Source organism: Nilaparvata lugens, chromosome 13 (assembly GCF_014356525.2).
Source record: "Nilaparvata lugens isolate BPH chromosome 13, ASM1435652v1, whole genome shotgun sequence".
NCBI classification, from domain to species: domain Eukaryota; kingdom Metazoa; phylum Arthropoda; class Insecta; order Hemiptera; family Delphacidae; genus Nilaparvata; species Nilaparvata lugens.
This window is the reverse complement of record NC_052516.1, coordinates 13,675,113-13,811,101: the sequence shown is the minus strand read 5'-3', so window position 1 is coordinate 13,811,101 and position 135,989 is coordinate 13,675,113. Positions and strand designations below refer to the sequence as shown.

Here is a 135,989-nt window from a genome sequence, read left to right as displayed (position 1 = left end):
AATGCTAGAAAGACAAAGGAAATGAGAGTAAATGCAAGAACAGACATGCCTTTGAAAATGGGCGACTCCAATATCGAGCTGGTAGAGTCCTTTTTATACTTGGGTAGTATGGTCACTGTAGAAGGAGGAGCTGATCAAGATGTAAAGAGTCGAATCAAGAAAGCAAACGGAGCTTTTATACAATTGAGGCCAATTTGGGCAAATAAAAATATATCCAAAGCCACAAAGATTCGACTCTTTAATAGCAATGTAAAATCAGTCCTCTTATATGGATGTGAAACCTGGAAGGTGACTACAGTGACCTCTAAAATGTTACAAGTATTTGTAAATAGATGTTTGCGTCGCATAATGGGCATCAGATGGCCAGAGGTTATCAGCAACGAAGCACTATGGGAGTCTACCTGTCAGGATCCAATCCAAATGCAGATAAAAAGAAGGAAATGGAGATGGATTGGGCACACGTTGCGCAAGGAAGAAGGTGCCATTGAAAAAGACGCATTGGACTGGAATCCTCAAGGACACCGTGCAAGAGGACGCCCAAAAATCACGTGGAAGCGTACCATCCAGACAGAAATTGGGAAAGCCGGCAAAACGTGGTTGGAGGTGAAGGCGTTAGCTCGCGACAGAGTTGGATGGAGGACATTCTCGGAAGCCCTATGCTCCTCAAGGAGCGACAGGAACTAAGTCAAGTAACTCAAGCTCATTCAATTCACAGCTTCCTTCCTGTTTAAATCTATAATATAATAAAGGAAATTACTGTCTTATTAGGAAATTCACGTATGACGCATCATCACGTCTGAACTACTGGACTAATTTACTTGAATTTTTGCATAGAGATTCTCAATTTACCGAGAATGGTTCTTATAGGTCTTTCAAATTCTTCAAGATTTCACTAGGTCAAGTTTTCAGTTTGTCAAGTTTTTAATCAGAAGCTTACGGAGCACGGTTATTACCTGCTTGTAAGAAATAAAGATTTCAATTAATATAATATATATTTATCGATAATTTCCTAGTTCATTATGGTAGAATGAGAATATATAATTTAAGATGTCAATCTATAAGGGTCGATTTCTGTCTCGTTCATAATTGACCGAGCGAATTGATCGTGACGTCTCTTAATGTTATTGGTGTTTTCATTGACCAAGAAGCTTGGAAGATCAACATAATTCCTTTATTGACCGAGCGAAGTGAGGTCTAAGATTCAAGTCGACGGTTTGGCATTTCTCTTAATGTTTATATGTTGCGCATTTACGGCGAAACACGGTAATAGATTTTCATGAAGTTTGACAGGTATGTTCCTTTTTTAATTGCGCGTCGACGTATATACAAGGTTTTTGGAAATTTTCCATTTAAAGGATAATATAAAACGAAAAAGGAGCCTCCGTCATACGCCAATATTAGAGTAAAAATCAGACTATAGAATTATCCATCATACATCAGCTGACAAGTGATAACACAGATGTGAGGAGAAGCCAGTCTATTCCTGTATTTCCATAAGGTCTATAGTTTCAATCAGGTACGTGTGGATGAGAATACAGCGTGAGGTCTACTGTTCACAGAACTACTAGAATGATTATGTACAAAAGTGTATAACTTCAATCACAGCTGTTAAGCTACTGGAGCTCTTTCCTTTTTTCCATCATTATACTGTTTCTATAATATAACTAGCCGTCAGGCTCGCTTCGCTCGCCATATCCGTCTAGCCAGGGACAATCCAGTCGGGGGTCCAGACTAAACGTCTGGCTAAACGGATATGGCGAGCAAAGCGAGCCTGACTGCTAGTAATATGATATTCCCAGGATTGAAGGAGCAGTGGCCAATCAATTTTTCCGCGATAAATGCATTTAAATCTTCAACGTGGTGCCAACCTAACAAAGTCAACTCAACTTAATTCCAACCTGACAAAATTATTAATTTAGTTGCCAGTTAACAACTGTTTCGAAGAGGTACTCTATCTAGATTATAGTTTTATAGTAACATATGATATGGAAATTTCAATCATAATTAAGAGATTGGGAGTAGAAGAATATACATGCTAAAAGACGAACTTTAAACCCTTAAAAACAACCCTTAGAGTTAAAATATTGCCAAAAGATTTCTTAGTGCGCCTCTAAAGGGCCAACTGAACATACCTACCAAATTTGAACGTTTTTGGTCCGGTAGATTTTTAGTTCTGCGAGTGAGTGAGTGAGTGAGTGCCATTTCGCTCTTATATATATAGATAATTGCATTGTAAAAATATTTGTAAAACATGTCAGTGTTGTGAATAAATTTAAATTTCAATTTAAAATTTCAATAGTCAAAATAGCAGTTCATCATTGATGTTCATAAGAGAAAACATGTTCTAGGAGAAACCCTGAATAATTACGTAACGTTTAGGGTGGTGATAGGGGGTTTATTTATTCATGAGCGTTAATAATAATGAATCAACTTCGAAAATAAGGGTTACACACTTTTACACAGGATTGATTCACTTGTAATTTGGTAATCATCATGTTACCAATCTTTTGTATTATTTTTCAATATGGAGTATATAATATATTCTTAAATATAATATGGAGTATATAATATTCTTTTGTATATAATATATTGTATTGAGCATAGTTTTGGTGATGAAAATTATGGAGAAAAAATATGTGATTAAATTATAATAGTGATAGAAGAGGTTATGACAAATCGCTGGGGTTATGTTGACTGTTGAGTTATTTTGTATCCCACCCTATTTTGTAATATTATAATATCATTTTTCACTCTAATTTAGTGAGGTCCACGTTTTAAAGTCAGCACTTGATAATAAATAAATAAATAATAATAAATAAATTTATTCGACCAATAAACAAACACTTTACAAAAAATGAATGCCTATCGTCTAAATAGGAAACCCCAAAGGAATCCTGTGTGGGGCTCCATCAGTATAAATGAATACAAATTAACATTAATTAACATTGATGTTACTGTCCTTGTCCATCATTAGACAAAGCTGAAAGCTCTATCCTCTTCCAGCTATGCACGTTTGTAGATCGTGTAAAGCTGGATTGCATACATCAGTATAGATGAACGTGACTGGCTCAGTGAAAATATAATTCTCATAAACTTTAATTAGAGTATTCACACTCAGCCCGGCCGAACGAGTATGAATAGTCCCATTTAAACTCATGGGAATGATATTTTCACCTAGCACCAAAACTCCACAATTTACTTCCTGTACACATCAAGATAATAGAAAACTCAAGACAAATTTAAATGCGCCGTTAAAAACTGGATCACAACAACTGGAAGACATAATATAGAAAACATAATTTCGAACAATATGTGAGCTCACTCACCCAATGTATTTGCACCCCCACTCTTAATTTAATTGTATTACTACTAAACTTGCTCTAGAACATGGGTTTCCCATAGTTGAGTAGGTTAATTTCCGAAAAAATGTAATTTATTTATATTTGTAGTAAATTTCATATATTGTATTTTTGAATATTATGTACCTACATTTCATTGATTAGATTGTTTATTTGTATATTAATGGAAATAAAATTTATTTGTATTGTATTGTATTGTACTCTACCTGTCACGTGCATGGTCACTGATATGTGGGAATCCAAGGCTTCATTTTTTCTTTGCTACTTCATTTAAGATTCAATAATTTTTCTAGAATTATAGGTTTTAATTTTCTAGTGGTCTATTTATTGTTATTGGTTGTTTATTTTATGTTAGAAGCCTCTCGCTGATGACAAACTTGCATGATGAACATGTGTGTGTGTGTGTATATGACAAGCAAGCATGTACACACATTCTTATCATGCATGTCCATCATCAGACGGGCTCCAATTCCACGTTAGACGTTCTTTTCGAGGGTCCTTGTAGTCCGAACCAAATCAATTTCGGCTAAAACAATACATGGCGCCATAATTCTAAGCTTGGCATAGGAAATTTAGAGAAAAAAGCTGAAAAAAGAGTAAAAGAAGGCAAAAAACATTGGGTGGTAATCCGGATTATCCACTGGACCTTAAGAGCTTCTGTGCTAGCATTCAAATGGCTGCTACGTTTTTCTGTCATCGTTTTTTATTGCTTTATGCTTGCCTGGCTAATGACGCGGAGAGAGAAAAATTAGAGAGAGATGATGAAGAGAGAGAGAAAATCGGGAATTGGTTGTTTAGTGATAAGTAACGATAATGGCTAGAGAGTGGGAGAGAGAGAGAGGATAAAGAGTAGGGGTGGAAGATATGATAAAGAGAGATAAAGATAATTGGGAATTAGTTGTAAGGAGATGGAGTAGATGATGGGTAGAGGTGAGAAAGAGATGAAGAGAGAGAGAGAGACAATAGGGAATTGGTTCTTTGGTTACAGGAAAGATGAAGGGTGGAGGTGAGAAAGAGTATGAAGAGAGAGAATAGAGAATTGTTTATTTGGAGATGGTAAAGTAGAGGTGAAAATGAGGATAAAGATAGAGAAAGAGGGATTGTTTGTTTGGTGATAGGAAAGATGTTGGGTAGAGTTGATAAATATGATAAAGAGAGAGAGAGGAAGAGAGAGAATAGGTTGTTCGTAGATGGAAAAATGATTGGTAGAGGTCAGAAATATGATGAAGAGAGAGAGATTGATTGATTGAGTACTTTATTTATGTAGATTACAATATATACTGGCTTATACACTTATATACAATAGCTTACAATACAGCAAAATTATGGATGAATTTACAAAATATAAATTAAGAAAATAATTATTGAGCTGTATATAATATGAAAAAAAACAATTTGTAATAACTATATATAAAAAAGATAATATTGTTATGCGTCTACATAAATTGGCGGAGCTTTGGAGATATCAATGTCCATTCTTTGGAAAGAATATTCGAAGTATTCTTCCCACTAACTCTCTACCAAAGTGAGAGAGAGAGTGAGAGAGAGGTAGAGAGGTAGAAAGATAATCGAGGATTGGTTGTTTGGACATAGGGAAGAAGATGATGATTGAAGAGGGTGAGAAAGAAATGAATTAGAAGATTCGAAAGAGAATGAGAGAAACGAGAGTGAGAGACTCATGAAGCCTGGGTAATGATGCAAAGAGAGAAAAATTTAAGAAAGAGGATGAAGAGAAAGAGAGTGAGTGAGAATCGGGGATTGGTTGTTCGGAGATAGGGAGGATGATGGTTGATAGAGAGTGAGTTAGAGATGAATAAGAGGAGGATGAGAGAGATATAGCTTGAAGAATATAAAATAATGAATAAGAAGATGATGATTTTGAAATAGATAGAAGAGAATATAGAAGGAGAGGGAGAGGGAGAAAGACGCGAAAAAAGAGAAGCTAAAAGTGGTAATAGATTTATTTAGAGTGAATTATTGAGTAGAGAATATTGTTTGGAAATGAATTGTGATTTAGTGAACATGATATGTTGTGAGAATAACAAAATAACTCATTGGGAAAGCGTATGAAAAAAATGAAGACATTGGAAAAGACCAACGTAATGAGCAATAAAATAAATATTGTAACGAACAGTGAACTCTCAACCGTATAAGCTGTGATAGAAGAATGGAGAAGAAATCTGTTAATTGTCTGTTGAGTAGAATATTATAAGAAAAAGGAAGTTGATGAAACCAGAGTGTAAGAAAAACTGTGAGAATAGAGAAGGAATTGAAGGAAAGAAAAACACTTTGAAAAACCAAAGTCAGAAAAGAAGTAAGAGAAGTAGTATTTGGAAAAAATTGGAAGAAGTTAAGAAAAAAGAGGAAGAATAAGTTGATGAGAAATGAAGAGAAAAAGAAGACGTTGGAGTGAGTGGGAGATTTTCTTTAAAAGCATTCCTTGAGTTGAGACAATATTTTTTTGAAAGTTCTTAATAATCCTGCGACGGGATCGATTGACTGTTGTTATGTCGCTCTCTCCCTCTCACTACTCTCTCTCTCTCACACACACACACACACACACATACACTCTCTCTCTCTCATATACTCTGACACTCGCACGCTAATGCCCAATTGCACTCTCGTTTATATGCATTATTAGAATATAACAATTTCAACAATTTCGAAGCTCTTGTTTTATAAATCCTTGGCATCCAATAAAAATCAAAGTGCTATAAAGTTATGGCCATGAAGATACAAAGGTTTGGTATGAATGAGAGTGAATTTGAATTTAAAATTGAATTGTGTGTCGTTCAAGATACATGAAATGGCTTTGAATAGAATAGAATGACTTTATTTTTGATGACCAAGTTTGGACAGTAATACTACTAAACCACGTGATTTTCGGAGAATATACAAACATATATATTTTTCAAGTTTCTTCCTTTGACTTCATCCTTGATTCTGACTTCATATGAGTGAGTTAACTTTGATTTTTCTGCTCAACAATATAACTCTCTACATGTGTAGAAACTCAGTCGGCAGTTATTTTGAAATTTTCAAATGTGCCGCCAAGCACCGTTACCATGGCAACCGGATTACGGCACGCGGCAGCCATGGAGCGAATGCTGGGCTGCAGGTTAGCACGTCGCCTGTAATAGCTTGTCAAATTTTGACGATCACCTGTCTTTGTTTGGATCAGTCGCTTCGCGAATTTCAAGTGTAACTAACCTCTATGTCGTCGCTCTCGTCAATTCTGCAGTTCTAACGAATATTTCCAGTATCTAGTGGCTCATTAATGGATCAGGAAGTTAATGTGAGTATTGTATTTTTGATGTAAAGAGTATTTTTAATAGTTACCCAAATTTATAACAATGGACTCCAAAAATCTAACCTATTTTACTCACAAAATATAATATATATTGATAGGGTTACCAACTACAGCTACCAGCTATAGATTTGTATAGCTACAAATAGACATTGCGAGTTAGGTAACCAACTCAGAAATCATCTTGTATCCGTGTAGTTTCAAGGATATCATATGTGTGGTTGTTGATATTCGAGGAGTATGTTATTTTTCGAGGAGCTATGTGACACTGGTAGTCTCTCATATTATATCGTTCTTACAAAGGTTTGTCAATCCCGGGATTCCGGTCCATTTTCGATACTTAACAACCGGGATTTTTAGTTGTGAATCGCATTTTTCCAAGAACAATCCAATATAGAATTTATTTACGGTAGGCCGAATGAATAAGTTTTGCATAACTAATTTATTGTTCCAAGTGTTTGACTAATTATTTATTCTACACGCACAGCCTAGTTTCTACTATACTATCTACTATATGCCAGTTGCATATAGAGTACATAATATACTGTACTCTGTACTGGCTAAATAGATTTCGCATTATCGATTCGCATCATTCTCAGAATGGTTGTTGATCGGTTGTTATGCCTCAACATTTGTTTCTGTTTACACAGCACCACAATTACCAGTCTAGACGGCGCAATTTTTGCAATACCGTAGTGCTGATATCATTTCCTTGAAATGCATTCAGAATTTTGAGAAGACTTCAGAAATTAGAAATAAACAAGCACCATCTAATAATTACTCTCTGTCTAATTTTTCCTCATATCTTCTTTTTCGCTATCATATGTAGCATTTCTAGTTGAAGTAAATTATTAATTCATAGAAATAGAATGTTCAATTTTAATATTATTCCTAACTATTTTTCCATTTCAATAATATACTCTCCCTCTGTAATGAGCCCTTTTTTCATCTCCACACACTGTTACTGAACATGTAATTGAGGAGCAACAATTGGTTAAAAATGCATGAAACTGATTTTTGCCAATCCCGGGATTGATATTTGATAATCCCGAAATACCGGGATTAGAAATCAATCCCGGGATAGACATCTCTATTCTTACACTCTCACCCGGCCAGAACATATAATAATAGACAGTAATTGGCTTGAGTTGACAAAAATCGGCTTGAAATTCGTAACATAAACGACCTATACCATATCTTCTTATGTTATCATCTCTCTATGCTTATACCGAGTGACACCCCCCGAGGCTGGGAAACGAACTGTTTATCTGCTGTTCATTCTAGACTTTATATTGAACAACCCTCGGTTGTCAACTTTCTCTTCATATTTTGTCCCCATCAAATTAGTTCGGCCTACTGTATTGTTCTTTCACTTGATTGCACCTTCAGACTTTAATGTTCTGCGCATGCTCTTAACTCTAAAGAGTTGTGTTCTGTATACCTGTGTCAAACTGGTGATTTTCATACAATCATTCTTTTCAGTGGATATCATACACTAAATACGTACACTGTAGGCTAACCGCTAACAAACAACATAATTTTCTATAATGAGGTCCACGTTATAATGGCAGTGGAGAAAGATAGCAAAACAACGTTACCGATCCTCTGTCTTGTCAATGCCTTCTATAGACGATGGCTTGTACAGTTTTATTGATGTTATATTAACTGTTCATTATCGTTTAAAATAATCAATCATATTTTATTAAGGAAGAAATTATATTTTTCAGTAATTTAATAATAAATTTTCATGATTGGGATAAAATATTTGGTTTTTAATTATTAATTCTACATTGTTGAAAGACGATCTGGCAACAGAGCAAAGCGAGAAAGAGATATATTCTATCCGCTTTTTTAAATGATAGACAAGGATAGCAATACCATTGCTAATCAAACATTGCTATTATAACGTGGACCTCTCTATAGACTCTAATGCACATGCTTTGAAAAATTTTGTTCTGTAGTACCTGCTTCAAACTGGTGATTTTCATACAATCATTTTCCCTTTTCTGTGGATACCATACATTACATGTACATTGTAGCTTGAAGGCCAATGGGCATAAAGTTATTAGAATTTCTTGAGGAACTTATTTTGAGATATTGGGCATTGTAGGGTGTTGTTGAGGAAGAGATATACCGAAATTACTCACAGTCGATTGAGGTTGGTGGATGATGTTGCGGTTGTCGTCAGCGGTGACGTCTTCTCCTTCCGATGTTGAAAGGACAGCAGGAATCCTGTCGTTGGCGAGATCTCTGTCCCTCTGTAGAGTCCTTTTGTCTCCTACGGTGACCATAAAGTTAAGAATTCTAACGAATTTAACTACCAAAATTGTAACAACTGTTCATCCTACGATCCCAAGTTCTACAATGGGATAAAATTTATTCAATCATTTATATTCTCAAAGAGGTTGAGTGGTGAAGGAAATGAAAGTGAGCAGAAATGAAAGAAATAATCATCAACTTCTAAATAAATAACTGAAGAAATAATTACTAACTTCTCTCTGGTGAAAGAGAGGACTAAACAATCCAAACTCCATCTAATAAATAATGTTTTGATCCCATTCTTTCCAATGCATTCCCTGACATTGAGCTTCATGACATCAATGAACAAAATAGGGGTAAAAGAGAGGAGATGGGGCCGCGCTACCTGTGCACTGGGATATTGTTCAAAAAAGGTGCATCCTCTAACTCTCGACATAGAGAAACAATAGCGTAAGTAGATATCCCATGGTATAGGGCGTTTATGTCGCAACTTTTACTGTTACCCCAAGCCGATAGTTCACGTATTTCTTTCCCATGCAGCTGTGTGACGCTGGTATTCTCTCATATTGTGCCGTTCATACACTCTCACCCCAACAAAACAGTAAAAATTGACAATAATCGACAGTAATCGGCTTGAGATAACAGTAAAAGTCGCGACATAAACGCCTTATACCATGGGATATCTACTTACGCTGTTTCTCTATGCTCTCAACTAGCATACTTCATTGTCCTCTGATTCCGCTTCATTACCCTTTTAGTGGCGCCGTGTGCTTTCTTGAAGGCAATTCTAACAGGTAGCACCAACTTATCTATTACTTTGCACCTTACTTACATCTTTTACTTGTATTTTCTGCAGTTATTGAATGTGCATCAGTGATCAAGTACTTGTATATTATTTTATTATTCCCAATGGTTCATTTGATGAAACTCAACTTGCTCACAATCGCTTTTTTGGCGTCCTTTCAAATTCTATTAGATTGGATTGAACACAACTTGACAAACATATGTATACGTGTATTATGTGTATGCCAAGCCCCATTCAGTATAGTAGAATTCATAAGGACGGCAAACAAGTGCACGGCCAAAAATCGATGTGGGCTTACGTACGTGGTGTACGTTTGACCATAGAGAAACAATAGCGTAAGTAGATATCCCATGGTATAGGGCGTTTATGTCGCAACTTTTACTGTTATCTCAAGCCGATTATTGTCAATTTTTACTGTTTTGACCGGGTAAGTGTGTATGACCGGCAAAATATGAGAGACTACCAGCGTCATAAAGCTTCACGGGAAAGAACTAATCTACGTGGACTATCGGCTTGAGATAACAATAAAAGTTGTTTCTCTATGGTTTGACTAAATTTGTACCTATCATCGAAAGTAATGTGTGTGTTTATCCAATCACTGTATGCTACCACTGGTTTACAGTTGAAAGTGCCTTTTTAGTAACCACACTGGTCCACCAATATATTCCTCAGAATGAAAACCTTAACAATAGACCACGAAAATGTCGAAATTCAATAACAATAGGCGACCACTGAAGGGTCACTAGAACTTCTACCTGTCCATCCATTGTTTCCGGCGGCCCCGTCTCATTTCTTCAACCCCAAAATAGTTTATTGGAAATGGATAAAATTATACAAAGCTGATAAAATTGAATTTCTGGTTTGCGATTTATGAAAAGTATTTTCTACAGATTCACCAATTCTATCGGGAAAACGGAAAATTCGAAAGAAGACCAACAAGACTTGTAATATTTTTAGGGAAAACAGAGTAACCAAAGAGAAGTTAGATCTTCCCTTATCTCTGGAGTAACCAAAGAGAAGTTAGATTTCCCCTTATCTCTGGAGTAACCAAATAGACAAACTGTAGACCTCACAAGAAATAGTCAAAAAGTGACGTAACTACCCTCGACCAATAACAAAATAGTCTACTTCAAAAGAAACCTCTTGCCACCATGTCCTGAACATCGCATCCAATTGTAACCAGACTGTATATAGGATATATATATATATGTATATAGGAAGCTATTGCTGGAAAATTTCAAACTTTTGAAAGAATTTATTTCAATTTCATGGTTCTCTCATTTTATGCCAGACACAAATATTGTGGAAGCTTCATTGGAGCAAAATTCATTGTAGGCCTACTTCATTTAATTCCGTCACGTTTAGTTTTTGTTGAAACGTGGATCGTATGGCAACAATAAATGTATTATTAACCTTCCGGCAGTCGCGCTGTTGTAAAATGTACAACAGTGTTTTTTTTTTGCTGCACAAAACTATTGAATGGGGTGGTGTCAGTGAATGAGTCACCTATGCATTCCAAAACTTTCCCCTCATCACTCCACTGAGTTGCAGTACTAACTGAGCAATGGTTCAGTCTTTAGGTTCCATTTAGTCGCGACAGTGCATAAGTCGCACTGTGCATAAGATAGGGAAAGACTGTAAACGGGGATTGTGAACGAACCAATAACACATAATTGATGGTTCTTCTTGATGTACTTCTTGATTTTGATTTTGCTGCACTGGTGCTCCATATAACCTACTAACTATTTTGCGTTGCCATGTTGCAAATCTGGAGTGCAGGAAAAATTTTTCCCGCACTAGAGCGGAAAAGTGATTCTTTGCGTTCTGTAATCAGTGCAGCAATGGCCACTTTTCAACGTAACTGTAGGAAAAAGTAATTATACGATACTAGTAGTTCTGTGAACAGTAGACCTCAAGCAGTATTCTCATCCACAAGTACCAGATGTCAAACCAAAGACCTTAAAGCTGCGATTAGACCAAATTTATTAAAAAAATGTTAATAACTCAATCTTTTTAGATTATATTAGATTGAACATAATTTATCATACACGTGATCAACATATGTGTTTGTCAACTTCCGTTCAATCTAATAGAATCTATAAGGATTAAGTTATAACCATTTCTTAATAGCTATGATGTAAACCCAGCTTGAAGATGCATACTACCTCTTTAATGTCTTTGATTAAAACTATAGACCTTATACAAAGACAGTAATAGACTGGCTCCTCCACACATCTGTGTAATCACTTGTCAGCTGATTTATGATGAATAATTCTATAGTCTGATTTTTACTCTAATATTGGCGTATGAAGGAGGCTCCTTTTTCCTTTCATATTATCCTTTAAATGCAAAATTTCCAAAAACATTTTAAATACGTCGACGCGCAATTCAAAAAGGAACACACCTGTCAAATTTCATAAAATTCTATTACCGCGTTTCGCCGTAAATGCGCAACATATAAATATATAAACATATAAACATTTAAACATTAAGAGAAATGCCAAACCGTCGACTTGAATCCAAAGCTGCGTACACATATACGCATTTCCAACCCGCACCGAGCACGCTCCGCCTTCGTACCGCCCTCGTTCCACAATCGTACCACAGTCGCTCCGCCCGCGCACCCATCATGAACGTTACGGAAGATGTTAGATCTTCTCGCGTTCCCCGGTCGAACCACTGTTGCTCCCCGGTCGATCATCAATCGCTCTGCTGGAGTGACGTTCGGTTGCGGAGCAGAGCGAAAGTCTGTACGCACCTTTAGACCTCACTTCGTTCGGTCAATTAATTTATATGTTTTGACAGTAAACAGAGTACATAACACTTGGATAATTAGATGTTGTACAAAATACAACACGCGACTGCTCGTGTGATTGAGTAGGGCGCGACTACCGGAAGGTTAACTAGCTTTTCAATACTAATAGCCTACATAGTGATATTCTTGAGTGCTTCAATCTATTTTTAAATCACTATGAATTTGCTATCCTACGTAATTCGATCTCATTCAAACTCAACCACTCTTCTAAAATTATAAACAAACGTCAAGATATTTGTGTACAAAATTTATCATTTCAATGAAAAATTCATTTAAAATAAAGAATTCATGAACTTTTCAATAAATTTATTCACACTCGACCACTCTTCTAAAATTATTATAAACAAACGTCAAGCTATTTTTGTACAAAACTTATCATTTCAATTAAAAATTCATTCAAAATAAAGAATTCCTGAACTTATCAATGAATTTATTCATTGAAAAAGAAGAGAAACTAGTGCACTTCTTTATTCGTTTATAATTGAATTTTATCATCATTCCACTTGGGAAAATAGTTGACTCCGTCATTGCGCTGATATCTTGTCGTCAGATAAGTTGAGAGACGTGCCTCTGTTATTCCCACCGGATGGGTGGCCACTTTAGGAATCAAAATATGCTATTTTTATCACCAAACCAGGAATCGACTCTCCTGATACATATCATTCATGGTGTTCGCCAATCGCTGCCCGGCGGTTCGGAACCCACCTAAAGCTGCAGGTTCACTCTCCTCCCATAATTTATTCACAAAATTACTCTAGCACAAACCTGAAGTTTGTGGGAATCTCCCTCAACAAGAATATTAAGAAATATTGGTTTTTGAGCCCCTTCAAAGATCATACTCCTTGAACTGAGTGTTGTCTCCTCTTGTTATTTCAGTAGATATTCTGTTCAAAGAGTTAAAAATTAAATGATAATCATAAAATTCTATAAAAACACTTCATTCACATAAGCTCTTTTTTAAATTAATAAAAAAATATAAAGTTTTTAAAAAATAAATAGTTTTTGTTCAGTACTATCTTTCAGTAAATTGTTATTAAATTGTAAATAAATCACTATTACAGTACTATTGTTGATAAATTGTAAATAAATCACTATTACAGTACTATTGTTAATAAATCACTAGTACCCTTCTTTATTTTATTCTACTTCGGACTAGTTCAGTGTTATACTCCAGTGTTGATAATCCTATTATCAAGTGTCAAATTATTTTGTTCAGTAAATTGTTTAATAAATTGTTCAGTACTATTGATTGATAACAATTTCTTGTCCCAACAATACACGTTTAGTTGATGCGTTTATGTCATGAAATTTTCGTGATTTAGTGGTAGAGTAGACATTGATGTCCAAACTTCGCCACGTCAACAAATAAAAACAGTATTTTAAAATTCAAGTTGCTGAAATGTGAACGTAATAATAATAAAATTACTTTTCTCCCAATAAATTAGTTACGTTGAATTACAATTATTATCATTAGTCGTCAGAGAAGTAATGACTCCATTCTCCATTGACTCTACTTGACTCCCAGAAAAAACTGAAATTCCTCAGGGACCTGCACGGTGGCATAGAGGCGGAGTGAAGCTATAGTTGACGGTTCCCCCACCAGAGCGCTCCACTAGGAATTCCTTCTAAAACCGCCAGCAGCGGGGTGAGAGGAGAGTTAAAAACAGTTCCCTGAATCCCCCCCACTCCTAGAATTCCACTAACAGGTACACCCACCTTCTTGGAATTGTTTTATTTTTGTCCAACTCAACTCTTCAGTACTCAAGCAGCAACCAGTTTCGGTTGCAAGTTGGTGCAGGAAGGACGTGTGTTAGTCGCTCCTGAAACTCAAACTGGTCGAAAGCATTTTTAAAATCGAGAAACCCCGAAATCTTTCGTGCGCTGAACGTTTTCGTGTGAAACTGGGAGCTGATATTGATTTCCTCCATTTTTTACTGAACTGGACATTGAAATAGTGGTGTAAAATCGTCAACAATAACAAACATCAAGGAAACTTGAAAGTTACAAAGTTTTGTGGCGAAAGTTTGCTACTCTGAGGGTGGCGTGTGAAAAAATTATCGGACTGTGAACTATCTTCGATTGTACCCTACTGTGTATTTCCCCTTGATTATCGAGCATTGGAACACTATTCTTGTTAGCTTGATTCCCTTCTTCAACATGAATTCATGTTATTTCTAGATTATTCTCTGGCAAAAGACTGTGGTGATCTCAATTTCTTGAACTTGAACTGTGTTTCTGCTATTTTACGTATATTCTACTTTGATTTTCATAAAAAATAAAACATTGAGGAGTATTCGGTTTTCCGGAGGTTTCTTCGCATTTCCACATCACTGAGGGTTTTCTCTCCAATCAACTGTGGCAGTTCGTGAAAATCTAGTCGTGGAAAGCGGTTATAACTGGTGAGTCGAATTTTCCAATCATTTCCACCGATTAAAATAGGCTAATTGCAACCCAGTAGGCTACTTGTGCTTGTTCGAATATGGTTTCCAACTTTTAGGTTAAGTGTTCAAGCCTACATTGTAATCATTGTAAGGACTGGTCAGTCAAATTCTCTGATAGTTTTCCACCTATTCGAATAATAATAATTATTCCAGCCCAATTGGAATATGATTTCAATGTTTGAGGTTAAGTATTCAAGCCTACATTTTGATCAATGTGAGCCTAGTTGGATTATGAACGAGATGATCTTAGTTCAGATTTTATTCAAACAGTATTTGAACATTTTGACTGATATTCAGTTTTGATTGATAAAATTCGGACTGTATAATTTTCTTATCAGGAGAGAAGACCATGCATCAACGGTGTAATAGCAGAGATGGATATTGCAATGATAATAACAGTATCTTTTCTGAATGATATTTTTTTTTTTTGGAGGAACAATCATTATTCAAAGCAAGAGTAGGCTACCACATGAATTGATTGGCAATTTATATCTGTTCTAAGCTGGATTCATCTGTGTAAATCTGAGGAGAGCTAGTCACAGATATGTGCGATCATATATCAAGAGCTTACTCATTATTCGAAACCTTATCACAAGAAATGCAGGTAGAATGGGGATCTGGAAATTTCCTTTTGTGATCTTTGAAGGATTGAAGCTGAGAACTTATTTTTTAATAGTATGGATTATTAAAACACTATAGAATTCAAAGAGCTGGAATGAATTGCTTGCTTGTGTCAAGTTTAGATTATGCATCCAATTATATTGATTCAATTAAAGTAGGCTATTATTTATTTTATTTATTATTTTATTTATTTATATTTTTTACAAAGAAGCACTGATTAGGGGAGAAAAACTAAGGATACTCCTTGTACTATTTCTCTCCTAAATTTAGCTGTTATTGTATGTATTGGACCAAGAATCCAGGAAAACGAGCTTTAGGCCCCACATTTTCATTGAGGATTTATTTTGGCTAAAGGAATAATCCAATCTTTGTTTCATCCAGCTCCAGGCCCCATATTCTTATGAAAATTCTCATTTTACTATGGGGCTTCATTCTGGCTGGATTTTAGTAGTAATGAAGTTCGACTTAGTAATGAAGTTCGACTGAGTCATTGTCAATATTGTGGAACCGTTCCATAATTGAATAAAAACACTCATATGTTGTCAAATTCTACACAGTTTTATTCGGTACACGACCATACCGGTCACATTTTCAAGTTGACTAAAGCTAAAAGGTTTAGCTTTACCTTGAGAATGGTACCTTCAGTTTAGTCAAGTCAACTTGAAAATGTGACCGGTGTGGTCACGAAACCATGGTCGTGTACCGAATAAAACTGTGTAGAATTTGACAACATATTTGTGTTTTTATTCAATTAGTAATAAAGTCTCTTGCATATCTTACAACTAGGAACTCTTATGAAACTGCATTGAAACAATCAACAGAATACTCATAAAAATAATTCATTTTAACGTCACTAAATGCTCAGATTGAGAGCAATCTATTGGTTGATCTAATCAATTGATTGAGAGGAATCAAATCAGTTACGTAAGATTCAATGGGAAGGTTCACGTGGATTTCAATAAAGTTAGCTTCATTGAGGCAAGAATATCTTATAAATTTGAATGAAAAAGACTAAGAAAAAAAACCACTGATTCATTGATAATTAGAAAGACCGGTTTCGGTTATTTACACCATTGTCAATGAAATCAATAAATGTCAATGAATCAGTGGTTTTTTGACAATTTCTTAGTCTTTTTCATTCAATATGAATAATTACCACAATATCAACTTCTCAACTACACAAAAAGTCTTATAAATTTCACCAATAAAATTCCACGCTAGAAATTTCTTCAATGAACTTGTTTAAGGTCAACTTTTTAATGCTCTTATTTAAGATCATTTTTGAGGCTCCAACAATGCTTAAATCATTGGAACTTTCCTATTGAATCAGATGAAAGGGAGCCACAATTTTTCAATACTCCCATAAAAATAGTTTCATCAATAATTGGATGAGTATAGTTAGATCTTTCATAGACTAGATTAGTCTTTACTATTATATAATACTCAATGAGCTTTGAGATAGTAGGTATCTTAAATCAGTCTTTTCTATGATGAGCACTGAGTAATTTCAATAGGAAGCAATATTGTGATTTATTACAACTTGACACCCGGTTGCACAAAAGTCTGTTAACTTTCAATCCCGAACCAATCAGAGAAGCCTTCTTCTCAAAAAAACCTTCTCTGTTTAGTTCTCGTGGCATTTGATCATCATTAGAATTTAACAGGCTTTCGTTCAACAAGACTTTTGTCTTTCAAGTCACGATAATAATAATAAACAAATAACGCCTTAACGCAAAAAGTAGATTATTTGATCAATAGCTTGAACGTTATTTTCAAATACTTTATGATGTCACGACAAGTAGGAGAGAAAAGTTTTCTTCCTTTTCTCCAAGTTTTCTTATTTAGCAAGGTTATTTTTGTCGAAAACATACATAATTTACGGCACTGAAGTACTTCAAAACACTTTTGAAATCAATTCAAAACATCTATAGTCTTTTTTTTTTTGTTTTGTTTTGGAAACAAAACAAGGGACAAGTCACGATAAAACATATGAAATTATTTCATTTTATACGTATTTATGTGATAAACTACATGAATCAAAAATGTTCATGTTGGTTCACAAACAGTCAGGAAGTGCAGGAATCAAAGTCATATGCAAGAAAATGAATGTCTTTGTATAATGGATTACATTCATGGAAATTCATGAGGATGGTTTGTATTCAGTGCAGCTCTATTTGATAAGTTATTATAGGGATGAGAGATGGTGTGGTTCAGTTTTTTATCACTGAGAAGCCTTACTAAAGTTTCACATTTGGGTGAAATCTAGTCTATCATACTTAAGATTGATATAATTGACAAATGATAAAAATAAACTCTCAAATGGAAATAATTCTTCAATTTAATATTCCAGGAAACTCATTTTAGTCAAGTCTCAACTGTTTTATCCAAGACTTCTGATAAATCAATTCATAGACAAAGCACAAATTATAATACTACTATGGATAGCGAGCATGAGTGAAACATATTGAAAGTCTCAAAGCACAAAATATAATGTTACCATAAATCACAAGCATTAGAGGAAAATATTAAATTTAAACAGTTTTTCAATAAAACCGACTTCCCAACAAAATTTCACTCGGACCTAGTAAGACTTCAATTGTTTTCGTCCCTATTATTCTGCTGTACAAAATAGGAAATGTTTGAGACACATTTTTTGACAAAACTCATATTTGGAACCTATGAAAACTGAACATTACAAACCCTGACATGTTTATTGAGGTGGAAATGCATGAATAGCATGCGTGTAACACGCATATGGGTTGGAAGTTGAGAGTGAATATAAAACTCGAATCATTTCCCACATTTCTATCGTATAAAAATCTTGAAAAGTTATGAGTTGAAGTGAAGAATCGAGTTGAATGAAACCAGAGTTACAATCAAATTTCACTATCAAATTTATGGCATGAGTGAGTTTCTGAAATCAAGATTGTATTACTGAAAACTTTCTGGAATATTTCGGTCACTTTAGGCAATTAGATTCCAACGAAAAGTTCATAGAAATTCAGCATTTCAAAGGTTTTTAACGAGATTTTTCTCCGTTTTTGTGATCAAGATTTCTTAGCTGCGAATTGTTTTCTGAATATTCAGAACCATTCTCTGATGTTGATTTTGTTAGAGAAATAAGAGTTTCGCCCTAATGAATCGGTATGATTTAAATTTTTCGACGAGTTTCACCACACAAGTTAATTTTCATTTCAACTTTGTCTCTGAAACGTTTGTCTGTTCCATCGTTTCTTCAGTTGAACATTGAACTTCAACCTTCAATAAAGATGGAAATAAATTTGAAGTTTCATTTGTTCAAATGCTAATTAATGAATAATTATCATTAAACGAAATTCTAATTGAATGCTGTATATCACCCCGAAGACTTCTGCTACTGCAAATATTGACAACAGGGTAAACTGGTTGGCCGCTATGGTTTTGTATAAAATGAGCGCTGCTATTCAGAGATTGTCAGTTTGGTGTAAAGGTTTTTTCCTAATTCCTGACCGGAAATTAGTAGGTACCTGGGTTCGATTCCCGGAATGAATAGTAATTTTTGTAAAGTAGTGCTCATCGAATTTCCATCTAGCTGTTTACCCTGTTGTCAATATTTGCAGTAGCAGAAGTCTTCGAGGTGAATTACAGCATTTAATTGGAATTTCGTTTAATAATAATTAATCTTCAATAACTTACGGGACAGTGTGCAAGTTTTAAACGTTGCTAATATTACTTTCTATGCTCAATTGATTTCTTAATCCATTGAATCTCATGGCAAGAAATCATTTCACAAGTTACAGTGGGATGTTACAATAAAAAATTCTGATAAGGAAATCTGATTATGTGGGAAATGGATACAAATAAATTCCGATAGATTAATTAGGTTCAATTTTTTTTTGTGAGAGTGGCTCACAAATTTTTTTGATAACTTAACTGTTGATTTTCGTGATTTTCGTCATAGTATTGTTAATTCTGAGTGAGAAATGTTTTCTTTTTTTTAGAGAGGTTGATAGGGTTGAAATAACAAAATCAATCATCAAGTTAACTTGGCACGAAGCATTCTACAGTACACTCTTCATAATTAAACACATTACTCATTAAAGAAGATTAATCAATGAGTACATACAATGATCAGAGCTTATAGAATGTGACATTCTTAGATAGTATAGATTGTAACGTTGTATATTATCTGAAAATAATACGCTAAAATTTAACCTCTGAATGTAGGTTCTCTGAAATCTTTCTCAGCATTCAGAACTTCTATTTCAGGAAAATTTGGATCAAACACTTTTCCAACAATATGTTTCAGCCAAGAAAAGACTTTGTTATTCAAGATTTACTACCTCAATTCAACAGACTTGTATTTCGTTATCGAATATTCAATGCAACATTAAGTTAGTTTGAATCTTACAGGGTTAGATTTCCCTTTTTGCTGCTTCTATTCCCAATAGGTTTTGCCGCCCCCTAGTCTAGAGGAAATCATGTTCTTGACAACGTTCATTGAACTATTACTATTATATTAGGTTATAATTATGTTAATTGCTAACACCACTCCTCGATGCTATATTATCACTGCATCTCATGATTGAGATCAATTCTGTTGATTTTTTTAATCAAATAACATCAACAAAATTTACTACTCTTACAAAAATATTTGAAAGTTTACTGTAACTGTCCAATTCACGCAAGATAATATCGGGGCACCGAGCTTTGCTCGTTATTTATTTCTTGATAAACAGAACACAATTCTTTAAAATGATTGGGGAAGGACTAACAGGCACAGCTCAAAACTGTTTCTTCCCCGAATTTTGATTTATACACTATAAATAGTCCAGAAAGTAGGTTATGTTACGTCACAGATTGAATAAGTAATCCTTATGGTTCCATACACTCGAATTCAGGTCCCATTTTCAGTCCAAACATTTGAAAACCGAAAAGTTCTAATTTAGATTGTTTACAAACCAAATTGAATAACAAATAACACTCACTAATCACTTAAAACTGTAAAATAATGATTAACTTTGGAAACTATGATATACTCTAATTATTTAGAATGATACACCATGTCATGTCAACAAATCAGATTATTTTGATCAAGTCGATTAAAATTTCTAGATTAATATTTCTCGTGAGATACGCTGATTGATTGCAGATAGTTGAACAGCTGAACATGATTCTGTCTCTCTCCCACACCTTCTGTTATCGACAGACGACGAAAATATCATCTGTTTTTCCAAAGATAAATAATTGTTATCCTTTTCATATCGTTCAGCGAGTTTCCCCAGGGATGAGACCTAGTGCAATCGAATTTTTATATCATAAACCTACTATGTTTCAAATTTCGTAAAAATCGTTAGTGCTGTTTTCGAGATCCGTTGGACATAAATAACCACATAACCATTTACAGAAATTGCTCGCTCGCTTAATATAATAGGATTTCATGCAAAGTAACTGTTCTAACAAACGTGATGATTTATTTCTTTAGCAGATATACTGATCAGAGAGGACATATTTTACCTCTTTCTTGAGCGGCATTCATTATTCCCACAAATACAGTTTTGTATTTTTGGTTGGTTGGAATATTGTAATAATATTGCTAACTCTCTCCCAAGAGATGGTGTCTATCACGTTGGTGATTCGTCATCGACCAATAGGATTGAAGGGCGTGTGCTAGAAGGAATCTAGTCGCTTGTGATTGGTGGAAGAGTTGTTGAACATGATTGGTCGTAGTATTGTATTTGTCCGGTAGATGGAAGTTGATTCAAATATTTCTTTGTGTATGCTTCACAAGAATTGTGTATTGCTTCGTTTTAGTTTATTGAACTACTATACTAATTATTCTTAGTAGCGAATACTGCTTCAAATTGTATAACAAATTGATTATTATATAACAAAAATCCCAATTAAATGCTGTAAATCACTCCGAAGACTTCTGCTACTGCAAATATTGACAGCAGAGTAAACAGCTATTTGTAAATTCGATGAGCGCTACTGTACAAAAATCAATCAGTTAAAATATAATTTTCTTTAAAATAGAATGGAAATTCGATGATCGCTACTATACAAAAATTGATAAATTAAAATATAATTTTTGTATAGTAGCGCTTTTCGAATTTCCATCTAGCTGTTCACCCTGTTGTCAATATTTGCAGTAGCAGAAGTCTTCGGGGTGATTTACAGCATATGATTGGGATTTCCGTTTAATAATAATTATTCATTAATTAGCATTTGAACAAATGCATTTCCCAATTTATTTCCATCTGTAGTATGAAAAATCAATTGGGCTAAATACTATAAAGCCTCACTCTTCGATTTAATACCGAATCTGGGAAAATATCATCTTGAAAAGTTGATTGAAAAATGTCCAAAGATTTACCAACGAGTATTTATTTCAATGAGCTTAGAAATTTAAATCCTGTATCAGCCTGATTTCCAAACCAATGAAATTAGAAAACTATGTCTAGTTGTAACTATTCATTCCCATTTCTAGGTATTCTATTTTTTTTTCTCTTTGCTGTCTTCTCCCTGGAAGCTTGCCCCCAAAGGCCCGGGCTTTTGAGAAATCTAGCTCACTGAATAATCATCACGGTCATCAATTTTTAAAACAAAAAAAATATTCACTAACAATATAGTGGAATGAATAATTAATGTAATATGAATATTTATTTATCATTTACAATCAACTTAAGGACAAAGAAACAGACTATATGATGCACTATTTTAGCTCAAGGCAGATGGAATACTGTGTGCCAGTTGCACAAAAGCCGGTTAAATTTTAACCATGATTAATTCCACAAGAACCAATCAGAGAAGCTGTCTTATCAAAAAGGGGTTTTCTCGGAAATTAATCACGGTTAAAATTTTGATCGGCTTTTGTGCAACCGGGCCTGTATCTTATATTATATCTACCTTGCTTCATATCATCATGGTTTCAAATGACAATATACGTGTAATTGCCTGTCATATTCTAGTCAAGATTTTACCATTTACTACTCTAACCTACAATAAAATTCGAGAATAATGTATAGGTATAATACATGCAAAATACTAAATAATTTGACAGTGAATTTTAGAAATATATGGGTATATTACGTGTTGTTAGGTGTTGGTATAGGTTTCCTTATAGGCGCGGCCAGGACAGATATATAGGAGACTATAATATAGTGTGTTGGGACAATCGATATAGGTATAATGGACAGGTTAACAAGGTCGAAAATATATATAGAACTGAATAGAGAACAGCACTAAGCCATTAGGCGCGCGGAGACTTTATAAAAATCGGACCAGTATATTGGAACCAGACCAGACAAAGTTGAAGTGAACAGAGACGGAAAATAAGGAGGAAAAGAAAGTGAATAGAGATGGAGAATTAGGAGGAAAAGGAAGTGAACAGAGATGGAGAATAAGGAGGAAAGAGGGGAGACGAATTGGAATAAGAAAACGTTGCTGGGGAGAGAAGGGTTGTTGAACAAAGGAATCGATAAAATTTGAGAATATTTTTGAAAATTTGAAATGATGAATAAGAAGAGGAGGAGGTGGTGGAAGGAGAGGTGAAAGTTTGAAGAGAAGTGAGAGGGTTGACTGAGAAAAAAAATGGGATGATTTTTTAGGAGATCAATATATTTTTTCAATTCCGAGAAAATTTTAGTATTAGAGATCAAGCTGTGAGGTGGAATCATGGAAGCGTTCTAACGAGATACTAGTTCCACCTTTTACACCATTATAAATCTCTAGTAAACTGAAATCTTAAACATTGAGCAACAGAATATAATACAGTATGGATGAAGCTCTACGATTGGCCATTAGCTTTTGATCAATGAAGGTTGAGCTCTACTGTCATTGGTTGAGTATTCACGGCCTAGTAATCCCAATCAGTAGAATATCAGCCAATTACAGTAGAGCTCAACCTTCATTGGTCAAAAGCCAATGATCAATAGTAGGGCTAACCAACAATATATTATATTCTGCTGCTCAAAGTTTAAAATTCCAGTTTACTACAGATTGATAATGGTGTAACCGCCGAAACTAGTAGACTTTCTCATTGAAACGCGTCCATGGTAAACGCGTCCACCACCCAGGGTAATTCCTAGGAATCATGTGGTCATCATACACATACTATAAAAAAGAATACTAGACTATCTTCTAAATGTAAAACATAACATATTATCATCTAGTTCCACACTACCTAGTATTGAATTTCCTTCTTCTGTAGTGAGATCCACATTATAATTGAAGTATTTGATTAACCCTACAGAGACACACGTACTTTATGCTAACACAGTAGACACACTGGGGTGTTGAACACCCCAATTTAATTTTGCATGTTTCTTTGAAAAATATAGAGAAAAAAAGTACTTAGCCCATATTTCATTTCTTAATCGTTTTTGTTCCAAGTGCATACAGAAATCGAAAGTAAAGCACTGCTTATCAATATTTTTACTAATCATTTTAGAAGTACGTATGTTCCGCCTGAGTGTTGGAGCTCCTCTGGTTTGAAGAAATGGCTTGATCATTGCCAATGACAACTTCATCAAAAACTCACGTCTCTCCATTTTATTGTTTTGAATCTTAAGTTGTAGAGAATCATAGCATTCATTCCAATCTGATCCATCATCCCATACCCACATTCGTAGTGACAATACAAGTAAATCTTTGTAATAAAAGTGTTTGATAAAAGTCCTACGTAAAAGACACTCTGGGGTGTTAGACACCCGAAACGAAGAACAAGATGAGCTGGTGATCTTGTAGAATGCTATTACTGACTGGAAGTGGTGGAGAGTAGCTGACAATACTACAAACCTAATTTAGACTGGGAATAAATTCTCATCTGTTTGATATTGTCAACTGCAGAACAGAAAAAAATCCCTGGGGTGTGAAACACTCCAGTGTGTCTCTTTAGGGTTAATATTGGAGTTGCTATCCTTGTCTATTATTCGACAAAGCAGATAGCGCTATCCTTTTATAGCTCCACAACGTTGCTTGATCCTTATTGAACAATGTAGAGATATAATTAATCAGCAATATATTCATTCTAAATTATGGAAATCTATAATTCGATAATTGTTCGATAATTATATTCTCTTGAGTCTTGACGCATAAAATACAATTAATTATTTTAAACAAGAGTGAACAGTTAGTATGACATTAGATATACCGGTATCAGCTATCATCCGTAGAAGAAAGTTGGAATCGGCAACGCTGTTCCTCTATCTTTCTCCACTGCCTTTATAACGTGGACCTGACTGTAGGAAGTGGCGACAAAATATGCCCCCAGCCTAGGGCGGTAGGCGACATAGAGTCGCACCTTTGTCGGGTTAACAATGAGAGGTGGCCTAGGCGACACTCTGTCCCTTCCTGAGCTTACTGAGTCCAGACAGAAACACATCACAACTAGAAAACAGACAAAAACGAGCCCAGAACTGTAGGAGTAACTTGCAGAAAGACTAGAATGTGAATAATTTAAAATAATATGTATATTAACAATATTATTCTCAACTCTACTCAGGAATTTGAAGACAATATTCAGCCAAAAAATAATTATTATTACTTTCCTTGCCCTATTTACCTTGTAAGGAAAGTATTGCTTTCCGAAAAAAATTAAGGTACCCCAATCTCTAAATTTCTATACGTTTTAAGGTCCCCTGAGTCCGAAAAAGTGGTTTTTGGATATTGGTCTGTATGTGTGTGTGTGTGTGTGTGTGTGTGTGTGTGTGTGTGGTGTGTGTGTGGTGTGTGTGTGTGTGTGTGTGTGTGGTGTGTGTGTGTGTGTGTGGTGTGTGTGTGTGTATGAGTGTATGTGCGTCTGTGTACACGATATCTCATCTCCCAATCAACGGAATGACTTGAAATTTGGAACTTAAGGTCCTTACACTATAAGGATCCGACACGAACAATTTCGATCGAATGCAATTCAAGATGGCGGCTAAAATGGCGAAAATGTTGTCAAAAACAGGGGTTTTCGCGATTTTCTTTAAAATGGCTCCAACGATTTTGATCAAATTCATACCTAAAATAGTCATTGATAAGCTATATCAACTGCCACAAGTCCCATATCTGTAAAAGTTTCAGGAGCTCCGCCCCATCTATGCAAAGTTCGATTTTAGATTTCCAATCATCAGGTCTCAGATATAATTTAAACGAAAAAATTTCGCGTGGAAAAAATTGAGCATGGAAATCTCTTCAATCAATGTCCAGTAACATTTTCACCTTAAATTGAAAATAAGCTTGAAATTTGAGAAAATGTAATTATTCAATTGCAAACTTTTGGCAACTGTTGATTCTATTAAATCATTCACTATGATGAGATAGCAGATCTCGTGTGTATACAGCATTATTGAACTGTCACCAGCTGGCTCAGATCTTTGACTTGAGATGCGCGTTTACACTAGCGTCAGGTGATCAATTTTCATAACGGCAAGGAAAGTTGTGTGAGTGCCCCTCACCAGATTTTTCTCCTTTTGTGCCCTGAAACTCGTGGATAAGAGACGAATGAAGATGAAGAAAGAAACAGATATGGATGATGATGATTCAAGACGGATGCAAATTCAGTTTTAGGTGGGCTTCGAACTACCGTATAGTGTGTTCTACGTAAGTTTTAGAATTTAGTGAGTTATACGTAAGTTTTAAAACATATGATTGCCAGCTAGAGTAGAATTCCCTACAAAGATGAAAATTCTAACGGAAACCCCGATAGCACAAGTAGGTCATCCACTATCCGATTCGTTGTCCAACTAGTAGTCCTGCTACTCAAGTCAGAAGTCAAGTCGGATCGTTTTCACCCCTCACACTCCGACTTCATTTTCAACTATAGTTGACCGAGCGAAGTGAGGTCTAAGATTCAAGTCGACGGTTTGGCATTTCTCTTGATGTTTGAATGTTTTTATGTTGCGCATTTACGGCGAAATGCGGTAATAGATTTTCATGAAATTTGACAGGTATGTTCCTTTTTAAATTGCGCGTCGACGTATATACAAGGTTATTGGAAATTTTGCATTTCAAGGATAATATAAAGGGAAAAAGGAGCCTCCTTCATACGCCAATATTACCGTAAAAATCAGACTATAGAATTATTCATCATAAATCAGCTGTCTAGTGTACTATAATACTACCCGTTCAAAACCATCGAACATCTTGAAAATTTATATTAGTAGTCTAGACAGTTGACTATAATACTACCCGTTCAAAAACATCGAACATCTTGAAAATTGCATCTTTCCATCAACGTTGTAGACAGTTGCAGCCAGACTTGATAACAGCGCTCACACTCACATTCCGGGACGATAACGGAATGGGTAGTAGGGTCTCGGCTCCTAGATTATGAGATCTTATTTCCGAAATTGGGCCTCAAAAAAAAACTCCGTCACCCCACTTTGTAACACTTTGTGTGTGTTCTTCTAGAGAGTGACAGAGTGGGAGAGAGTGAGGGAGAAGGAAAAGGAGAGAGAATGAGAGAAAGAAAGTGAGTGAGAGGGGGTGAGAGAGATTGATAGGGCACGTGCTGAATTTGGTGGAGAAAGAAACTGGAAGAAGAAGAAGAAAAAGAATAAGAAGAGGAGAAGAAGAAGAAGAAGAAGAAGAAGAAGAAGGAGGAGGAGGAGGAGAAGCAGAAGATGAAGAAAATGATAGTGAGAGGAAGGGTGGTTCAAGAAAAAGTAGGATCGTCCAGATAAAATTTACCTCCTTTTCAATTTACCCTCTTTTCCCCAAAAAATCCCTTACTTGACTGGGCCACAAAAACTTATTAGTTCAGGAAGTTGGTGATGATACCTGACTACCACCTCCACTACTGGGGGAATGTCTAAGGTACAGGGAAATGCACTCAGGTAATATAATTTACACAAAGTCACATTCGCCCCTATCGCAAACCTTGGAAAAATCGTAAAAAGAATCAACTCCACATTTCAGATATTGTTGAGAATAATCAAGCAGATTAGATGGAAGTAATCCAATTATTCGAAGTTATTTTTTATGTTATTCAAGGCTACTATAAAAACTCAGGATCCTAAAATCATTAATAGGATTCCTTAAAAATCTTGTATACGAGTGGACCTTGAATCTAGTTCTAAATAGTTTCACAGGCGTGAAATATTCATGTTTCAATCTATTTGGTCTAGGGAAAAAGTGTTTATTTGATTATTTTAGTGGAAGAATTATGGAAGTCTTGTCCCAACCGATGATTTGATTATTGAAGCTTGATCTTCGAGTTGAAGATCTCAGAATGATATTCTTGAAGCTATTCTCATCAAAATTGATGATTATCATATAATATTGTGGTTAGCCACATCAAAATGCTGTAAAAGAAAATCACTTCTTGATAATTCATAATCTACCAAAAGCTCAATATTATCTTTCTTCGTCATCAAACTTTCCTTTTTTTGTCACACCGTTGAGTGGGAGGAGACTGTCTAGCTGGGCCAACGGCAGGCGTTCATGCCCTTGACCAATAGCAGTACTCGCCTACTAGTATAAATTCTGCTGCTCTTGTATTTAGTTTCAGTTCATCAGAGATTGACAATGGTGTAATAACCGAAACCGGTCTTTCTAAGTATCAATAAATCTGTGGTTTTTGACAATTTCTTAGTCTTTTTCATTCAATCAAACTTTCCATTAAACCCTTCCATGAATTATTAATAATATAATTATTATTCACCCTGTTGTCAATATTTGCAGTAGCAGAATTCTTCGGGGTGATTCACAGCATTTAATTTGGATTGTCTTTTAAGAATAATTATCAATTCATTAGCATTTGAATAATTGCAATATCTCAGTAATTTCCATCTGTATTAATAATATATTTTAACTATTCCCTTTCTTTTTCTGAATGTTGATTTTTCATTTATAAAGAATTATAAGTACCCGTAATTATAATATTTTATTTCAGACACAACCATTTCATTGACCGAGCGAAGTGAGGTCAAAGATTCAAGTCGACGGTTTGGCATTTCTCTTAATATTTATATGTTGCGCATATACGGCGAAACGCGGTAATAGATTTTCATGAAATTTGACAGGTATGTTCCTTTTTCAATTGCGCATCGACGTATATACAAGGTTATAAATATTTTGCATTTGAGGGATAATATAAAAGGAAAAAGGAGCCTCCTTTATACGCCAATATTAGAGTAAAAATCAGACTATAGAATTATTCATCATAAATCAGCTGACAAGTGATTACACAGATGTGTGGAGAAGCCAGTCTATTGCTCTATTTCCATAAGGTCTATAGTGTTTCAATCAGGTACTTGTGGCTGAGAATACTGCGTGAGGTCTACTGTTCACAGAACTAGTAGTGGTATTTATACCATTATCAAGAGCCAACATTACCTTGTTGATTTGTTAGTTTGCAAGATAACAATGCAATAAGGCTTGAGAAAACGATCAACTTCAAGTAGGTAATTTGAAAGTGTCAAGCCATGAGAGTTCTAAACCAGTGTGATTTCTATGATAGAGGTCAATCAATCAATCAATTTTATTAGAAAAACATTTTTACAATGTTGGGTCCTGCTAAACCTGGTATCGGCTTTGTTGGGTCCTTGTATTATCAAAATTTCTATGTTCAATTGAAAACAATCCTATTCAGCTTCAAAACTAATATTCAATTAGAAATAGTTGACCGAGCGAAGTGAGGTCCAAGATTCAAGTCGACGGTTTGACATTCCTCTTAATGTTTGAATGTTTATATGTTGCGCATTTACGTCGAAACGCGGTAATAGAATTTTATGAAATTTGACAGGTGTGTTCCTTTTTGAATTGCGCGTCGAAGTATTTAAAAGGTTTTTGGAAATTTTGCATTTAAAGGATAATATGAAAGGAAAAAGGAGCCTCCTTTATTAAAATATTCAAATATTTTCTGATAAGGTGCCTCATGGTAATTATAAACCGAAAAAGTTTCACTTGATAAAGGTTCAATGTTTGGTCCATCCAATGGCTCATATTGACTCTAATGTCTTCTATTGCTACAAATGTGGCAATATTGGCAATTAGCTGATGGCTACCAATGTAATAGCATGGCTGGCTTTGTATGTTGTGCTGGTGAATGCATCTCCAGCTGTGTTGAACTTCGAGCACCATCGCCACATCGGTCATCACAACTATCATCACAACTATCACAACTGCCAATATTAGAGTAAAAATCAGACTATAGAATTATTCATCATAAATCAGCTTAACACTACTAGTGGACTATAATAGCCTACTACCCGTTCAAAAACATCGAACATCTTTAAAATGTATCTTTCCATCAACGTTGTAGACAGTTGTAGCCAGACTTGATAACAGCGCTCACACTCACATTCTGGGACGACACGTCACGGGACGACAGGACAGAAAGCTCTATATTTATTTAGGATTTTTTCTAGACATTTTAAATTGATAAATTATTTATAAATTCTTGAGAAAACATAACAACAGGTCAATGTAACTTATTTGAGCGCGAGGTCTACTGTTCACAGAACTACTAGTATTCTCTCGTTTTGAAAATTATATTAAATTGGAAGCTATCCTCTCTAACTCAAAAAATGTAAATAAATTGGAAACAATTGTGAACTACTTGAAACATTTGTATAGTTTACCAACACCTTACTAAAGTATAGTTTTCTGTTTTTCCCCAAATAAAAGGTGGACTTGAAAAATCATATGAGGCAGACAGACAACTAACTACAAGCCAAACCTCAGACGTTCCGAGCGTTCAATCCTGAACCCAATCACTTCTAATAATATTGTAATTCCTATTTCTCAAAAGAAGAAGTAAGCAATCGGTTCTCGAGTGAGGCGAAATGAGTCTGTTAGAGAGAGAGAATTTGATGAAGAGTCCAAAGAAGTGACGGAGGAACAGAATGTGTTGGATAAAGAGATGATGATGGAGAGTATGTAGGAGTGACAGAGACAAAAACAGGACAAGAAATGAGAATGAAAAAAGAAAACGTTGACAAGTAAATGTGACAAGTTTCTTTTTCGATCTTCGATGACCCGTTTCTTTCAATCAGGTGGCACTTGTACCTTCTCTTTATATCGTTCTCTCTCACTTTCTCTCACTTCTTGCTCATCACCCTCTCTCTCTCCTTCACCCCAAACATCCTTCTCTCCCTTATGTCTGTTCCTCTTGGCGCCACGTTCACTGACGCCTCTCCTTTCTTTATTTTCTTCTAATTCTACCGTTTTCTCACGTACCTATAACTGTACCTCTGTTCTCTAATTGTTGCATTTCAATCTTTTCATATTAATCTTGTATATTTATTTATTTATTTATATTCGTTGATATAATTACAAATCATGAATATGTTCATATTATATGAATATGATCGGGATAGAACAGGCATAGCCCAAAACTATTCTGTTCCCAAATTTTGATAAATAATTAAATGTCCGAAAAAATAGGTTATGTTCTTACTGAGGAAATTTAAAGTTCAAAGTTCTGTCCAAGAATATATATTAGCTAGAAATTTTGAATTTAGAATGATTAAAATACCAAATTATAGTCAAATTTTGCACTTAATATCACCGCACTTTGAATAAATTAAGGTTATTTCAGAAAATTTTGAAGCCAAAAATATACACACAACTTTCAACTATATCTTATTTTGATACTGTTTATTGTGTATTGCATTATTATTAGTTCCACAAAGTGTTAAGAGTATGCTAAACAAAATTATTTAATTTCTGTGACTTTGAGTTTATTTCTTCAATATTACTCCCCAAATCTTCATAATCTATTGGGAACTCAGCTTGCCTCTCTATGCTCCATTGTCTATAATTCATACATAGTATTGTATTGTTTTCAGCCCTTTGCTATTATTTACCCAAATGTTTTTACTACTTGAGAATTTAGGCTCAACTCACACTTACGCGACTCAGGTCGAGAAGAGACTGGACTCTAGTGGAGAGCATGTGTTTTCAAATGGTGACGTCGCGGAGACTAGAATGGACTGGTCTGAGTGTCAACATTTGAAAACACATGCTCTCGACTATAGTCGAGTCTCTTCTCGACCTAATTCGCGTAAGTGTGAGTTGAGCCATATTCATCGTATTACCTCTGGAATTGAAACCTCTAGCTGAATTCTATCATAATTATTAGCAATATTACAACCTTGAATCCATTGATTTATTGTACTCTAAATTCAAAATTGTACTCTGAATATTTAATTCCCCGTTGATTAGCTAGTAAAGTGACGTACATAAGAATTCTCTTCTCAATATGGAGAATTTATGTGTGTTTAATTGGGCGTTTTTACTTTCCTTGCCCTATTACCATAGGTAAGGAAAGTATTGCTTTCCGAAAAAAATTAAGGTACCCCAAATTCTGAATTTCTATACGTTATAAGGTCCCCTGAGTCCAAAAAAGTGGTTTTTGGGTATTGGTCTGTATGTGTGTGTGTGTGTGTGTGTGTGTGTGTGTGTGTGTGTATGAGTGTATGAGTGTATGTGCGTCTGTGTACACGATATTCCATCTCCCAATGAACGGAATGACTTAAAATTTGAAACTTGAGGTCCTTACACAATAAGGATCCAACACGAACAATTTCGATCAAATGCAATTCAAGATGGCGGCTAAAATGGCGAAAATGTTGTCAAAAACAGGGTTTTCCGCGATTTTCTCGAAAATGGCTTCAACGATTTTGATCAAATTTATTCGTAAAATAGTCATTGATAAGCTATATCAACAGCCACAAGTCCCATATCTGTAAAAATTTCAAGAGCTCCGCCCCATATATGCAAAGTTCGCTTTTAGATTCCCAATTATCAGCCTTCAGATACAATTTAAACAAAAAAAAAAATACAAAAAAAGGTGGAGTAGATTGAGCATGAAAATCTCTACAATTAATGTTCAGTAACATTTTCACCTAAAATTGAAAATAAGCTTTAAATTCGAGAAAATGTGATTATTCAATTGCAAATTATTGTTGATTCTATTAAATCATTCACTATGAAGAGATAGCAGACCTCATGTGTGTCTCCAGCGTTATTGCCCTGTCACCAGCTGGCTCAAATCTCTGAATAGTAGACTTGAGATGCGCGGGAACACTAGCGTCAGGTAATGAATTTTCATAACGGCAAGGAAAGTTGTGTGAGTGCGCCACACCAGATTTTTAGTTTTAAGGGAGCTATAGTCTACTTTGGCATCCGTGCAACGGAAAGTGGAGTTATGGCTTCATGAATACGTTAAATGTCTGATTTGAACTTTATGTGACGACTCTGCAACCGGGCATCAGAGTTTTAATTATAGATAATCAATCCTCTACCTATGCGCGGAGAAACTTAAGTTTCATATTAGGAACTAAGATAGTTATCCTATGACCTAATGATAAATTATCTGTCAATTTGTAGTAAAGAAATGAATGAAACACAATCAATAACAATTCAATAGCACTTGATTCATCTAGTCTTCTACGAGAATAAGTTCATAAAAACCAATTTCATTTCATTTCATTTATTTGCAATACAAATGAGACTAATGTAATAACATTGGTAGATAAAATGATAAGGTAGTCCTTGTGCTATTTTTCTTCCAAATTTGTAGGTGACAAAGTCCAAGATAAGGTTAGAATTTCACGTGTACAATTTTCACAAAATTCTAGTCCAAAATAAACATGTAAACAATAAATTTTGAATTTAGATGGCTTGAATTAATAAATTGATTAGAAATATCCCACTCCATTACCACTTGTAACAAATAATATTGAGTTATTTAAGAAAATTTGGAACCATTGAAGAAACACAAACTTGTAAACACTAAAGCTTATTCAATATATAATAAGTGAGGATATTGAAATTCTATAACGAGGGAATCATAATGTAACAAGCTAAATATCAAACTCCAACAGCAAAAACACAGTGTAGGGAATATTGTTCATTTCGCGATAACATTTTCGCATGCTTGAATAATATTCAAACAGCATTAATAATACATAATATTTCAACCAAATAACTGAATCAATTTGAATAAATCATTCCGCTCGTATGACTTTTGAGGAGGTATGTGACTGAGAGAAAGCGGGGTGTTTTTAGGGGTGAATTAGCTACAATCTACTAGGGTTAATCAATAATTTTATACTCGTAGCCACACCCTGAAAAGGGCGGGGCTTAGGGGTTGAATTGCTGAGGGCTCCTATTATTTACCCCTAGCATTATTCACCCCTGTTATAAAACATGATGCTACTCTAAAATCATAATAATTTTGGGTCCCTCGGTTGAATCATTCAGAAAAGGTCTCGGCTGCCAATGAGCTCTATAGGAAAATGACTGAATTAGATCTTCTTCTTCTTCTTCTTCTTCTTCCTCTTCTTCTTCTTCTTCTTCTTCTTCTTCTTCTTCTTCTTCATGCTTCTTATTTTCACGCTCTTTAGTCTCATAAGTACTAAAGGAGCATATATAGAGCTTGAGCATGAATTATGGAACATAAAACACCTGTATACAACTCGACATTTGTGGAAAATGATACATTATGTTTTCAAAAGTGTATGAATCAAGTTAGTTTTCTCATGGATTTATAGATTAATTTGCCTTATCCAGATTTTAATAGTTAATTTTTGTTCAGAACAAGCATTAGCTATAGTTTGGTCCTACCCCTAATTTAAAAATATAGTTTGTATCCTAGCCTGATACAAACAAAATAGAAAATAGTAAAGAATAATTTTATGTAATTTATTGTAATACTGTATATGTAATATTGTAATATAATATATATTCCTTAAGTGAAAGGGTGAACTAAAGAATTGGAACCTTTCCTCACAAGGAGTTGAAGCTTCTTTCACACAAGTTGAGTTGAGAGGAAGAGAGACAGAGAAAGGAAATAAAAAGGAAGAAAGAAACTGCAAAGAACAGTTGCCGAGAGACAGAAATTAGTTGCCGTTGAATTGATAAATAATATCGATCTGTGTTGAAATTAGGCATCGAGTTTATGCTGAAAAATTGGCATCAAGCCAATTAAAAGAGAGAGTATTAGGGAGCAAAAGTGAAAGAGTCAGATAGAGGAAGGGTGAGTGAGCAAGTGTATAATAAAGGGAGAGAAAGAGATAGTGAGTGTAATAGGGAGCAAAAGAGAAAGAGTAACAGTGATAGGAGAAAGAAAGAGAACGTGAGAGTAGCCTAATAAAATTGCTCATTTTGGAAGAGCATGAATCTAGAGTTTAGTTTAGACTTTGAGCAACTAGCATAATATATTTTGCTATTTTGATTGATTGATTGATAGAGCATGATTGTAGAGAGCATAGAAAACAAAGAGAGATAGTGGGTAGAGTGTTTGGGGGAGAGAGAGAAATATGGTGAGATATGGTGAGAGAAATATGGTGAGATATTTACCCCTAGCATTATTCACCCCTGATATAAAGTATGATGCCACTGTATAATCATAATTTTGGGTTCCTTGGTTGAATCATCATTCAGAAAAGGTCTCGGCTGCCAATGAGCTCTATAGGAAAATGACTGAATCAGATCTACTGCTTCTTCTACTTCTTCTTCTTCTTCTTCCTTTTCTTCTTCTTCTTCTTCTTCTTCTTCTTCTTCTTCTTCGTTTTCTTCTTCTTTTTCTTCTTCTTCTTCTTCTTCTTCTTCTTCTTCTTCTCTTCTTCTTCTTCTTCTTCTTCTTCTTCTTCTTCTTCTTCTTCTTCTTCTTCTTCTTCTTCTTCTTCTTCTTCTTCTTCTTCTTCTTCTTCTTCTTCTTCTTTTTCTTCTTCTTCTTCTTCTTCTTCTTCTTCTTTATGCTTCTTATTTTCACGCTCTTTAGTCTCATAAGGACTAAACGTGCATATATAGAGCTTGAGCATGAATTATGGAACATAAAACACCTGTATACACCTCGACATTTGTGGAAAATGATAAATTATGTTTCCAAAAGTGTATGAATCAAGTTAGTTTTCTCATGGATTTAGAGACAAATTTGTCTTATCCAGATTTTAATAGTTAATTTTTGTTCAGAACAAGCATTAGCTATAGTTTGGTCCTACCCCCAGTTTAAAAATATAGTTTGTAACCTAGCCTGATACAAACAAAATAGAAAATAGTAAAGAATAATATTATGTAATTCATTGTGATACTGTATATGTAATATTGTAATATAATATATATTCCATAAGTGAAAGGGTGAACTAAAGAATTGGAACCTTTCTTCACAAGGAGTTGAAGCTTCTTTCCCACAAGTTGAGTTGAGAGGAAGAGAGACAGAGAAAGGAAATAAAAAGGAAGAAAGAAACTGCCGAGAGACAGAAATTAGTTGCCGTTGAATTGATTAAGATCGATCTGTGTCGAAATTAGGCATCGAGTTTATGCTGAAAAATTGGCATCAAGCCAATTAAAAGAGAGAGTATTAGGGAGCAAAAGTGAAAGAGTCAGATAGAGGAAGGGCGAGTGAGCAAGTGTATAATAAAGGGAGAGAAAGAGAAAGTGAGTGTAATAGGGAGCAAAAGAGAAAGAGTAACAGTGATAGGAGAAATAAAGAGAACGTGTGAGTAGCCTAATAAAATTGCTCATTTTGGAAGAGCATGAATCTAGAGTTTAGTTTAGACTTTGAGCAACTAGCATACTATATAATATTTTGCTATTATGATATATTTGCTATATATATTTTGCTATTATGATTATATATTATATATTTTGTTATTTTGATTGATTGATAGAGCATGATTGTAGAGAGCATAGAAAACAAAGAGAGATAGTGGGTAGAGTGTTTGGGGGAGAGAGAGAAATATGGTGAGATAAATACAAAAGATTCAAGAAAGAGAGATTAGGAAGAGAGAGTGTGTGTGATTGAGTATCTAATTTAAACTATCAGTTCAATAAATTCACATTTCCAATGTCAATTTGGTCAATAAATACTTGAGACACGGTATTGGCAGTGCACAATCCATTGACTGAGATATATGTTAAGTAGAGTATTGGAGCATTATATGGAATAGAGTATAAAGTACAAGAATATAAGGTATAAGAGTTTAGTAGGCATTGACTCTACTACAATAGACTGTAGGATGAAACGATTGGGTATAAAAAAATTAAAAATCTATCTAGTCTGGAGTTATTTATTCCTTATTCACTATTTTGGATGCAATTCTATATCGAATCCAAAATATGGTAATGTAATGATGAATGGTGATCTATTATATTTACTCTAGGCTACATGATTACGTATTCTATGTAATTACGATAGAGTATGATAACATTGTCCTGGGAGTTAACTAATAATAGAAAATATTGTTATCAAAGTTCTACTAATTTTCATCCATTCCAATCAAGCTTAAGTGACGCACCAACCTTTCCAACTATAAATTCCTCAGTCACTATTTTGTTTGAATAATTGAAATATTTATAAAAAGCCTTAATTTTTCTTGCTCGAGCTGTACCATAATCACGCATAGACAGTCACACAACACTACATACTTTACTTTTTCTAAAATAAAATTCTCTGATCAGAAATTTTAATTGAATTACCTACGCAAATTAATTCTTATCAGAGGAACTGTTCACAGTTTCACACCTGGGTATTTCCTGAAATGATAAGAACAACAATATTCGCATGATGAGTGCATTATGAATGGAGGAGTTAATTAATTTATGGAACTTATTACTGAATGAAATGATTAATTATTAATTTGAGGAGCGTATTTTAATGGATAAATTGATGAATAATTCATGGATTCCATTACGATGAAAGAATTCTTAAATTACGTTAACGATGATAGATATGACTCCAAAATAGAAGTAAACAAATCAGTACCAGGAAAGCATCACCGGTTATTATTATTCTATTAATAATAATAATAATCACCGGTTAATGCAGTGTGTAATGATAAACATCATTATAAGACCCACATAATTTTAACATCAGCTTCATTTTAAGTATAAATTTACATTGGAAATTGGTACTTAAATAATAATTCACGGACGAACAAAAGGTTAAAATTATTTAACAATTGATTTTCATTATTGACAATAATTGTATAGTAACTCAATACTTTTTGAGATTATCTCATTAAAATCTTGCTCTCAAAAATCTAGAAATTTAACAACAAAATTACAGTTTTGTTTCTCCAATGAACTCATACTCTCTTGTGGTCATTTTAATTGATTTTATTGTAATTGATTTCATTATTGACAATAATTGTATAGTACCTCAGTTTTGAGATTATCTCATCAAAAATCTCTTGCTGTCAAAAATCTAGAAATTCAACAACAAAATAACAGTTTTGTTTCCCCAATGAACTCATACGCTCTTGTGACCCTTTACCAGTCCCTTCCCGTGGATAGTGTGCCAAAAAGGGCACTAATATAGAAATAGATGCAAGACGCCCAAACCAGATGCTAGCAAAGGGCCTAGAGTGATATATTAGCTGGTTCTCGTTACCCTTAATTGTTACCTTGTTATGTTCCCCAAAATGCCGCTTTTGGTGTCGAATTATCAAAGCGTATTCTAGTTTGGTGTAAATTTTAAGAGAAATTCCGAAGCGGTCTTATTTATTTCATTCAAAATGTTCACTACTTTTCTGTATAGTATAATTGGAGTTTTTATTTAAATATATTTTTTATGATGAACGTGTTTTGTCTTTCGATCTTTGCTCATGGTGCCGTTATGTGAAGGTTATCGTAGATAATAATTGACCGAGCGAAGTGTGGTCTGAGATTCAAGTCGACGGTTTGGCATTTCTCTTAATGTTTAAATGTTTGAATGATTATATGTTGCGCATTCACGGCGAAACGCGGAATAGATTTTCATGAAATTTAACAGGTATGTTCCTTTTTTGATTGCGCGTCGACGTATATACAAGGATTTGGGAAATTTTGCATTTCAAGGGTAATAAAAAAGGAAAAAGGAGCCTCCTTCATACGCCAATATTAGAGTAAAAATCAGACTATAGAATTATTCATCATAAATCAGCTGACAAGTGATTACACAGATGTGTGAAGAAGCCAGTCTTTTGCTGTATTTCCATAAGGTCTATAGTTTCAATCAGGTACTTGTGGATGAGAATACTGCTTGAGGTCTACTGTTCACAGAACTACCAGTAATAATAATAATAATAATATCGAGTGACCTGGCAGGCTCAGGTCTAGTGTCAGGTCGCAACTGATAAATTTCAGGGCCTCTGACATGACCTAACAACTACTTTTTAGGCAGCCGGGACCGACGGCATAACGTGTCCATCCGAAACACAGGAGTGGCCCGAGATAAATATCTTGCCCAGGCTGGGATTTGAACCCGGGCCTCTGAATCATAAATCCATCACCTGATCCACTCGACTACTCTAATCGTAGATAAAAGTACTATTGTACAAAAAGACTTGAAACCGTCAATAAGTCTAATATTCAAATTTATTGGATATAAATAACATTGAAATGTCACAAATAATAATTTAGTGTGGTGGCTCGGAACCCACCTGAAACCTGTAGATCCACTCATCTCTTATCACTCACGCACAAGTCTAGAGCTCATGTGGGGATCATCCTTAGTGGAAAATTCAAACATTTTTACTATATTATAGTAAATCGATACACTTTAGTAAGGTCCACTTTATAATGGCAGTGTTTGATTAGCAATGGTATTGCTATCCTTGTCTATCATTCAACAAAACGGATAGCGCTATCTCTTTATCGCTTTGCTCTGTTGCCAGATCGTCTTTTAACAATTTAGAATTTATGATCAATTAACAAAATATATCATCTTAATTATGTAAATTCATAATGGAATTGATAAAAAATGAATTTATTACTTAATATGATATAACTGATTATTTTACCCGAGAATAAACAGTTAATATTACATCAATAAACCTGTATCTGCTACGATCTATAGAAGGCATTGACAAGACAGAGGTTCGACATCGTTGTACTCCTGTCTTTCTCCACTGCCATTATAACGTGGACCTCACTATAGAGAGAGAACTCTACTGAATAGATTTGAGAGTAAGAGACAGTAGGATATCCTTTTCTCAACTCAATATTTTCTCAGCTCTAATAATTCAATATAAAGATTGTTATTAGGGTCGCAACAAAACCTTTTTGCTCTCGAACTCCTTTTTTCTCGAATTCCTTTTTTCTCGAAAACCTTTTTGCGACGAACTCCTGGTACTCCTGTTGGAAGGGTGACCAGCGCAAGCTCTTTATCGTCCTCTTTAGCTTCAATCATTCTATTGGTAGACAGCTTTCCATCCTTTTCTGTCCATAGCTGTACTTTTCAGTTGGATTTAGCTCTGGATCCCTAGATCTTTGCTAACTTGAGCTCTTTATATATTATGGACTAATACTTGTGCCTACCAAAAGGCCAAATATCAATTAACTATGTTATTCACAAGTTAATTAAATGAGTATTAACAATTAATTATTCGAATACTTTTAATGTGTATCGACAGTTAATTATGATTAATTGTGATAAATAATTGTGTATCATTCAATTAATAGATGAATAATTATGAATTATGAGAAGATATTAAGTTTCAGAATATCAAGTTTGTTTTTTGTCCTCCAAAATTGTTTCTTTAATATGTGAATATTTCCTATTTTAGTGATAATAATATGAAATTTTTCTCTCATGATTGGATTTGAAGCATCCAAATTTAAAAATCTACTTTGTGTAAATAATCTAAGACTGAAAATTTTGTGAAGTGAACAACTGCAAGACTTGACCTATTTGGGACTATGTGTGACCTTATCTAAATTTGGGAGAGGAATAGCACAAGGTTACCTTATTTTTTCTCTCCCTATCATTTTGATGATGTATTTATTGTATGAATCAATAAAGAATAAAGATATACACACACAATGAAAGGGACCAAACGGAGTTGAAAAAAGTCGAAAATTAATAAAGTCAGCTCCAACGTAAACGACTATTTGTCAGCTCTAATTGGCATGGTGGAGAGTTTAATTGAAGAGAGAAACAAGGAGAGAATGGAGAAAGAGTGAGTGAGTGAGTGACTGGGAGAGAGATTAAGAGAAATTGATTGATTGAGTACTTTATTTATGTAGATTACAATATATACTGGCTATTGGAGATACTATATATATATACTAGAGAGAGAGAGAGAGAGAGAGAGAGAGAGAAAGAGAGAGAGCAGAGAGAGGGAGAAGAGAGAGAATGACTGGGAGAGAGATTAAGCGAAATTGATTGATTGAGTACTTTATTTATGTAGATTACAATATATACTGACTAATAGAGATACTATATATATACTAGAGAGAGAGAGTGAGAGAGAGAAAGAGAGGGAGAGAAGAGAGAGGGTGATGGAAGAGGGAGAGGGAGAAGAGAAAGAGAGAATGTAGAAAATATAAAAGAAAAGAAGGAGGAAAGAGCAGGGAGAGTTGAGTTGTAGACGAACGAGAGAGAAGAAGAGAATGAGTGAGGAAGAGAAAGTATGGAGGAGGTAGGAAATTGAAGATTAAAACAAGGAGAGAATAGAGAGAAAGTGAGTAAGTGACTGATAGAGAGAGTGAGAGAGAGAAAGAGTGAGTGGAGAAGGGATAATAAGAGAAATGAGAGGAAAAAGAAGAGTTGATAGAAGTTTCAGAGAGAATGAGAGAATAGAATAGAATCGCTGCCTTTATTTTCTACCTAGGAGGGCGGAGTTAGGGCGCAGCCGGCCCTCTCTTACACACAACCCTCCAATACAATGCTAAATAATTACTAGATTAAACAAATCAAATTGAGAATAAAATATATACGAGAATATATGAGATTAATATAATATAATATATGAGAATATTACAAACAAGGTAAATAAATATTATTGATATACAAAATAATAATCAATTGAGGAAAAAATTAAAAGAAAGAGAAATAATAGATATTTGTTTTGAGAAAAATAAAGAGAGAGTGTGTGAGAGAGATTTAGAAATTAGATAGGTGAGTGAAAGGAATAGAAGATTGTTCCTTCAGGATTTATCAAATATACCGTGATAACTTCAATCACATCTTTCTACTATAGGAGGCGGTGGAAAAAAAAATAAGCTGATTCTTCCACTGATTCCTCCAAGAATATCACTTCTAGAACCCTTTATAATCCATCATCTCTAACGTGAGGTCCACGTTATAATGGCAGTGTTTGATTAGCAATGGTATTGCTATCCTTGTCTTTCATTCAACAAAGCGGATAGCGCTATCTCTTTCTCACTTTTCACTGTAGCCAGATCGTCTTTTAACAATGTGGAATTAAAAATCAATTAACAAAGTATCGACTGACGCCAGGCATTAAAAGCGCCATTCAAGACAACAATTTGTCACCAGTCACCATGTTTGTGTGTTTTGTGTGGTGCTTCCTCACACAATGGAAGTGTGCTTAATAAAATATTATTGATAATTTTAAAGGAGAATGAACAGTCAATATTACATCAATAAACCTGTATCAGCTACCATCTATAGAAGGCATTGACATAACAGAGGTTCGGCAACGTTGCTCTCCTATCTTTCTCCACTTCCATTATAAAATGGACCTCATTTTAGAGATGATAAATTTATTGTAAAGGGTTCTATAGTGAGGTCCACGTTATAATGGCAGACTGTAGCTGATACAGGTTCATTAATGTAATATTAACGTTTCATTCTCGTTTAAAATAATCAATTATATTTTATTAAGCAAGGAATTATATTCTTCAATAATTTCATAATTAAGATGAAATATCTAGTTAATTGATTAATAAATCTATTGAATGAAAAAGACTAAGAAATTGTCAAAAAACCACAGATTCATTGATACTTATAAAGACCGGTTTCGGTTATTACACCATTGTCAATCTCTGATAAACTCTTTATCAGAGTTTACAGAAAAGTTCATCAGAGATTGACAATGGTGTAATAACCGAAACCGGTCTTTCTAAGTATCAATAAATCTGTGGTTTTTTGACAATTTCTTAGTCTTTTTCATTCAATATTAATAATTACCACAATATCAACTTCTCACCTACACAAAAAATAATAAATCTACATTGTTAAAAGACGATCTGGCTACATAGCAAAGTGAGAAGGACATAGCTCTATCAGTTTTGTTGAATGATAGACAAGGATAGCAATACCATTGCTAACCAAACACTGCCATTATAACGTGGACCTCACTATAGCTGTTTCTTCCACTGATTCATCCAAAGTGAAGAATATCACTATCAAAACCCTTTACAATTCATCATCTCTTGACAGCAGACCATTTCTGATCCTCAATCACAAGCAATAACCTTCAAAACACCAAATGACTTAATCCAGTACCGAACGAACCCTGGACCACTTGAAACCCTGGAAGGTCACGTTGATCCATTAGTGTGATATAAGCGAGGCCACATGTTGCTTCTTAGGAGAAGGGCTGTTAATCCTGGTCGTAAGCCACTACTCAACTTTTTCATGTATGTTGTCTGTTTTCTGTGATCTTTATGTGTTTGTGGTAGGCTTCTGAACATGACAAGTACTTGACAATTCTTCTTGAGTCTTAGGTCTGGAGATTCATGTCAAAATAGACCTAGACAGTACGCCTGGATAATAAATAGGATGCATTTTAAGAACGTATTATATACTATAATAGTGAAAAGGGTTACAGTTCCTAGCATACAACAGTTAGTTACTAGAAATCAATTTGTCCAGCTACTAGCTTCTAGCATGTGGTGGTTTTAATCATATACGTGTGACTAGCCGTCAGGCTCGCTTCGCTCGCCATATCGGTCTAGCCAGGGCCCCGACTGGATCGTCCAATAAATGCATTATTTCGCGATAAATGCATTTCAATCTTCAACTTGGTGCCAACCTAACAAAGTCAACTCAACCTAATGCCAACCTGACAAAATTATTAATTTAGTTACCAGTTAACAACTGTTTCGAAGAGGTACTCTCTCTAGATTATAGTTCTATATTAACATAAATGGTATGGACATTTTTCAATTATAATTAAGAGAATAAGAAGAATATACATGCTAAAAGACGAACTTTAAACCCTTAAAAACCACCCTTAGAGTTAAAATATTGCGAAAAGATTACTTAGTGCGCCTCTAAAGGGCCAACTAAACATACCTACCAAATTTGAACGTTTTTGGTCCGGTTGATTCTTAGTTCTGCGAGTGAGTAAGTGAGTGAATGAGTGAGTGAGTGAGTCAGTCAGTCAGTGAGTGCCATTTCGCTTTCATATATATATATATATATATATATATATATATATATATATATATATATATATATAATAATATTATGTATTCATGATTGAATTTCATTTCTCTCGCATTAAAATGATGAGTTCGGTATTCATGATTCCTATCAACATCATAATCATCATCATCAACATCATCATCATCATTATCATCATGATCAAATCATCATTGTTGGCAAGTGATAGAGAGGACATTACTGTTCAACCTCCTTCATGTCTGCAAATAAAAAGAAATTCTATTCTATACTGAATCTTATTTACGATCATAGGCTCAACTCACACTACCTCGAGTCAAATCGTACGACTCGAGGATAGTCCACGCGAGATAGACTCGAGTCGAGGATACTGCAGTCTCTCGACCTTACGACTTTCTCGCTCATTGTCACTTCTTCAGTTCCATGATACTCCATTTCCAACCTCACATTATTAAATAAATAAATAAATAATAAATAAATTTGTTTTATTGACCAATAAATACATTTGTACAGTACATTTCAGGCCTCGTCAAAAGTTCAAGATTACATGATGTAAGTCACTAGCATAAATACATTTTTCGTCAACATCTTATTCTTAATAAAACTTGAATGAACATTTTCAATAACATCAGTAGGTATAGCAAAATATTTCGAAACATTACATTTACACAGCATATAGATAAATAGCAATTCGTAATATATTAAAAGAGAAACACAAAGACTAACACTACAACTAGTACTACTATATAAAGTCATAACATAGTAATCACAATACTATTCTTACAATGTAAGTTACATTTTTATTCTAAGTAGAAAACGTTATATGCTATCAATTAAAAACTCTTCAGTAGAGTAGTAAGCCTTTTCTTTTAGCATTTGTGAAATGGCAACTTTAAATTTTTCTTGAGGCAGGTTCTTAACTTCAATTGGTAGTTTATTGTAAAATAACAACTGTAAATAGGGGTAGCTTTTCATGCTCTTACTCAATCTGAGATTTGGTATTAAAAATATGAAATCCAATTCGTCACTTCTGCGCATGTAACAAATTTTATGAAAATATTGTCTTTTCTGATTCTCATTATTCAAATCAAATCGTTTATTGCACAAAAAATATATACAGAATACAACAAAAAGGAAAACAACTTTGTGCTACACGTCGTCAAAAGAAAACTTGTACGCCGACGTGGAGTCTTAATATATCTTATTCACTTGTACATTGATATTAATATATAAAATATTATAATATAGGCTTACAATAATTAACATTCAACCAACTCAATATTGCATTCTAAGAAATAACAATAATTAAAGATATACATAAAGCTGAATTTTAAATTTATACAACATTAACCAATATCAAACCAAATCATTAATTGAATAAAAATAATTTTCTTTCACCCAGGTATGGAGTTCTTTTATTTTAGGCTTCTTTATCAATCATCCTTTTGGAACTTTATTATAGAGCTCATTTCTCAAATATGAATACTTGTACGGGATAGGGTGCTGTCAACTCTTTCAATTATGATTAAGTTTTGAGCGACTTGTCTAGTTACTCTTTGAAAATTTTTTTATTGTCTTATCTAAAATGATAAAACATCACTTTCATAAAACATAACTTCACTTTCATAAAAAATGCACGGTACTATGCAAATCAAGTCTAGGCTCGACCAACATGTCGAGTCGACGCTCGACTCAGTCTCACAGTCGTGAGGTCGCGGAGACTAGAATCGACTGGTCTGAGTGTCACCATTTGAAAACATATGCTGCGTCTAGAAGAGACTAGAGTTTCAGTCTCTTCTCGACTTGAGTCGCGTAAATGTGAGTTGAGCCTTACTTAGCATATAACGGGTGGTCCAGTTGCTAAGCAACCCTAATTTGTTTCCGAAACACATGACTGCGAGAAATCTAGTTTCTAAAGCTACGTACAGACTAACACGCTTCGCGACAAACGCGCGTCGCACGAACAAGGATTCGCAAAGTACGGTGATCGAGCTTGCCGCGTTTCATTGTTGTCGGCGGGAGCTTGGCCAGTTCGTTGCGCGCGAACCGGAAACTCGCGACCTGCGATCATCTTGCTAACTGTTCGCGTACCTTTTGTGTGTCGCGCAGAACCTAATTCTGTACGCACCTTTAAATTATTCTAGATGTTTGAGCCTTTAGAGGCTTAAGGTACAGATTCACGCGCCGCGAACATGAGCAATTCACTTTTAATCAGCAGATGCCAAGCTTTTTATATCTGTATCTTACCGTTTCTGTAAAATACAGATATAGTCAGCTGATTAAAAGTGAATTGCTCATGTTCGCGGCGCGCATATCTGTACGCACCTCTAGATTTTAGAATCATTTTTTGTTTTTCGCAAATAAACTCATTCATACATTAGGGGTGATAGAGGTTTAGAGGCGGCAATGCTTTTATTAGCAACAAGTAACCTTTTGTGAGATACATTGAATATGATAATGAAAGTCACATTTCCCTTCTCTCTAAAGTTTCAAGAGCTCTTCAGGGACCTGAAAGAGAAAACATTCGTTATTGTCAATGGTTTTCAAGTTTCATGTGTGAATTTGAGATTTTAAAAATACATATAACTTGAAGTGAATCGGAGACCATAGCTTCCAAAAATTCACCAAATTTTGACCGATTACTAGCTCAAGAGTAACTCTAGGATACTTACTTCACAAAACTAATCCAATCTTGATTTATGCAAGTGTTATAGATAGTTGATTGATTATTATAGATAGAGCACCGATTTTTATAATGTTTATAATTATCACAACTTAATACTTCTATTCTAAGATAAATTCAACTGTGATTGACTCATTGAAGGTTTAGATTAATACAAGGGTTTCTAGATAGTTGATTGAAGACTGATGAATATGAAAATATCTATTTATCTATTTAATCATTCAGAATATTACACAATTTACAGAAAAGTAACAATAGATCATATTGTAACAATCTCTAAATTTTTAGAATTATTGTCACAAACTAAAACATATCCTCCCAGATTTGTATTGAATACAACATTCAAAAATTTCAATTTAGGAACAGTTCACAGTTTCAACTAAACCAAACCAATCTCATTGCTTTCTTTCAATCCAACCCCCCTCCTCTTCAAAACTGGAGACAATAACCTAACATCAGAAAGTTCATAATGAAGAAGTAAAATAGTTGAACAATAAACAGAATACTGTGGTCTGTTTGCAAAGCAGAGTCATCTCAATCTAAATCGATTTCCTTATCAATCCAATCACCGTCATTAGGGCGGTTTCATTCTTTGCTTCCACTCCCATACTCGGAAGTATAAATAAATATATAATCAATATATTAGGTAGATGGAAGTATATATAGTTATAACACTATCAGTAGTGTGATATCAGTGATAGGTTCGGCACCCTAGATGTAGTCGTGTGTGTGAGTGTGTGTACCTTTCCTCCCATCCCATTATATAGAGAAGTGAGTGGCTACCCTGGCTGAGATAGAGGAGGAAGAAGAAGAAGACCACTCGGATATTAGTAGCCTACCAGTTTTCGTCGTTTTCCGGAGTGGTTTAATATCAGATAATAGGTTTGAAAGTGTCTTTCGATGTCCAAGGAGTTGTAGTCGCGCGCTCGCTCACTCAGAGACACAGTCTGTCGCTGATCGTGGATCTTTCAACAGCTTTATACAGGTTCGCGTCGAGGGTGTGACAAGGTGGGAAGATGTTTTAGGGTAGGAGAGGGGGTTAGGGACTGTGAGGGGGGTGAGAGAGAGAAGGAGAAAGAATTAGCCCGCTCGAATTCAAGTCAACAAACAATGTCAACCGGAGCGACGGAGGGGTGCCGCGTGGATCTTCCCTGGCGCCTACACTTTTTCTCTTCTTTACTTTAATTAGCATCTTTTTTTATTGCTACGATCCTGCGAGCGCGGTCGACCGAAAGCCTTTTCTTACTACTTATGCCTTGACACAGGACATCTTCTTCTTCGTCCTGCCTCGTCCTGCCACTACAAACACCTTGCATTAAACGCCGCCCGACCGATTCACTTTTCTCTCTCTTACTTCTCTCTCACTCCTTACAATGGTAAACGAGCTTGAAACATCCATTCCGTCTCCTCCACACTACGATCTCCTTCCCCCTGTCCTCCTCCTCCACCACTTCTTCTTCTTTTTCATCTTCTTCTATCCACCTCTCTATCTTCGCCCCTCTTCTTCACGGTCCCCTGTCTTCTTTTTCCACACAAAAAGTCTACTCAGAAAACTCATTCTGAACGTAAATGCATAGGCGCCGTCGCCGTCTGGTTTCACTCTATTAGCTCTCTGCAAGATGAATAAATTTGGAGAAGCGGGGAAAAAACGAGAAGAAGTGGACAGCTTGATGAGTTTTCGAAATTAGGCGCGCTTTATTAATAATTCCGATACGATTTTAATGTGTCTGTTTTAGGTTTTTTAAGGGAAAAAGCTTCTGGACAAGCCGCTGTGTAAAGGCTTTACATTGGAATCTACTTCGTGAGGAGATTTCTACATTAGAGTCTAATAATTGGGGGGACCTTTGTGAAAAAGTATAAAAACTTTAGAATGGATTTAGAATTGATTTTTATCTGTAACTAGGAATGTATGAATGCAGAGCATCAATTAGATGCAATTCAATGTAGAAAAAGATCAAAGATGAATACCAATTGTTTAGAAATTCATAGATAACAAAGTATTAAATCACTCAATAGATGCAAGTATTCGATAGCCTACTTGAAACTTAAAATTATGATATTTCATAATTCAAATTTTGAATTTGATTTGATTCAAAGCATTCTTCTTTTCATTATAGTTTCACAAGGGTACTCTTCCAGAAATTACACCGCTGTTATTTATTATTCAAAGGATACGATTGACGAGAGACTGATCATGATGATGATGATGATGATGGTGATGATGTTTGATGTGAGAAAGAGGATTAAGAATAAGAAAATTAATTGATTGACCGAGCGAAGTGAGGTCTAAGATTCCAGTCGACGGTTTGGCATTTCTCTTAATGTTTATATGTTGCGCATTTACGGTGAAACGCGGTAATAGATTTTCATGAAATTTGACAGGTACGTTCCTTTTTTAATTGCGCGTCGACGTATATAAAAGGTTTTTGGAAATTTTGCATTTCAAGGATAATATAAAAGGAGGAAGGAGCCTCCTTCATACGCCAATATTAGAGTAATAATCAGACTATAGAATTATTCATCATAAATCAGCTGACAAGTGATTACACAGATGTGTGGAGAAGCCAGTCTATTGCTGTATTTCCATAAGGTCTATAGTTTCAATCAGGTACTTGTGGATGAGAATACTGCGTGAGGTTCACTGTTCACAGAACTACTAGTAGTAAAGAAGGGGAAAATAAGAGTGGGGGATCTGTTTGGCAGATACCATTGTGAATAATTATGATGAGAATTATATTGTATAAGAGCATTGGATGATAATGATTTTATCGAAGTAGGAAAGAGGTGTAGAATGATAATTGAAGAAAGAGATGTAGGGAAGATGATTGAAGATTGCAAGGAGAGAAACGAGAGAGGGAGAAAGAGAGAGATTGATAGAAGATGAGGAAACACAAGGAGAGCGAGAGAAATAAACTAGAAAAGAGAGAAAATGGGAGACTTAATTAATTTTCTAATAGAATCTTCCAAACAGACATGCATGATGCAGGATTTATTTTTGAAATCCTTGCCTGCAGAATTCTGTTGCCTTTAAATCTTCTTACATGTCTAGTTATTGGTGAGTCAACTATGGCCACATTGCCCGTCTTTCCCATTAGTTTACTATTCACCAGAAGCATGAGAACAACAAAACTCTTCTGGTAGCAATTTTTTTTTTAACTTGATTGAGTTGCTAATAGTTGAGGATTACATGCATTGGACGTGTTTTTTCTTAATGAATTGGAACAGCAACTTGAAAAAGTGACTAGCAATTTTGGAGCGTCTTTGGTCTTTTATAGTAAAAGTAAATTCTTTATAAGCGTGAGTAAAGTCTTCCATAAAAATAGCGATTAATTTGATGCTTGAAAGTGCAAAATTGAAAGTTTTTCAGTCTAGTCTTCTATAAATTATTGTAAAAAAACAAACTATGGTCATCAAACAAACTGTACAAGCTGTTCATAGAATAAAACAAAATACAAATTGTAGAAAATAATCAAAACATTAAAATTAGAAAAGGGTTCAACTATTTATTTCTACTTGAAAGTTTCAAGTGATTGCAAATCATTAAGACAACACTTTTCCTAGTTTCAAGCCGTCAAAGTTATCCTATTCTATGTCCTATAAGTCATCATCATTTATTTATTCATCATTTACAATCAACTTAAGGACAAAGAAACGGACTACAGTCCAAAACTCCTTTTCCTCCCAATTTCATAAAATAAATTGTCCAAAGAAAGGTGTGCGACTATTCAATTCTTCACCAACTTCTTCCACATTGAAACAAAACACAAACACTTGAAACAATTAATTTTGAATTTGAAAAGATTAAGATCCGAATTGATAACAAAATTCCTTCTACTTAGCACTAAAAACTGTAAAATAAATATTAATTTGAAATATTTTGTTCCGAAAATTAAAACAAACTATTGTAAAGATTCAATTGAAAAATAAACAACAGTCAAAAATATATATTTGACTGCATGTCCTGTGAATTACATAGAAAAAAGTGTGTTAATACATCGCAGCTCAGAATGGATCGAAAAACCATCACCGAAAAATAAACAGTACTGGCTCTAGTCTACAATCTATATACAGTCGAACCTCTATATAACGAAGTCGATTATCCCGAGAAAAAAATTCGCTGCCGAGAGGTATTCGTTATTGAGAGGTTCTGTCAAGAAAACTGCCACGATCCTATGGATCTTATAATATCGTATCACGGCGGCAAATAAATGAATATGGTACATAAAACATATCAACGCGAACGTAGGTAGGGTACCTATTAGGCCAATATTAATATGGAAATTTGAAAATTCATGCTGTCGAAAAAACATGTTATTTGAATATTTGTAAAACGTAGTAAGTAAACTCACAAATTTATTTCCAGAAAGCTTGATTTGTGCAATTAGTAGAATTTAATCAAAGTACATATTCTGTAGCAATATTTTTCAACTTTTTACGTGTTTAAACTAAATAATTCCTTGAAAATTACCGTCTGCTTCCTATATACACTACACTTTGTATGTTGAAGTCAAGAGAAAACTTCGTTGTTGAGAGGTCCGAAATTCGTTAGAGGTAAAAAAGCAGCAAAAATTCTAAAATGTCATGGGACCAGGTGAAAATTCGTTGTGTAGAGGATTTCGTTGAGTGGAGGTTCGTTATAGAGAGGTTCGACTGTATATAAAAGCGAAATGGCAGTCAGTGAGTGAGTGAGTGACTGAGTCACCCACTCACTCGCAAAAATAATAATCTACCTGACCAAAAACGTTCAAATTTGGTAGGTATGTTCAGTTTGCCCTTTAGAGGCGCACTAAGAAATCTTTTGGCAATATTTTAACTCTAAGGGTGGTTTTTAAGGGTTTAAAGTTCGTCTTTTAGCATTTATATTCTTCTTATTCTCTTAATTATAATTGGAAAAAGCTTTAATATAATAATGATACCATATGTTAATATAGAACTATAATCTAGAGAGAGTACCTCTTCGAAACAGTTGTTAACTGGTAACTAAATTAATAATTTTGTCAGGTTAGCATTAAGTTGAGTTGACTTTGTTAGGTTGGCACCAAGTTGAAGATTGAAATGCATTTATCACGGAAAAATTGATTGGGCACTGCTACTTCAATCAGAGCTATCCCTGGGAATATTATATTACTAGCCGTCCGGCTCGCTTCGCTCGCCATATCCGTTAGCCAGACGTTTATGGATCCCCGACTGGATCGTCCTAACATATGATAAAAATGCTCAAATGAAAAATGCAGGCGAGCGAAGCGAGCCTGCTGATTTCATTCTTGGACGATCCAGTCGGGGGTCCAAGGGGCGGAGCCCCCTGGCTAGACGGATATGGCGAGCGAAGCGAGCCTGACGGCTAGTATTTAATATTAAGACGTAACAACATAGTTAATCATTTCCTTTTGATTGAGGTATAACTATTTCACTCGTGATTAGCTTATGAAATCCATGTTTAGCAAAACCGAAACCCTCCATTGAGTAATCTTAGAACGTGGGCGATTTTCAGAAGACCAAGAGAAAGATACGTTGTATCGGAAATATTCCTGGCGGTCACTATTAAATTTGCCTCGTAGGTGATCAAGTTTGAAAGTATTGAAATTAGTTAAAAAAGCGTGTTATCAGTGACAGTATTTCATGAAGGCTCTATTATTTCACACCCATATTCATTTTTTAGTTCATAAACATAAGCCCAAAGCGTCATCTCTTCCTAAATTTTTAAGTACATTACATTGTTCAAAGTAGGGTTATGTTCATCACCTTTTTTTACACAATAACTATCATAAATCATTACAATGATCGAAACAGAATAACAATAAAAAACCCAAAATTGTTCTTCTCTTGAATTCTTATTATTTGAAGTAATCTTAGTTTGATAAATAAACCAAAATAGACATAGAATAGTTGAATGTTTTCACAATTCAAGGTACTGTAATTGATTTTTATCAGAATAAACATGTTTTTTGAATGTAGCTCATAAATTTTATTGAGAGAAGCTTTGAATTGGTTTCTAGTTGCCCCAGTAGCTACCGTCACCTACCGGCAAAATTCAGAAATACATTTCGTTGTGTTCACCAATCAGGAGAAAGTGTGGAGTTGGGAAGTCAGCCAGTAGGCGTGGACTAAATCTGGACCTTGTACGTGATTTATTGATTTCCAAATCAATATTACATGTGAAGGATGGGCTGAATTCATTCCAAGTTAACTCAGTTATTCATGGCTGTAACACTAGAGGAAGGAATAACATTTCAGTTGAGAGACATAGGCTGAGAGTATTTGAGAAAACACCTACTGATAGGGGACAAAAGTTTTTTGCGAAACTTCCGGCTGATTTGAGAAATATTGTTGGAGAAAAACAATTCAAAACAAAACTTTATTCTTTTCTCAGTGAGAAGGCTTTCTAAGGTTGACTTTAGAAGGCTTTCTAAGGTTAGAGTGAAAAAAATTATTATCATAATCCTGCAAATTTAATGAATTGTTAAATGTTATTAGAGTTTTATTTTAAGATTGATATTTTATATTCTGTTATTTATCTGTGACGTTTTTTCAACTGTATTACATTGTTTTTGTTATACTATTGTTGAAAATAAAATATTATTATTATTGGTCGGTCTTCCTCGTACCTTTTCTTACATCCATCTTGTATTTCTCTTTCAAGTATCCTATGTTTCAATTACCTATTAAGGTTTTGTCATCTATCATTTTCTACCTGAGTTTCTTACTCTGTTTCTTTCACTTGCTGTGTTTTAGCATCCATTGTGTGATCATATTCAATGATCTTGTGTTTTTTCCTACTAATTTTGCATCCGTCTCATTTTCAATTATGATTGATTGGGAAAAAGATCACTGGTCACAGTGATATTCAATCAATAATATAATTTTATAAGTGATTTGCAATTTGTGCATATATGGTAGTACTGTTGTAGCCTACCATAATGTACCGTTTGAAGCCAGCACATTCATTAGTTTGGATTTGGCAATAATTCATATGAGCATACTAGCACAAACTGTAACAATTGTAACGCTCTTCGGGGGGTTCCTGGTTTTTTGACTTGAATAATGCCCCAGACGGAGACGTCACACAGGTATTAAATCTTACACTGGATCCTCGGTGTTGTAATCTCAAATTTATGAGTATGTGGATGAATACTACAGAACACCAGACTGAGAGATTCCATATAAGATTCAATTTAATAGTCCAATTCGTGGGAGGCACAAACTCCCCTTGATCTGCTCAATGACTATCTGTATGAGAATAATATTCTTTGCAAGTATGCGTCGTAGTGTAGCAATAACTAGACACTAAATTCAGAGACCTTAAATTATTACCTGTATTGAAGAAAGTGCACAAAATCAAACAGGTCGAGCGAGGAACTTGGTGCATATAATTTGCGGGATTGTGCCACTAATAAATTCCGACGGTCTAGAATAGGTTTGATAGACCAAATGCCGTTCGGAAGTTCTTCGTGGACAGAATCTTTCCAAGTTTCAGGCTCTATTGTGTGATTCTTTACGCTGTAGCTGTTTCTGCTCTGTGGTAAAAACCTTTATTCCTAAGTCGAAGTAGGGCACAGATAGAAGCTGATATATTAGCAGGTAAGGACAGAGAACATAATTATGTTCTCGATCTGACCCCACTTAATATTTCCACTTAAATCTGTTCCTTGAACCAGATTTGGGTCAATTATTTCGATTATTGTTTTTGATCGGTGCTTAACAAGTACAAACGTGCCAGACACAAAATCTGAAGGGCTAAAGAAATAATCGAACTCAGGAAATAAAGTATAAAATTTGAAATATAATGAGCAATAATAATAGTTAATAAACAATATAGTTTCAAGATTTGATAAACAAGTTTTGAATAATTTTCTGCGGACAAGCTTATTTGAATTAGTGCTGTGATGCTGGGCTATCATGCATGTTCTTTTTACAATGTTTAAAAAAATCTTAAAGATAAATTATGTTTCCAAGTGATTCAACTAGAAAATATTACAATATGTAAAATTTAATCAGGATCGTGGCTCAGGCAGATAAGGACAGTTAAACGACCACAAGACTTACAATTATAATTCAGTACACTTATACTATTTGCGCTTCGGATGTGGCCATTAATAATTAGCAAAGTAAAATTGAAGTAATTTCTGTACTTTTCGAAGCGAAGGGTGGGGCCCCATAAAATAAAAGAGAACTCACGTGATCTTTCTTGGTATGGTGGTTTCTTTGAATTAATTTAGATTTGATTGTTCGTCCAAACTTCAATATTCAGCACATGGGAGATTTTTCAGAAATTAATTATTTCCTTCACTAATAAAAAATGAATTATAAAATTTAGATTCATGGAAGTAATCAATTGATAGAATAATCTACTCACTGGCTAACTCATCTTCATAGCTTCAACTCATCATATCAGTCAATATTATTGACCGAGCGAAGTGAGGTCCAAGATTCAAGTCGACGGTTTGGCATTTCTCTTAATGTTTATATGTTGCGCATTTACGGCGAAAGGCAATAATAGATTTTCATGAAATTTGACAGGTATTTTCCTTTTTAATTGCTCGTCGACGTATATACAAGGTTTATGGAAATTTTGCATTTCAAGGATAATATAAAAGGAAAAAGGAGCCTCCTTCATACGCCAATATTAGAGTAAAAATCAGACTATAGAATTATTCATCATAAATCAGCTGACAAGTGATTACACAGATGTGTGGAGAAGCCAGTCTTTTGCTGTATTTCCATAAGATCTATAGTTTCAATCAGGTACTTGTGGATGAGAATACTGCGTGAGATCTACTGTTCACAGAACTACTAGTGTAATTCAATATTGTAACTCGAACCAAGCCCCAAAAAACCGAACTTTGGAAACAATGTAACATATAGTGCAAACTATAGCTGTTTTCAGCACCATCCGGGCATCCGGTCAGTCAGATGGAGTCAAAGATAACCTGAGATCAAGATCTATTTCCAATGTTTACGTCGATACTATCTCCTGCCATAGATCCTCACCTACTTTTTTTCTCCTATCAAAATTTAGCACTTCCTGCCTAACCTATAAAATGGTCTGGCGCTTCCTCCAATGTAAGATTGGTGTCTCTTTTCTTCTTCTTCTTCTTCTTCTTCTTCTTCTTCTTCTTCATCTTCTTCTTCTTCTTCTTCTTCTTCTTCTTCTTCTTCTTCTTCTTCTTCTTCTTCTTCTTCTTCTTCTTCTTCTTCTTCTTCTCCCTTCTCCAGACTTTCTCCACTCTTTCCTCTGTATTGTCTCTTGTTTTCTCTTCTTCTTCTTGACATCTTCTTCTCTCTCTATTTTTCTTATTTTGATAGAGAGTTAGTGGGGAGGATATTTTTAATATTCTTTCCGAAGAATGGACATTGATATGTCCAAAGCTCCGCCAATTTATGTAGATGCATAACAATATAATTTTCATCTATAGTTATTATATTACAAATTGCTTTTTCATATCATATACAGTTCAATAATTATTTTCTTAGTCTATATTATGTAAATTCATCTATAATTTTGCTGTATTGTAAGCTATTGTATATAAGTGTATAAGCCAGTATATATATTGTAATCTACATGAATAAAGTAATCAATCAATCAATTAATCAATCAATCCTCTTCCTCCTCCTCCTCAGCCACCTCCTACTACTCCTCCTACTCCTCTCATCCGATTCCCCTCCTCAATATTTTCTACCGATTATTTTTATCCTCTCTATTTCCTCTTATTCCGCATGATCATTTCCTCCTTATTCCACTCTCTCACCTCATTCTGTTCCTCTTTGTGCTCTTCTTCTCTATTTATTCCCCCTATTTTTAATTCTTTCATAGGTACTTCAATTGACTCTTTTCTTCTCAACACTTCCACTTTCCGTCCTTCTCAGTTTTAGCCTCCGTCTCACCCTCCCCGTCTTTCTCATCCCCCTCACGTGATACAGTACCTCTTCTGTTTTATGCGGTTCTTCTCTTCATAAACTTTACCTCATTTACTCATCATACTTCACAACTTATGAATAGTTCTCATGATCAACATTAATCATTTTCCTCTTCTTTTTCTCCATCATCATCTACATTCTCCACATCCTTATTACCGTTTATCCTCTTCTTCTCTCTCTTCTTCACATTCTCATCCTCTTCTTCTTCCACCTCTTTCACTTACTTATCATCTTCCTCCTCCTCTTTTGCATCATTTTCCATTTCTCAATCCTTATTACCCTTTATCCTCTTCTTCTCTCTCTTCTTCACATTCTCATCCTTCCTCATCCTCTTCTTCTTCCACCTCTTCCACTTACTTATCATCTTCCTCCTCCTCTTTTGCATCATTTTCCATTTCTCCATCTTCTTTTACCACTTCTCTTATTTCTTTTTTTCCCCTTTTTGAGTAGTTGAGAAGTTGATATTGTGGTAATTATTCATATTGAATGAAAAAGACTAAGAAATTGTCGAAAAACCACAGATTTATTGATACTTAGAAAGAACGGTTTCGGTTATTACACCATTGTCAATCTCTGAGAAAGACAAGAGATTCTCAGAGATTGACAATGGTGTAATAACCGAAACCGTTCTTTCTAAGTATCAATAAATCTGTGGTTTTTCGACAATTTCTTAGTCTTTTTCATTTAATCTCCTATTTCTTGTTCCACTCCCTCTTCTCTTCCTTTATCTTCTTCTTCTTCCTCATCAGTATCCCTCTCTCTTTCCACACCCCCACCCATATTCCATCCTCAAATAACAATGGACAGGAAAGAAGCTAAGAGACTGATGCCCCAATGTCTAGACATAACTGACAGTTACCCTCCTTCCTTCTCTTCCTCACTTTTTCTCACTCTACTTAGCCTCGTAGTAAAAACAAGTAGAATAGAGCTACAACTGCAGTTCACAGCCCAATGAATGGCAGTTACTAGACGTTGGCTCCACTAATTTTTGTGAATGGAATCGCCTCGCCCTCAGCACACTTTCCATTGTGTGAGGAAGCACACACACTCACAATGTACCAAACACACAAACATGGTGACTGGTGACACTTTGTTGTCTTGAATGGCGCTTTTAATGCCTGGCGTCAGTCGGTGATCTTTCACACACACTCACTCTCTCTCGATAGCTGGGGAACTATCCCTCTCTCTCACTCTCCTAGAGACTGACTCCGGGGTGGGGTTGTGGCGTCAAGATTGAGTGTAGAGGCATTTCGTTTTTTCAAAATTAAAACTCAAGGGCCCGGTTGCGCGTCTATTAGATTTCACGTCTATTAAGTTTTACTTCGATTAAATTTTAACCGTGTATCAATGACGTCTTCGTGCGGCTTCAAGAATAGTTGTTATTCAGGGAAAATATTGTAGGCCTATGCACCGCTACGACGTGGCTAGAATGCCTCTGACCAAAGCCCCATTTCTACTCTGAAAATTGCATTTATAAAAGTTGTCAAACATGCATCTAAACGAGAGAGGAAATACTTTCAAGTTATATAAATAAATCAATTTTGAATGAAATTCCTTCCAGGTATTGTTATTAACTATGTTACAAGTAGATGAAGTATGGCAATACGATTGAGATGAAGCTTTAAAATTAGTGAAATATTTTCAATAAATAAATGAAATTAACCAGGCACTTGATACAACTCGAACTAATTTAGTCAAGATAAACTTTATCTTAACCATCTCATAAAGCTGATGAAGGATAAGAACATGGACAAGAACGATATCAGAATAATAACATACCTCTATTTTAATCAGACCACCAAAGTTTTAGTTTGTAATGAACTTTCCGAGGAGATAGATATAAAACGTGGAGTAAGGCAAGGATGTGTGCTCTCACCCTTACTGTTCAATCTGTACTCAGAAGACATAATACAAGAAGCACTGGAAGATCAAAATACAACAGGAGTGAAGGTAAATGGGAAGATCATTAATAACATAAGATACGCAGACGATACGATACTAATAGCAGAAACCTTAGAAGAACTACAAAGTCTACTGTATCAAGTAGTAAAGACCAGCGAGGAGAGAGGGCTAACACTGAACACCAAAAAGACCAAATTTATGACAATAACGAAACACCGACAACAACCAGAAACACTATGGCTTGGAGGCGAGCTAGTGGAGAAGGTCTGCAAATATAAATACTTGGGAACAATTGTCACTGACAACAATGACTACTCCGAGGAAATAAAATCAAGAATTGGACAGGCTAGAGCTACTTTTAATAAAATGAGGAGCGTATTGAGTAGTACTGATCTTAGCCTGCATCTCAAATTAAGAATGCTTAGAGGCTACGTATTTCCAGTTCTATTATATGGAATGGAAGCCTGGACTCTTAAAAAGAACGACACCGACCGGCTAGAAGCATTTGAGATGTGGGCTTATAGAAGAATTCTCAGAATAAGCTGGACTAGCAGAACAACCAACAAGGAAGTATTAAGAAGAATGGGAAAGGACAGAGAAATCATGATCACCATCAAAATCAGGAAACTGCAATACCTGGGTCATGTAATGAGAGGAGAGAGATATACACTTTTGCAAAACATCATACAAGGAAAGATACAAGGCAAAAGAAGTATAGGAAGAAGACGGATCTCCTGGTTAAATAACTTGAGACAGTGGTACAACAGTAGTTCCATTGATCTGTTCAGGGCGGTTGCCTCAAAAATCAAAATTGCCATGTTGATAGCCAACCTTCTTAAAGGAGACGGCACATAAAGAAGAAGAAACTTTATCTGGATTAAATCAAGATAAACAAAAATCCGGAAGTGATTCAATCACTAATATCATAGAGAAACAATAGCATAAGTAGATATCCCATGGTATAGGGCGTTAATGTCGCAACTTTTACTGTTACCTCTAGCTGATAGTCCATGTAGTTCTTTCCTGTGAAGCTTTATGACGCTGGTAGTCTCTCATATTGTGCCGTCCATACACTCTTACCCGGTCAAAACAGTAAGAATCGACAATAATCGACAGTAATCGACTTGAGATAATAGTAAAAGTTGCGACATAAACGCCCTATACCATGGGATATCTACTATTGTTTCTCTATTTATCTACTATTGTTTCGCTATTGTTTCTCTATACTAATATGCATCGAGGATTACTAATGCTCCTTTATTGGGATATCTACTATTGTTTCTCTATCTATCTACTATTGTTTTGCTATTGTTTCTCTATGCTAATATGCATTGAGCATTACTAATGCTCCTTCATTGAACGATTTTAATCAAATTGAGTCTCCTTAAAACTCAAGTTGAGACAATTAACTCTCCTCAGTCAATCTACATCAAAATATCTTATTACAAAAGAAGGATTAATCAACATTATGTTTCACAAACAAACTCATCACTTTTTCACCAGTTTTTTCTAGTTTTCGGGATAATTCGGGGTCAATTCATCAACCCTGAACAGTATCGTTCAACAAATCAACAGACCCTCAGTTGGGAAGTGGAGAATCTACCCCTGTTAGGATGCTGTATTTATAGCAGACAAGGGTGATAAACATCTCGGAGTCATCCCCTAGTAGTGAGACTGTAAATCACAGGGTGATTTACGAGTTTCTCACATTTCTCAGCTAATTTCGCACTAATTAGGGTGAGGGTTTTTTGTTCAAATACGTTGAAAAACTTTCAAGAAGTTAAAAACATCTCCTATAAAAACCCAAAGTCTCAAAGATATTGCTTTCCTACTCTAGTAGATCCGTATGACTTTTTCAACTCTATTTTGGTCAAGTATTCTAAACTTTGATGGTCAGTTGTAAGATTTTATCAGAAAGAACACACAGTTAGCAAATGAATATTTGTTTAAAATAAACATAACGTTAGGATATTATTTTATATTCTACTAGCCGTCAGGCTCGCTTCGCTCGCCATATCCGTCTAGCCAGGGGGCTCCGCCCCCTGGACCCCCGACTGGGTCGTCCAAAAATGAGATCAGCAGGCTCGCTACGCTCGCCTGCATTTTTCATTTGAGCATTTTCATCATATGTTAGGACAATCCAGTCGGGGGTCCAGACAAAACGTCTGGCTAAACGGATATGGCGAGCGAAGCGAGCCTGACGGCTAGAAATAAAATATTCCCAGGATTGAAGTAGCAGTGCCCAATCAATTTTTCCGCGATAAATGCATTTAAATCTTCAACTTGGTGCCAACCTAACAAAGTCAACTCAACTTAATGCCAACCTGACAAAATTATTAATTTAGTTGCCAGTTAACAACTGTTTCGAAGAGGTACTCTATCTAGATTATAGTTCTATAGTAACATATGATATGGAAATTTCAATTATAATTAAGAGATTGGGAGAAGAAGAATATACATGCTAAAAGACGAACTTTAAACCCTTAAAAACAACCCTTAGAGTTGAAATATTGCCAAAAGATTTCTTAGTGCGCCTCTAAAGGGCCAACTGAACATACCTACCAAATTTGAACGTTTTTGGTCCGGTAGATTTTTAGTTATGCGGGTGAGTGAGTGAGTCAGTCAGTCAGTCAGTCAGTCAGTGAGTGCCATTTCGCTTTTATATATATAGATTGCATGACATGTTTCAGCTAAAAAAGGATAGTTTCATGCTCTTGTCATGTCAATAAAAGTTGGAAATCTATGAATACAACATATTGATTTTGAGTTTTGATTTTTCCCAAATTTGCTGCTAATATTAACTGAATGTCATTCACTATTTTTGTTAGTTAAAAACTTCAATTGAATTCTATAACCACATAAATAGTTGAAAACTACCCGTATGATCAGTTTCAAACCATAAAATCATCTTATTTACTATATAAGATTACAATAATATTGATCAAAGGACAACTGAATATTTTTATGAGAATTGGATTAGCAATGTAATAGTATCTTACGTCACAAGGACGCAAAGGGGCCTTTTGCAGGCGAGAATGATGTTTCTAATCGACGCGTTAGCCAATAACGTACACTATTTTTTGTCATAATACTCTAAGGGCCGTTTGCACAGTGACAGTTTAAACTAAATTTCATTTTAAACTAGATTAAATCCATATAAAGTCTAGTTTGTTATAATGTGTTTCATTTTGAGTTTAAGCCACCAGCTGATTAAATCGAGTTTAAGCTTTGACTGTGCAAACGGCCCTAAAGAAGAATAATTGAAATACAAAACATTACCTGATTGTGCTGAAGTTATTACATGCATTCTTCAAACATACCCTAGTTTACCTATTCCGAATCAGGAATTTTGTAGAAGTTGACAAAATTTCCACCTGGAGCGCTGAAGGTGGTTTTTTTTGTAGCAGTTTTGCTGTTCCTATTTCGGACAATGAAGCATACTCGACTTTTAAGAAAACATATGGTTTAATTACAGTAGAGTATGCTGTAATAAGAATCATACGTTTATTGTTCTGTAAACAGCTGTTTACCGGATTGATTTCATGCATCGAAAACAGCTGAAAATGAATGACTATGACAAAAAAATATGTTAGAATGTATATTATCAAGTTTCCATCAACAAAATTTATCATTTGATTTTATTTATTCATTTAGATCGAGAATTGAATCATAATAATTGGATTTATCTTTTGAGACTTTTAGAAGTAGGCTATTATTGTCGACTCTTTTCTGTATAGGGCTACTTCTGAAAAAGGCATCAATGTCCGAAACATGTGATTGAATAATTCAAGAAGGTTACTGAGATTTTTATTTTTCTTTCTATTTCTATTATTGTCGTACCTACTGAACAACTTTATTAGGATGAATGCCGTGATTAGAATATGCTCAAAGAGTTGATTTTTCTCTAAACCTCTCTAATTTCTTACCGTTACCTATTATTGGGCAATTTATATCGAAATTTATTGGGACAACAAAGTTTTGAGATTTACTGTTGTTTCTTTCCCAATAACTCATAATGAATTAACATTATTATTGTATATATATCAATAGATGAATAAATATCATTTGACAGAGTTATGTATATAAGTATCGGAGATCCAATATTTTAAAACTGAAGTTTAACTATATGTTTGATGAGCTTTGATGCACGTTATAGTCAATTTTCAAGGTTGGAGTGGTATATTGGCAAAAAATGATTATAAAAATTTGAAATCATCACCACATTTCAGACATAGATGTAGTATGTAGGGTGTACTCTAGTAGTTTAAATTCAAAATACATATGGATATTTGTAGAATCAACTCATCCATCAAACCGCAAAATAGTTTCAAAATCAACGTCTTCAAGTCAACTTCTTTATTCAGTTTCCTTTGCATTTTGATGGACTTGTTCTCCAAAGCTCTCACCATAAACAGAGAAAAACGTTCCTCAAGTTTTTATTTGCCATCTATAAACTAGCGGCGAAAAAAGTTTAAAAAAGATTTAAAAGCCTGAACGATCTCTGGTTTCGACTTCTAGAAGATTTAAGATTTCAGTTGCCAGTTATTGAAGTGTTGTGTGTTGCATCCATTACACGTTTTTACCATCTCTGTCGATGCTTTCAAAGTGCACGTCTGTTTTTCGCTTCTCTTTTTGTCTTCTCTCCGTCTTCTTACTAATTTTCTCTTTCTCACTCTTCTTCGTCCTCTTCTTTTCTCATCTATACGTTTGTCCTTGCTTTCCATTCTCTTCTACTCTTTCTTTATCACTCACACTATCAATCACTTCTATCCTTTTCTGAAATCCTCTTTTTCAATTTGTCATCTTATTCTAATTCTTCTGATTTTTCCCAATTCACTCTTGCATTATTGCTGTCTCTTTTTTATCGCTTTTCAAACTCTCCTCAATTTTCGATCCAATTACTGTAATTTTTCCTGAAAAAGGTAACAAAAATATCGTCTAATCTAGCTGGTTCAAATCTGGTGTCTGAAATGACTTGCCGTATGTTTTCAGTCCGATGTCCATCCGAGACACGAATGTGTTTTTCCTTTTTTCCTGGCTTTACTTCCTTTCAATTTTTCAGTATATTTAAAAATATGAGTTTTACGATGTGTCGGTACCTATCCAATACCTCATCTTTCAATATTCCAAATAATGATGTTTTTTTAAAGGAAACTTTATGATGATTTTCTAATAAAATTGTCTATTTTTTCATTTTTGTCCTTTCATTTTTATAACTTATCCTTCTCATCTTACATATTCTCTTTTGCTTTATTCCCCATCATTGCTTCTAATTCCCGTTTTTTTTCACCTTCTTATTTTCCCGCTGTTATTTCTATCCTTACGTTCACCTCTATGTTTTACTCTACTCCTCATTTTCCTACTTCTCCTTCGGATTCATCCACTCCTTCTTCTCTTCCTTCTCCTCCTCCCTCTCCTGCCTCTCCTCCTTATTCTTCTTCCCTTTCTTCTGCTCCTTCTTCAACTCCTCCTCCTTCTCCTTCTTCTCCCCATCCAAACCCCTCACACCTTCTCCTCCTCCCCCTCATCCATGTCCATCTACTATTACGAATTTATCCTACTTACTCCTTATACCTTTCATTCATCTTTCTTTGTCCCCCTTATTTGTTTCAGTTTTCTCCTTCTCCTCCTCATACTTCTCCTCCTCCACCTTCATCTCCTTCCCTTCTCCTGCTCTCCCTACTCCTTCACCTTTACCTCCTCCTTCTCCTTTTCCTTCACATCCTCCTCTTTCTCCTTCATCCACTCCTTCTCCTCCACCTTCTCCTCCTCTCAATCTCATCCTTCCTCTCTTTCTCCTTCTTCGCCCGTCCACGATCTACTACCAAGCCTTTTCCTCTATTTTTTCCTCTTCACTATAACATCCATTAGCAATGTCTGTTGACTTGAAGCCATAAATTTGAAATCTCCTCCGTTTCTGAGCTCCAACCTCGATTAGCCTCTAACGTAAATGAGTGTCCTTCGGCCAATCCTCTACTCTATAATAATTTACATCATAAGTTTTCAGCCTTTTTTACATTTTCAACCGGTCATCATTCAAATATACACACGAACACGTGCACACTCGTTTAGGCCTCTTTTTTATAGTTTTGTAGAGTTCAAAAAACTTATAAATGAAGTAAAAAGTAGCTGAAGAATTTATTAGATTTAACTGAAAGAGCATGGTTTTTATGTCATCAGCACAGATTTCTATGAGTCTCCAGTAATACATTAGTGTTATCGGATGGACACGTTAAACTGTCGTTCCCGGTTGAAGTGTGACAGTCGTAAGGCCCACTGACGGCTTTAATGATATATTCAGGCGGTGGGACCTTCCCGCAAGGACACCCCGCCAGGGGTGCCCACAGCATGATTTGATGTCGCAAGTTGAGACATGAGGTTGAATTTTTGGGGGGATTTTTTGAAAAAAACTAGGGAAAATGGAGGGGATTTTTCAATATACAGTTTTTAAGTACCTAAATGGATACCAAATTTTAAGAATTTTGGAGGGGAATTTTGCGACATGGACCATTGGGGGGATGGGCACCCCTGCTCCCCACCAACAAAAGCCATACGAATTTACTTCAATAAATTAGTTAATAAGGTGGGTTCACTAGTTGATGGACTCATGGACAACCCGGGCTGGAGAACTGCGATTTATTTTATGTGCGAAAATGCAAGAACTCGCTCAAAATGCCGCTGATATTGAGTCAGCTGTTCTATTGAAAACAGTGGATAACCTAGAGTAATAGTTGAAGTCAACAGCTGACAGCTGATTTGTGAATTGTAATGATAGGATAAAAATTTCCACGTAAATTAACTTGCCTGATAATTTGCGACTCCTCCCTTCACACGGACAATTCATCCATGCAGTGAGAATATTTATGTAATTCATAACTTTTTTTCAAATATGTCATATTTTATGAATAAACAAACTTGAATTTGAATTTAAACCTTCTTAAAAATTACTACAAACTTGTTATCATGCACTTTCAATGTTATTCTATTATATCCTCGAAAAGGACGGAGGAGTGAATCAAAATCGTCGACCAATTAACTTGATCTGTATGTTGGCTCAAAGAATATTTGTTGAAAATGTCAAGTTGATTGATAAAAGCATTGGAAGGTTATCATGGAACTTACAACCCACGAACTAACGAACGGACAACGCGTTTCGAGCCTTTTTTCCTGGGAGTAAGAAAGGATATCTAGGACATCATTTCCTGATATTTGAATGAAGTATGCATTCTGAAAATGGAAACAGCAAACACTTATAGTAAACACTATGCGTGAACAGGAGTAAAAGACTTGGAGACAAAAATAATGTTTTACAGGATTTTTCAAGTTATGATGAGCGCCGATCATTGAACAGTTGTTGAGCGGGTTTTGAGCGATTATTGAGCGGGTATTAAAAGTTAATAAACTGTAATTGAGCTGCTATTGAACGGTAATTAAGCGATTAATCAACAATAATCCAGATCAACATGAAACAGCCGCCGATCATTGAGCGGTTGATGAGCGATTGTTGAGCGGGTATTGAGCGATTATTGAGCGGATATTATGAGTTGATAAGCGGTCATTGAGCTGTTATTAAGCGGTGATTGTGCGATTAATCAACAATAATTAAGATCAACATGAACAATAATTGCTTACGTATCAAAACATATCCTGACAACATATTGTTAGAATTTAATTGAATGTACATTACAGCAATGTTATGCAAGTAGGCTACTCTGCTCCGTGATTGTTCATTTATTTCAGTGTAGAATTTAGTTTCAAATGAGAATCTAATCTTATCTTAATAGGCGCATTCAACAGGTTAACTGTAAATATAGAAGCATAGGCTTTCCAATGTCAAGGTCTGCTGCAAAATAATAAAATAATTATTATTATTACTATTACATTTTGTAAAACTTTAAAGTGAAAAAACACTCACATTCTTTGATGTGGCGACGTCCGTTTCGTGCTGGTATCGCACATTTTCAAGCCAAACAGAAACTGAAGTGTTTAAGGTTATGAGGGTGAAATTTGGTCAGAGAGGGGGTTGAGGGGAGTTTTGGCGGTTAATGGAGGAGGATTTAAATGAGTTTGTCAAACAGGGTGTGGGAGGAAAAGTTGATTTGGTCATTTACAATATTGTTTGGCTGTTGTTTGATGTGTTTGTATATTTCAAACTGTTCTAGTACATTTAATTTCCTGTTTTTGTGGGAATAGTGGAGTATTTCGAGGTTGTTGTCTATGTCAGGGTGTGTGTGGTCAGTGGAGATGTGTTCTGCAAAGGTGGAATGGGAGGACGGATGGGTAATGGCTCTTGTGTGTTCTTTGAATCTTATATTGAAATTTCTAGCTGTTCTACCTATGTAAAATTTGCTGCAATCTTTACAATTTTAGCTTATAAATTCCTGGTCTATTGTATTGATTTTGAGAGGTGTTGTGTGGGACAAGAGTTTTTTCAGTGAGTTTTTTGTTCTGTATGCAACCTTTTATTTCATTTTCTTGAATGATGCTGCTATTTTGTAAGTATTTTGTAAGTAATTATTATTGACTTGAAGTCTTCAACATTCAGGAATTTTCTGATCATATTCATTTTCATACAAGCAGGTAACCCGAGCTCCGCAAGGGTCTAATTGTGAACTTGACAAACTGAAAACTTGGCCTACTGGTATCTTCATAAATTTGAAATAGGCCTATAACCATCCTCTAAAAATTGAGAATCTATATGCAAAGTTTCACTTTAATAAGTCCAGTAGTTCGGACGTGATGATGCGTCATTCGTGAATGTCCTATCCCGTACTTCTATAAGCCGATTATTTCTTCCATTATTATTATAGATTAGTGGTTAGTACAGAATAAATATTTTTATCTCACAACCTCTTGCTTTTGTGTATTAACTCCGCCTTTCAACTCTTTTATTTTCTACTCCTCGTAATTCTTCTTCCTCTTCAATAATTTACTGTATTATAAATTTCCCTGTAGGATCGTATGGTCGCTCAAAGTAGGGTCGCAATCCCTTCCTCTTTGTATAGCATTCCTCCCATGAAATCTTCTCAAACCTCTGCTACTGTTTGAGAGAAATGCTATTAAAGAAAATGATTTTCAACAAGTATCATTCTCAATTTCACAATCTACATTTCTCTAGGTGTAAATATCCTTTCCAGATATTAAATTTCAAGTTCCTCTCCACAGTTATAACCACCAGGAGTTCAACCATCGACTACAGACATGAATATACTGACTATATTCATGTCTTTAGTCAATGGTCGCATGAACTCGTCTCAAAAACTGCTACTATAACTTATGGGTGAATTTAATTCAATAAATTCTTATCTAGCACATAATCTTCACAATGTACATCCAAATCTCTGTCATCTAATTCTCTCTCTAAAAGATTCTCCAAAAATGGTGGTTCTTCACTGCTATAAGTATTTCCTGTATTTTCACAATTTATACAATCTATCTATCTCTCTCCAAAGAGATCCTTCAAATGTGAAGATTCTCTCCATAAAAATGTTTAAGAACCCACTGTATGAGTGAATTTTATTCAATCTATCTATCTAGTCTAGCACATTATTTTCATAATCCACATCTACATTTCTCTCTAAAGTATCCTTTGTATACAAAGATTCCTTTCATAGCTATAATGACGTCCTGTATTTTCAAAATTTACACAATCTTCTTTTACATTTTTCAATAACAAGATCATCCAAATGGGAAGATCTTCTCCACATGCACGCCTCCCTTACAATATTCTCCACATGAACTCGTCTCAGAAATCTCCTACTCCATGAGTAAATTTCATTCAACCCATCTATCTGACCTAACACATAATTCTCATAATCTACAGCCACATCTCTCTCCAAATAATCCTTTAAATACGAAGATTCTCTCCATAGCTAAAAGGACCTCCTGTATTTTCACAACTCACATAGTCTACTTCGACATCTCTCTCCAAAATCTACTTTGAATATTTTCTCAATGTGAAGATCCTCTTCACATGCATGTACCAATATTGATACATATTTACCTCCCGTACAATATTCTCCATATGAACTCGTCCCAAAATTCTTCTAATGTATGAGTGAATATGATTCAATATGTACAGAATACATCTATCTTACCTATTACATTATTTTCATAATGTACATCTACATCTCTCTCTAAAGGATCCTTAAAATACGAAGATTCTCTTTATGGCTTTAAGGAATCATTGAAATACAGAGATTCTCTTCATAGCTATTGAGATCTCCTATATTTTCAAAATTTTCATATGCACCTCTCTTCAAAAAGATCCTTTAAATATCCTCCAAATTTTAAGATCCTCTCCTCATGCTTACATGAACCTCCCGTACAATATTCTTCACATAAACTCGTCTAAAAAATCTTCTACTGAACGAGAGAATTAGATTCAATCTTTCCAACCTAGCAAATAATTTACATCTAGCATTCATCTCTCTCTCTAAAGAATCCTTTATATACGAAGATTCCTTCCACAGCTATAAGAACCTCCTGTAGGTGAGAATTATTTTCACAATAATTCACACAATCTACTTATAAATCTCTCTATAGAAAGATCCTCCAAATGTGAAGATGTTCTCCACATGCTTACATGAACCTCCCGTAGTCCCGTACAATATTCTCCACATAAGCTCTTCTCTAGAATCTACTGTATGTGTGAATTTGATTCAACCTATCTGATCCAGCACATAATCTTCACAATCTACATTCATCACTCTCTCTCTCTCTCTCTCTCTCTCTCTCTCTCTCTCTCTCTCTCTCTCTCTCTCTCTCTCTAGGATCCTTGAAATATGAAGACACTCTTCATAGCTTCTGTATTTTTGCAATTCACATCCACGCCTCTCTTTGAAAATATCCTCTAATTCTCTAAGATTTTTGTTTAATAATATTATTAACATTTGAATAGATGCAATATTTAATTAATTTCCATCCTCTTATCTCATCATAGCTATTGGGACCTCCTGTATTCTCACAATTCACACAATCTTCTTCATCTCTCTCTAGAAAAAACCTCTCCAGAAAGATCATCTACATATGAAGATTCTTTCCACATGCTTGTAAGAATCTATCTCTATCCAGAAAAATCCTTTAAAGATCAGCCAAATATGAACATTCTTTCCACATGCTTATAAGAATCTCCTGAACAGCATTCTCCACATGAACTCTGCTCAAAAAACAGCTTCACTGCGCATGCGCACATATCTAAATGCGGCTCTTCTTCCGTCGCCGTTGGACGAAAGAAGTAGCTGTGACTAAAAAAAGACCAGCATCCCTGGTTGATTGTCAGAGTGAGAGGCTGGTCCTTCTTTTAGCCCCGCGACCTCTTACTCGTCTCAGTTGGGCGTGTCCTGGTTGTGTTTACGCGTGCGTCGATAAATTCAAGATGGCGGGCAGTTTTTGGAAGGCAGATGGCCTTAGGGTGTCAGAAGGGGTGGTGTTTTTGACTGGGATGGTTTTTAGAAGGGCGAAAATATGAAGTGATGTTTTCATATTTGGCTTTGTTTTGTGAATTGGGGTTTTTTGGAGTCTCTTCTTCAATATTTTTTTCACCGAGGATGATGCCCACATGAGCTCTAGGCTTGTGCGAAGGGGTGTGTAATGAGACGAACTATGATGAAAGGATGAGTGGACCCTCAGCTTCATGATGTTATTATATTCGACATTATTTTGTGAAACGGGTCTCCCTTCTTCATCATTTTTTGCTGAGGATTATGCCCACATGAGCTCTAGACTTGTGCATGGGGTGCGTAATAAGACGGACAATAATGGGAGATGAGTGGACCTACAGCTTTATATGAGTTCCGAACCATTTGTTTCATCTTCTCCCTACCTTCCCCTTTTTTCATGATGTTGATGCCCACATGAGCTCAAGATTGTGCGTGGATAATGAGACTGATAATGATGATGAGAGATGAAGGTGAAGGTGAAGGTGGTTCCGAACCACCGAGAGGTGATTTCTAAACTCATGAATGACATTTAGAGAAGTCGGCTCTTGAAGTGGTCACCCTTAAAACTGGAGAATCAGGCGTATTGATCTTATCTCACCTTAACGATAGTTTATATCTCAAGGTATATGATTTTGAGTTGAATTGAAATGACAAAAATTATGCTCATGTGGTGTTGAAGCTTCAATTTTTCTTGTATATTATACAATTCGCTCTTCATCCATTGTACTAAGGTACTGAATCTGATATCTGGTATAAGGAGGTACTCGTGAAACGAATTTTGAGAATTTGACTGTTGACATTCAATTGAAAATTATGAGCGACTTGGAAATTTCAACGCAAAAATTAGTACTTCGGAAAATTTCATATCTAATGAATATAAATTTTTATATTTTATATAATTGGTTTAAAGCAGCAAACAATTCTTATAGATTGCATTTATTCCTCCTTTCACAGAATTCATTGAGAAACATTGAAAAACGATTATTTTCATCTCTAATGATAAATATTCCTCAATATTGAAGAATCTTGATTTTTCTCTGCCTACCTTTTCCATACTTTGTTCATTCCAAAATAATTCCAAAATCCTAAAAGTTTATAGTGAGATCCATGTTACAAAGTCAGCTCCTGATTAACATAGGTTTGCTATCCTTGTCTGTCATTAGACAAAACACGTAGCTATATCCTTTTCCTACTCCACACCGTTGCCAAGTCGTTCATAAGCTATGAAACTATGCAATGAACTACCAGAATATTTAATCTGAGCTATGAAAATGTATTAATAGATAATTGAGAGATCAATCAATGTTCTTGACAAATAGAAAAGAACTGGCTTATTCACGTACGGGATAGGAGATTCGCAAATTATGCATCATCACGTCTGAACTACTGGACTGATTAACTTGAAATTTTGAATATAGATTCTTAATTATGATTATTCTAATTAAGATTCTTAATTATAATTAGATTCTTAATTTGATGGTTACAGGTCTATTTCAAACTCTTCAAGATTCCACTCGGTCAAGTTTTCAGTTTGTCAAGTTTCAAAATAGACCCTTGCGGAGAGCACGAGTTCCCTGCTAGTATAATATGAACTAAGTAGATTTATAATATTTCCCGTATTTACAAAGGAGGATGTTTCTATAGGATGTTGCTATAGGAGATATCCAAAGCAAAATATCAAGTGAAGTAGAGAATGCTCCAATCCTTCTATAGAGTATCGCACTGTAGAAATCGAAGCTTAAATAAAGGGCTCAGTCAATAAAACACAGTTATGAAGAAACATTATCACCCGCATATTATAACCCATACAGTCTACCAACTGTTTCCAACACAAGTGTTATAACTATGCTATATAGTGACAGTATATGCTTGTGTGTAGGCCTATATATGCACCTTTATATGATAAGCGTTATCATTTTGCACACCTGATGCGCATATAACATGTAACATGTAAACCGAAATGCATTGTGGACAACATTACTTATCAACCCGGCTTCCTGTCAGCTTTAAAACTCCTGGCTATCTACCCATTGTCACTCAAGTATCAGGCATTGTTTATAAATAACACGTACAAACAATGAAATGTACTGTTTTCTATGTATTAACTTTATTGGTAAGGGCTACTCTACTACTTTGACTGACAAAAAAATTAAACATTTTGTCTTAAAAATTAATCATTTTGTCTTGAAAATTACAGTCAAAAGATGCTGTAGGAAATAACGAGTGTTTCAAAAAGAATGACCCAATCTTAACAGTTATATTTATTTCAAAAAATGGTACACAAACCAATTTACATCAAATTACTCACAGAAGTATCAAGTTTTTGATGATGTATTATAAGTGTCGTATGTGCCCTCCTTTTGAGGCTCAGACGACATGTAGACGGTAGCCAAATTCATCCCAGACTGTTCGCAAGATGTCTGTCTTCTCGGACTGTAGCTACTGTGTCAGTTATCCTGGTTTTTAGCACCTCAGTATCAAGTGCTAAGGAAGTACTTTGATTTTTAACTTTTTTTGTACTTTGTTACGACAAGATGTAGACGTTGTGGGTGATCGTGATGTATTCATCACTTGAAATTGAATGAACAGTTACTTTTTTTTAGATTATTTCAAATGAAAGTCTTATTCATTGCAATATCATGTTATTATTCCTATTTTCTGTGTACTCTTCTCATTCTTCTTTACCATTTCCTCTCTCACGCTCTCCACCTTTTCTCACATCTACTCTCTCTCTCCCATTTTTCAACCAATGACATGAATGAATGTCAATCTCAGGCTCAGTTGCATGAAAGCCTGTTAATTGGAGATACTTGAGATTTTGTCAAAAAAATCCACTTTTTTGACATCTCAAGTCTCTTCAATTTTGGAGAAGTTCCACAACATCAATCAATATTCACTCTACAAACTGAGGAGAATACAAAGAAGTGGTGGTAGAAAAAGAAGATGATGATGTTGATGATGATGATGATGATGATGATGATGATGATGAAGAAGAAGAAGTAGAAGTAGAAGAAGAAGAAGAAGAAGAAGAAGAAGAAGAAGAAGAAAATGAAGAAAAAGCCTGTTAAATTTTAATCATGATCGAATTCCACGAGAACCAATCAGAGAAGGCTTCTCTGATTAGATCTTGTGGGATTATTTTATCGGGATTAAAAGTTTACAGACTTTTGTGCAACCAGATTTAAGAATTATAGCTAACATTCTTGAATCGTTCCAATTGATTGACCAAATAGTGCTGAGAACATTTTCAAAATAGTTTAAATATACGATCCTAACTATTATATGCCTCATTCTTTTCTTTTCCTCGGTTCCATACTTCTACTCCAACAACTTCTCGACATGTTCTCAGCATTGCAATGATCTAAAGGTGCGTTCATACTTATGCGCCACTAACACGCGCATTTCTTTTTCCATCAGCTGAAGCTATGCTTATTATATCTGTATCTTACTGATTCTGTGAAAAATACAGATCAGCTGATGAAAAGAGAAATGCACTTTTCATGGCGTATATGTCTGTACGCACCTTTAGACTGAAGATCCAGCTTAGTTCAACACATGGTTAAATAACATATTTTTTCTATAATATAAGGTTTCTTGAGGATGATGAGGTCATCATCATCTTCACTTCAGGGATTAGGTTTATTAATTAACCTGTTCCGGTACCCATCTCTTTCTTGGCCTCCCTACATCTCTTTTTCCTTTAGGTCTATAGTTTTGGAATTCAAGGGGCATTCTTCCAGGTGGCATTCTATCAAAATGACTGCACCAGTTGCGTCTATTTTGTATAATTCTTTCATGCAGAGGAGCAACCAATAAAACCTGTCTTATATCAGTATTTCTGATTCTATCAACTCTAGTACAGCCAAATATAAGGTTTTAACGGAATTTTTGTTGTTATTTCTGTTGCAGAATGCGTGAGGCAATGTTGGATTTGCTTTGAGGTGTTTCACAATGTTTCATGGTTCCAACACACCCGGAGCAATGGCCATCTCATCCAACTACAACGAAAACTCAACTAGTAAGTTTAGAACTTAGAGTTTATCACAAATTCAAGTCTTTCATTGGAAATTGAACAGTATTTGTTGATCAAATATATATTTGTCTCAGGTGATCTGATTCAAATTGTTGAATGAATTGAATTCGAAATTGTAAAGTAGTCAATGAGCTTTTTAATTGACATGTTAATTTTGTCAATGTTCTGGAATTTTATTATCTTAGCGAAGTTGAGTTTTGCTTTGATTTAATTAAATTTCAGAACAGTAATGAAATTAACATGGCAGTTAAAAAGCTCATTGAGGTCTTTCTGGTATCATATCATAATATCATCAGCTTCATCAGATTTAGTATATTGCATCAACTTCAACTGACAGATATGGAGATACCTCATGCTATCATAGAACACAAATTTTCCTGTTTTCCTGTGAATAAATTGTTTTTGAAAAAAAATTTTTGAGAAAACAAAGAAAAAATAGTTACTGTGACCTATATTGTGGTTCATAGGCTCATATGAATTCAAGCTAGGTGTGGCCATAGAGAGAAATACATAATAGTGCGATAAGAATTTATCTCATGCTATAGGGCAGGAAAGCCGGTTAAATTTAACCGTGATTAATTTCACAAGAACCAATCAGAAAAGGCCATTTCGATAAGACAGACGGCTTCTCTGATTGGTTCTCGTGGAATTAATCACGATTAAAACTTAACCGGCTTTTGTGCAACCGGCACTAAGTATGAGAGACTATCCGTGTCACGTACCTTCATGAAAAAAAGAACGTGTACTATTCGCTAGAACAAAGAAATTTGGAACACAAACCATACCATGAGATAAATTCTTATGGCACTCTTAATTTCTCTCTATGGCCACACCTATCTTGAATTCATGTAGACATTCTAAATACATTCTATAGACATTTTTTAAATCAGACCTATGAGCCACATATGGGCCACAGTAACTATTTTTACTTTCCTTGCCCTATTACCATAGGTGAGGAAAGTATTGCTTTCCAAAAAAAATTAAGGTACCCTATTTTCAAGTTTTCTATATGTTTCAAGGTCCCCTGAGTCCAAAACATGATTTTTTCTTTGTTTTCTATAAAAAATTGTTTCAAAAACAATTTATTTAACAATTGAAATCAATTTTTTGCAGACTGGGACACAACCCCTAGCTCAGCCATCAGTTCCCCCTCCTCCTCGTCCCACTGCCAACAACAGCAGCAACAACAACAACACCAGCAACAACAGAGCCAACAACAGCTGCTCTATGTGCCGGGCAGAAACAGCTGGGGCGGCGCGAATTCGGTTGGCGCCCAAGGCACAAGCTACCATGACGCCCATCTGCAGACGGCACAGTACAATGGGGCGTCAACCCATCATCAGGGGGTGGTGGCTCCCCCTCACCACCCTCCTCCTCACCACCCACCTCATCATCTGCCCAGCACTTTTTACGCCGCGCAGACGTCGATTATGTGGCGTGCGTATGACTACAATAACCCCGCGCATTATGGTGAGTTTCTTGTTGAATTGAATTAAATTGGAAATTGAATTGAAAACTCTTCATGTTTGAAAATAATTTCAATAATTTGAAATTTGGATTGAAAACAGGAATTAGATACACAGGAATATTGTAAATATTCATTAAGGCTGTTCGGCACACCTTTTTATTTTTATTCAAATTGGAAAATCTTCTTCAATATAATTGTTAAGATCATTATAAGAGTGAGAAAAAGTAGCAACTCTTTAAGTGATCTAATAAGCGAGTTATGGGTTGTTGAAGTGCTAAACTCCGTTTTCTTTCCAGATCATAAACGGTTTCGAATTAAGTTTTTTTTAATACATTCAGTATATGCTTTCTTCTTGTATGCGTTTTATCGCGATCAATGCCAAAATAAACAAGTTATCGAATTTACAATGAATGTTACTTTTTTATTTATGAACGATATGGTGAATGAAATTTTTTAGTTTGGAAAGATACATTTTTTGAATTTTTAAGAGAAACTCTAATAATAGAGTCGAAACCGTTTATGATCTGGAAAGAAAACGGAATCTGGAAAGTTAGCACTTCAACAACCCATAACTCGCTCATTAGACCACTTAAAAATTTCAGTTCTACTTTTTTCTCACTCTTATGATCTTAACAATTATGTTGAAAAAGATTATCCAATTTAAATAATAAAAAAGTATACCACACAGCCTTAAGATAAACATTACATTGAAAAACAATAATTAAGAATAGTCATAAAACTTCAGACAGTCAGATCTGTAAACTCTTGAAGGGGGTATGGGGATAATGTAAATAAATATTTCTTGAGTTTTAATCTCATTGAACAGTACTATAGACCACTTGTATGTAGAATAAGAATTGAAAATCATAGCACCCTACCACCCTCCGTATTTTAACAACATGTTTCGTACTCATCAGAGTCATTTTCAAGTGTGGAAATGACTCTGAGGGTGTGATCACATTAAATGCGAGTATGTGCAAGTGGTTGTCAGATCATGCAAGAGCTGAAAAACAAAATCTGGGAAGAGCCATTGAAATACGTTGTGACTTGCATGTAGCTGCAACCAGCAAGAGCACGCGTTCAGTGTGAGTGTTCCTATTGCTCTTTCCACATTTTCTTTCTCATCTGTACGCTTGGTCATGCATTACCAAGCTTGCATTTGCATACGCATTCAATGTGATGACACCCTTACGAATTTTCATCTAGCTGTTTACCCTGGTGTCAATATTTGCAGTAGCAGAAGACTTCGGGGTGATTTACAGCATTTAATTGGGATTATCGTTTAGTTATAATTTTAATTTTAATCATTAGTATTCTTCTATGATGTTTCTAACTGACATGTTTCCCGGTTTCACCACCAGATGGCAGCATGGAGTTCCAGATGGGCGAAGGCCGCGAGTGCGTGAACTGTGGTGCGATTTCGACACCACTGTGGCGTCGCGACGGAACCGGGCATTACCTGTGCAACGCATGTGGTCTGTACCACAAGATGAACGGCATGAATCGACCTCTGGTCAAACCTGCCAAGCGGCTAGTTAGTCCTGCATTGACTCAGGTTTGTTCACAAAAATTCATCAATTCAATATAATTTATTAATTTTAAAAAATTGGTTTAAAAATACAGTTGTGGAATATGGGGTTAATTTGTTAAGAATACTTTTTCTTCTGACAGTAATCTAGTGTTTTCTACATTACTCAATAAAAATAGATTGAAGAATCCTTTCAATCAGCTTTACTATAATAAGATTCTCGTTATAAAGCCAGTGAAAATGATGGGATGACATAGTTGCCAGTTTTCTGTTTAATCAGTTTAATCAATGTTTGCCAAACATTAAAAAACATTCAATCAGTTTGCCAATGTTTAATCAGTTGCTGACTTTAGAACGTGAACCTCTCACTCTAGGTTCCTGCACTTCTAAAGGTGCGTACAGATTTACGCGCCGCGAACACGATCAATTCACTTTTCATCAGCTGATAATTATATCTGTATTTGTAAAGAAATGGTAAAATACAGATATAAAAAGCTTGGCGTCAGCTGATTAAAAGTGAATTGCTTGTGTTCGCGGCGCGTAAATCTGTACGCACCTTCAGATTAAGAGCAACCCATGTCTCCATTCATCCTTATATAGAGAACACAGAATTTACAGATGGAATTAAATAGAGAATGCATTTATTCAAATGCTAATTAATATATAATTATTATTTAACGAAAATCCTAAATAAATGCTGTAAATCACCCCGAAGACTTCTGTTACTGCAGACATTGACAACAGGGAAATTCCATCTAGCTGTTAACCCTGTTGTCAATATATGCAGTAGCAGAAGTCTTCGGCGTGATTTACAGCATTTATTTAGGATCTTCGTTAAATAATAATCAACACAGAATTTCTTATTCAGGATGAATAACGTAGATTTGTATAACAACTTAGAAACTAAATAGCGTTTTATTTAGTTGACAACAAAAATGTAGAGCACGAATTACAATTATTAATGTAGAGCATGCATTTCCCAGTTAAAAGGGTTGCAATATGACGAATAGAGAGTCTATTTTCTTTCTCTTAAGTTTGCTTCTTTCGAATGAAAAGAACAAACATTCCCTACACCACAAATTGGATAGTCATATTTATATTGAACTTCGTGTTTCATTGTTGTAGTAAAGCATCTTGCTGGTTAGAATAATGTTGTTTTTGTTCCTTCTCCCTACGAAGTACCATAGAGAAACAATAGCGTAAGTAGATATCCCATGGTATAGAGCGTTTATGTCGCAACTTTTACTGTTATCTCAAGCCGATTACTGTCGATTATTGTAGATGTTTACTGTTTTGACCGGGTAAGAGTTTATGAACGGCACAATATGAAAGACTACCAGCGTCATAAAGCTTCACGGGAAAGAACTACGTGGACTATCTGCTTGAGATAACAGTAAAAGTTGCGACATAAACGCCCTATACCATGGAATATCTACTTATGCTATTGTTTCTCTATGGCATTACTCTCCTCCTACTTTTCAATCAATCTGTTTGTCATTGCTTGTCTTTCACAACCCATCAAATCTCAAAAAATATCATACCTTTTCAATTATCCTGTGGCTAGTTCCATAAAGTATAATCAAGAAAATTCATGAACAGTCTCAGATTAACACAAATTGATGAATGAACAAATAATTTCAATCTTAAAATATACCAATATCTAACATCAATATCCTATACTATTAAACGAGCAACTTCTGTTTATAAGTTTATATGTTTGTATTTCACCGGATCTTGAAAACGACTCCAACGATTCTCACGAAATTCAGAACATAGTAGGTTTATAATATAAAGGTTCGATTGCACTAGGTCTCATCCCTGGGAAAACTCGCTGAAGAACATTAAAAGGATAATTATTATTCATCCTTTGAAAAACAGCTGATAATAATTATTCCGTCGTCTGTTGGTGATGGAAGTGAGTGAGCGAGTTGTGTGTGTGGGACTGTGTCCCATAAATTAAGCCAAAATTATGACTCGCTGTTGAACTTTTGTAATCATTCAATCAGGTACTTAGTGCCATGGCTTACTTCAGATAAGTATCTATAGTAGGGTGTGTTAGTGCCGGTTGCAATAAAGCCGGGTTATTTTGAATCCTGCAAAATTCCAGTAGATCCATCATTTTGAAATGGTCTTCTCTGATTTGGCTCTTTGTGCAACTGGGCCTTTGTGATGGAAATTTTTGCATTCCTGTGGGAATTAATCTCAATTTACTGTGATTAGATAGAACATTTCTGTATGAATGTTATTATAATTCCTTCTTTCGTAACAATTTGTTTATGTTCTTGTACTACAGAGCGAAGCTGGGTTCCCGATATTCCCTGAAAAACATGAACTAATAAATAAAAAATTTCAAACATAAAATGTACCAATACTGAGTACATCAGCCGTACATAATCAATACTGTTTTAATTAGCTTTGCATTCGTTACTATCCTCATCACGCATACATTACAAGCATATTATTTATACTCCTCACTATGTTTACAACATTATTGTAGTTGTAGTAACTCTCGCACGCGTGTAAACGCGCACACGCCAAGCCAATCTACAGCTGGTCACGTAGCTTGCTCTTTCTCTTTGTTCTTGCTCACATAATTATCTTTTTGAAGCTTGTATCCTTGACTTACCAACTTATAATAAAGTTGATATTATCATATTTTATAACCTAAAAGCTGTAACAATAAATAGAAATTCCTGGGTATTTATTATTCACTGTCGTTCTTTGAATCATTTTCTCCTATTCATCTCCTCTCTATTCATTTCTCATACCTCTTATTGTTGATATTAACTTTTAAATCCTTAGCTTTCAGCCATTCTCTTTTCTCCCTCTTTATTTGACTCTCTCCATCATGATCTTCTTATTCACTCTATCTTCCTCCTCGCTCATTCTCTTTCGGAGACAACTTACAGTATCAGGCTATTTTTCTCGATCAAATCAATTCTCCCTGACTCAAACTTCCTCTATAATGTTTACACTTCAATCATCAGTTCAATTCAATATGGATATCCACCATAACATCAACTCCACCAACGCAGAAAATTTTCGACCGGGTAAAGAAAAGTTCTTTTAGTACAGAAAAGTTCTACCGGGTACAAACATTTTTCAAAAAATTTTAACAATTACTTTTAACAATTCTTCGATTTTAACAATTTCGTGATTTTTTATATTTTTATAAATCTATATTTTTTATTTTCAATTTACAGACCGCAACCCGGCGCCTAGGCCTATCTTGCAGCAACTGTGGGACCCGCACTACGACGCTCTGGCGTCGTAACAACGAGGGAGAACCCGTCTGCAACGCTTGCGGTCTCTACTACAAACTGCACGCAGTCAACCGACCGCTAGCCATGCGCAAGGATGGCATACAGACACGTAAACGCAAGCCGAAAAAGGCCGCAAACGCAACCTCTGCCGCAACCGCAGGCGGAGCCGCAGGTGGTAGCGGGACGCACGAGACTGCGGCCAACAGTGGTTCAGGTAAGGGAGTACGATTTTCAAAGTTCGTTCGGTAGCTTACCTTTGATTTTTCCACTCTAGTTTGATTTGAAATTGTTTTGAATTTAGATAAAGTGAACAAGAAGAAGGAGAAAGAGGAGAAGATGAAGACAGGAGTGAAGAAGAAGACAGGGGGAGTGGAAGAAGGGGTAGATGAGGAATAAGAAGAACACAGGGGGAGAAGAAGAAGAGGAAGAAGAAGGCAGAGGAAAAGAAGAAGAGTAAGATGAAGGAGGAGAAGACACACACACACACACACACATACACACACACACACACACACACACACACAACACACACACACACACACACATACAGACCAATACCCAAAAACCACTTTTTTGGACTCAGGGGACCACGAAACGTATAGAAATTTACAAATGGGGGTACCTTAATTTTTTTCGGGAAGCAATACTTTCCTTACCTATGGTAATAGGGCAAGGAAAGTAAAAATCACATTGAAATTAAACATGAATGAAATAGAACAATAATGCAAACACAAAAACAAATTGACTGCATGGTGCAGTGTGCTAAATCGATATTTATAATTCCTATTATTACTTTCCTTGCCCTATTACCATAGGTAAGGGAAGTATTGCTCCCCGTATTTAAATTTTGTCATTTGTGATTCATTATATCTTTCATTATTCATGTATTTCATTTAAAAACTTCATTTTTTTCCTGTCGCAGACTCGAAACACGACCGTACGGATCGCCCCTACCTGGGCCATACCTCCCTGCTAGCGGGGCCCTCCGTTTCGGTGAAGTCCGAACCACCGTCAACCGCCTACACGGAGCATCACCATGTCACCCCGGGCCAACACACGGACCCCTACTACCACCACCACCATCACACGCATCAGTCGCTGACGTCAGCGGCTGCATCATCACCGTTCGGCGTGACGTCATCGCACCACCATCATCCCCATCATCAGTTGGGCTTCAACTTCCCACACGCGCACACACACGCAAGCGCCGCTCAGTCTACGAGCGGTTATCATCATCATCATCATCATTTGGGACCTAAAATTATGGCTACCACTTGATTGAATTGGTAGAAAATTGGTGAAAAATTGCATTTTTTAAGGTGCGTACAGTATTATGCGCCATGAATACGTGTATTTTGTTTTCCATCAGCTGATGATATGCTTACTATATTTGAATCTTACTTTGTTTGTACAACATATCGGGGCACCGAACTTCGCTCGTTATTTTCATTCATTGATAAACAGAAGACAATTCTCTAAAATGATCGTGTTTCTATTTCACAGCTGTCTATATGTCATCTTATGAATTTCGGAGATGCGATATTTTGATTCTTCACATACTCACTCACTCACTCACTCACTCACTTTTTTACTATCCACAGCTGTTCCAGCCAAGGATGAATTATCCTTTTAATGTCGTACAGCGAGTTTTTCCAAGGATGAGACCTATTGCAATCGAATTTTTATATCATAAACCGACCATGTTCCAAATTTCGTGAAAATCGTTAGAGCCGTTTTCGAGATCCGTTGAATATAAATAACCAAAATAATATAGAAATACAAATATACGGAAATTGCTCACTTAATATAATAGGATACAGATATAATAAGCTGATGAAGAGTGAAATCCGCGTGTTCGTGGCGCATAAGTCTGTACGCACCTATACAAGTTTTGTTTTATGAGTATTGAGGTTCAGTAACAACTACTCAGAACACTGGTTGGAAGGGTGATCATTGATCAATTATTATTTCCAATCATCATTTTCAAGATTCAAGATTCTTGAATCTTGAATCATCACTATCATTTGGGGCTTATTAAGACTATGTCTACTACCTGAGAAAACTCCTATAATATTGATTCTGTGCTACTACTTGATTGAAGGAGTACAAGCTGATTGAATAATTGAGCTATTTTCACGAGATTTGCTTAGTTTTAGTTCTAGACTGTAGAAGAACAATGACGAGTTACTATTATTAACATTTGGGGCTCAAAATTGTGGCTACTGCTTGATTGAATTAGAAAAATTGGTAGAAAATTGCATTTCCTACAAGATTTTGTTTTATTGAGTCTTGAAGTTCAGTGACATCTACTCATAACTCTAGTTAAATGAGTGATCATTAAAGAGTTATTGTCTTTAATCATCATCACTATCATTATTTAGGGGCAAGATTATGGCTTCTACTTGATTGAATTGATAAAATTTATTGAGTTTCAAGTTATTTTCACGAGATTGGGTTAATTTTGTGCATAAATGATCACTCAGGACTCTGGTTGGAAGGGTGACTCTGTTTAATGGGTTATCATCATAATATTAGGGCTACGATTATGGCTACTGTACATGATTGATTATAGTCCGTGCAAATTTACTTCTTACTTGGGATGGACATGCGCAGCAGAGAAAGCATACAGCGGGAGGGATACAGAGGCGCGATGTTGCCGTTTTGAAGCGGCCAGCGTTCTCCAACTTCTAGTGACTGTTCATGTGCTCATGCTACACATGCCAAGTTTCCTGTCTGAAAGCAGTCAGACGACTGACAAATTGGCAACTGCGCTTCTACCTATGACTCTATTAATCACTGTAATTGGCTGATCTCCCTCCATTTCTCTGCGCTGCATATTCCTCCAAGTCTGAAGTAAATTTGCACGGACTATAAGAGTGACTCTTGAATGAAGTCATGTCCAATATTTTTCAGTCACGGTTAATCAGTAATGTGATTGTAACAATCACTTGAGAGTGGTTAATAAAACTGAGTAACGATTCTCAATATTTGTATCGTATTTTCAAGAAACTAGATTAATTAATTGTATATTGAAGTTCAGTGACGATCACTCAGGACCCTGGTTGTATGGGTGACCATCTACGGCTTGTTATCCATCATCATTTGGGACGTGAGATCATGGCTACCTCTTATTGAGTAATATAGATTCGAAACAGCATTTATAGCAGCTTTACATTATTCTATTACTTTAAAAACTCTCATAGCTGTATTGAAATTTAATTCTAATTATATAAGCTTAGTGTATAATAAACAACGATGATTTAGTTTGTAAGGGCTTGCCTCAACTGTGAATTTGAGTATACACGAATTTGTATTCAATTTTACGAAAGCTAGTCATTTTTTACTAACCAAACTACTTTTGGTTCAGATATTTACTTATTTTTAAGTATCCATTTTGAGTGTTCATAGTATTTAAGCTGTTAGAATTCTAGTGGTTTAATATTATATTATTGTAATACTGTATCTCAATAAAAATATTTAGAAGCTATTTATTGTCAAGCTATGAAAAATATAATAATGTATTCCATGTGATCACTATAATTTTCTTTATTATTTTGTAAATAATTTTGTATACACGTCAATTTTTACGTTATAGGCCTAGAACACTATTAGGTTGCTACTCAACGGTTAACTCAAGGTTGGCTCCTGATCGATGTTAATCCAAGATTAGAGCTTAACCGACGTTTGGGTAGCAGCCCTTATGTCATATTTTGTAGGAAATATTGTGTAAGCATTTGAAAGTAATTGTTCAATTTGTAACAATCGTGATTGAAAATTGTACAGCTTTTTCTAGTTATTTGACGAGAATAGAGGAAATATTAGGTTCCAAGAGACATAAATTTACTTGGGTTCAAATATCAAGAATATCGAGAATAGAGGAAATAATAGGTTCCGAGAGACATAAATTTACTTGGGTTCAAATATCAAAAGTAAAAGAATTGTCTAACAAGTATGATTTTTCAAATTATAAATAGCTCTAAACAGTCAATAGAATCCACGAAAATACAAATCATCATCAAATCAATAACTACAATAGATTTATATGACATTTTTCAAAACTTATTCATAAATTTATATACCGTAACGATTTCTTCCAAGATTGTATAGTAAAATGAGATCAATTATTCCAGAATTGATTAATTATTGTTCTATTTGTAACAAGCGTTATTGAAATTAGTACAGCTTTTTCAAGTTATTTGACAAGAATAGAAAAAATATATAAAATTATGACCCTAGAAACATATTATATTTACTTAGGTTCAAATATTAAAGTGAAAGAATTTTCCAACAACTATATTTTTTGTAATTATAAGTAGCTCCAAACACTCAATATAATCCATGCAGATATAAATCATCATCAAATTAATTACTATAATAAATATATATGTCATTTTTCAAAACTTATTTATAAATTTATATAACATTATATCAATGATTTCTTCCAAGATTGTATAGTAATGAGATCAATTCCAGAATTAAATTATGTATAGCTTATGAATGTGTATAGTATAGGATTTATATCGAATATTTATGAATGAAATGAATAAAATTGACTGCTTGTAACTCACTTGTTAACCAATTGTTTTTATTTTTCCCTTTTCCTTTTTCTTCTCATTCATGAAACTCATGAAAGCATTGATAGATTAATAAAGAATTCAAAGATGGAAGATTGTCTGGGCTCAGTTGTCTGGACAGTTTCACCAGAGACAAATAGCCATGGATCCAGGTGATAAAAATAATAAAATCGAGTGACCTGACTGGCTCAGGTCTGGTGTCAGGGTTTTCAGGGTCGCAACTGATCAATTTCAGGGCCTCTGACATGACCTCACGCCGGTCATGTCAGATTTCAATAGAACAGTTAACAGAATATCATTTTGAGCGAGTTCTCCAATCTCTCGTGACTCATTGACAAGAATGATTAGACTTCAAGAGCTGGAAGCTCTAAAAGAGATAATTGATTGGGGTGGTAAAAAGTAGTCCTGGAAGTGGTTTATGAATATTTTATAAGATTGTGGCCCTCCGTATTACTTCCCTTCATCTGTTTATTTCTATTGTTCTCTTCCTATAACTTTTTCTCTTCCTATTATTGGACAATTTCTATCTAAATTTGGGAAAGGAACAGTTTTGGGCTTTAAGCCTGTTGTTCCTCTCCCAATCATTCATAATTTAGAATGATATTGTATATATCAATGTATAAATAAATAAATAAACTTCCTTCTATAAAACATCAAGTTTTAATACATCACGATATTTATACGTGTGGAAATTCTGGATATATTTCAATTATAAAGTCAATGGATGTAATCACAATACAATTTCACTCTAATTATTCTTGTGGATATCCTATATGTATCATATTATATTAATTTTGAAGTCAAGGAATAATGAAATCACTTGAATATAGGCTACGCTTTGAGGTTGAGAAGTGAAGAGGACTTGAAAGTCCCAACTCCGCCAAATAAAGAATATGTTTAATTTATTTTACGCTTATCTCTCTGCCTAAGAATTATTAAGACTTTTCTTAGAACATATTTCTATTCATTATCTTGAACCACAGATCTATTAGGCTCATATTAGGCTGCTCGACAGTCAACGCCGGTTCAGTGCGGCTGTCGTGGCGTGGATCAGTGGGGGAGGGCTTAACTAGGCGGTTTTACTCTATGTTCTTTATAGGTGTAAGTGTGATTGTGTGTGTGTGTGTGCGTGTGTGTGAATGTCTTGTGCGAGTGAGATTTATTCACTATTAGGATTTCTTGCTTTTAGTTTTCTCTTTTTTTTCCTCTTAATTTATTTAATTTGTAGTGAATTGATTTAGTTGTTTCCTTATTATTTTTAATTATCATTTAATTTCAAATTGTAATGTATATTATTATTTTTATGTAACTTATCATCGTGAGTTAAGTGGAAGAGGGGGCTTCTATTGCCTCAATTTCGCCCACATCAATTTTATTGTTAAGTGTAAATAAAAGTCATTTATCTATCTATCTAAGTCTGATGTAGGATCCTTTCTAAGCCTGATCTAAGATCTGTTCTAAGCCTGATCTAAGATCTTGTCTAAGCCTGATCTAAGATCCTTTCTAAGCCTGATCAAAGATCTGTTCTAAGCCTGATCTAAGATCTGTTCTAAGCCTGATCTAAGATCCTTTCTAAGCCTGATCAAAGATCTGTTCTAAGCCTGATCTAAGATCTGTTCTAAGCCTGATCTAAGATCTGTTCTAAGCCTGATCTAAGATCTGTTCTAAGCCTGATCTAAGATCTGTTCTAAGCCTGATCTAAGATCTGTTCTAAGCCTGATCTAAGATCTGTTCTAAGCCTGATCTAAGATCTGTTCTAAGCCTGATCTAAGATCTGTTCTAAGCCTGATCTAAGATCTGTTCTAAGCCTGATCTAAGATCTTGTCTAAGCCAGATCTAAGATCCTTTCTAAGCCTGATCAAAGATCTGTTCTAAGCCTGATCTAAGATCTGTTCTTAGCCTGATCTAAGATCTGTTCTAAGCCTGATCTAAGATCTTGTCTAAGCCTGATCTAAGATCCTTTCTAAGCCTGATCAAAGATCTGTTCTAAGCCTGACCTAAGATCTGTTCTAAGCCTGACCTAAGACCTGTTCTAAGCCTGATCTAAGACCTGTTCTAAGTCTGATCTAAGATCCTTTCTAAGCCTGATCTAAGATCTGTTCTAAGCCTGATCTAAGATCTGTTTTAAGCCTGATCTAAGATCTGTTCTAAGCTTGATCTAAGATCTGTTCTAAGCCTGATCTAAGATCTGTTCTAAGCCTGATCTAAGATCTGTTCTAAGCCTGATCTAAGATCTGTTCTAAGCCTGATCTAAGATCTGTTCTAAGCCTGATCTAAGATCTGTTCTAAGCCTGATCTAAGATCTTGTCTAAGCCAGATCTAAGATCCTTTCTAAGCCTGATCAAAGATCTGTTCTAAGCCTGATCTAAGATCTGTTCTTAGCCTGATCTAAGATCTGTTCTAAGCCTGATCTAAGATCTTGTCTAAGCCTGATCTAAGATCCTTTCTAAGCCTGATCAAAGATCTGTTCTAAGCCTGACCTAAGATCTGTTCTAAGCCTGACCTAAGACCTGTTCTAAGCCTGATCTAAGACCTGTTCTAAGTCTGATCTAAGATCCTTTCTAAGCCTGATCTAAGATCTGTTCTAAGCCTGATCTAAGATCTGTTTTAAGCCTGATCTAAGATCTGTTCTAAGCTTGATCTAAGATCTGTTCTAAGCCTGATCTAAGATCTGTTCTAAGCCTGATCTAAGATCTGTTCTAAGCCTGATCTAAGATCTGTTCTAAGCCTGATCTAAGATCTGTTCTAAGCCTGATCTAAGATCTGTTCTAAGCCTGATCTAAGATCTGTTCTAAGCCTGATCTAAGATCTGTTTTAAGCCTGATCTAAGATCTGTTCTAAGCTTGATCTAAGATCTGTTCTAAGCCTGAATTAAGATCTGTTCTAAGCCTGATCTAAGATCTGTTCTAAGCCTGATCTAAGATCTGTTCTAAGCCTGATCCAAGATCTGTTCTAAGCCTGATCTAAGATCCTTTCTAAGCCTGATCTAAGATCATTTTTAAGCCACTGATATAAGATATATTCATTTAGTCTATGCTTGATCTTGAGCCATGTACTGACTGTGGAAGATTTGAAAAGGAAAATTTGAATTTTCATCAATCAACAGTGAGTATCATCAGAGGTCGGTTATTGTCTACCTATTTGAACTATTTCTTTCCCTAGTTTCTTTTAAAACACACTTTCCTGCACTTAACCTCTATCATTCTATTCTTTTTCATCAAATAACGTTCTCTTACAATCATAATAATTATTATGTCCAGGATTTGGACCTTTTCCGATTTATTACACTCTTTTTCCCTTTCACTGTCTCACTCACTGTCTCTCTCTCTGTCACACACACACACACACTCACACACTCTCTCTCTCCATCTCCCTTTCTCTCTGTCACGGTTTACCGGTCATATGTTAATGGGAAAGGTATTACATTATATCCTTTTCCGAGAATTACTTGTTGAAACACCGCCGACTCATGTAGTAGTTACATTACAATATTATATCATTCGTTCTGATTTATCATTTTTCATATTTTGTAAAATTCGTTGTAAAACAAGCATTTATTTATTTATTTATGGAGACAACAGGTTACCCCTAATGTGTCTCCTTCACAAATACAACAATACAAGATTATTATACAATGAGCAATGTAACTTACAATTGCAATAATGTTAAAAGAAAAAACTATAGAAATACAAGAGAAGGAAAAAAATAGATGTATACAAGAAAATTATCATAAAACGGAATATAGAAATGAAAAGATTCTAAAATTAAAATAAAAATGTTACAAAGAATGGATAAAACTAACAAATGAATGTCAGAGGACTGATACACGCCAATGAAGCAACAAAATGAGTAAGAAGTACACAGTACATCTGTATAAACAATGTATAAATGTAACAATGTATAAACCAGAACATAATTATTACTGTAGACCTAACTTACATGAATAAACATTTCTAACTCCAACTCTCTCGCACACACACTTTCTTCCTCTCTCTCTCTCTCTCTCTCTCTCTCTCTCTCTCTCTCTCTCTCTGACACGCTATCTCACTTTTCGTAAAACCCTCTCAATCATAACCGCCCGTTTACCATTAAATCGGACGTTAACTAAAAGCAAACCGATTATCGTGTCAGTTGTGTGACATATTGTACAATAGACTAAGAAAAAGATGTTGATCATGATGACGAAGAAGAAGACAAAGAAGAAGACGAAGAAGAAGAAGAAGAAGAGAACACAAAAAGGTTGATAGCTGAGTGAGAAATCAAAACATCAGTAGTTGATCAACCACTCAATCGCCTTTTGTCGGCGATTATAATAGCAACTAAACACCTATTTTGTCAACGCTGACCCTCTAGAAACGTTATTATGCTTTTCCATCACTCAACAATCTACGGTGAGACACGTGTAAATAATAGTTCCGACACTTGACATGAAAACCTTTCCACTCCTTTTCACCTACGTTTCCTTTCCACTTTGATTTGTACTTCTTATTATCATTATCTTCATTTCTACTCTTCTTCGTCTTCCTCATTTTACTCAACCCTTCTCCTACTCTTCTTCCTCTCATTTACTTTCCCTTTCATGATGTTTCCTTATTCTTCATCACCACCTCTTCCTTTCCCGAATATTATATTATTCTCTTTCTTTATTCTGTTCTCTGTATTGTACACAAACCTTCTCCCTGATCCTGAATCTTTCATTCTCTTCACACTCCATTCTCATTTTTCCTCTCTATCATCTCATTTTCACCTCTTTTTTCCTGGCATAGTTCTGAGATATCTCATATTTTTCTTCTTCTCTATCCTCATTTCAAGTTAATTTTTCATTTCCTTACATTTCTCTGGCCATTTCTCACCCTTAATCTCCGTCTTCAACCTCTATTCGTTTGTCGCATTTCTCTTACATTCGACTTTCTATCTCATACTTTCTATCATTCATCAACTGACGTCATCCCTATCTCTTTTATCCCTCTCTATCAATAATCCTCCTCTTCCTTCTAATTTTCCCCCTTTTTTCAAAAATTCATTATTTATTCCCTTTTCCCCTTTCTCTCTTCATCTGTTCTTCCATTTTCACATTCTTCTCATTTCCTCACTCTTTTTCATTCCTTTCATTTTTCCATCTTCTCTTCTGCTGCTCTTCCTCCTTTCATTTTCTCCCACTTTCTCTTTCTCTCTGACACCTTGACAGTCTTTTTCACACTTTCCCACCTCTACTTCCATTCTCGCATCCTTCTCATTTACTCGCTCCTTTTCTCTTATATCTTTTCTCCTACTCTTCTCCTTCTCCTTCTATCTCTTTTTTCTGTCACTTCGACATAATAAACAAAATAAACACGATCACACGACCACTGTTGTTTACATATCATTGACAATTGTCCAAAAATGTTTCTGCTCTCTCTACAACTTCTCCCGCTTTTCCTTCCTCTTCTTCTTCTTCTTCGTCTCTCAATTCTTCTTCTCCCTCTTTTGATTGGGGTTAAATAAAGACACACACACACCACTCTAAAGGTGTCACTATTCAACCCCTATGATTTGTGTCTATTATTATTATCATTTGTTGACGGTGGATGAATCATCACAAATCAGGTTATAAGTTGTATTTATTGCGCATGTCAGCATAAAGTATTATGTCAGTATAAAAGCCCTGAAATACAAGGAATTGGTCAGTTTCGAATATCATTTGTTTGGAGTAATGTTCGTTTTCAAGAACGATTAGATTAGAATTTGTTCGATTAGTGGAGATTGATTGACTGATCTACGATTGACCGTTTGTTCGATTTGTAGAATCAGAGGAAAGTCAGTACTTCCCTTATCTCTGATAGAATAAAGTTCAATTGACCAGTAGGTTGAAGTATATTGAGGGATTATTGTTGATGTTTGAAGTTGAAGTTAAGTTTGAAGTTGAAGTTAAGTTTGAAGTTGAAGTTAAGTTTGAAGTTTTAGTAAAATATTCTCAAGACACAGATTTGAAATAATATTAGTATTAGCGTGAATCGTGGGTTTTTTCAAAGTTCAGTTTGAAGTTTTAGTAAGAATATTTTCAAAAAATTGATTTTAAATAATAATAATTCTAGCGAAAATCGCTAGTTTTTCAAGCATATTCCAGGAATCTTGCGGAAAAGCAAAAGAGCTGTATTCCAGTGTCTTGAAAGCAATAATAACTGGATTTCCGAAATTTATTTATGTCTTGAAGTTTTCAAGCTCTTTTAAGAAGTTCAAGTATACATAGCGGTTCCTGAGTTATCTCAAAATATGGGTAAGTTCTACAGCACATCACAATATCTACTTGATATAACTTAATAATATAATCTGATTGAATATGAATAATCATTAAATAAATTGATATCTTTAACTCCTTTAAGTGAAATTGAAGACTTGCACAGTTTCCACCCAATACAACTTTATATATAATCTAATTAAATATGAACGCTATCCATCGTTCAATAGATGTATATTGAAATTGAAATCTATTCACAACACTGACATGTTTTACAATATTATCATGATACAAAACTATTATTACTATTAAATTTTATAAAACTTTAAAGTGAAAAAGCACTCACATTATTTGATTTGGCGACGTCCGTTTCGTGCTGATATTGCACATTTTCAAGCCAAACAGAGACTAAAGTATATAAGGTCCTTCCTTACCTTAGCACGAAACGGACGTCGCCACATCAAAAAATGTAAGTGTTTTTTCACTTAAAAGTTTTATTAAATCGATAGTAATAATAATAGTGAAAACAAGATGGAAACCAACAACAAAATTATTATATAGAACAGTATTATTCTTCCTATTGATATCTTGAATTTTTCAGCTTCCAAGTCCTGGAGCTGTTATAGCACTAATCCCATATTTGAAAAGAATTTCAATTCACATATTAAATTATCGTTTTCTACTCAGCAATCAAGATTTTTGGAGAAGTTTTCAATCTTAAACTCCTCAGCTTCCAAGTCCTGGAGATATCAGAGCACCAATCTCATTGTTCACTTAGTTGTTTAGGTCTACTTGTTTGTAAAAAGAAAATCAGAGCACCCTTCAATCAGATTTTTGGAATCAGAGCTTCATTTTAAAACAACATTTTCCGAACTCTTCAGAGTCGTTTCAATCTGAATTGCACTAATCCCATCTCATCTTTAACAAAATTCACGACACTCATATAAAATTATTATCATCTTCTACTGAACAATTAAATTTTTCTACTCAGAATTTTGAAGAAGTTTACAATTTCTTCCACAATTTTTAGTGGAGCTTCTCAACTTGAATGAGTTTATCAGAGATTGACAATGGTGTAATAACCGAAACCGGTCTTTCTAAGTATCAATAAATCTGTGGTTTTTTGACAATTTCTTAGTCTTTTTCATTCAGTGTGAATAATTACCACAATATCAACTTCTCAACTACCGTACACAAAAAGAGCTTTTCAACATTTGAGACATATTTTTTGGTGGAATTTTTCAATATTTTCGAAAATTTTAGGCCGTACTCTTCCAGTGCCAGTAGCTTGCAAGGTGTGTGGAGACAAGTCCTACGGAAAGCACTACGGAGTTTACTGTTGTGACGGTTGTTCGTGCTTCTTCAAGAGATCCATCAGGAGAAGCATATTCTACACTTGTATAGGTATCGATTTTTGCATCTTATTAACTCCAATTTTTATTAAAATGATAACCATAATCAACTTTAATTATAATAACTATAATTCGAGTCGAAATTCAATAGAATTGATAATACTTTTGGTAAATATTGTTGTTAAATTCGACATTGGTGATATTTTTCATCAATGAATAGACCAGATAAAAGATCAAACACAGTGTTTAGTGAGATTTAGTGATATTTATTCATAATGAAATTACAAAAATCTAGTAAAAGACAAGTATCACAAATCTTATTTGAAGAAAAACCGAAAAATGTTTGGGTTCTTTCTCCTGATAAAATGTGTGATAGTTGACTACATTTTTGTGTTCTAATAATAAAGAATCACTTGACCACCTATACAAGTTATAGGCTATTACTCATTATTTTAAAATTGTGATTTCTAATACTCATTCCTGCAATAGAATTTTTAATAATTTGTCCATAAAAAAATCTATTATTTATATCACAGTGTTTAATTATAAAGAATCACTCGACCACCTATACAAGTTATAGGCTATTACTCATTATTTTAAAATTGTGATTTCTAATACTCATTCCTGCAATAGAATTTTTAATAATTTGTCCATAAAATAATCTATTATTTATATCACAGTGTTTAATTATAAAGAATCACTCGACCACCTATACAAGTTATAGGCTATTACTCATTATTTTAAAATTGTGATTTCTAATACTCATTCCTGCAATAGAATATTTATTAAATTGCGGTGGCCATAAAATAATCTATTATTTATATCACAGTGTTTAATAATAAAAAATCACTCGACCATCTATAAAAGTTATAGGCTATTATTATTATTTTAAAATAATATTTGTGATTTCTAATACTCATTCCTGCAATAGAATATTTATTAAATTGCGGTGGCCATAAAATAATCTATTATTTATATCACAGTGTTTAAAAATAAAGAATCACTCGACCACTTTTACAAGTTATAGGCTATTACTCATTATTTTAAAATTGTGATTTGTAATACTCATTCCTGCAATAGAATTTTTATTAATTTGTCCATAAAATTATCTATTATTTATATCATAATATTTAATACTGCACTGTTCATACTGTAAAATATACAATGACAAATAAAATAAATTTGATTTGATGTTTGAATTTAATGAATAGGGACTAATAGACTACAAACATATCAACTTCATTTAAACAAGTTCCGATACCCTGTTTTTGACAATTTTGGGCTTTGCCTGTTGCTCTCTCTCTCTCTCTCTCTCTCTCTCTCTCTCTCTCTCAATCATTGAATATATGAAATAAATAACTGGATATTAATGAAAATATGAATTATATAAATATATTGAAACCAAATAATACGGATTCTCATTATCTGTAGCAGGTACAGGAACTTGTATTGTAGATAAGGCTAGAAGAAACTGGTGTCCTTATTGCAGACTACAAAAATGTTTCCATGTCAGCATGAATATATCAGGTGAGAGCTCCTCAATTCTCTAGAATAAATCACAATTTATAATAGATTTATTTAGTGTATTCCATAAATTACATCACACAAACTAATGTGGAAACTGTAAAATCTTTAACATTGTTTTAGATAGTAGCTATAATATAGTTTCAATAGCAGTTAATAGTTTCATTAGCATTGTTTTGCAATTTGAAATCACAGAAAACCTTAGAGAAAAGATTTGAAGGAAAATTGCATTTTATTTGTATGTGGCTGAACTTTTTTCAAATTATCAGTAGACTTAATAACATACTTTATCAGTAATAATAATATCGAGTGACCTGGCTGGCTCAGGTCTGGTGTCAGAGTTTTATACTTTATCAGTATGCTAAAGCTGCATAAGTCAGGTGCTCGATTCTCATTTTCTGGCATTTATTCATATTTTATCATCATTTACCTTATTATACCCATACAATATAGAAATACTGTATTTCCCTTTGTCTCTTGATATTGTTTTTCAATATGTGATTTTCCAAAATTGTCAATAATAATTTCATCAAGATTTAGGAATAGAGCAATATGAACATAGGCCTACCTATTATTATCCATATAACTCACATAATTATTATAATCCATATACTTACTGTCGTTATTCATATTAGATATTGTCAAATTTATCATATTTTGTTAATTTAGCTGTTCAGGAAGAACGAGGACCAAGAAAGTCTGGCAAGAAGAAAAATATACCCAACAAAAATTTGGTTGAGAAAAATTCTCTGAAATTCGAAGTTACTGGAACTAACACCGATGTCTCGAGAAAAATTGTGGAAAGAAGCCCTGAAGAATGTAATGGCAACTGTTGTGTAATGGTAGCTATTCAAGGTGGGTTAATTTTTCTACTAATTGAAAAGAAATTAAAAATGTTTTATTGGCAGAAAAAATTACATCTTAGAAATACAGTACATAATAAAAGCAATACAAAATTTACAACATGGAAAAATACTATTGAAAAATAAAATGAAATGCCATTTGAGTATTTGCATCTCGAGGTGCTAGACCTGTTTGAGATGGTAATATAAAATTGATTACAAAACTAGCGCTAAAAAGTAGTTAGGTACTCTTTATTTCTTATAATTTTCCTCTACTCATTTGTAAAGAATTCTAAAGATAGTAGCCTATGAGTGGTTGTAGCAAATTCCAATTTAATCAATAAGAAATATTTTAAATGAATCAATGTTCTTTGAATTGAATCATTGTGTTTAAAAGTATCTAGGCGTACCATAACTTTTACTTTAAAAAATGAAATAATTTTTTACTAATAGAGAAGAGTGTTGGAATAAAGCCTAGCGTACACAAAGTGTTTCCAACAAATGATTAAATCTTTAAGATATGGTGTCCAAAGTTTATACAGTATTTATGGTTGTAGAGATAAATCGTCATCAATCCATTGATAAGTGTTAGGAGATAGTAAATATTATCTACTATAAAACAGTTTAAATGTAATAGATGAGGAAAATAAATGAAAAAAGCTGCTTCAATTCATAATTTTGTTACAAAATGTGAGAAGAAATGCTGTTATAATAAATAGGTAAAACACTTCACTTATATGGGCGCTACTTTTGTACAGATTAACGAAAAAACAATATAAAAGCTTGTAGTACCCTTATTTATTTTCTACATTTTAACTTGAAAATGACCTAAGTTATGGTCTAAACTAGTAGTTTATGTTCTTCTCACATTTTGTAGAAAAATTATGAATTGAAGAAGCTTTTTCCATTCATTTTTCTCATCTATTACATTTGAACTCTTATTAAGTAGATTATATTTACTATCTCCTAATACTTATCAATGGATTGATGACGATTTATCTGACAATTTTAGTGTTTAATATTTATTTATTTATTGAGTATACATTACATGAAAATAGTACATAATAATGCTTAATTACTGTTATATTTTTTTAAATAATTTATTTTCATATTTTTCTTCAGAAGGCAATAACACACCACCAGAGTTACACTACGAGTTAGCAGCTCAAATCCTTTTAGTGACAATCAAAAGAGCTAGATCATGCGCTCCCCTGGTTGCTTTGCCTTTCAACTGCCAGAACAGAATCCTGGGCCAAGTGTGGGCCGCCCTGTTTCTACTGCATGCCTCCTATTGGCCTCATTGCGACCTGGTGCGACTACTGTACAGATACAGGGTGACCACTGATGTATGTGTCGTGATGTCACACATCATGTCGTGTCGTCTCATGTCCCTTGATGCTATTGAGATGTCGCTCATGGAGATTTTGCTGCTCTGTAGACCAGGTTTGTGATTGAGATTTTCCTGTAAAAAAATAGAAATTTGTACTCTGGACAGTTTTGAAACGATTTCAAATATTGCGCTGAAATTTGGATACTTGAGTACTTTAAAGTAGGTCTACATGTATATCCACAGAGAAAATACACAAGTTCTTTTATTGTACTAATCAGAGTGTACTTTATTATACTTGGGGCTGTGCAAAGGCTAAAAATAAACTTTCTACTGGTGATATTTTTCAATGTTTTTCTATTTGTATATCATCAAGCTATCAAAATGAAAAAGGTTTCTCAGGAATACATTTTTTCCGATCATTACTTTTTGAGATATAAGCGCCTAAAGTTTAATTTTTTGGGACAGAACATTTCAAATTCGGTAAGAGATAACTCCATCAGATTTAGAGGTTAAATTCTTCATGGTATTGTTGATTGAATAAAACAAAAATTTTCTAAAAAATATAAATTTTTGAGAAAGTTATTAAATTTACCAAAAATAACTAAACAAAAAGTTATTTTTGAAAAATATCATCAGTAGAAAGTTTATTTTCAGCCTTTGCACAGCCTTAAAGACATTGTGGACTTTTTTGTGGCTTATTATCTGTATTTGCTTTGTTCAAATAAATCATCTTTCTATCTATCTATCTAGTACTTAACAGCCAGTAGGTTTTTAAGATTGAATAAAATGGATTGAATACAATAGATTGCTTTAATTGAATATATTAAAGCTGTGTTTACACCAAAGTTATCAACAATATTTTAATAACTTAATCCTTATAGATTCTATTAGATTGAACGGAACTTGACAAACACATATGTTCATCATGTGTATGATAAGTTATGTTCAATCAAATAGAATCTATAAGGATTAAGTTATTAACATTTTGTTAATAACTTTGGTGTAAACGCAGTTTAAAATTGGTAGTTTAACTAGAAACTTAAACGAAAGCTAACTAAAATGAATACTTGTAATAGGTATTATAATTTTTCTACTAGGAAAATTAGTATGATTCTGATATTAGTAGTATTCTCAATTAGTAGTATTAGAGATGATTCTGTAGAGATATGACATAGGTCTACTAATTTTCACTCATTAAAAGGGTTTCTCTTACAGTACTCATTGAGTACTCTACTAAGTTCTTACTTACTTATGGCTCTTCATTCCGTGGTACAGCCTTCTTACCAATGAGTTTTATGATTTTGTAAGCATTCAAGAGTAAGTAGCTTACTTTATACAAAGAAATCTTTTAATTTTGATACTCCACTCAACCCAAGTGTTATAGACGACTGCATCGCAAGCAGGCACTTCATAGAAAGAAGTTCAATAATTTTTATTTGATATTTATTAAACGAAAATCCAAATCAAATGCTTTAAATCACCCTGAAGACTTCTGCTACTGAAAATATTTAGAACAGGGTAAACAGATTTTCATTTGATTTTATAACCTACTTTTGTATTTGTTCTTGCTTTCAAATGATCAGTAAGTTAGGCTTGATGATACAATAGTTTTCAAGACGTTCAGCTCGATAATAGATAATCTCATCTCTATGGGAAAAACTTCAATCTACATCAATAAGATTAATACTTTAACCATAAATATTTACTACCTACCAATAAGTTCTTTCCTATTACGTTTGTGAGATGATTTTTTATGCTTATATAAATATATATTCCAGTGTATTTTTAATTCTTGAATTGTTTTGTTAATAATTTATTGTTTTCCTTATAAGGAAAATTAAATAATAGGATTAGATTCCTGGTGCTTTCAAATAATAATGTATTTTTGTGGAATGAATCATGATAAATGAGTGAATAAAACTATCATTCTAATTTTTTTCTATCGAGAAACATTTAAGGATAATGCTTGTTCTTCCTCTCCCAATTGATGCTATGGTTATGATTTCTAGATTACCAAATATATTATATAACTTAAATTAAATTAAAATCCAATTATATTCATTATCAAACAAAATTTCAAAGTTAAATGCTTTAAACCACTCCTTAGACTTCTGCTACCGGAAATATTGACAAAAGGGTGAAGAACTAGAAGTCTTTGGAGTGGTTGGCAATTCAATTTGACAAGCATTGAATTTGTATTTTCTTTCAATAATTATTATCATTGAACAGATGCAATCTCTCATTTATTTCCATCAATGAATTCCTCTAATTTTCAATTATTTTTTCCAGATCTCGTATCCGACACAAATGATGCCCAAACAATTTTCGACTACCAACAGAAAGCCCAGTCAGCTCTAGCTGAACACACCATGAGGAGAGATGGGGTCAATGTATTTGTCAATGGAGATATTGCTGACCTCAGCATTTCACCCGGAAACTCTCAGAGTAGATTTGGGCGTCTGCTGCTTTCATTGGGGGCCCTCAACGGACCTCTAGCTGGGCCCTTGGAAGCTTGTCTATTTCGACCAGTTATAGGCAATGTTTCAATCAAAAACATAATTTCTGTAATTTAATCCATAAGCATTCATAATATGTTATATCTGGAATGAAATAATTTGTTGTGCATAGTAAAATAATGCAAGATATATAGGCTAATGTGGTATATCCAATGCGAGAGGTAATAAAAACACGTGAATATTATTCTTATCAAAAAGGTCAACATTTTTTCAAGCTTAAAAAATAAAGAATTACTATTATTAACTGCCCAATCGATAATAGTAGGCTACAGCATAAAAAATTTAATGCACTCATATTCAATAATAGCAACCTTCATCAATGAAGACAATATTATGTAGACCATTTTGTCTCATTTGCATAATTCAATAATATTACAAATACTTAATGTAGGTACTTCAATGTGGTATATTGTTGATGTGAACCTACTTTTTATGAATGTAGAAATTACATTTTAGTCACTGTTACATGTGTTTCTCGTTGCTGTGTGACTTCAGACTGAAACAGACAATTTTATATTTTATATTCAACACATATTATTTATTTATAAATTACAATATCATGACAGTTATAATATACTACTGTACATGTATTTTTCAGTAATCGAAACTTAATTTCTGGAATATTATACACTGTATAGTACTTACAATAGCTGTATGATCATGATATATAAGAGCCTACTCTGTAAAAATGTAGAACTTAACGTAATTCAACAATATTATATAGCCTAGTAGGTATATTATAGTGCCGTACAGTAGTAGCAGTAGAGTACAATAATGTACGTATTGTGTAGTTTGTGTATAAATATGAAGAATATTGTGGAATCTACTGGGACTGCCTTTATCCAAACAATTAACTAAGTGTTTTATAAAAAATGTGCATTATGGTTTTTTCATTTGTTCTTGTATTCAATTAATTGTTCTCAGTAAGATTCTATAAGTGAGTATTTAAAGATGTGGGATTAGTCTATTTTGGTTTAAATAGTATTTTTAATGTTCTATAATTCTAATAAAGTACCTATGTATTGAAGAATAATATTAGATTCTAGTTGATGTTAATTATTTTCTAATGGATATGAATACGGTATCTCATTTAAATTTATGAAACTATAGTCAATACAAAAAATTCTTATTTATTAGAGTTATAAAGTGATGTATCTTTTAAAATTTATTTCATTTTCCCTCGGGTCCATCCTTTGGCCATTTTGAACATTATTACAGATTAACAATTGTGTATTGCTATGATGTTATTTATTTAATTTCACTCCTTGTCTCTTCTGTATATAAACCATTGTAGAATTCATTTATTCTCGATTTTTTCAGCTAAACAGTTTATGTTTTTGTAACCGTTTTCTCAATAATTATTCAAAAACGTAATGATTGATTCTTCACATGTAATGAGGTACAAAAACGTCAATTATTCTGCAACAGGTCACTTATTAAAGTCCAACTGAATCATCTTAATAATTAATGATCATTTTTGCCAAATTACTCTAAAGTGATCATTGAAATGGATTTTTTAACTCTTCAACTGAAGCTGCCAATACATAGTGATAAGATATTATTTTTCATTCTAAATTCTCAATTTCCTAATATGTTTTTGAGCATGAGGTCAGAAGAGTGTTATGCAATAGAATGATAAGAAAGAACGTGAATCAAAAATATCTGTTTCCTCTTTTTTGAATGTTTATGACAAATATTAGGAAGTTCAATTGAAGATTAAACAAGGAAACGATTTAATTACGTTTTTATGATATAGGCTGAAGTGTAGCCTATATTTATCTAGTTAAAAAGTTTTCATGATGCAACAAGTAGGCTAGGTACCCAATCCATAAATTAATAGGTAGTGTGTAAACTTTGAGTGATTCAATCAAAGCATGAGTTCTTGATACTAACTTATGTTGAATGGCAGATTATTATTTTGGATTATACCACATTATTTGTAATTTATTTGATAAATGATCGATTAACAGAAAAAAATAATGTAATAGAACATTATTAAAATACAGTACCTAAGTACAGTACCGTATCTAATCGAATTTTAAAACTCAGAACTTTAATAATGTAAATAGAATAGACTATTCGTGATAGCGAAATTTAAAAACCTAAAGGTAGTAATATGATGAGTATGGAAAAATCCAACTTCATTTTCATATAAAATTATATTGATATTTCTTTTATCAAAATAAAGAAGTTAACATCACAAATAATCAGCCCTCTCCTTTTAAGTTTGAACTACGCGCCATAGGCCCTCAGGTACCGGCACTTGTATTTTTAATAAATTTGAGCTTCAATCTATTCCGACCACGGCATTTGAAGAATTCAACTAAATTGATGAAAGTTGTTTTTCAATCTTCAAAAATAGCTTGAAGCTAGCAGAAATATTATTATTTTCCAATTAATGTTTCATTTGTCGAAGTCACGTACAGCCTGTAGAGTCGTGTATGGAGGGGGTAAACTTATCAGAAGCTGCAAACTTTCAACACAGTGGACCGTTTTATCATAAGTTTTTCGTAATATTCTTATCATTTTAATGAGATAAGGTTTTCACAAACAGTTGAGTAATTCTATTTTTCAAGTGATCCACTTTCAGCAATAGAATTGGAACTTTAACCTCGCATTCATCAGTGTAAAAACGTTGGCAGACCGCGTCGGTTTGTTTTCTCTGTAGTGCTATGGCGTCTTCTTCAGTTAATTCTGTGGCTAAAGTGCTATTTTCTCAAAGTTTATTGAGAAATAATCATGTTGTTCCTGTATTTGTATCATGCAAACGAAACTGTAAGTACTCATAAACAATTTAGTTTTCTGAAAAATGTGTCGATTACAAATTTTAAGGTTATGTCTAACCTCTACATTTTATTATTATTTAGAAAAATAATAATTTAGCATTACCATATTTAATTAACAAGTTTCAAAATTTTGTATTCTTAGTAGATTGATTAATCTTCAAGCTAGTATGGTTTGCAAATCATGTTTTACTTTTATTATACTACTTGTATAAGGTCTCATTCTTATTCTACCTTAACAAGACTTATCAACTCAACGTTAGTAAACAAAACTAACTAACTTTGTTATCAACCGACTCTCATCTTAATTATTGATAAACGTGAAATACATTATCTATTTCATATCATGTGCAATATAGAAAACAGGCACTGTAAAATGTTAATGTCTGTAGAGCAAAAGAACTATACCTTCAATGCATTCAGCTTCATCTAATACCCAAACTTTTATATATGTTTATTTACTATTTTCAGAAGGGTTTGCATATTCATATTCAATTCATTTATAAGGTGCGTAAACTAACTTGGTACAAAAGTCATATTAAATGCTTGGGAACGGAAGAGCAGGGTTCTCTTTTTCCTGAAGAATTTTAGTATTGGAGGTAGACCTATTTATCCTGAATAAATAAACTAGATTGTTTCAGGATAATGATATGTTTTCCATTTTAAATTTCACAGACTCACAATCTGGAAGGATTGTCGTTGACAAACCAGTCGTTGAAATGGATGGAGATGAGATGACTAGAATAATATGGAAAAATATCAAGGAAAATTTAATTTTTCCATTTGTAAAGGTGAGTCTTATAACAATATTATTTAGGACATCATTACTCGACGAATAATTTACAAACATGTAATAGTTGACATATAATAAGCATCAACTTGATTCAATATACTAATGAGCTTCTATAATCTGCGAAGCAGATTTGTGGTAACTAACTTGTGCTATCTACCTCGTCTTATAAGTGCGCAAAAAACTAAGATCGTCGATCATTTTCAAACCCATTAACGTCAATATTATTGAAATCAAATATATCCTTATCATCAACTGCTCTTTTAAATATATAGAAAAAATCCGTCGACCGTAATACTTGATACATAGTAGATTGAAATAGAGTTAATTTACAATATTACAATAATTTATTGACGAACTAAGTGATGTCTAAGATTCAAGTCGACGGTTTGGCATTTCTCTATATGTTTAAATGTTTATATGTTGCGCGAGATAAATATCTTGCCCGGGCCGGGATTTGAACCCGGGCCTCTGAATCATAAAGCCAGCATCTGATCCACTCGACTACGGCCACTCCCTATGGAAGTGTCTACCCAATGGCAGTTTTCCATTTAATTTCTGCTCAATATAGCAGAAACATATATAGGAAAGCTTACTTACTTACTTACTCCTTGGAGCTACAGCCCATTTAATGCCTTGACCTCCTTCAAAATGCCTCTTCATTCTTCTCTGTCAGCAGCTTTCCTTCTCCATCCCCTGATACCCGCCATTTTCAAGTCTTGTTCCACATCCTCCAGCCAGCGCTTGCGCGGATGTACGTTCTCGAAGCCTCCGTCCACCTGGGTTCTCTCTGAAGATTTCCTCTAAATTTTATTTCATCTACAATTTCTGGTTTCCTGTAGAGGTTATTCCTGGTTGGTCCTTATTTTCCAGTCTCCATTGATGAAGACGGGTCCATGAATACTTCTCAGGATTTTTCGCTCCCAAATATTCAGGAGATCTTCATTTTTCTTTGTAAGAACCCAGGCCTCTGCCCTATACAATACTACTGGCTTGAGGCTGTGCAAAGGTTAAAAAACGTTTTTATTTTGATAGCTTGATAGAATACAAATCGAAAAACTTTGAAAAAATATCACTAGTAGAAAGTTCATTTTTAGCCTTTGCACAGCCTTAAATAAAAAGCCAAAAAAATGCTACTGGCTTGTTTATTATTTCGTAGATTTAGATTTTCAACTTTTTCGATCTGATTTTCAACTTTTTCTGGATCTGAGATATTGGCTCAAGGCAGAATAGCATTTAATTCCCACAGCTATCTTCGCTTTTATGTCGACCTCGACGTTGTTATCTTCAGTGATTACAAAGCCGAGGTATTTAAACTCAGATATCCTTTCAAAAACAAAGTACTGTAGGAAGACCAGACTTCAATAAATAAAATAGGAAGTCTTGTTTTAAATATGATTTGATTAGATCGTCCATCGTCATCACCATCATTCATTTTAGGTCTTGAGAAATTCTTTATAACTTAGTATTTAATTGCATTGCTGTAGTGTTTCTATCTTTTAGTTTTACTAATTTTTAGTCATTAATTATAACTGGCTGTTTCTGCAGCCAATTATTTGTTTTATTTCTATAATATCAATATTTATTCAAATCATATTTTTAATCTGTATTTTTCTCAAATTTAGTTTAATATAATATTAATTTTCATAATTTAGTTTATCGATTTTAATTTCAGCGAATTACGCCAGGCCCTCACAAACACAGGCTTAAGCCTACATGTGAGTCTCTAATAACGTAAGGGTATATATAAATGTACTGTATTATTTGTAAATTGTGAGAATAAATTGATTTGATTTGATTCAACCGACAATTTGTAACAGAGAACCATGTTTTTCATCTATCCACTAAAATTATCACGTAGTAACATTATATTGAACCTAAAACATATTTTAAGTAAATTTAATTTGTTTTTCTAATAATCTTAAACACTTCAAATAATCAGTGAAACTCAATAATATGATCCTTAGCCCCGCCGTAAAGTAGACCCACGCTAATCCACGAAAAGCAAGCCACGCCGTGGGATGTTTTGTAAACCATTGCTATAGAATTATCCATAATCAATCAGCTGATAAGTGGATTATTCATTGCATGTATTACACAGATGTCTGGAGAAGCCTAGCAATGGTTTACAATACATCCTACGGCGTGGGTTGCTTTTCGTGGATTAGCGTGGGTCTACTTTGCGGCGGGCCTTAATCCTACTGAATGTAAGAAACGTCTTACCATAATATTATAATTAGTGAGTTATAATAGGCTAATGGTAAAAATCTGTTATCAAAATCAATTTTTCCCTAATTAGCCTACTAAATTTTTTCTTGTCTATAATAGAGTGAACCGTGAGAAATTCCGTAGCTTCTAACAGTTATTATAATTATCAGTTGATTCTATTTGTTCATATGACGTAAGTTAGGGTTCAGTAGCCTAACTCATTAACTATTTATTGAACAATGTAGATAACAGAAATGGAAATAAGCATTCAATATCTTTCTTATCTATTCCTGCACACAATATTTTTAAATTACATTGAAATCCCACGCATGAATTTATTTCCAAATTATATTGAAATCTCACGTGAATAAATTTTAATATACTTCAACTATTTTTTATCAATTCCTGTAATTTAATTGAATAAATAACCCAACCTACCAGTATACCGGGTGTTTCAAATAGGACTTTACAACTTTGAAAATTCATATAAATCTTATTAAACAAGGTACAGAGCTGGTTTTGGTGTTGTTTCAAACGAAAACACTTCAAGTTTTGACTCGTGTAGTCCGCTAATGCCTGGTAACGTCGCACAAGCGGCAGTTACGTCAAAGATTGCTGCCTTCACTGGTCCCGAGCGTGCTAGCTGAGTGTTTTGGTTTGAAAATCAGCATACCGTAGTGTACCTTGATATGTTGCAAAAATTTTGATACTACAGATCGATGAGGATGACCGAGAACGGAATGCTTTCTTTATGCAAGTTACGCACCACTACACTATCTGACTGATGTCTGGGATTTTCTTTATGACCGCTTTCCAAATCAGTGAATTGGCCGTAATGCGCCAATTGAATGACCTCCTCGTTCCCCAGACTAACACCGCTGGATGTTTTTCTTGTGGGGTTTCATAAAAGATATGGTGTACTTACCTCCTTTGCCAGCCACTCTACCTGAACTTAGAGCAAGGATTTGCGCTGCTGTTGAGCAAGTTACACCTGGAATGCTAGTGCGAGTCTGGGAAGAAATCGACTATCGATGGGATGTCTGCAGGATAACCAACGGAAGTCACATAGAACATCTTTAGTTTAAGGTAAAACAACTTGAAGTGTTTTCCTTCAAAACAACACCAAAACCAGCTCTGTACCTTGTTTAATAAGATTTATACGAATTTTCAAAGTTGTAAAGACCTTTTTGAATCATCCGGTATAAGCAAGGTTCAGTTCAACATGTAAAGGTGCGTACAGATATACGCGCCGCGAACATGAGCAATTCACTTTTAATCATCTGATGCCAAGCTTTTTATAACTGTATCTTACCGTTTCTGTAAAAATACAGATATAATCAGCTGATTAAAAGTGAATTGCTCATGTTCGCGGCGCGTATATCTGTACGCACCTTTAGAAGCAGCAGTAGTTATCAGAATATTTAAAAAAATACAGTAACCTAAGGATGGCCACTAACGGTAGAACATGTATGATGAACATGCATGTTTTGTCATCAGCGAGTTGCTTCCAACATAGAAAAAACAACAAATTTCAATATTGCTCCTACAGCTTCTTTATCTGCAATCACTTCTCTATCCTTGTTGCTGCATAACAATGTACGGTTGAATTAATTTAAAATCAATTTGATTAATTCAGTTACTTATAAATTGATTTTGTACGGTTGAATTAATTTAAAATCAATTTGATTAATTCAGTTACTCATAAATTGATTTTTGTAATTATTTGTGCAGGTAGATTGCAAGTACTACGACCTGGGACTTCCCTACCGCGATCAGACGGACGACCAGGTGACAATTGATGCGGCCGAAGCTATCAAGAAGTACAATGTGGGCATCAAGTGCGCCACCATCACTCCGGACGAGGCCAGGGTCAAAGGTCAGCTACTATCATTGCTATCTTCCTGCTTCAATTGTGTCATTCCCCATATTTTCAATTATAAAAATTGATTATTATTATTAAAAGATTAAGTGCCGGTTGCACGTACGTCGGTTAAATTTCAATCGTGATTTATTCTACGAGAAACAATCAGAGAAGTCGTCTTCTCAAAAAAGCCTCTTCTGATTGGTTCTCGTGAAATTAATCACGGTTAAAATTTAACCGGCTTTTGTGCAGCCGGGCCTAACCATATTAAATTGGATGTCGCTCAATTACTAGTTGACCGAACGAAGTGAGGTCTAAGATTCAAGTCGACGGTTTGGCCTTTCTCTTAATGTTTAAATGTTTATAATGTTTATATATTTATATGTTGCGCATTTACGGCGAAACGCGGTAATAGATTTTCATGAAATTTGACAGGTATGTTACTTTTTAAATTGGGCGTCGACGTATATACAAGGTTTTTGGAAATTTTGCATTTCAATTATAATATAAAAGGAAAAAGGAGCCTCCGTCATACGCCAATATTAGAGTAAAAATCAGACTATAGAATTATTCATCATAAATCAGCTGACAAGTGATTACACAGATGTGTGGAGAAGCCAGTCTATTACTGTGTTTGTATAAGGTCTATAGTTTCAATCAAAGACATTAAAGAGGTATGCATCTTTAAGCTGGGTTTACACCAAAGTTATTAACAAAATGGTTATAACTTAATCCTTATAGATTCTATTAGATTGAACGGAAGTTGACAAAACATATGTTCATCATGTGTATGATAAGTTATGTTCAATCTGATATAATCTAAAAGGATTGAGTTATTAACATTGTTTTAATAAATTTGGTCTAATCGCAGCTTTAAGGTCTTTGGTTTCAATATTTTGTTTTGCAGTCATTGTATTATTATGCGTGCCCATCAGTATCAATATTCTCACATTCGAAAAAACTAATTTAATAGGTGAATAAAAATAAACAAATGAACTAAATAATGCTGGAGAAATTATAATATTTTTGATTCTAAAAAATTAATTATCATCAGATAGAAAGATCATCACGAACTGGATGAATTATATCATATGGAATACAAATTCAAACGTGAACTGAGTTTGTTAACATTTAAAACAGTTGACATCTGGTACTTGTGGATGAGAATTATGCGTGAGGTCTACTGTTCACAGAACTACTAGTAATAATAATAATAGTGAGGATAATGCCCACATAAGCTTATAGGCTTGTGGGTGATGAGTGAGGGGGATTATTATGAGAGATGAAGACTACCTTAAGGGTAACCGTCCACTGGAACCGTATTCAAACGATCCGTTCGGCCGTTGGATGGGACGAATCTGCGGCCGTCAATTCGGCCGAATATGGTCGTCCATTGTAATCATTTACGTCAGTCTAGTTGCCATTTATTGAATCAACTACTATCATAGCAATGAAGTTTCTTGTTTTACTAACAATTTGTATGTTTTTTAACAGAATTCAACCTAAAATCAAAAATCTAATCAAAATCTTTATTTTGCTAAAATACAAAATCACTTGAAATGTGTCAAATTATTAATACAACAATAACTGAAATATACAGTAGATACATAATCATCGAAATTAATAAATAGAATTTGCACAGCTAGCAAAGCGAACTTGTGCGCTAGCTGTGTGCTCATTTTCGATTTATAAGATGATATAAAAAGATGTAAATACTTCTTGTTCGATATTTTTTCTCGTTTTACTTATCATTTGTATATATATTTTTTAACAGAATTCAACCTGAAAAAGATGTGGCTATCGCCGAACGGCACGATCCGTAACATCCTTGGAGGGACAGTGTTCAGGGAGCCGATACTGTGCAAGACAATTCCCCGCGTTGTACCCGGATGGACGCAGGCCATCATCATAGGACGTCATGCATTCGGAGACCAGTACAAGGCCACTGACTATATAGTCAACAAACCTGGCAAGGTACTTTATACAATACAATAAGGACAGCATCAAAATCATAGGGAGAGAATAAATAAGGCAACCTTAGGTAACTGTTATAGTTATTATTACCAGTGATCATAATAATATAATTATTATTACCATATGACCAGTAAAAGGCCACCGACTATATAGTCAACAAACCAGGCAAGATACTTTATACATTACAATAAGTACAGCATCAAAATGATCGAGAGAGAAAATATAAGGCGACCTGAGGTAAATGTTCTAATTATTATTCTAATCCAATTACAAGTTCTATTCATCGTAAATGAATAAAATTGATCACAATATTACTTACAGTCCAGGTCCTGTAGCTTTGCCTATATCGGTGAAGGGCCACTAGACTACAATACTACCAGTTCAAAAACATGGAACATCTTTGATAATGTATCTTTCCATAAGCAACAGATGCTGTTTTGTATCTTTATAGAAGCAACGTGTTGTATCCGAAAAGATACACAAGGAGCTTTGCCTATAGGCGAAGAGCCACTAGACTACAATACTTCATTCATTGGACTGAACTGAACTGAACTTTTTCCCAGTTCGAAAACATGGAACATTTTTGAAAATATGTCTTCCCATAAGCAACAGATGCTCTTTTGTATCTTTTCAAACGCTACGTGTTGCATCCGAAAATATGCATTAGGAGCATTGATGTATCTTTCCATAAGCAACAGATACTCTTTTGTATCTTCTCAAAAGCAACGTTTTAAATCTGAAAAGATACACAAGGAGCTTTAATGTATCTTTCCATAAGCAACAGATGCTCTTTTGTATCTTCTTAAAACCAACCTGTTGAATCCGAAAAGATACACAAGGAGCTTTGATGTATCTTTCCGTAAGTAACAGATGCTCATTTGTATATTCTCAAAAGCAACGTTTTGCATCCGAAAAGATTCACAAGGAGCTTTAAAGTATCTTTCCATTAGCAACACATGCTCTTTTGTATCTTCTCAAAATCTACGTGTTGTATCCGAAAAAAATACTCAAGGAGCTTTGATGTATCTTTCCATAAGCAACAGATGCTCTTTTGTATCTTTCCAAAAGCAACGTCTTGCATCCGAAAAGATTCACAAGGAGCTTTTTGGAGTTATGTCCTTTCAGCATAACATAATCTATCAGCTGACATTCGTTAAACATGCCCTTTCCATTGTTGGTGATACGTTGCAACTCTCTCATCCATGAAGAATCTGTGTGTAGGAAGATTCCTCCATCTAGGGATCTAGGGTCTGTGACGACTGATGTTTCTGCAAAGCCGTGAATATTACCCCGCGAACCATACCTTGCCTATATGCCGTTTCAGAACCACTGGAAAATCAACAATTTTAATGTTGCAAACTAATTTAACCTCAATAAGATTTTGTTCAAAGCCTATCGCTGATGACACAACAATATGTGAAGCTAGGTATGGAATCTGAACCGTTCAAAACAATTTTTACGTTTACAATCATTATTTTATCATTTAGTTATTTGGATTTTTGTCTAATTCATCATCGACATTCTATTAGCATTGATTCTATGTATGTGATTCCTCCTGTTCCCTGTTCCCACTATTTCTGTTTCATTCTCAAATATAGTTCTTGCAAATATTATTTATCAAAGTTTGGGAAGGGAATGAAAAAGTTTTAATACTCTACCAGTCATCTGCTTAATTTTGTGCATGTATGAAGAAGTGGAATAGGTTTCATGGATTTTGTGTTTCAAATTAATTAGAAAATACTCCATATTGTATTTTTGTTTAAAGCTGATGTAAAAAATAAAACTTCATTTGAACTTGATACTTGGAAAATGATACAAATCTTAAAAGGTACATGTAAATGATTGATTGAAAATCTTTGATTAGATTTGGATTAACGGTGTTGAAAATGTTTGATTAGATTTGAAATATTGGTGATAATTTTATTTTATTTCTTATTTTTGGAACAGTTGGAGCTAGTATTCACAGGCAAGGATGGTATTGTTGAAAGGATGCAGGTTTATGACTTCAAGAGCCCAGGAGTCACTCTTGGCATGTACAACACCGACGAATCAATTGAAGCCTTCGCGCACTCCAGTTTCCAAGTGAGTTCAATTTAATCAATTATTATATTCCAATGTATTCTATCTCTCAAAGTATCTCTCATCTTGTTACAATCATACGTGATACAATTAATGCAAAACTGCTACTCCCGTTGTAAGGGTAATTTTAAGATCCAAACTCCTCCAAATACAATTTATGAGTTTTTAAATATTCTTAACAAGTATTAAATCATCAAACTTGAGGTGATGAGTTGAGTTCATGAACTTGATATTTATTTATTTATTTTATATTATTATATATTGTGCTATATTATAAATATAGAGACTCCACTTCCCGATTACCGTACATGTATTGACATGTCACATACTAATGAGCCATGCTTGATTATGTACGGTAGTGTTTTTGTGATAAAATGAAGTTTGTTCTATTGTATTCTTCCCAGTGGTTTGGAACCCACCTAAAGCTTCGGAACCCAATCATCTCTCATCATCATCCGTCTCATTAACAACGCACAAACCTGTGAGCTTCTCATGTGGGCCTTAGCCAAAAAACGTGGTAAATCTGCTCCCTCTAGTTTTTCAAGTCTAATCAAATCAATTTATTCGCCATGAAAGTAAATTAAAAATTAATAAGATGAATATTATCAATTGAAATATACAAATATTACACCAGCGGCAAAGAACAACTTGTGCACCGCGAGTGATTTCGAACAACTTTGATAAACATATTAAAAGGAAAAGAAGACTAGAACTTATTATAGACAACTAAACTAAATAAAACGAGGCTACAAATAAGTTGAAATCTTACTATTAAACGAAAATCCCAATCAAATGCTGTAAATCACCCCTAAGACTTCTGCTACTGCAAATATTGACATGTAAATCACCATTTACAGCATTTAATTGGGATTTTCGTTAAATAATAATTATTCATTAATTAGCATTTGAACAAATGCAACTTCCAATTTATTTCCATCTGTACAAAGAAATCATTTTTTCAAATTTTGTGACGGTTTTACTCTGTTGGTTTCAGGTTGCAATGAACAAGAAGTGGCCGTTGTATCTTTCGACAAAAAATACAATTTTAAAGAAGTATGATGGAAGGTTCAAGGATATTTTCCAGGATGTATATGAGGCGTAAGTATTGTTTTGTATGTTCTATTAATTTGTTCTATTATCGTTACTTTTCCTTGCAATTTTAATAAGTACTGTATTACAATAAAACATTGTTGAGTGACCTGGCAGAATGAATGAAAAATAAATAAATTGATTATCTATATCATTTGTAATACTATTCTGATATTTTGAAGAGGCTATTAATTTATTATGATTTAAGATCCAATCCACAGTAAGTACTGTATAACAATAACACATTATTGAGTGATCTGGCAGACTCAGGTATGAAGTCAGAGTTTTCAGGACACACCTGAAGAATTTGAATAAATCGTGAATTAATCCTATGTTATTCTATTTATTGAATGAAAAATAAATAGATTGATTGTTTATATTATTTTTAATACTCTCATGTTTTTTCAAGAGGCTATTTAATCAAGTATGATTTTGTGATTCAAGGTCCAATTCACACTAAAGTAACGAGGCGGTTATGTGGCGCTGGCGTGGCACAGACTTTTTGCCACTTTCACGCCACTCCTATGTAAACATATGGTCTAATGCAAACTGAAGTTGCGTGTCGCCACGCCTCTTCGTTTGCATTGAAACATATATTTTTACAAACTGTTAATGCAGTTTTATATGACGAACAATAGTAAAGTAGAGTCAAGTAAAGTATGGGAATTGGAGAACTCAGCTCCAAGCTATCGCTACCTCCGTGCCACGTCTGCGCCAAGTCACTTCAGTGTAAATATTGGGCTTAAGAAAGTATGAGAGGTTGGGCTATTTTGTATGTCTTTGTTTGTAATTTCAGAAACTACAAAGATCAGTTTGAGAAGCTGGGCATCTGGTACGAGCACAGATTGATTGATGACATGGTCGCTCAGTGTATCAAGTCGAGCGGAGGATTTGTTTGGTCCTGCAAAAACTATGACGGTGATGTCCAATCTGACATCGTGGCTCAAGGATTTGGTGAGTTTTTAACGATAATCCATGAGTTCTTTCAAAGTTTAGTTCAATTGATAACTTGAAAAATAAAAATAACTGAGATATTGCAATCATTCAAGTGCTAATGAATTAATTATTATTATTAAACGAAAATCCAAATTTAATGCTGCAATTCACCCCGAAGAATTCATCGAATTTCCATCTAGCTGTTGTCAAAATTACTGAGATATTGCAATTATTCAAATTCTAATGAATTAATTATTATAAAAACGAAAATCCAAATCAAATGCAATTCACCCCGAAGAATTCATCGAATTTCCATCTACCTGTTGTCAATATTTGCAGTTGCAAAAGTCTTTGGGGTGATTTGCAGCATTTAATTTTTGTTAATAATAATTTTTCGTTCAATAATAAATATCGGGGCACCGAGCTTCGCTCGTTATTTTTATTTATTGATAAACAGAACACAATTTTCTAAAATTATCGTGTTTATACAGCTGGCTATATGTCATTCTTATGAATTTCGGGGATGCGATATTTTGATTTCACATACTCAATCACTCACTCACTTTTTTACCATCCACAGCTGTTTCAGCCAAGGATGTATTATCCTTTTAATATCGTTCAGCGAGTTTTCCCAAGGATGAGACCTAGTACAATCGAATTTTTATATCATAAACCTACTATGTTCCAAATTTCGTGAAAATCGTTAGAGCCGTTTTCAAGATCCCTTGAACATAGATAACCAGATATAAAAATATAAACAGACATACAGAAATTGCTCGCTTAATATAATAGGATAGTTGAATAATGAGTTAACAACTCTGCATTTTTTAATTTTCGTACATAATCGGGCCTGTACGAAGTTGAAAGCGTTGTCTTTAATTTTTCAAAACTTATTTATTCATAGACAATAGATGCAATCCATGTAAAAACAACAGGCATTCGCTCAAAACTGTGTTAAACCTTATTTTAAATTAAACAGTTTAGGGTTAGGAAATCTAGAGTCTAAGGGCCATATGCACCATCTACGTTTTACCATAGATAAACAATAGCGTAAGTAGATATCCCACGGTATAGGGAATTTATGTCGCAACTTTTACTGTTATCTCAAGCCGATTACTGTCGATTATTGTCAATTTTTACTGTTTAGTTGGGGTGAGAGTGTGGGAACGGCTCAATTTGAGAGACTACCAGCGTCACACAGCTGCATGGGAAAGAACTACGTGGACTATCGGCTTGGGATAACAGTAAAAGTTGTGACATAAACGCCCTATACCATGGGATATCTACTTACGCTATCGTTTCTTTATGGTTTTACGTTAAACCACGTTTACTTGTAGATATGGTTGCATATATCACAATGTGTTTCATACGGGGTTTAAATTAACAGCTGACATTTCTCCGTTTAAACTGAGTATCTGCATGCGGGCGGGCCTAAGATAGTTGGATAAGTAAAAGCACGGATACTAGAATACATGCATTCTAGGTACCTTGGATAGAAGTAGACGATAGATAGAAGGTAGTCTCTAGACTACAGTTTAGTGGTTATATCGATTTCATGATTTGATTCCCTCACAATTCCAAGTCGAAAAAATTCTCTCAAAGCTCAATTCAGATTCTCATTCATAACTGGAAATTACAGGAAAATGAGTAATAATCAATGCAGATTTTGGATTTACTGATGTAGTCAAGCCTGCTTGATTTTTCAAACTGGTTCCGACAAATAATTTCGTATTACACCCTAAAAATGATTATTCTTCTCTTGAAAACCAAATAACTTGAAATTATATTACTTGAAGATTTTTGGTCCGGTTTCCAAGCTCGGGATTTAGACTTAAACAGCTGGAGTCAGAAAATTGGCTTTCCAAAACGGGGTGTAGTCGCAGCTTTTATAACAGTAGTCGTAGTTTTTATTTTCTCATTTCTATAATTGGAAACGTTTTTCCTTGACGAAATTAGACATTCCTAAATAATTCAAAGTAGCTGAAACTTTACACTATTTTCTCTTTATTTTATTTTGTGTTCGATTTTCTAGTTTTTCGAAATTTAATTCAAACGTGACTGAGACTACGCCCTGTTTTGGAAAACCAATTTTCTGACTCCAGCTGTTTAAAGTCTAGGATTTAGCTAAATCCCGAGCTCGGAAACTGGCCCTTAATCTATTTGTAATTATTATAGAAATAACTATACACTTTTTAAACGATTTTACATAAACATTACAAGCTCCAGTAAAGTTTAAAAAGTTTACTAGTTATTTGTATAATAATTAAACAATTCAAGTAGCCCTATTAGAATACATTTTTAAATTGTTTACACTTATCTTTGTTTTCTAGGATCTCTGGGTTTGATGACGTCAGTGCTGATGTGTCCCGATGGTAAAACAATTGAGTCAGAAGCTGCTCATGGTACAGTCACTCGTCATTACAGGTTAGTCTATTTATATTATCAATTATTTTGATGGGGGTGATGCCCACATGAGCTCTAGGCTTGTGCGTGGGTGATGAAATGGATGATGATGAGAGATGAGTGGACCTTACAGCTGTAGGTGGGTTCCGTACCACCTAAAAATGTATAAAAACATTTTTAATAGAAAAGTAAGATGCAAGAAAAGTATGAAGAAAACTGTGAGATTAATTAGATTTTTTACTTCATAATGATATACTTTTGAGGTTATGAAAGCTTGAATTGAAGTAAACATGATTTCAAGTTTTTAAAATCGTCCATTCAACTCAAACGTTAAAAAAAACCTCGAATTCAAGGAAACTTGATTAATGTGAACCGTACTTGAGAATTAAAAAATGTTATTCAAGGGAACTTGATTAATGTAAGCCCTAGTTAGAGTCAAAAATGTTATTTTGTCAATAAACAAAGTAATACAATTAAGAGTTCTAGTAATTCCGTATGAATAATCATTTTCAATTTAATTTTCAGGCAATATCAGAATGGACAGCCAACCTCTACGAATCCGATTGCTTCCATCTACGCATGGACCTTGGGATTCAAACACAGGGCCAAGCTAGACAACAATAAGGCTTTGGAAAAGTAAGTACTGTTTTTCATAATTCCAGTATTCTATGCATGTAATCAATTATTATAATTCCATGCTTTCAATAATTTTAAACCTCTATTCAGTTGGTTCTGAATGGTAAGTAAGTCGCAGTAGTCTATACCTTCTTTCTTTACCTATAAGATCTATAGTGAGGTTATAATGGCAGTGGAGAAAGATAGAAGAACAACGTTGCCGTCGTCCTCTGTCTTGTCAATGCCTTCTATAGACGGTAGCTGATACAGGTTTATCGATGTAATATTATTTGTTCATTCTCGTTTAAAATATTCAATTATATTTTATTAAGCAAAAAATTTTATTTTTTAATAATTTCATCATGAATTTTCATAATTAAGATGAAATATTTGGTTAATTAATTATAAATTCGACATTGTTGAAAGACGATGTGGCAACATCACAAAGCGAGAAAGAGATAGCGCTATCCGCTTTGTTGAATGATAGCCAAGGATAGCAATACCATTGCTAATCAAACACTGCCATTATAACGTGGACCTCACTTTAGGAACAATGAATAAACAAAAAGAAATTATGAACACCATCAAGATCCGAAAACTTTAATATCTGGGCCACATCATGAGAAACAGGTACTTTTTACTCCATATAATCGTCCAAGAAAAAATCGATAGAAGAACAGGTCCTGGAGAGAGAAGAATATCTTGACTGCATAACCGAGAGAAGAATATCTTTTCTGTATAACCGAGAGAAGAATATCTTGGCTGTATAACCTTAGGAAGGGGACCGAAAAAAACATCAGCTGGACTCTTCCGCATGGCTGTGGACAAAATTAGGCTTGCCAAGGTGGTTGCCAACATCCGTAAGAGCTTGTTCACATGACAGCGATTTACGCTCGGTTGTCGCTCGATTGGCAAATCGCTCGGTTTGCCAGCCTCGTACACATGACAGCGATTCATGAGCGGTTTGCGCTCGGTCAAGGGTTCAGTGAACCTTGCTAGTCGGGCAGTACTCAGTACAGCAATGGAATTGGAAGAGTTAACATATCTTTGGTTTTCATATCGTAGATGCAGAGCGCGATGAAGAAGACAAAGAAGATGGTGGGTGCATCCACTGACAGATGACAGATTGACAATGGGATCGTTTGTTACGCTGTACCAAAAATTGAGGCAGTATCCTCCAAAGTTTTTCAAATGAGCATAACCTTGTTTGATGAATTATTGACTTTGGTGAAAGCTGATATATTCTACAGAATCTATTATATTACAGGAACTCTATTCCTGTAATCCGAGCACTCCATGACCCAAATGCACTTTCTTTTCGCCACTTCATCGATAAACAATTCAGTGTCAAAGGATTCTAGGCATACTTCCATATTTCTACTAAGATCTACTTGAACCTAACTGAACTAGATTGTAATAGAATGACATTTTAATTGAACTGAAATTGTAATCGAATGTGGACTGCTCTGCTCGAAACCGCTCGGTTGACTGAAGACATGTGTACGCTCTCATGCCTGCTCTAGTATATCGAACCGCCCGGCAACCGAGCGGTTGGACTGGAGACTACAACCGCCGCGATTCGCCAGCGACTGTTCAAACCGAGCGTTGCATGTGTACGGAACCATGTCTTTCCCAACCGCTCAGTTGGTCAACCGCGCAAAAAACCGAGCGTAAATCGCTGTCATGAGAACAAGCTCTAACGGATAGGAACCACAAGAAGAAAAGTGATGTCATTTCTCAATAAATCTGTGGTTGGACGATACAATAGTGATCTCATGAAGTAATTGATTTTTATTTGCAATTTCCCCAATTTATATTAATCGATTTCTCTATTTTCTAGGTTTGCTGTCGCTCTGGAAGAATCTTGCGTCGAATGTGTTGACTCAGGAAAGATGACCAAAGATTTGGCGGCCTGTATCCATGGTTTGAAAAATGTGAAACCTGACATGTACCTGAACACCGACGATTACATAGCTGCTGTACGGGAGCAGCTTGTCAAAAAACTGAAATTATAAGAAACAAACTTTGAAAAAATTGAGTTTTCAAAGATACGCGCACAAGAAACTGGAAATGTAAGAATTAAACTTTGAAAATATGTGTTTTCAAAAATATTAAGTCATTCAAAAGACTGGGAGAGTGAGAATTTAACTTTGAAGTATAAGGCTCAACTCACACGCGAATCAGGTCGAAAAGAGACTCGACTCTAGTCGAGAGCATGTATTTCCAAATGGTGACACTCAGACCAGTCGATTCTAGTCTCCGCGACGTCACCATTTGAAAACACATGCTCTCGACTAGAATCGAGTCTCTTCTCGACCTGATTCACATAAGTGTGAATTGAGCCTTAGTTATAAAAGTTGAATAGCTGTAGAATCAAACTTTGAAAAATTAAGTTTCCACAAGTCATTCAAAAGACTGGGATAATTAGAAACTAACCTTAAAAATTTAACTTCTCAAAGATGAACCGCTCTAGAAACGTTTGGGAATTTTGAGAGATAAATTAAGTTCTCAAAGATTTTATAATTGAACTTTTCAATGATAAAACGCTCTACAAACTCCAATTTTGAGAAATAGTCTTGAAAACTGAAGTTTTCAAGGATTTAATACTGTAGATTTTCATCATAATAAAATAATATGAACTTTTACAACAAGTTTGTCTATAAGAAGATTTGCAGCTAGTCTCTGTGTAACAATAATTTGACTATAACGAGATGGTACAATATGACTGCTATTTTTATGAAGATTATATATTTTATTTCTGTTTTTTCAAGATTTTTTCTGGTTATCCATAATTTAATTTTATTAAGATTATATTCATAAATTGTCATATATTGTAGTTATTGTTATGAAGTTTTTATTTTTATCAAGTTAGTTTATTTTTTAATAGATTTATTTATAAATATCATAGTAACCCATCTTGATAATAAATCATTCATCTCTCATCATCCATCTTCCATCATCATCATCTTCACCATTATCCAGACACAGCAAGAGAAATTCGAGAAATCTAGTTCTAAGTCATCTGAGAAATCATTATCAGCGAGATAAAACACATTTTAAAAAGTTATATTAGATTGGAATTTACTGATTTCAAACATTTTTAGTGAGTATTTATTGATTACAAGATTGAAATAAAATTTATTTTCTATAAATTGAATGTTATAGTAGTCGAATTCTAAAGTAATCAATTTTTTTGTTAGTAATTGAGTGGATGACAAGACTGAGATTTCTGTAGCTAAAAAATGTGATATTGAAAAACAAATTTTCTCTCCTTGAGAAATATTTTTTATTATTTAATCACTATTATCATTAGTAGAGCATGGCTGATATAGGCGCACACAAATACATATTCAAAGAAAAATCTTGTCATCAAACCGTTGTCAGGTTGATACAATACTGTAAATACATTAAATTTTTATATAAATCTAATTGATGATTTTCTACCAATATAATCTTTAATTTGATTGATTAGTTGATGATGCTATGAAATTACCCAGTTTTATCTCCATATCTTGAAAATATTGTGTATGAAATCTATGACAAGATAATAATATTGTCAATTTTATCAAACAATTCTATTATTCTACACTTCAAAATTTCATCTAATTTCGTATTTTTTATTTTTCTTCAAATTTCACTTCTCCATTCTAAAGATTCATCCTCATGGTTAGTTTCATTCTTAATTTATTTATCAATTTCTAATTTATTAATAATTTATTCTCACTCAGATTAAAACCTTGATACCTGAAGTTTTATTCATTGAAATACAGTATATATCATCACTTTATTTCCGGCAATTTCATTTTTATATAACTTATTTCTTCATAATAAAGAATTTTAATTTATTACTTTTAATCTTCAATTCTTTGCTTTGCAAATTTTCAGGAACAATAAAAAGATTTGCTTTTGGTTCAGTATTAAAAAAAGAAATATTTCTCCCTGTTACAACGTTCAATTTATCAGGTATTTCTTTTTCAAGATTTTTCAAGATATGGTTTGTGTTCTTCATCACAGATGGATTAACGCTCATGAACATTCATTTTAGTCTAATCTACTCGTAGATTTCAATGTTAGATTTCAACATTATTAGAGATAGTTTCAAATTCTTATTATTAGAAAATTTGTTAGTTGCATGATGTAGTTTAGTGTCTAGAAGTATGTGTCTGAGTATGATATTCAAATTTTTATTTTTTGTTGTAATTGTCAGATTTTTTCAAATTCATTATCTTTTAATTTACTAATAATTAATCTTATTTCTCTATCTACACCAAATACTATCAGAGAATATTATTTCTAAATCCATCTCAAACCAACTAAAATTCCCTCTTCAAGTTCTTTCTTTATTTTCCTCAAAAATTATTTTTTTAAATAAAATTAGAAATAATTTATCCTACAATTTTATCTTTTTCAATGTTTAACTACTTATTCAAAAATTTATTTATTTGTAGTGAATATCAATGTAGTAAAATTTTATGTCGTATTTTCTCGTTTTCAAAATTATATATTTTCTTTATCATTTCTGTCTCACTTTATTTTCTTTCTTATTTCCTCTTCTATTTCTATCCCATCTTTCACCATTCCACTTTTAATTCCATCTATATTTATAAGTTATATCTCCTGAACCTCTTATATTTATCATTATTTCATGTTATTTTTGTATTCTCATATTTTATATGTAGTGGGTTAGTGAAATAACGGTATATTATAGTAGACTACTCATAAATATATGTTCATTGAACTTTAGATCAGTGTGTAGCTATCATTGAAATATATTATATATTAGCTATATAGCTTTATTCTCTCTAATATCCTTATCATAAGACTGAATTATGTGCCATTATATGATAGATATTGAAATACGGTACTCATTATTTTAATATAATATGGATTCAGTAAGAGATGAAGAGTTTTCATTTCTACTTTCCTTGCCCTATTACCATAGGTAAGGAAAGTATTGCTTTCCAAAAAAAATGAAGGTACCCTAATTTCTAAATTTCTATACGTTTCAAGGTCCCCTGAGTCCAAAAAAGTGGTTATTGGTCTGTATGTATGTGTGTGTATGTGTATGAGCGTATGTGCGTCTGTGTACAAATTTCTCGAAAACGGCTCCAACGATTTCGATCAAATTTATAGCTAGAATAGACATAGATAAGCACTATCAACTGCCACAAGTCCCATATCTGTAAAAATTCCAGGAGCTCCGCCCCATCTATGCAAAGTTTCATTTTAGATTCCCAATTATCAGGCTCCAGATACAATTAAAAAAAAATTCCAAGTGGAAAAGATTGAGCATGAAAATCTCTACAATTAATGTTCAGTAACATTTTCACCTAAAATTTAAAATAAGCTCGAAATTCGAGAAAATGTGATTATTTCAATTACAAACTGTTGGCAACTGTTGATTCTATTAAATCATTCACTATGAAGAGATAGCAAACTTCGTGTGTCTCCAGCCTTATTGTCCTGTCACCAGCTGGCTTGGATCTTTGAATAGTAGACTTGAGATGCGCGGGAACACACTAGCGTTAGGTTATAAATTTTCATAACGGCAAGGAAAGTTGTGTGAGTGCACCACACTAGATTTTTTCTTGAGAGTCAAACAAAATATATTAAATCTCTTGTTAATTATTGTATTCTAATATTAGCTATAGAAGATCAATGAAGTAATTAGCAAAATGTAGTTTAAAAATATTTTCTCATGAATTAAAACCAACACCACATTTCCAACATAAATTTGTTTTTTGGTCCTGCAAAATTATTTATTCAATATGTGAATATCTCCTATTTTAGTGAAAATAATGTGAAATATTCCTTCTATGTTTGGTTTTGAAGCACCTAAATTTGAAAATTTACTCTGTGAAAATAATTAAGGACTTAAAATTTTGTGAAGTGAACTACAAGACAACCAATTTCGGACTATGTGTAACCTTATCTAAATCTGGGAGAGGAATAGCTGAAGGTTACCTTATTTTTCTCTCCCTATCATTTTGTTGATGTACTCATTGTATGAATCAATAAGGAATAAGGCTATGCACACACCAGTTAGTGTGACAAGACAAGACACGTTTAGTCACAATACTTCACATAGTTGCTTATGAAGGCATGTTTAATTGCAATGACTAAACAGTGTGTGTTGCGTCATAAGCAACTATGTGAAGTATTGTGTCTGATCATGTCTTGTCTTGTCTTGACTAACTGGTGTGTGCCTAGCCTAAGGCTGGTCACACACCGATTAGTCAAGACAATACTAGTCACGATTAGTCACAATACTTCACATAGTTGCTTATGTCGCAATAGAAACTGATTAGTCATTGCAATCAGTCATGTATTCATAAGCAACTACGTGAAGTATTGTGTCTGATCATGTCTTGTCTTGTCTTGACTAACTGGTGTGTGCGTGGCCTAAAGAATCATGTTTACATTTTTCTTTCTCAAAAATAATTCTAGTTATCACTCAGGAATGTTTTTGAATCATACATAATAACAGACAAAATTATAATTAATTGTGTTTCGGAATCCGAATAATGTCGTTTCTCGCACCAGCCTAGAGTTTCTGTGGGCATCATCATCAGGAAAATGTGAATGCAACTAAGGCCGGAGCCACAACTGTCATGCAGCGTTTCAATCCTACTCATGTCTGATATTTCTATGTTGTGGAGGGTTGGTGGTGGTGGAGGGACAGGTCACATGACGGTCATGTGTGGCATGCAACATTCTTGGTCTTTGTTATCTGTTATCTTGGATCGGAGAGGGATCGGAAAATTGCATAAGTGTGGCCCGGGCTTGAGTTCAATTACAATGTTATGTTATGAATTACAATGATATCAATCGGTAAGTAGAAATTATATTTTTTTTCCTACAGTTACCTTGAAAAGTGGCCATTCCTGCACTGATTACAGAACGCAAAGAATCACTTTTCCGCTCTAGTGCGGGAAAAATTGTTTCTGCACTCCAGATTTACAACATGGCAACGCAAAATAGTTAGTAGGTTATATATGGAGCACCAGTGCAGCAAAATCAAAATTAAGTTGGTAAGAGTGACTGTGGTATAGTGTGGTATAGTGTTGTGGTGCACGTTTTAATAATAATATGAAGGCAGTGGATGACAGCAGTTGACAGCCACCACATCAGTGACAGCAGCCTTCATTCATTTACTACTACATTATTATTCAATTTTAAATAAATTAAGGTTTTTATTAATAATAAAATTACACAGAAAAACATTTGATGGATTTCAGGGAATTTTACCCATAATTACCCACTTTTCATATTCAATGGTAACTGTAGGAAAAATTTAATGTGAAATACGTGCACAAAGTTCCTCTGCTACACTCAAGAAGCCATTCCGCCCTCGCCTACGGCTCGGGCGTAAACGTTTCTTTCGGTGCAGCAAACTGTCACTTTTCGCACTAGTTGCACAAATAACTATTGAAATGCAAATGCCTATTCTAGTACCCAATTCTCATGCTTTCTCGGATTTATCCTAAATGTACATTCAAAATATTATAATTTTCAATGCCAAAATTGAAAGGCGTTTATTATGAAATCTGCTGTGTATGATACTGAAAACAGGTGTACCTCCCCAAAATTTAGAAAAATTCAGTTCATTCCCCTCCCATATAGCTCAAAAAAGTCTTCAGTAGTCATTTAATTTTGGGTACCCCTGGTTGTGAAGTGATTCATAGTCTGATGGTTATATACAGGGTGATTCTCAATTATGGTAAAATAATTTAATATGTGATAGTAGAGGTAAAAATAAGAAAAAAATCTCATAAGCATATATCTATAAACGCTTCATTAACGAGCTATACAGAGTGAACGATTTCACCCGGAATTCAGTTCCTCTGGTGAAATACGCCGATGCTGAATTGTTTGGGGACTATTTCTTGAAAAAATTATGGTTGATTCATATGGAAAAATTGAATAAAACTTGTCTGGGAGCTGTAGTGTGAGTAGTTATTGAGAAAAACTTATTTGTTTACTGGTTATTAAAGAAAGTTATTGGGCATCAAACGTAGAAGTCTGTGTTTTTCTACTTAGATTTTTTGCATATTTCAACTTTTTTCTCAAAAACTACTCACACTACAGCTTCCAGACAAGTTTTATTCAATTTTTCAGATATTTTTCCATATGAATCCAGCATAATTTTTTCATAAACTAGTCCCCAAACAATTCAGCATCGATGTATTTCACCAGAGGAACTGAAATCCGGGCGAAATCTTTCACCCTGTATAGCTCGCTAATGAAGCGTTTATGGATACAGTATTATGTTTATGAGACTTTTTTTCTTATTTTTACCTCTACTATCACGTATTAAATTATTTTACCATAATTAAGAATCACCCTGTATAATTCAAATTCTATTCAATTTGGACACTGCATTCATAATTCAAGTCAAGATGATGTTCTGAATCATTCTCGAAAACCTTTTTTCTTTACGATACTCTGGTATCATTTCATTTCTGGTATCCTACTTCTCTTTCATTTCTCCTGCTCACTCTTGCACTTTCTTCTTCACGTGTCCACCTTTTTATTACTTTTCGTCTTTTTTTCTTCTTTTCCCTTTCATCTTCTTTTCTCTTTTTTATCGTCTTCTATTTCTCCTTTAATCTTCTTTTCCTTCTCTCATCTTCTTCTTCCTCTTTCATCCTCTTAGTTTTCTCATCTTCATGATCTTCTACTTTTAATGTTCTTCTTCTTCTTTTTTCCTTTCATTTTCTTCTCCTTCATTCTCCTCCTTCCATCTCCATCTTTGTCTTTTTCATCTCCTTCTTCTCTTTTCATCCCCATTTTATTATTTTATCTCCTTTCCTTCCTTTCATCTTTTTCTTCTTCAAAGAAGTAAATCATAATCTTCTCCTTCCATCTTCTTCTTTTTCTTCTTCTTTCATCTCCGTTTTTATTTTTTACTTTCTTCTTCATCTTCTTTTTATCCTTCTCTTTCTCCTCCTCCCCCTCCTCTTTTTTTTCTTCCATCTATTTTTCTCCTCTTTCTTCTTCTTGTTCATCTCCTGTCTTCTTCTTTTTCTTTTACATCTATCATCATCATCATCTCCTCTTCTTTGCCATCTTCCTTTTCTTCTTCCTCATCTCCTATCTTCCCTCTTCTTCTGCGGCATTGCCCTCTCTGCGCTGGCCGTGTATCGAAAATGTAGCCACCCAACTGAAGTTGGCGACTGCTCAGTGATTCCGATTATTCGATATTCCGGGTCGACTCCACCCCCAACCCATAGATACTCCAATCTACTGTATCAAATGGGGTTTCGCTCCTCCCAGAAACATATTTATAGAACGGGATCTTCTTCTCATCCTTCTTCACTCAACCTAATGCCTATTTCCTCTCCTATTTAAGCTGGATCTTCATGTGTCAGTATCAGCATAGAGAAACAATAGCGTAAGTAGATATCCCATGGTATAGGGCGATTATGTCGCAACTTTTACTGTTATCCCAAGCCGATAGTCCACGTATTTATTTCCCAAAAAGGTGTGTGACGGTGGTAGTCTCTCATATTATGTTGTTCATACACACTTACCCGGCCAAAATAGTAAAAATCTTCAATAATCGATAGTAATCGACTTGAGATAACTGTAAAAGTTGCGACATAAACGCCCTATACCATGGGATATCTACTTACGTTATTGTTTCTCTATGGTATCAGTAAAGGTGTCTGAAAATATAATTTTCATGTATTCCAATCAGGGGCGCTATTTAGGGGGAGCAGGGGGGGGGGGCCAAGGCCCCCCCCCCAATGATCAGATAAATAATGAAAATTCGGGTCTATCCAAACGAATCCTTAGAATCTCATACTGATTTAATACTTTGTTTAAACAGCAGTAGTATAATTCCTTCTACAGTATCAACAATGTAGCAAAATTGCCTTGAAAGTATGGCTACGGGTACGGAGTAATAAAGAATATATTTTTCTCTGTGGTATAGTTGAAGCTTAAATATAGAATGGGTACAATTATTGATCTGGGCACAATAAGTGAGTTATTGCATAAATTTCAACGTGAGAATTAACAAGTTGCAAGATGTCACAGTGAAAGCAAAAGAAAGGGAACAATCAGACAATAAAAAAAATGTATGTACAGAGTTGGTGAGAATTATGGGAACAGCTTAATGTTTCCTTAGATTTCTCACTGAAAGTTATTCTCCAATTAGAATATGATCCCCAATGAAATAGATGTAATTGTCATTGTAAAAGAAAAATTTATCTGTTTCCATGATTTTTAAGAAATCTGTTTCAGTGTATTCCTACTTTAGGGCTATATTTCTCTGTAGGCCTATATTTCTAATAAATATTTCATGATTTAATAATGTATATGTTTGTATTGATACTTCAACCACATTTGTATAAAACTGGAAAAAATGAAGAATATAATAACATCTTCGAATGTAACATTTATTGGGAAAAACCCAGGACCCTCTATCCTTTGGGGGTATTTCTTCCCCCCCTCATACCTCTTGGTTTTTGCCCCCCCCCCCTAGCAGTATGGTGAAATGGAGCAACTGATTCCAATGGGACTATTCTTATATTCTTACTCGCTTGGCCGGGCTGGAGGGAATTGTCCCATTGGAAATCATAGGAATAATTATATTCTCATTGTACTAGACACGCTCACTTGAATTATGGGATATGTACACCCTATATATACCTGTTCTTCTGGCTTCTTTTACAGCAGAATCGTTTCTCTGTCCTTTTCTTTTCATCATCACGTTTTCTTTTCCTCATTGTGCTTTTCACCAAAAACGGAAAATACAATTAGAAATTTAAAATTACAATCAATTGATTACAATATCATAATGTCAATTAGTTATAATTGCCACGGTATATAGAAGACGGTAGGTGTCACGCGCATGTTTGTGCTAAATTTCCGGTGTAGCTGACGTAATTTTATAAGTTATTCATTCATCTGTTTCTAAATATCACATAACTACGTTTTATTTCTTCTTGAGATCTTGTTTTTCTCCTCTGGTCCTAGGCCTACTGCTTCTCTCTCATTTTTTTAATTTTTCTTCTCCATCTGCTCTTCCTTTAGTGTTCTCTTATTGGCTACTAGCTCATCTACTTACATCATATTCTCACTGTTTCTTTTGTTTTTATTCTCTCCATCTTTCGATCTCTTCTTGTTCCCGTCCATACTCTTTTCAATCGCCTTCTCCACTTTCTACTATTCCACATATCCACCCTCAGCTTTCTTTCTATATTCTACATCATCTATGTATTCTTCTCTCAGTCTCTTTTCTTTACCCTCTTTCAATTATTCCTCCCTTCTCTTCGTCATTTCCTCTTTATCCATTTTTCCTCAATTTCTATTGCTTTAGTGTTTTCCTGAGCTCTGATTTCGATTTCCTCCTCTCTCATTTGTGTATGTTCTTCATACTTTTACGTCTCATTTTTACTTTCCTTGCCCTATTACCATAAGTAAGGAGAGTATTGTTTTCCGAAAAAATTAAGGTACCCCAATTTCCAAATTTCTATACGTTTCAAGGTCCCCTGGGTATTGGTCTGCATGTGTGTGTGTGTGTGTGTGTGTGTGTGTGTGTGTGTGTGTGTGTGTGTGTGTGTGTATGAGTGCATCTGTGTACACGATATCTCATCTCCCAATTAACGGAATGACTTGAAATTTGGAACTTAAGGTCCTTACAATATAAGGATCCGACACGAACAATTTCGATCAAATGCAATTCAAGATGGCGACTAAAATGACGAAAATTTTGTCAAAAACAGGGTTTTTCACGATTTTCTTAGAAACGGCTCCAACGATTTTGATCAAATGTATGCCTAGAATAGTCATTGATAAGTTCTATCAACTGCCACAAGTCCTATGTCTGTAAAAATTTCAGGAGCTCCGCCTCATCTAAGCAAAGTTTGATTTTAGATTCCCAATTATCAGGCTTCACAGATACAATTTAAACAAAAAATTCCAAGTGTAAAAGATTGAGCATGAAAATCTCTACAATTAATGTTCAATAACATTTTCACCTAAAATTGAAAATAAGCTCGAAATTCGAGAAAATGTTATTATTTCAATTGCAAACTGTTGGCAACTGTTGATTCTATTAAATCATTCACTATGAAGAGATAGCAAACTTCGTGTGTCTCCAGCCTTATTGTCCTGTCACCAGCTGGCTTGGATCTTTGAATAGTAGATTTGAGATGCGCGGGAACACTAGCGTCGGGTGATAAATTTTCATCACGGCAAGGAAAGTTGTGGTGCGCTACACCAGATTTTCTTGCTACTTCTCTACTGTTTCAATTTTTCCACTTTTATCTTCAGTTTCTCTTTTCATTCTTCTTCCCACTTCTTTTCACCTCTTCTCCTAATTTCTCTAATCATTCTTCGCTTATCATTTTTATCTTCTCCTATTCTCTTAACATTTTCCGCTAACTCTTTTTCATCATTCTTCGCTAACTCACTCTTCGTTTCATCTCCTTTCATCTCTGCTTCTTTCTATCTTTTCTTCTTTTTCTCCTCTCCTTTTGGTAGAGAGTTAGTGGGGAGGATATTTTTAATATTCTTTCCAAAGAATGGACATTGATATGTCCAAAGCTCCGCCAATTTATGTAGATGCATAACAATATAATTATTATCTATAGTTATTATATTACAAATTGCTTTTTCATATCATATACAGTTCAATAATTATTTTCTTAGTCTATATCATGTAAATTCATCTATAATTTTGCTGTATTGTAAGCTATTGTATATAAGTGTATAAGACAGTATATATTGTAATCTACATAAATAAAGTACTCAATCAATCTCTTCTCCTTAAAGAGTGTCCATAGAAAGCAAATTTCCTTCTTGAATTTCGTATCCATATTACACAATCTCTTCATACGATCCACATCTACAGTCCACAAAGTCGTCTACTTCTCCGAAATTTGTATCCGAAAATCCCCATATTGGTGGGACTCCACCCCAAACCCAGCCACGCCCCAAAACAGGGTGGCCCCAGCTTTCACCCAATGGCCGGTCTCCAAAATTAGGGTCGATATTTTCGAAAAAAGGGTGTAGCAATCGGAGGGGAAACTGCATGTAACCTAGGCAGACTCTAGTGAGACTTTAGTTGGGATGTAGCCGCAGTTTTTGTTGGAGAGACAGTGTTACACGACATTTGTGCCCAAAGTCTCTAGAAAGATCTGGAAAGATTTTCTGTCTCTATTAGGAACTTGTCAGAATGAGTGAGCGAGATAGGGATAGGGATCGTGTTGCTACTGATCTTCGAAGAAAAGGTAGGGTGCTGCTATGAAACTTAATATTTCCTTGAGTTATCTTATCTGTATTATGTACCTAATCATATATTTGTAATAATATTGTAAAATTAAACTTATTATTAAGGAACACAATAATAACTATTGAGAAAAAATCAAGTCGTTACTTTTAAAACGAGTCTCTCATACTCATTACAATCATATTGTAGAATTGAACTTATTATTGGAAATGAATTTAATTTAAATGGAATTGAGTTTTAAATATAGTGGGTATTTGGTTTCTTGGTCTCAAAATTTTACAGTAGTTTGTTCAAGTTTTTAAGTTTAATCTTCAATTGACTTGTAATTTTTACTTAATTCATTGTTTCATCCCATTTAAGAATTATTTTCAAATTATCTGTAAAAATAAATTATCATGGCTTTGTGTTGTTGGGGAGTTCCTGGCGTGAAGATCTCACCTCACCTGTGAATATATATTTATCATTTAACCCGTCAATGAGCTTCTTACTTCGGTAATAATAATATCGAGTGACCTGGCTGGCTCAGGTCTGGTGTCAGAGCTTTCAGGTCGCACCTGATCAATTTCAAGGCCTCTGACATGACCGATATACTCCGATAACGACTGTCATACGTTAGTCGGGAGTGATAGTAACGTGCCCATCCGATAACACGGGAGTGATCTGTCTAAAAAGTTTCTAACTCGCTTATCTTTGTTACAACCCGGGACCTTCAGGCTGCTACACAAGCTCTACGGTATATCCACTAGACCACGGTCCACGGATCACTCCTAGAAATGTTTGGTTTTTGGATTGTAATCAGGAGTGTAAGATAGTTAAAAAATGTGAAAATCACACAAAATTCAACTACATTTGGACTGTTGTTTAAACTATGATTCAAGCCGTCTTGGTCGTGGGCCTTTTCTGTAAGTTGTGTAATTCTGAAGTATTGAATAAATAAATCTTTCCATTTAATAGATAGCAGAGAACCTGCTTGATTTCTTGTATTATAGTACACTTGTCTTTTGGGTGATTTGTCATTAATTTGTCCTTTCATAAAAGCAAATCGAAGTAGTTAAGTGCTTGTATTACGTAGGTACTTATTTTCATGATACTTTGTCATATATCATTTCATTCATAAAAGATAGATAAGCCTACTTGATTGTATCATTCATTCTTTATTCATTTTTACAATAAGTACCTACATTATACGCAAATCCACGCATTATACCTACGCATTATATCTAATCATTATACCTACATCATACGCAACACACACTGATTAGTCATTGCAATTAGACATGTCTTCAAAAGCAACTATGTGAAGTATTGTGACTAAACGTGTCTTATCGTCTTGTCACACTAACTGGTGTGTGCCTAGCCTTATTCTTTATTGATTCATACAATAAGTAAATCATCAAAATGATAGGGAGAGAAAATTAAGGTACCTTGTGCTATTCCTCTCCCAAATTAAGATAACACATAATCCGAAATAGGTTAAGGCTTGTAGTTCTTCAATTCACAAAATGTTCAGTCTTCTAGAATTTTCAAGTATCAAATCACACTCATCATCTTTGAGGTGGTTCGTTGAAGATTTTCTTATATCTAAAATATAGTTTACTTTATTACTATTTCTTCTTCTGTTCACTCGAATAGGTTTAGGTTATGAGCATTTTAATTCTTGGAGAAACACCCTACTCTATTGTTTGTATTACACTAAAATAACTTGATTTCTGAGATACTTTGTTATTAATTAATATTTCTAGAAGGAATAGCCTATTCAATTGCTAGTAGGCTATATAGTACATTAATTTGGAGATGCTTTGTTTCCATGCAATGCATGGTCCACCTGTTTCATTGTTCTATTAATTTTTGGGATACTTTGTCTTCTATTATTAATTATAATTAAACGAAAATCCAAATTAAATGCTGTAAATCACCCCGAAGACTTCTGCTACTGCAAATATTGACAACAGGGTAAACAGCCACATGGAAATTCAATGAGCGCTACTATTCAAAAAATATTTGTCAGACCGGGAAAATGATTTCCAATTGTTTATTTTTGGGATGCTTCACATTTCTAAAAGCTACTTGACTTGATTTTCATCGTATTTAAGTTACTTATACAATACTAGTAGTTCTGTGAACAGTAGACCTCGCGCAGTTATAAACCATAGTCTCCTCTGATACTGTCCATCAGAGTAAATTCTGTCATGTCCTGTTGTGTCGGCGAGATATCGGTGTATAAACGACTAATGGCTGTTCGGGCTGTTGTATCGACAATGCTAATTGACCGAGCGAAGTGGGGTCTAAGATTCAAGTCGACGGGTTGGCATTTCTCTTAATGTTTAAATTTTTGAATGTTTAAATGTTTTTATGTTGCGCATTTACGGCGAAACGCGGTAATAGATTTTCATGAAATTTGACAGGTATGTTCCTTTTTAAATTGCGCGTCGACGTATATACAAGTTTTTTGGAAATTTTGCATTTCAAGGATAATATGATAGGAAAAAGGAGCCTCCTTCATACGTCAATATTAGAGTAAAAATAATACTATAGAATTATTCATCATAAATCAGCTAACAAGTGATTACACAGAAGTGTGGAGAAGCCAGTCTATTGCTGTATTTCCATAAGGTCTATAGTTCCAATCAGGTACTTGTGGATGAGAATACTGCGTGAGGTCTACTGTTCACAGAACTACTAGTAATTTGATGTAAACAGCTGTGCTACTATCATCAAAAGCTCACCGAGTTGAAAGCAAAGAAAAGTCGGGAGAAAATACTATGCTACTTCAAGTTATCAGTTGCATGCCTCACTGCATGCAATATTAATAGTGCATATAACAGATTTTTTCACTAAGTTACATTGAGATATTGAGTTGCAAGAGTCATTGCAAACAATATTTATAATCCACTCGACAGCTGATTTATGATGAATAATTCTATAGTCTGATTTTTACTCTAATATTGGCGTATGAAGGAGGCTCCTTTTCCTTTTATATCATCCTCGAAATGCAAAATTTCCAAAAACCTTGTATATACGTCGACGCGCAATTTAAAAAGGAACATAACTGTTAAATTTCATTAAAATCTATTGCTGCGTTTCGCCGTAAATGCGGAACATATAAACATAAATATTAACATTTAAACATAATTATAAACATAAAGAGAAATACGTGCGCAAAGTTCCTCTGCTGCACTCAAGAACCATTCCGCCCTCGCCTACGGCTCGGGCGTAAACGTTCTTTCGGTGCAGCAAACTGTCACTTTGCGCACTAGTTGCACAAATACTATTATCATGACTGAAGCAATCCCTCTGATCGAAAATTGATATTCTATTCAAGAGAAATTCAGCAATTACATAGGAGCAGGGGCGGTCTGGCCAGGTCGGCTAGTCGGGACCCCCGAGGGCCCGAGGCCAAGGGCCCCGAAGGGGGCCCCAAAATGTGAGGCCTGCCTTTGCAAAGTCACCTGGACTTTTATATTTTTCGTAGTAAGAAGGTGAAGGGATATTCAACTCGCTGAGCAGCCAAACCAAAAAAGGGCTCTTATACAAGGGCGCATAAACCACGAAATGAGTTTTTTTATTAACAAACCTAGTTTAATTATAGTTACTCCCAATTAGTGCAAATTCGAAAAAAGTATTTCCTCATTAAAATTACAAATATTTTTAATAATAAACTACCAATGCCACTAATTTTTAGACATATTATATACTCCAAAACGGTGTAAAATCAGTTACTAGGCATCATTCATACAAAACGGGTTGTTATTTTTATATCTTTTTACTTTTCCTTGCTCTATTACCATAGGTGAGGAAAGTATCGCTTTCCAAAAAAATTTAAGGTACCCTAATTTCATGTTTTCTATACGTTTCAAGGTCCCTTGAGTCCAAAAACATGATTTTTGGGTGGGTGTGTGTGTGGTGTGTGTGGTGTGTGTGTGTGTCAACACGATAACTCCATCCTAATTAACCGATTGACTTGAAATTTTAAACTTAAGGTCCTTATACCATGAGGATCCGACAATAAGAATTTCAATAAGATTCAATTCAAATGGCGGAAAAATGGCGGATAATGGCTAAAAAAACATTTTTACGTTTTCTCGAAAACGGCTCTAACGATTTTCTTCAAATCTATACGCTAGATAGCTATTTATAGCCCTATCAACTGACATGAGTCTCATTTCTGGGAAAATTTCAGGAGCTCCGTAATATTCCTGAAAAGAATGAATTTTGTTAAATTTCTATCACGATTTTCTCAAAAATGGCTGACAGATTTTTTTTAATTCATACCCTGTATAGTTATTTATCAGCTCTATTAACTGGCATGAGTCTCCTCCCTGGGAAACTAACAGGGGGTCCACCTCATTCCTGAGAATTTACTTTGTAGCCTCCTTCTCGTGCGTGAGGTAGGTAGGTAGAGCAGTTTATTCAAAAGAACACATGTCGATATTTTATTTGTAGAACAGCTGTTTTGACAACTTTTAAAAAATCATTTATTTCATAATTCAAACAAGGAAAATGTACTCTGAAAACAATAACAATAGTATAATCATAGTTTTAATTATTTAGCCGCCAATCGGCATAATGTATTCCCCGAAATTATCCTCGTTTAAGAATGAGGCTTATAGATCAATGAGCAAGGAAAGTTGTGTGAGTGTACCACACCAGATTTTTATTTTGTATTATGTTTGATTGTGAAATAAATGAATTGATTGAAATTTTCCGGGGGAGGGCCCCGAACCCTCACCCCTCTTACTGGGGGCTATTCGATATCCCTTGACCCCCGGTGGGGGGCCCATAATCAGCCATAGCCGAGGGCCCCCAGCTAAGCCAGCCGCCCCTGCATAGGAGCCTTATACTTCCGAAAATGAGTTTATAAATCAACAGCAACACAGCAATAAAGGATTGATATCCATCTAGACTGGTGCGGAATGAATGGACTACAGTTGGACCTACTAGGTGGGTTCCGAACCACCGATTTCAGTTGCATTTTGGTGTTAATTTGCAGGTCGTCACCCGAAGTGTGCCCGATGCAGGAATCATGGCATGATATCATGGCTGAAAGGCCACAAGAAGCAGTGTATGTTCAAATCGTGTTCTTGTGCCAAATGCAGTCTAATCGCTGAAAGGCAACGAGTTATGGCCGCACAGGTAATTCCTTTGACATATACTTATATGAAAATGCATTTCATTCCCACCACATTAAGACAATTGAGTCGCAGGACTTGAGTGGATATGAATAAATTCCACAGAGAGATGATTTAGAACTTTAGGATATATTTTTTTTCGGTGATGGTTTCTGGATCCATTCCGAGCTGCGATGTATTAACACACTTTTTTCTATGTATTTGACACGACATCCAGTCAAATAACAATGCAGTCATTTCCCTACAAAAATATACTTTTCTTCATCTTATATTTAATATAAGTGTTGGAAACTAAAACTAGAAATTATTATTGAACGAAAATCCAGATTAAATGCTGTCAATTTGGATATTGTTTACTAATAATTTTTAATAAATACAATATCTCAGTTCCATCTGAAACTAAAACTTTTAGACATAAATTATGGTTTCCCTACAGAAATTCGAAGTCTCCAGAGTTTTGAATAAAAAAAACTTTATTGAGATATAGGCTAAATTTCAGCCTACTGCAGTATGTTTGTAATGTCTTACTTTTGAATTCAAATACTTTTGAAGAATTGTATTTAGAAATTCGATTATGTCACTGTCAATGTTATAGAAATTCGACTGAGTCACTGTCAATGTTGTAGAAATTCGTCTGAGTCACTGTCAATGTTGTAGAAATTCCACAGCATTAATAATTACTATTCAACAAATTTCATCAATTGATAATCTTATAATGATTCACCAAAATCGTTGCTCGAAAACAAATAAATAATTTTGAATTTATATGCCTACACACTGTACCATATCTTGAAATGTTTTATAATTTATTTTATTTTTAATGTGAATTAACACTGTAATTCATGGATAATTTAATTTGTTAATCCCCCCACCATACTAGAATAATGTTGATCATCTCAACAACGGTAATTTGTGGATAAGATAATTCTTCAATGGTGGGATACACTGAAAATCTAAATCTATACAAATTCTTGCAGGTAGCATTGAAAAGACAACAGGCGGCAGAGGACACAATAGCACTGGGCTTAACAGAAGTAATGACTGGTAAAAAGTATCCCTTTTTACCACCGGGACCGATTTTCAGTATGGTGCTATCAGATCAAGGTAAGTTCCAAGTTTGTTTGCATTTTTGTTTTTTTTTAATTTACCTAGTTTCATTTCTCATATTCTTAGAAAAAATGGCCTTAATTGATCAAAATTTAACAATAATAATATTAAATCAGTCAAGTTTATCTTCATTATTCCTGAGATTTTTATTTATCCAAGGTATAATTGAAGTCTTGGAACAAAATATTCAAAGATTCGAAGTCTTGAAGTCTAAAATAGATCAAAATGTAAAAATTAAAAACTTAAATATGTCAAGTCATCGTTTCTTAGTCTCCTATCTGAATTAGAATTGAAGTGTTAAATTGAAAAGTGCTGGATTACGGTCTAATTTTGAAGAAAATTGTTCATTAACCAACGTCTTAGATTGCAGTAAACTTTCTCAAGGGAAAATATTGTTTATTGTGGCGTATTTGTGTAAAAATCTAGTGCCATTGTAGAACGGAATAATTATTGAGGACTACTTTGAAAAAAAAAGCGAATTAAGAATTTGATTCAATTTCAAGAGCTATGGAGAAAAATTAATAATTGTATGTCAAAAAATTCGACTAATAGAGTTCCAATAGAGACACTCATTCGGTTAGTGTTTATCCTCAGTTGATTCTGAAAGATAGACTAAATCCTGATGAGTCTGCAGTAGTGCAAACAATGTGATCTAGCAAAAAACAAAGATTTCCCAAAATAGCGCATTTAAATACCGGTATTCTTTTTTTACATTTGTATTCTCGTTTTAATTTCCTTGGGTTTATTAGGTATTTAAAATGTTTGAAATGTTTTCATTAGCAGAAATAAAAAATTACAACATCTTAGAAATAATACAGTACATAATAAAAGCAATACAAATTTTACAACATGGGAAAATACTATTACAAGATAAAATGAAATGCCAATTGAGTATTTGCATCTTCAGGTACTAGACTTGTTTGAGATGGTGATATAAAAACTGATTATAAAACTAGCGCTAAAAAGTGGTTACTGAGGCCGACAGTCGCATATGAAGTGACACATATTACTTAACAGTATCGATCATTTATCAATTTTAGCTTCACAGTATAGGATACAATTTTCATTTTCATTGAGTAAATTTTGAAAGTCAATATTGAAATTGCTGCTTTCTTGTAAAAGTAGAAATAATAAATTATCAATATTTTGATATTCGATAATCACTGCACTACGCTTGAAATTAACAGTAATTCATCGATTGCATATAGATGTTGATTGCATTTAGAGTCCTTCTGATGCTTTTTTGTCTAATAATACCACGAATTTATGAAAAAGTTACATAAATGTTTCAACACCTATGGTTTCATCATCTGTAGTGTCTGACATCAAGACTTCAGTGTCATCAAGATACTGAGGATGACATCATCAGTTGTTGAAACATGTATGTAAATTTTCATCAAATTCGTGATATCAAATCAAATCATTTATTGCACAAAAATACATGGTACAAATAATCGTTTTAAATAAAATTAATATAATCTAGATATATTAGACAATATTCTAGTGTTTCATTACGTTTAGAGTAGTTG

At 34.4% G+C, this 135,989-nt stretch overlaps 4 protein-coding genes across 5 annotated transcripts in view; all 4 read left to right on the top strand.

Moving 5' to 3' along the window:
* The first annotated feature begins 14,311 nt into the window (after window positions 1-14,311).
* Window positions 14,312-81,425, top strand: LOC111057522 (GATA-binding factor A). Its single transcript, XM_039439865.1, has 6 exons — window positions 14,312-14,944; window positions 73,509-73,617; window positions 74,746-75,102; window positions 76,462-76,655; window positions 79,832-80,105; window positions 80,814-81,425. The coding sequence occupies exons 2-6, from the start codon at window positions 73,551-73,553 to the stop codon at window positions 81,167-81,169; spliced, it is 1,248 nt and encodes a 415-aa protein (XP_039295799.1). The 5' UTR covers window positions 14,312-14,944; window positions 73,509-73,550; the 3' UTR covers window positions 81,170-81,425.
* An 8,937-nt stretch (window positions 81,426-90,362) lies between these two features.
* Window positions 90,363-99,482, top strand: LOC111057523 (nuclear receptor subfamily 2 group E member 1). Of its 2 annotated transcripts, none has more exons than XM_039439867.1 (6): window positions 90,363-90,721; window positions 91,946-92,086; window positions 93,466-93,561; window positions 94,228-94,413; window positions 95,523-95,843; window positions 98,020-99,482. In XM_039439867.1, the coding sequence occupies exons 1-6, from the start codon at window positions 90,718-90,720 to the stop codon at window positions 98,301-98,303; spliced, it is 1,032 nt and encodes a 343-aa protein (XP_039295801.1). In that variant the 5' UTR covers window positions 90,363-90,717; the 3' UTR covers window positions 98,304-99,482. The 2 variants fall into 2 exon arrangements, with proteins under 2 accessions (XP_039295801.1, XP_039295803.1); XM_039439869.1 differs by having other exon boundaries at window positions 93,469-93,561; window positions 98,020-98,309.
* Window positions 99,483-100,112: 630 nt separating this feature from the next.
* Window positions 100,113-119,882, top strand: LOC111057518 (isocitrate dehydrogenase [NADP], mitochondrial). Its single transcript, XM_039439864.1, has 10 exons — window positions 100,113-101,021; window positions 101,705-101,820; window positions 105,759-105,903; window positions 107,663-107,862; window positions 109,810-109,944; window positions 110,936-111,039; window positions 111,827-111,984; window positions 114,297-114,390; window positions 114,895-115,005; window positions 116,825-119,882. The coding sequence occupies exons 1-10, from the start codon at window positions 100,919-100,921 to the stop codon at window positions 116,997-116,999; spliced, it is 1,341 nt and encodes a 446-aa protein (XP_039295798.1). The 5' UTR covers window positions 100,113-100,918; the 3' UTR covers window positions 117,000-119,882.
* An 8,159-nt stretch (window positions 119,883-128,041) lies between these two features.
* The window catches only part of LOC111057521 (doublesex- and mab-3-related transcription factor A2-like), an 18,349-nt gene continuing 10,401 nt past the window's right edge, over window positions 128,042-135,989 (top strand). Inside the window, exons 1-3 of the mRNA XM_039439866.1 lie at window positions 128,042-128,225; window positions 133,215-133,357; window positions 134,331-134,457. Coding sequence (XP_039295800.1) covers window positions 128,171-128,225; window positions 133,215-133,357; window positions 134,331-134,457 — 325 coding nt within the window. The 5' untranslated portion in view covers window positions 128,042-128,170. The remainder of the gene's footprint in view (window positions 128,226-133,214; window positions 133,358-134,330; window positions 134,458-135,989) is intronic.

Coding starts and splice junctions, on each gene's coding strand:
- LOC111057522 (XM_039439865.1), top strand. CDS start 73,551: ATGTTTCATGGTTCCAACACACCCGGAGCAATGGCCATCTCATCCAAC. Junction 73,618..74,745: donor CTACAACGAAAACTCAACTA/GTAAGTTTAGAA, acceptor AATTTTTTGCAG/ACTGGGACACAACCCCTAGC. Junction 80,106..80,813: donor TGCGGCCAACAGTGGTTCAG/GTAAGGGAGTAC, acceptor TTCCTGTCGCAG/ACTCGAAACACGACCGTACG.
- LOC111057523 (XM_039439867.1), top strand. Junction 92,087..93,465: donor CATATTCTACACTTGTATAG/GTATCGATTTTT, acceptor CATTATCTGTAG/CAGGTACAGGAACTTGTATT. Junction 93,562..94,227: donor TGTCAGCATGAATATATCAG/GTGAGAGCTCCT, acceptor TTGTTAATTTAG/CTGTTCAGGAAGAACGAGGA.
- LOC111057518 (XM_039439864.1), top strand. CDS start 100,919: ATGGCGTCTTCTTCAGTTAATTCTGTGGCTAAAGTGCTATTTTCTCAA. Junction 105,904..107,662: donor GGACGAGGCCAGGGTCAAAG/GTCAGCTACTAT, acceptor ATTTTTTAACAG/AATTCAACCTGAAAAAGATG. Junction 109,945..110,935: donor TCGCGCACTCCAGTTTCCAA/GTGAGTTCAATT, acceptor TGTTGGTTTCAG/GTTGCAATGAACAAGAAGTG.